Here is a 132644-nt window from a genome sequence, read left to right on the forward strand (position 1 = left end):
CACTCTAGGGGCATACATAACTGCCTGCACCACTGCATTTTGCACCAGCTGAAGCTTCCAGATACTCTTCAAGGGCAGCCCCACATAGAGGGCGTTACAGAAATCCAAATGGGAGGTGACTAGGGCATGAGTGACAGTGATTAGGTCCCTTAATCTTAAGTGATTACATAGCTCAGGACTTCTCACTTCAAGCACCATCTCATTTGCAATAAACAGTCTTCACTTGCCTGTGATCTTGAATCTCAAGGTCCAGGGATGTGACAGAAATCAAAAGAAACCTCTTGCTGAGGTTTATTTGTGCCTGTCCCTGCCCGCCAAAACCTAACCCCGCTATCAACCTGGAGTCCTATTATATAAAGGGAAGATGAAATACTTCAAGTCATTAAGGGCTCAAGCAAGCAAAGTCCACCTCATTCTATTCCTTCCTAGGCTCATTATATTTCCAGCAATTTTTTGAAAATAATTCATCCATCTTAGCAATCAAAACTGGGGTAATATACCAATGATAAAATATCTTACACCAATTTTCCCTCAGAATAATATTCAGAGTAAGTATAATGTTTTTCTTCCATCGAAATTCCCATTGTTTCATCTCTATTACTGTACTCAAGTAATATTATTCTATTACTTCCTCAAATGATATTCTGTGGTTCAGCTAATTGCCCACAACTTTGCATACAACTTTGCATACTGGAGCCTTTCTAGTCAGGTTTCAGGCCCGGTTATGGTATGGAAACAGCATTGGTCGCACTTATGGATGATCTCTGGCGGGAGCGGGATGGTGGAAGTGCGACCATCCTTGCTCTCCTTGATCTCTCAGTGGCTTTCGATACTGTCGACCACAGTATCCTGTTGGGACGGCTCAGGGAATTGGGGGTGGGCGGCACAGTATTGTGCTGGTTCGCCTCCTTTCTTCAGGGCCGATCCCAATCGGTGTTGATAGGGAGCAAGAGGTCCCATCCTCGGCCCCTCCTGTGTGGGGTGCCGCAGGGTTCGGTTCTCTCCCCACTCCTTTTCAACATCTACATGAAGCCGCTGGGTGAGATCATCCGTCACCATGGGATGAGGTATCATCAGTACGCTGATGATATGCAATTATACATCTCCATCCCTGGTGAAGTAAGTGATGCCGTGGCCGCCCTTTCTTGGTGCCTGGAGGCTGTAAGGGTCTGGATGGGGAGCAACAGGCTTCGGCTGAACCCTGGTAAGACGGAGTGGCTGTGGGTTAATGGCTCATCTGTATCCGGGACTTTGTCATCTTTGGTGTTCGATGGGGTGGCACTACCCCAGACAGACCCAGTGCGTAATCGGGGGGTCCTCCTAGACTCACGGCTCCTGCTTGAAGAGCAGGTGGCAGCCGTGGCAAGGAGGGCCTTTGCACAACTTCGGGTTGTGCATCAGTTACGCCCTTTCCTGGATCGGGAAGCCCTTCGAACAGTCACTCACGCCCTTGTTATCTCCCAGATAGACTACTGCAATGCGCTCTACATGGGGCTACCCTTGAAGAGTATCCGGAAGCTACAGCTGGTCCAGAATGCGGCCGCACGGGCTATTTTTGGAGCCCCGAGAAGGGTCCGTGTAACACCATTGCTCCGTGAGCTGCATTGGGTACCAGTTTGCTTTCGGGTCCAATTCAAGGTGTTGGTTATTACCTTTAAAGCCCTACATGGCATGGGACCAGGTTATCTAAGGGACCGCCTCTCCCCTATGACTTCAACCCGTCCCTCCCGGTCACACAGAGAGGGCATGCTTCGGACCCCCTCAGTAAAAGAACTCCATCTAGTGGGGTCCAGAAGGCGGGTCTTCTCTGCAGTAGCCCCCGCTCTTTGGAACATTCTGCCCCCGGAGGTGCGATTGGCCCCCTCACTCCTGACCTTCCGAAGGACTTTGAAGACCTGGTTCTGCCACTTGGCCTGGGGTGGGGAGGGAACATCTCAAGCAGGGAGATGGCTAGCCCCATAGTAGCCGCCTGCCCCCGCCCTGATTCTCCACCTTCTTGGATTTTTTGTTTCTAGTATTGTTTTAATTGTATATATGGTATACATTTTATATATATTTATAGTTTTAATGTCTTTGTAACCTGCCCAGAGTCCCCTATTGTAGGGGAGATGGGCGGGAGAGAAATCCAATAAATACATACATACATACATACAGTCGGGTGAAAAAGAAAATACACCCTCTTTGAGTTCTATGGTTTTACGTATCAGGACATAATAAAAATCATCTAGTCCTTAGCAGTTCTTAAAAGTAGGTAAATACAACCTCAAATGAACAGTAACACATGACATATTACACCATGTCATCATTTATTTTACAAAAAGAAAGCCAAAATGGAAAAGCCATGTGTGAAAAACTGAGTACACTCTATGATTCAATAAGGTTCAATATAGAACCACCTTTAGCAGCAATAATTTGAAGTAATCATTTTCTGTATGACTTTAGCAGTCTCTCACATTGTTGTAGAGGAATTTTGGCCCACTCTTTACAACATTGCTTCAGTTCATTGAGGTTTGCAGGCATTTGTTTATGCACAACTCTCTTGAGGTCTTGCCACAACATTTCAATCAGGTTGAGGTCTGGACTTTGACTGGGCCATTGCAACACCTTGATTCTTTTCTTTTTCAGCCATTCTGTTGTAGAATTGCTCATGTGCTTGGGATCATTGTCCTGTTGCATGACCCAATGTCAGCCAAGCTTTAGCTGTCAGACAGATCACTTCACATTTGACTCTAGAATACTTTGGTATACAGAGGAGTTCATGGTTGACTTGATGACTGCAAGGTGCCCAGGTCCTGTGGCTGCAAACATATATACTTGTATATTCCTAGAAACTCCTTCCTTATTTTGAGTTTGCCCTGTTTTGCTATCAAACTGATAGAAATGTACCTATATTGGTGGGGTTCACAGTAGGAATGCTTCAATTCATCCTAATAGATAGAACTAAGGTGGGCCACAGTGTATTTCACCTTTGCTACACTGAATCTCCATAGTATATGCTAAAACATCAAAACTGTGTTTCTATCTACTTACGAATAAAGACTACATTCTCTACTTCCTTAAAAGTTGTGAGTGGAAGTCCATATTATATTCATAACATGAGAGCTTGCCCTGTTTAGTTTAACAAAAATGAGGAAGTCCTCAATGCTCTACAGACAGGAACAAAGATAAATAACAAATGTACTTACCCCTAGAGTCTTGGCCTCTAATTTTAGAAGTCTCTCAAATGGCCCAACCTGATTAGAGATCTGATTTTCATTTTGCAGGTTTGTATATTGTACCATCCTCATTGGTTGAATTAAATGGGCTCCATTTGGAGGAATATGGAACCATTGTTCCATTTTGCATTTTCAAATGGATGTATTTATATGTTCCAGGAAACTGTCTAAGAACTCTAAATGCTAAGGTCTCCTGAATTTCTAGCACTTACAGTTGTGTGAAAAAGAAAGCACACCCTCTTTGAGTTCTGTGGTTTTACATATCAGGACATAATAAAAATCATCTGGTCCTTAGCAGTTCTCAAAAGTAGGTAAATACAACCTCAGATGAACAACAACAGATGACATATTACACCATGTCATCATTTATTTTACAAAAAGAAAGCCAAAATAGAGAAGCCATGTACACCCTTACTGCTTCCATAGGTATGAAGTGGCTAAGTAGCAGCCAGGTGCTGCTAATCAAATGCCCTTGATCAATTGATCATCAGCAAGTGTGACTACCTCTATAAAAGCTGAAGTTTTAGGAGTTTGCTGGTCTTTAGCACTGAGGTGTGTGTTTACACAATGCTAAAGAGTAAAGACATCAGCAGTGATCTTAGAGAAACAATTGTTGCTTTCAATTGTTTGGAAATGGCCTTATAACCCTTCCCAGATTGATGGGCAGCAACAAACAAATGGATCACTTGCCACTGTTAAACTACCTGCCAAAATTTTAATTAAAATTATTTAAATTAAATAAAACCAGACAAAAAAGCCTCTCAAAGACAGGACAGATGCTACAAATTTCCCTTGTCTACGCGCATGTGCATGCAGAAGAAAGATCACAGTGAGCTCCCTGACATCATATTGGGTCCCTGGTTTTAGTCTGATACTATTGAAATTGAGCTCCAGCTTCACACAAGACACCCGCCTCTTTCCGCTAATGTTTGCTTCCCTTTCTTTTCTCCCATGTGGGAGAGACAAGTTCAGTTTGCATTCATGATCCTAAACTGGCATCTCTGGGGGAAAATCATCTTCTGTGCACCTCTAACCCAGTCCTGGTAATTCTGCTGATCCTGTCCTCCTTCTCACTGTCAGTGATGTGATTCTTAAGCTAATCTTTTCAAGGCAGCCTACCTGGGTTTTTCTCCACCTTTTCTCCCCACAATACTGTACCCCTGAGAAGTAGGCTGGGCTGAAAGAGAGGGATTGGCCAAACTAGCCAACCACATGGCCTTATGGGGACTTGAACCTGACTTTCCCAAATCCAATATATTTGCTCCTATTCCAAATAGGGCTAAAGGGAGCGCAGCAGTAAAGCATCTTTGAAAGATATCTTTTCAAAGGTGATTGCCATAATACATTGATTAGTCTCTAATGCTCCACAAACTCTCTTTTGGGGATGACTTGAGGGTCCCTTCCTCCTGCCCCCAAAAGACTAACTGGGCTTTTTATCATGCTTTTTTGGTATGCGTGGTTGCCCTGACATACGCTGTTCAATCCATCTTTAGCGCTGCCCTGATCCTTTGCCTCCAGCTATCAGGAGAGGACATTGTCAAATAGCCCTCATACATTGTCAAAGGAAAAGCAAACTTTCTTTCACCTCCTACGTGCGCCTTCCGTTCTTTGATGCCGGATTGGAAAAGATACTTCAGAGCACCTTGGCCAGTATCCTTCGATGAGCTGAGCTTAACCCTAACTAACTTCAGTGCCCATTCATTCAGCTCACTCTCCACACCAAGGACTTATGCTTCCCCACGTGTCACACCCATCTCCAGCCGGCTGCTTCATCTACCGTGAGGTTGTATCCGAAACTCAGGAAAGCGGAGCGCAAAAGCAGGTGAGAGAAGCATGTCGGAGATTAACTCTTGCCCTGCCAAAATCCACCTACTGTCCGATTCGATTGTCTCATCTCTAGCACTCCTCTGCTCCAGATCACCTTCCAGCTGCCAGCACCAGGGTGCTCTTTCTGGTTTTCTAATCCCGACCCAGGGCTCCTCTTTATGAGCATGGAAAGGAGGGGCAGGACAGGGAGAATGCAGGTTTAGTCGAACTGAACATTTTTGCCTTTGCCTCAGTGTTGCAAATTTTGTCGATGCTGAAAGGGGGAAGAAATTACTCTTTTTTACTCATGTGAAAATTTGACATAGCACATAGTCGGTCCTGAAAACCTGGAAGATTGTTCTACTGCTGCACAGCAAACTCAAGAGAACAGCCCGATAAATGGACTACTGAATTCTGCTCTTCAAATAAATAATTCCATTTTTTAAAAGCTGCTTTTCAGACAGTATAATAAACGATGATCCCATATAAGAATTTAAAATTATTTATTTGAGCTGTTAACTAGGTCAACCCAAATCATATATTCACAAGTCTCCTGGACACAAGGAGTAGGATTTGGCTGACTCAGTGCTGAGTTTACAGGGTGCAGGGATCCAGGACTTTATTTATCTCAACTAATTTTGGCTAAGATTTGTTCATAGAACCAGGTGGTAATACTGTGCATGAAAATGTGCAAAAATGTCACCTAGATCTGGATAAGATCATCTTCCACTTCACTGGGATTGGGGAGAATTTCCTGAATACTAGAGTATATTATTTGTGTTTTGGCCCAATCTGGCTAAAATGGGTTGTGGTGCAGATGGCAGTGCTATGGTTGTGCAGAACTTTGATCTTGTTTGCTTAAATAGGGGAGAGTCTCCTGAGTGGCGTATGGTTCAGGATGCACAAAAAAAGGAACCAAAGTTTTTGTGATCAGATTGCGAATGGCTGGGAGTTGTGGGATCCCATCAAACTCATAGCCATTAATATAGCTGATATGGACTGAAAGTTTGACAGAGCCTCATTTCTTAATCACTTTGGATTTATTTATTTATTTATTTGTTTGTTTGTTTATTTATTTATTTATTTATTTATTTATTTATTTACTTTGCTGCTTTTAAAATATTGAGAACCTCCAGAACATCAAGTTTTATTGGATTCACTGGGTGAGTTTTCTTCAATTCCTTTACAAAGAAGTTATAACTACGAGTTTAAGGATTTGAAAAACAAAAACAACAAAAAAAAGGAATATATAGGAAAAGGGTATTAGAGTGTTGATTTTAGAAAGTTTTAACAGATTAAAGGTCCAGATAGACTTGAATCAAGACTTTGAAATTAACTATAAAAATCCTTCGGGTGAGAAATTGCCCATGTTTTTACATTTGGAAAATAAATAACTGATAAGATCACTTTGAAGGTTGGACCCTAGAGGGCATCAGAAGGAAACAATTGGATCCATTGAGAGAGATTTACCAATATTGAGCTCAGAAATTAATTTTAAAGTTATCTGTTATTATAGAAAGACTAGATGGTGTCATGGAAGAGGAACAAGTTTCATTGGAAAAGATTGACATTGATTTAAATGTGGATTTTAAAATGACAGGCTATAAGAAGGAGATGCAAAAAGATGAAATATGGGATACACAAAAAGATTGGATGTACAAACGAAACCAACTGAAAAAGGCATACTAATACTAAACCAGAAGAGTGACATGGATAACCTTTTTATACTGGATTTACAAAAAGAACTTGTTAAACGTGTCAATGAAGTTGTGAGAAGAAACAAAGAATATGAAAAGAAAGCAGATGTCACAACAATATTTGAAGGGACTACGGATTGTTGGGAGAAAGAAGAAAGAATATAAAGTTGGTTTATTTGATCAAGGTTAATATAGACAAGTTGTTATCTCTGGTATTTTTTAATGGCTTTTTGCTGACTAGGACCTGGATGAGAAAGTTTTAGAGGTTTTGTTTATCTATAAGAGATGAGACATGGGAAAGAGAGTTCATTTGTTGCATTTTAAGTTTGATTAAGATTAAAATAGTGTTAAAATAATGCCATTATTTCTGGTAATTTTTATTGGATTTTTACTGACTAGGTCTGAATGATGAGGTTTGGGCTTTCTTTAAACATAAAAGGAAAATTTTGTTAGATTTAGTTTGTAATGGACATCTTGTTATTTCTGGTAACCCTTAATGGACTTTTGCTGATTAGGATGGACCAATGAGGCTGTCAAGATCTGTTTAAAGAGAATGGGGTGGGATATGGGATGAAGAGTTGGTTTCTGTACTTTAAGAGATGGTGATAAGTTGTTAAAGTTATCTATACTTGCTGGGAAGAAAGGGGAAGTTACCTTCTTTTCTTTTTCCTTTTCCTTTTTCCTTTTTTCCTTTTATATTTTTATCTTTTGTAGTTTGTACTGTATTTTAATCTGTATAATCTAATGATTAATTTTTTTTTTAAAAAAAAGAAAAAATCTGGTTCCTCCCTCAACCTCATCATTTCCTAAACAGTCCCTTCTGTCAATCTAGAACTGTTGTAAGAAAACTCAGCTTTACAGCTACTCCTGCTACCTGTCTCTATTTTCCCAGCCCAAATAAGTTATCTACTGGGCCTTTCATTTTCACTTACTCAGTGTAATAGAGAAGCATTTATTAAAGAAGTTTTCAATTGCTACCTCTAGAGGAGGCATTAATCCAACTCTGCCTCCCTCAAAAATCACAACCCTGCAATATTAAATTGTAATTGAAATATATATAAATTAATGAAAAAATAAAGGCCATAATCATGCAGGTATGCTGACAACATATGAGATCACATGAGACCATTGAAATCTCACAAGAGTTGGCAAACTCAAAAGGTATCAGCCTTTTTAACAACAACAACAAAATTTAAAAATCAGTTTCATTTTAATTTGAGAGGTTGCAGGTGACATTTAGGGGCTGATAAAGGCTCAGATGCCACCTGCCTCTGCATTAGAGGCTATAACTGGAAGCTAACTTTCAAATAGGTGACGGGAGGTCACAATTTTTCTCAAGCTCTCATTCAAACTGAGCAGACTGAACAAGCTTACTTAATCACAGAGACACATCCAGATAGTTTGTTTCATGTCCTTTCCTCCAGTTAGGGAGACGGTTCAAAAGTATGCTGGCAGAATTTGCTCTGTCTGCATATCTGTTCTCTATCTGGTGCTGCTCTAACAGTTTACTGCAGGGGAAAACTCCCAGTTCCTCCCCCTAATATGGACTGTTGGAGGGGGAGGTGAGTTTTGACAGAGAGCGAGAGTGGCTGATTTAGCTATCGTTCAGAACCTTTAAATACAAGGAGTGCTATAGTGACCTTGCATTAACCAGCCTGTGAGCCCGCTGTAAAAACCAATGACCCAACAGGCAGATCACTTTGTGGAGTGGTGGGTCTACAGAGGTCCCACTCTACTGCTTTTTCTGACCCTAACAGAAAGACTAAGACCTCTGAGCAGCAACCTGGTCACAAAGAATGCCTCATAGGGGACATTTTTTTCCTATTCAGGGCTGACAGGAAGGTCTTTTTAGAGAGGTCTTGGTCTATCACTAGCACAGCATGAAGAGTGCTAGAGAAAGCAGTAAAGCATAATCTTCCTAGAGTGACCTGCCTGTCAGTCACACAGAAACAGGGGGCAACCCACAGAGTGACCAGCCTGCTGGGACTGTTTTTCCAACACTGCTCTGACAGGGAGGTTGCTACACAGCAGTTCTGGTTTATGCTTTTCTCTAGCAGTCTTGGTGGTGCTGCTGTTCTGGGATCATGTCTGTCCAGCATCACAATCCCACGTGCCCCTGGAGGGAAGTCAGCAGTAACCAAAAGGAGCTGGGCAGATTGCAGCCCCTATCAGTGAAGCAATACAAATTGTGCATATAACAGGGGCTGTTAGGAAAAGTGGGAAAACATGATTTCCACATTGAATCAGAAAAAGCCAAAGGTAGCTGGCCTCACCTATGGCCTGGGGATGAGAGGGAGGCTGTATCATGCAGATGTGTCCTTAAAGAATGATTACAAGAAGTCTTTGAGCCAAAGTCAGGAGGATGTGTGGATGTGCTCATTCTTTCAACAAGCAATTTCATTGTGCTCAGGGTGGGGGGGAGTGTCTCTCACCACTCAAACTACAGATAGTCCTCATTTAGCAACTGCCTCATTTAGCAACCATTCACAGTTACAACTGGTGAAAAAGTAATTTTACAACCAATCCTTGCATTTACAACCTTCAGAAGTTTGTAAAGCAAAGGAACGCTGAAGTAAGATCATAAGCACAGTTGCAGTTTCACTTAGAGACCACTTTGCTTAGTGACTGAGTTGCCGGTCCCAATTGTGGTTGCTAAACGAGGACAACCTGTATAACTACATTGCTATTAAATCTCTGAGCCTGTCTCAATAAATATAGTTCTAGTGGGTGCTCTTTATGTTGGTGTCTACCATTGGGGGAGATGAGCAGCATACAAATTTAAACAAACAAACAAACAAACTCATCCTCTTCAGCAACATATTTCAGATTTGTCTTCTTTCTTCATCCAGCAAATCTCTGTCCTGCTAAGAAGATTCACCCTGCACCCTTATACTACAAGGGGGAAAGTACCCCAAATATTTTGGCACCCAAGCAAAGCACCAAGTTGTGTCTGTCATACAAAGCCATACATTCTAGAGCCAAACCTTTAGAAAATCTTGCTGGGACTCTTGAGCATCAGTTCTTGTCTTTGTCCAATCCTCTCTCTTCTTCCACCTGAAGCCAGCTGCTTCACTGTGCTACGTGGTTGGGATGGCACTGATTAAGATACCACATCTATCCCTACTCAAGCACTCAGAGGAAGCAACATGAATGGAAACTGTTATCCACAGAGGTTCTTTTAGACAACATAATGATAACATCCCAGAAAGGTCTTGAATCTATCTGCCTTTCTTAATTTAAGGTCTGGGGAAGCTGAGCTGTATAAGAATGATAATAAGACCACTCCAATGCCTGGTTGGTCAAAGAAAAGGGACTCCTTTTAGTAGGATTAGATGACTTCTGACCTTTACGTGACTTCGTCAGCAATGAAAGGGATGTCCTCTGCTCATGTTCAGAAGCGCCCTATTATCCTTTCACACGTTTCATAGTGGAACCCTGAATCAAATGAAGCTCTGTTCCTGTCAGGCCCAGCCCAAGAACAACAGTGAAACGGTCCGGTTGAGTACAGTTCCTTTCTTTGCTGACACCTTATAGACAGAATCTTGCCAGACTAAATCCATACTACAGCAACTAGTGGATATACCCTGGGAGATTCTAGGGAGGGGCTACTCTAAATCTCTTGCTCTTCTCTTCTCATGCTCCCCTTCTGGAATGCACCCCCTCCCTCCTGACAGTCTTGATCTCCTACATCACTCTTCTCCTCGTAGATACACTCCATCACAGTTCCTTCAATTCATTTGACTCCACTCCAAAACACTTATAGCACACTTCTCAATGTGTTTATTCTCAGCTGCACCCAGTGAATCTCACTGCAAAGTCATAAGAAATGAAAATGAAGAAAGGAAGTAGGACAACATCATTTCAGCTGTGGCTAGATTTTATTCAGGATGTGGCCTATGAACCTAAGCCTCAAAAACTGTGCAAATGTGTATCTTGTATACCTGTAAAGATCATTGCAGTCCGCAAACTTTTCACCATATAATTATAAACAAGCAAGCAATGAATCTTCAAGAGAATGTCACGTGGAAGAAAAATCAAGCCCTTTGTGGCTTTAAACTTAGTCCATGTAAGTGATCCTAATCTTAATCCTATGCATTTATTAGGATTAATTCAGGAGCTTGTATCAGTTGGGCTCCCCAAATGTTTCTCTTGCCTGTCTCTGATTCAAGGTCATCAGCCACAATGAACTTAATTGCAGCAATCTCCTTCTATACATTCCAACTGACTCCCTTTCGGCATATACCCTCCCTAAAAGTGTGAATGGCTTTGATTTAGGAATTGCATGTCTTCACAATTGTAAACTCTTCAAGGATGCAGATAATGAATGTGTCTGTAGCTTAACTGAAATCTGGGAAGCTTCCTGAAAGCAACCTTGGATCACCTGATTTAATCAAATCTAATGTCAGCTGAAAGGATCCACTGCTGGCTCCATACTTCACTTGTATTGATCAAATAACTTACATTCTATGGATTGGGTTCTACTTTTCATCATTTCAATATGTAAAAAGGGTCTGAACTCAAGCACTTAACTACCAGTCCCTTTGTTGGGTCCTATTAGCAAAATGTATGCTAGACATCTCATAAGGAAGGAAAATTAAGAAAAAAAGAATGCTATTTTAAAGGATTTTAATTTAAAAGCAAAAAGCTTAACAAGACCTTTAGTGGTACTGGTGTTTTGATAGATTATATGAAATGGTGTCTTTATCTTGCTGCTACATAGGACTTAAACCTGTACCTCATCAACCTCCACAACACTCACTCCCTGCCATCCATCATATTTAGCAAGAGAAGGAATGGAAGCTTGTAAAAAGTTTCATGACCAAATGCAGCAATAGTCTCAATTCCCATTCAACCCAGTTTGAGCAGCCGATTATCTTGTTTAAGTATCTGGAATGTATGTCATTAAATCAGTCTACAGGATAATAGTTAAATATTTTAATACAATGACTTTAAAATGTAGTTCATAGGGATAATCCTAAAAAAACATTGAATGGAATACTTCCTTTGAGATGAGACTTGTGTAAAATTTAATTTCCTGAGCACTGTTTTGCTTCAACTTTTTAATATGCAAATCAATTCTGTTATACTCACTCTGAATGATTGCACAGGGTGACTCCCAAACCACGTTTGTCAATAAATCTTTGGAGTTCCTTATGCCAAAAACGCATTTGCCCTCCTGAGAATCAGAGATCTCTAGCCTATGAATGGCCAATGCGTAATTGATACATTCCAAAATCTACTTTGTCTCACTGCCGCTTGCTCCATTCAGGAAATCTGCCCAATCAACTGATATTAAAACTATATTTCAGCATTAATATTAAAATGGATTTCCTCTCGAATATCAGGTTTTTTAGTATTCTGATATACTAAATGTAAACTGCTAACAAAGGACGCATATAGGACAGACCCTCAATACCGCAGTTGTAAAGAAGCGGCCTGAATGAAAAGATCCCTGTGATTGGAAGGGAAAAATAATATTAAAAACCCATTGGTTTAAATAAAACACCCCCTTACCTTTTCTTTTATTACCTCCAAAACCAATGCAGAGTCAGGACTCACAGTATTAGCAAGACCCACAAAAACAAGCAAGTCCCCTTGGAAAAATGCCAAATATCTGAAGTATAGAGTGCCATAGCACAAAGAAATTCCTCCCATTACAGGAAACCATGATCAGGCTCACCCCCCCTGCTGCTTTCAGTTCTCATTCCTTAAGGCATGAGGCTCAAGGGCAAAAAAAATCAAAGAGGAACAAGTACTTTTGGAGGGACTTAGAGGCAGCATTTAACATAATGCCAGGGTCAGCTCTGAAAGGCTTAAAGAAGTAATGCCTTAAAGAAGTTAACACCAGAGCAGAACCAGAGAATCTACCAGTAAATATGTCAGTGTTTCGGTTAAGGCTGGTGAAGAGGCATCAGGAAGGAGGTGATAAATGTTGCTTTAGCGTTTCTGATCTCCCTTCTCCGTAATTTGTCCTCTAAATTCATCTTCCCGGGGAGGAAGGAGAATTCAACATGCAGCTGGGGCATTATTTGAATTAGTGGGTAGGCAATTTCATGAAGACACTCCACCAGATTACTAATTCAGTTTTATTGTACATACACAGGAAATAACGGTATCACAAAGTCTGTAGAGTTGACTTTAGTTATATGCAAACTTCTACTAATCTGTTTTAGGATCAGAGCGACTATGTAATTGCTACTATTGTGCCAGTGACACCTGTTTTACTAACAATTTGTTTTAATGTTGCTACCTATCTTTTCTGTAGCATCAATCTCCTACTTAATACAGTATTTGTCACAAAAAGAAAATGCCATCCAGAATATAAACAAAGGTCTAATAAACTGTTCACATCATCCACTGTAGAGAGTGTACTTCCTCAAGACGATGCTGATGATCTACAGCGCCAATTCTTGCTTCCAGAGAAGCCTTGTAACTCTCAGGTAAAAACAAGCAGCGTAAAAACTCGACACCAATTGGTGCTTGAAGGCTGCAACTGAAAGACAAACTAGCTAGAGAACAAAATAAAGCAACATGAAATGTGTTGCTCCTCCTGAGACCTCTGCTGCAACACTTCTCACAATTCCTTCCTGGTGTTTTTTTACTGTGGCTTGGTAACCAAATTGTCATAGATTGGTGCAGAAGGAAGAGGATTGGGTTCAGTAGCGACTGCTGCATCTCCATCGACTTGGTAAGGCACATAAACCGTGGTTGGCTGTAACAGAAAAGAATACCTAAATACCTAATACAAAAACTACTGTGTCTTTGGTGGCATCTGTTGCTCCAAGTAGGAGGAATAGGGTCTCCAGTTGTGGGTTTTCAACTGTAGCGCTGTGCTTGCCTAGAATCAGCTGGGAGCCTCACCAATAGGCTGAAACCCTTGAGAGCTCAGAGCTGAAAGAGAAGTCTTGAAAACTATAATTTAACATTCAAATGACTTAGGGCCTGAGGAGTTAAGCGCCTTTCCCTGATCAAATCTACCCTCCTGATCTAGACAATCATAGCATGTCTGCTCAGGGTCCCCCACCTTCCAGGAGGTGTGACAGGAGGGCCCCCAAAGGTGACTGTTCTCTGGGTGGAATCGCTGACCTTCTGAAACAAAGATGGCACCTGCTCTGATGTCCTCTGGAAAGTGGCAAAGACCTGCTTTTCTTTGGGACTGATTTTGTTTTGTACACTCATTTTTATTAGAGTTATATATTGCTTATATTTTATGTTACTGCATTTGTATTGTTATTGTTGTGTTGTTGTAAACCTCCTAGGGTCTTGTTGAACTGAGGCTTTGCATAAAGAAATAAATATTGTCATGATTTATTCAGAAAGCTGTTAGGAGACTATTAACTTATTTTAGCAATTTAAGGCCTGAAGCAGATGCATCTCCCTCCAGGGAAGCGTATTTTTTTGGTTTCCTGAAATGGCTTCAACTTACTGTGAATTGATACAGGTATCTCTGTATCCTGATTTGGCTGCTTACCATATTTTTAGAGTTCTTCTATTTTGTCAGATTCCAATCACATTTACCCACGTCAGTGTTTGTCCTGTCCCATTTTCTCCCTCCCTCCCAAATTAATCTAAAGAATTTTTTGAAAGGTTGGGGGAGAGTGTATTTGTTATCGGTACAGAAGGAAGCCAACCATCATTTTTGCAGAACAAGGGAAAGACGCGGCTTTCTGACCTACCACAAGAACCTGCCAAAGCGGAATGTATGTACTTGGTTTGTCATTCGATTGTTTCTGAGTATTTTTTCCAGAGGCCTTTTCAGTGCTGTTAGAATCCCTTTATTGCGACACCTATATTCGGAGATCTCAGGTAGCATACGACAGTCATGTATTGAGCTATTTGTCTCTGAATTAAAAATTATCCTTTATTTTTTAAAAAACAACTTAAAAAACCTAAATTTTTTATCTAAGTACTTTTTTAAAAAAGGTAACATTGTGAGAAACTGTGATCAACTGACAGATACTTTAAATTAATGATAATTAAAAAATAAATTTAATTAATAGAATTTTCCACTAGCTATCCTCACGACTACAGTAAATATATGCATTTAGGACTGAGCCCTCTGAAATAAAGAAATCAACTTCTGCCTCACTGAATCAAAATGGCAGAGAAAACACAAACTGTGTTGTATTCATGGCATTCTTTCCCTAACAAAACAGAAACTGGGAAAAATGTGTGGCAGCAAGTTATTCATATGCAGAAGCAAGTAACCACAGGTGTTGGATCAAAATTCAAGTCCCCCTTAGTTAGAAAGCTTGTTGGGTAAACTCAGATTAGGTAATCTCTTACTGTAACCCAATGTTTCTCAACCTCAGCAACTTGCAGCTGTGTGGACTTTAACTCCCAGAATTCCCCACCCAACATGCTGGCTGGGGAATTCTGGGAGTTGAAATCCATACAGCTTCATGTTGCTGAGGTTGGGAAACACTGCCCTAACCTGTTGTTCAGGGGTATAGTAAAGAAAGAAGGAAAAGGTAAGGTTGGCTGGGGTGTAAATGTAAGAAGAAAAATGGGTAATCTTCTTCTTTAACTTCTCAATAAGAGCTGGTAAAACTATTATCAAAGCATCCAAAACTTACCTGGTCATCAGCACAGCAATTTGCCTGGCACCCAAAATGTGCAAGTGGAACAGTGATACAAAATTCCAGCAAGTTGAACAAGAGCAGCACACAGGAGAGGCCAGTACCGACATTCTGTAGGGTATGGAGACATGTGGAAAGCTATTGGCTGAGAAATTAGTCCAGTTAAGTGCTACACCATTAAAAGGGTCTCCCAGCTGCATCCCTGAAAACACTGGGAGGAAGAACTGTATCAGGAAAAAATAGGGACAGTGTAGAGCCTGCGATATTATGAGAAATCCAGATCAGGGAACATCATAGCGTCGTTATGTTTTGCAGTATCCCAAAGGGAAAGTCCAGATATCACTGAGAATCAAACAGGGATCAGCCATATTTCAAACCTACATATAAAGTTAAATATTTGCACAATAGCACATATTGCGCCTGAACCTTGTTTCTCCTTTTATGCACCGGAAAAAGCTGTTCATGTGGGATAGAGCAGAGAAGAACAATCCAATATACATTCTAAACCATTTGTTTATATATGCAGAAATTCTCAGCTCTCCTAGGCCATTTCCCCAGATATGCATAGAATCAGGGAGCTTCCTCTTGGAAAGATGATGTTTAACAGACAATCAGAAAATGATGATCCTCTTTTAGGGATGATCAAATCTGACTCCCAGATTTAAATGTTGGGGATATAAAAAATTTTCCACGCATAGGAAAATGTGGTTTTTGGCAAGTTTTTATAAGAACAAGCAAACCAAACTTAACTCACCCATTTGGTCTTCCTAATGTCAGCAGCTATATCTAACATGCCAAAGACCAGGGTAATTTTGCCTGCCATGTGACTGTTAAATATGAGGGATCCATCAGAACGATGAAGGGGGGAGAAATCAAATTCAGCTTCTCAAGTTTGGCTGAGTGCATAAGGATTAATAGCTAGACTTTAAGGAGAAATCTCCCTTAAATCTCTCTGCTCGAAAAGGCAAATTTATTCATGTGATTTTCTCCTACATTTGTAGTTTTTAAACATCACTTTCTTTTCATCCATTTTCTAAAGACATTTGTAATATTAGCTCCTAGTACAAAGCTCACCAACTTCTAGGTGGCATTCCGTGTCAGATGAGACAGAGACCAAATGACTTTGGGAAGCAAACTACTGGTACACATCACAAGAACACCTACACCATATATATTAACTTCAGTTCTACTCACTGAAAGCTTAGATGTTTAACACTATAGTGATAAGGCTGTGCTTGGTCTTGTTGCTACGATCTGGACTTCTCTGATTTAGCTCAGGGTTTTCCAACTTTGGCAGCTTTAAGACATGTGGACCTCAACTCCCAGAATTCCCCAGACATCATGGGTGGGTTAATTTCTGGGAGTGCATACATCTTAGAGTTGCAGAGGTTGGGAAACACTGATTAACTGATCTCAGTTAAGCATGTCCTCATTTGTCCGAGCCTGTAGAAATGTTCTTCAAAGAAAATTCCCCACTTGCAACTTTTGCAAAGGTTTTTCAGAACTATGTTGCAATAGCAAGGGATCAAATCTAGAAGGTATACCTGAAAGGTTAATTACTGCTTAGCATCTTAAAAGTTGCATAGTGGGGTTACTCAGAATGCAGACATAGTTAGTTCTACCCTGCTCTATATCTGCTAGCAACCAGGTGACGCTTGCCCTCTTGGGTAGAGAGGGTGCGAAGAACCCCCTGTAGGGCTGTGCGGAATAATTTGTTCAGCATCTTTCAGCCACAGTTGCTCAAATTCACTCACAGTTGGAGGCTGGCCTTGTTGCAGGTCCGGAGGAGGTGCCTGGGGTGTAGTCTTGCCCGGTTATCTGGGAACGGTTTAAACCTGTTGGGCCTGATGAAGTGGACAGGGTCCTTAGGTCTTTGAGCTCAGCCACCTGCTCTTTAGATCCATGCCCATCCTGGCTTGTTAAGGGAGCCTGGGGAGTGTCGTGTGAGTGGGTTCTAGCAGTAGTAAATTCTCCTTTGAGGGAGGAGGTTGTTCCATTACCTCTTAATTATTAAAGGATTATTCAGAATACAGACATAATTAGTTCTGCCCTACTCCACATCTGCTAGCAACCTGGTGACACGTGCCCCCTTGGGTAGAGAGGGCGTGGAGAACCCCCTGCAGGGGCATATCTAAGAATTTGTTCAGCATCTTTCAACCAAAGTTGCTTGAAATCACTTACAGTTGGATGCTGGCCTTGTTGCAGGTTTTTGAAACATGCTTCATTTCACTTATCTCCAATTGCTTTGGTTCCTTATTGAAGTGGGCATGTTTCCCACAAGAAGGTTATCAAGTTAGGATGACTCTAATGCAATAGAACATTTTGGGTGTATGTTCTCCTGAATATACCAAGAGTCACCAGGAGCAGAACCCAAAGCAGTGAAACAAGCTACTTAATTCTGCACTTGGACATTTCCCGTATTTGGAAAATACACAGCCTGTGTTCCTGTCCCCCCAAATCACTTACAAACATTCAGGTAGATTCCAATTTGGATCTGTTGCTTTGGAGGAACCCGACTTCAATGTGTGGTATCTCCTGAATCTAATAAACTGAGTTAAAGTACTATGCACCTATCCTTCAGTCAGCACAAAGTAATGCAGGCATAAAATGTATAGTTCCTGTTGCCAATCCCTATCCTGCCTCTGCTGCATTTGTTCTGATTTACTGCTGAATGGTGTTGTCCTGGTTTCTAGAAATCACACCTGTTACAGACACTGTGATTGGTTTTCTCCTCTGGCTTTACTACCATCCATGTTCAGCGTGCCATCAGTCACTGGGGAAAACATCCATCACTTGGGGTACTACAAGAGAAATGGGGTAGCTGCTGTACCTTCCTCACATACCCAATTTGGGCATCTCTCAAGTTAAATATCAGGTAAAACCTTGGGGACAAAGAGCCAGAGAAGAGGGAGACAGCTCCTGCTGTGATTGGACAATTAGATAAATCCTGCAAGGCAGAAGAACTGAAACTGAGTAGCTGAAGCCACCTTTTCTTCCAGGGAGGGGCAAAGAGAGAGAACAGTAAATAGATGCGATTTGCATGCCCTCCTCCTCCCAATATCAAAGAGAGATGGTCTGCTTTCCAACATGCTAATGGAGAGGGTGACAGGGAAACAGCTGAGAGAGGCTGGCTAGTCCAAAGAGGGAAAGGGGTATGACTCCCCACTGTCCTCTCATTCCCACTCTTGGTCACCTGACTTTATCTCCAAGGTAATAGGTGAAATGAAACAGATGTTATGCACCTTGTGGCTGTTTTTGGATTGGATCAGACTAAGAGGAGAGGAAAAGACTAGTTTTATACCAATGAACTAGTGACGACTTAAGGCTGGGGGTCTTACTCGTGGCTGAGGATAAGGTGACGGTAACCTCATGGGGACAATGGGGAAATTGGTATTGACAGCGTATGGCTGTGCCATGGTTAAGGGCATCAATGGGATTTAAATTCAGCCAGTCTAATGTATGTTGTTTCCTCTCGTCAATAAGGATGCAGCAGACCTATTTTCTCACTTCTAGCACAGCATGGAAACAACAATAAGGAACTCCTGATTAGAACTGTGATGGAGAACAGCGTGCGCAAAGATGCCTCTCTGGGCATGCTCTTTCTTCAGCACAACTGCCTTCCAACAGCCCGCCAGTCAGCTATCAGCAAGCTACGGGGATCCAGGCATGGGAAGAGAGCCATCCCAAAGCATTCTGTCCCCAGACTCCTATCAAATAGCTGGTTAATGGCTGCCCAAGTTCAGTCATGGTGAGGACAGGAAACCTGCAGAACAGGAAATGCCCTTTCTTGAGAAGAGGCAACACGTCTTGGGCTACTTCTTTTCACACAGTTAGGGCAATGGTGAAAGAATGGGGTGGGGGGGACAAACTGGGGTGGGAAACTGACATTTGGTCCCATTCAGTTCAGTTTTTGGAGGGTTATCATGCCGACAGACAGACCGTGTCCTGGGCAACTTTCTTTCCAATGTTCCATAGGGTTGGAAAGAACAACAAGGTAGGGAAAGCAGGCAGAGCTCAGCTTCTGGAACTCTTTCCACCCCCTTTACCAGCCAACCTTTACCCATGGCGGTACTTTCTCCTACATAAGAAACTCACGCATGTTCTTTGTGAGTGGGTTTCTGCCCTCCCCCATCTTGAATCAGTGTGTCTGTGCACACGTGTGTGCTGGGAGACAGAGGGCAGGTTGGATATGCTATGCTCTGGGTCGCACAAACAGGGAAAAGGTGGGCTTCGAATGAATGCATTGGCTGCCAAGCTACCTCTCCCAGGAATGCACTGGGGAATTTTTTTTCTAGCCTCCAGCCCGATCCAAAATACTTTCAAGATCAATCTTTGGTCCTTTCCTGTTCAGTCCGAGGTGAGCTCTTCTGCTGTTGGACACATGCAGGAGGGGTTTCAAACTTTTTCAGGCAATGGACTGGCAGTTATTTTTATCCTGGTCACCTCCTGATTAAGAGGCAAAGCTCCAATGATGGAAATTGGCAATAAAAGAAGAGGGTGGTGCTGAGTGCAACTAATTGCATCTGTCTACAACAAAAGGACCAGCTGGGAATCCCTGTCCGGAGGGAAGCTGCAGCCCCGCCCACCCACAACCTCCCATTTGACCTTGTTCAGGGGAAAGGGAGGGAAACGGGCCTGGGCAGGACAACTCTGCAGAAGGCAGGGCAGGAACCTGCAAAATGGCAGCGGTGGCATCTTTTTGCAGGAGAACGCCCCATGGCTGAGGAAAAGAACAAGACCGTCACTTTTGCCCTTTCTGGTGTTCCTCAGAAAAATGGCTATGGAGGCCCTGGTTGCCTCTGAGTGAAACGTTTGTTTTACCCTACGGTTCTGCAGAAGAGTTTCAATCGCCTCGACAAAGACTTCCAAGCCCCTTTACACAGCCTCTTCCCAATCTTCTGTCAGGTTGGAAGGAATAAAGGCTCTGATTTAACACTGGCATGCTAAAGAAATTAAACCAAAGTTCAGCACTTTAAGAAATGCTCAAATATAGAGCCATTGATCCCTGGTATTTGCTCTAAATTGCAAGATGGTTCTGTCCACACTCCAGAACCTACCTAAATTTCAGTTTTCTGAAACTATCTGGCAAATGCAAAGAGATGAGCATGGGGGGAGAACCTGGTACGGATTTTGATGTTTGCAGCTGACGTCTATATAGAATTCTCAAGCCCCCCCCCTCAATTTTTAAAATATGTAAACCAAATTTTTACAGTCTACACAGTCAAAAAATATGCCTAAAACACATTTACCATTTTAAAAAATCTACCCCCTTCCCTGCCAAAAAAAGAAAGAAACTGGGGAAAAAAGATGTTGACTTTGTCTGTTGTATTATACTGTCCTGCTCACTTTGAATCTCAACCATCAGATGGCTGCTTGGCCTTAATGTAACAAATACAGTGGTACCTCGGGTTACAAACGCCTCTGTTAACGAACTTTTCGGGTTACGACCAGCTCCAGCCGCAAAAATTTACCTCGATTTGCAAACTCCGCCTCGGGGTATGAGCAGGATGCGTGGCCATTTTCCCTCCCGTGACACAGTCCGCGGCCATTTTCCCACCCCTGACACATGGTCCGCGGCCATTTTCCGCCCGACACGTGGTGCGCGGCCATTTTCCGCCCCTGACATGTGGTCCGCAGCCATTTTTCCGCCCGACACGTGGTCCGCAGCCATTTTCCGCCCGACACGTGGTCCGCGGCCATTTTTCCGCCCCTGACACGTAGTCCGCGGCCATTTTTCCGCCCGACACGTGGTCTGCGGCCATTTTTCCGGCCCTGACACGTGGTCCTCGGCCATTTTCCGCCCGACACGTGGTCGTAGGGAGGGGGCTCTCCCTCCAAGCAATAGCCGCCTCCCTGTCCTCCACGCCAGAACAGATTAATGGTAATTACATTGAACCTTATGGGGAAATTTCCTTCGGGTTGCGACCAATTCAGGTTGCAGCCAGAGTCATAGAACAAATTAAATTCGTAACCCAAGGTTCCACTGTATATAAAACAGCATTCAAATGAAGTAGCGCTCGTGTTTTTGGGACTGAGACCTATTCAAGGGAAGATTTCACACAAAACTCAAGGTGTCTGGAATATCTCTCCTGCATACATTATCTCCTTCTGGATCCTGCACATGAAGTCAAAATTCTAGAGCAGATTAGTTTACTTACTTTTATCCAGTTGATCTCATATGGATGGTAATATTGAGAAGTAATACCATGTATGACGAGCTCTGATATGCACAGCAGGATACCAATTAATGCCATTATAGCACTTGTGATATTCATTCCTATACTGCATTTCACCTGAAGGAGAACAACAATAAACCAGGGGGAGAAAAATTACTATGACAAAAACATTTCTAGGTTGCTATTAACACATTCTAAACCAAAGAGGATGGGGGAGAAGAAAGCAAGCTCTCTGCCCAGCCATAGGAGGAGGAGGAAGGTCAGAGGTCTGGTTCAAGATTAGAGAATGCAAGGACACACCTCTCTGCTCATCACTAGCTCCATTTCTGGTAGCAACTAAGGAAGCCCGGTAGAACAAGTAGCCACGTCATGGTCATTGGCCATTTCAGGCTTTTCTCATTTCCATCATATACTGACATGACCTGCAGTGCTGCAGACTGCACATCATGAAGGGAACTTGAGAAGAAGAAGCCCATTGCAAAACGGGGACCAGGACAGGCTCTAATTCTGGATGTTTCAACATCCTCCACTGCTGGGGTAGAACTTTCAATTGGAAGCAAGGCTTGGGATGTTCAACAGTTGATCAAAGCAGGAAGTGGAGTTGGTGGGGCTCTTGGGTTTGCTTTCCTTTCCTAAATCTTGACTTAAGACTGAGCAGTATCTGAATACAAAAGACAATGTAAAGGGCCTGGAATGCTTAAGAAGAAACAGTATAAAAGAAATTCAAATGCCATATGGCTTTCTCACCAAAGTACGGTTTTGACGTTTCTCAGCTGCTATACATAGTGATCCAGAAGAAATGAACTATGCAAAAAGAAGAGGGGAAAAAATATTTGATTGTAGTCCACTGGAAATGTAAAAAGGAAATTAGTCTCAGAAAATCTGCGACCTATGGGAATAGTCTTATTATAATAGTTGTAGTTTTTTAATCTGGTTATTGTTTTTTTAACTTTGTGAAGCCACCCAGAATTGTTTTGGATTGCTAGAATGAAGCAAAGCTTTGGAGCTTCCTGGAGCTGGTTGCTAGGATTCCAAATAAGAGAAAGCTGTTTTGTCTTCCACTCAGATATGCCAGTTGAGAACTCAAGTGGGGCTCCTGAGAGACTAGAAGAGTCTTCAGTGGTTCTGCACATTATTTTTAAAAATAAATCAAAGTGCTACTTTTCCAAAATCTGGCTCCCAATTCTTCTTTTTTTCCTTCCATTTCCTACAAAAGAGACTTCTTTTCTACAGGTAGTCCTCAACTTATGACCATTCATTTAGCGATGTTCAAAGTTACAACAGTGCTTGAAAAAGTGACTTACAACCAGTCCTTGCACTTTCAACCATTGCAGCATCTGACAAGCAAAATCAATTTACAACCATTCATTTTGCAATCGTTTGAAGTTACAGTGGTGCTGAAAAAAGTAACTTACAACTGTCCTTGCACTTACGATCATCGCACCATCCCCACGGTCATGTGATCAAAATTCAGGTGCTTGGCAACCGGCATGTATTTACAACAGTTGCAGCAACCCAGGGTGATGTGGTTGCCATTTGCAACCTTTCCAGCTGGCTTCCAACAAGCAAAATCAATGGGCAACTGTGTGATTCACTTAAGAACTGCATGATTCGCTTAACAACCGTCACAAAAAATGTTGTAAAATCGGTTGCGGTCACAAGATGCCTCGCTTAACAACCACACCGCTTAACAATGAATTTTCCCTATTCCTATTGTGCTTGTAAATCAAGCACTACCTGTACTTCATTTTTCAGATTCATCAGAATGTTTTCCTAATATTTTTAGGTGGCATTTGGGAGCCTACTATATTCTTGTAATGTGAAACAGCAATGCGTTCTCATATATTACTCAGATGCCTTTTTGTTTCAGTCCCCATGGACCATCTCTCATGATGTTTTCCCTTGGGATTTAACTGAAATATGAGAAGCCAGGGAGGCTACAATGCAGACAGGACATCTACAGGTATCCCTTAGCTGTTAATACAACGTAAGTACCCTCAGTAAATAAAGAAATTGGGAAAGCCCTTGAGAAAAGAGCCTGCATTGTATGTGCCTGTGTGTGACTCCAACCAAACAACACAACTTGGTTACAGTATATTTAATCTCAGTTTATTAACTAGGAAAATTAATTTATTACATTAAATATACCACACAGAAATAGTGCATGACTGAAAAGGAATTTGTACATACTTACAAATATCCCTCCCCAAAAGGGGTGACCTCCAGCTACAGACAAGATAATGTAGCCAGAAGGAGCAAGACAAAGTGAGACAGCCCCAATGCCAATGTGGATCAACCCAATCATGATTTGGACGGCCTACAGAAGGAAAATGTTCAAAATAAGAGAAATTAGCTCTCTGAATCTGAAAAAGACACACGCTCTAATTTGTTAGCACCACTGGAAAAGGATCACTTTGTATCCACCTTTGAAAGATCCTTCCCTCTTTCATTGGTGCTGGGACTTCTAGTCTTCCAGTGCAGCTGTTTACACAAGGCCTGGTTTTTCTGTGGTGAAAAATCCCAATAAGGGAGAAGCGACAGTCTAAGATACCTATGACAGTATGTTCTGGACAATGACTCCAGATTAGGATCTCGTTTGATATAGAGTGGGACTGCTATTGTCAAGAAGAATGTCTGTCAGAATATCAAGATGGGTCTTTGTGAGAAGAATATCACCCATCTCTCTACAGAGCTACAGGAGGAAGCTAAGGACAGTCATAAGCACAAAGTGCCTTCAGTAGTCTTGGGCCGGAGCCAATCTATGACCAGGTTCTTCTGGTGGAATTCCCAACAGTTGCACTTCCCAGAGGGAAGGGATAAAAAGAGATCCAGCTAAAACTATGGCTGAGCTCCATTTTCTGTTAAAAAGCAAAGGAAAGGAATGCATATCTAAGCTGGATTTTTTCAAGAAACACAAAAGAAACTATCAGTAAGAACAGACCTTTCTGGATCATACTCCAGAGCCAGACAATGCCCAAGCCCAGATCTAGAACTTCAGATCCCACCCAACACAGGTCACAAGTCTCCACACAGCTCTAGAAATACTGATACCTTAATGGATTTCAAACATAGCAAACATGCTTACCCCAAGCACTTTGGCCTCTACATTGAGGAATTTCTCCAAAGCACCCCTTTTGGGGACTTCTCGAGGAGCAATATAGGAAATTCCAATTTGCTGACCCCCATACTGTAGATATGGTATTGCTCCAGATGTTTGAACAACAGCACTGGGAATCCTCTGGGCTGGGATTAAGTTAGCTTCATTAGATGTTCCACTGGCCATTCTTGTTGGATGTATTGCTGTAGCTAAATTACCTGCAAACAAAACAAGCAAGGAAATATTCATGTCTTAACATCAAGAAGGCACTATCTGGTCCTTCTCCTTAATCTCAAGATACCCTTTCCCTCCAGTAAACTGCAGAAGATTGCCTGCAGGTTTCAGGAAGCAGGGTTGTCTTCTTGCTTACATTCCAATTTTCAGTGCAAAATCTGTCTTGTTAATCTTAGCACCATCTCAATTCCACCCAGGCTAAATGGCATCTCTCATTTTGGCATGGTTTTATTGTGATTACCCTCCTGTCCTGTTAGTGGCAGGTCGATGTAGTGGTACCAGGCATGGATGATCATCTTTATTGCCATGTTCCAGTAAGCTCCTACTGATTTGGGCAGAACAAGTTAATGTGAAAGGCACGGGTAGGGATCTGTATCCCAGCTTTGCTTCACCGATGGACTGAGGTTTCTTACCAGAACAAGCTGGAGCTTTCAGACCTGGATTTCCTAACAAAAATCCGGACAGCGCCCAGAAGGTAGTGAAGCAGCAAAGAACTCCACTTGTTTCTGGCACTTAATCAATCAGTCTCTTATAGATAGACATTTTGGTCCTATCACACAAATATCTGCAGATAAATGGGAGGATCATTTCTATAACATCTTTCAAAGGGAATCTGCTGTAATTTCAGATGTGATTCCATCTTATAAAGACCTCCCAGATTGGCCACCAGTGTCCATTGCTCAGGTTAAAGATCTTATTGCTCAGTTAAAACCAGGTAAAGCATCTGGAGGTGATTTTATCCCCCCCCCCTCCAGAATTAATAAGGGAAAATAAAGATTGGTGGGCCCTGGTAGGCCAGACATTAGTAACACAAGAAAATTTCCATCTGATTGGAATCAGGCCATTGTTGTACTTATATTCAAAAATAAAGGAAATAGACTGGACCCTACAAATTATAGGCCCATTAGTTTATTAAATACAATAAGTAAACTTTATGACAGATATCTGTATCGAAAATTAGTGGATTAAGTACAAAATGAAAATATCATTGCTGAAGAACAGGCCAGATTTAGAGAGGAACGATCAACATTAGATCCTTGTTGGGTCTCCTGCATTTGGCAGAAAAATATTCTGGGCCCCCTCGTGACTCCCTTTTTGCAAACTTTGTTGATTTTAAGCCAGCTTTCATCCAATACCAAGGGAGAAACTGTGGATAGTCTCAGACATTCCACTACTGAAAAAAGGCTGCTCGTGCTTATTCAGTCACTTTTTTCAAACACCTCCCTGAAAATTAGATATACCCCTTGGGGACATTTATCTAAAGCAGTCCCAAGTTATAGAGGTATAAGACAAGGTTGCATATTAGCTCCATTACTTTTCAATTTATATTTAAATCCAATAATTCAAGTGCTTGCTGTTCCAGCCCATCATCCACCCATTTTGGCTGATCGTGTGATCCCCGCACTACTGTATGCCAATGATGTAGTTATGTCTACTTCACAGGTGAGAATGAGAAAAGCACTTAGGGCTCTAACTTTATTTTGCACAGAACATAAGCTATCAATAAATTATCACATAACCAAAGTCCTAGTTTTTGCCTGACACTGTCATAAAATTCACAAATGACAAATCAATCGGACTCCAGTTGAACAGGTGCGCATCTATAAGTATCTTGGAGTGCGGTTCCATGCTTTCTTATCCTGGAATGCTCATTTTTTCTCCTGGGAAAGTGTCACACAGTGTATCTCTCCAGCTATTGTAAGATTTTACCATTCAAAAGGAGTCCATTATATCCCTGCAGCTTGCAAAGTCTTTCAAGCCAAGGTAGTCCTTCAGCTTCTCTATGGCTCTCAAATTTGCTCCTTTGGAAAGCTTAGTATTATTGAAACCATTCAAAATAAGTTTATTAAAGCCATACTGATGATTCCAAAAAGTGTCAAAAATGCCAATCTACATGTAAAAAGAGGTATAATTTTGCTGGATACTAGGGCATGGTTTCTTCTTCTTACCTTCTGTTAAAATTAATCCTACTTCCTATAGGTTTAACTCAGTGATTCTCAACCTTTTTGAAGCTGTCGCCCCCCTAAGGAGCGGAAAATTTTTCAACGCCCCCCTTTGTGAAAATCCTGTAATTTAGGGTATGGGGGGGGGGAGTTACTGAATTATAAAAGGCAAAAATTTTAAGTAATTTTTTCAGTAGACTTACATACCAAATTTGTTCGATTTAACTCGATACTTTTGCCCTGGAAGGTAATTGCATTCCTTTTATTAAAATTAAAATGACTAATGCAAAAAAAATGCTTAAATGCTCTTTTATGTAAATATGTTTATTTCAAAATGCTGTAAATACGTTTATTTATTTTTTTGATGCTCATTTTTTAAATTTAAATTTTTTAAATTTTTTTTGCAAATGCTTTTTTAATGTTTAAAAATTCTTTATTCTTAATTAGATAATTAAAAAAACAGCAAAAAAAATACGCTAAAATTTTTTTTGATGATAGTCCACAGTCCTGGGTAGAGGCAATTGATGTTACTTTGAAGCCAAAATTCTGTGAGATGATCACCATTCTGGAAGCTGGCTTTCAAACTTTCATTAGTTTCTCAAAATTAATAATTCACGACCACGATAAAGAACTAATAAGCGCACTTACCTAGCCGACTGGCCAAATAAACAATGAAAGTAAATCAAAACTGAGGGGAAAAAACAGAAATGAAGTGAACGAAAAGCAACTCAAGAAACACGGGTCAAATCAAACATTCATATTGAAAGGACGCTCAACACACGCACTGCGATTAATCGCGCGGGAAGACAGCTGATGCACGCGCTGCGATTAATCGCGCAGGAAAACAGCTGACGCATGCGCTGTGCTGGTTGGGATTGGAGAAGAATCGTAGTGTCGAGTTCTTCAAGGTCATCCTACCTAGAATACAAATTCGTCTCACCATTCTTAGAAGTGCATGAAGGCAGCCGTCGGGTAAGTTCGTTTTATCGCTGGTACAAATGGCATAAACCGGACAATCGATTTAATAAATTTTTTTGGGAGTTTTAAAATTAAGTTCGAATGCCAAAACATGCTCATCGCCCCTCTACCGCCCAAAACATGCCCACCTCCCCCACCGCCCAAGACAAGTTCACCACCCCTCAGCATCCTCCCACCGCCCCCCGGGGGGCAGTACCACCCCTGTTGAGAACCAATGGTTTAACTCCATTAGTATTTAGATAATCGCCTTAAATCATCACAGCTTAAAAAAGCCTTAGATAAAATTCAGTTGCTGGGCTTCTCTATGGAAAGTCTGTGCTCATTAGGTTTTGATAATGCAAGACCTGCCCTTAAACAACGAATTTGGGATATAGATCTCCAATCAAATTTAAGTAAAGTGCTACACCCCAATATTTCTCATTTTCTCCTAAAAGGGTTCATTCCAGCCACCTATTTATCATCCATTACAAATTTGAAATTCTGTAAGGCCTTAGCCAGGCTGGGTGCTCTGCCTTCAACAGTCCTTTTTGGATGTTTTAGGGTACTCCTATGCACCTTCGGTTCTGTCTACGTGGTGGCAGCTCAACAGAAACTCTAAGCCATGTCCTACTATACTGCTCCCTATATAAGGACTCTAGACAGACCCTTATATATCCAATCTTGAAAAAATTTCCACCAATAGAAATAGTGATTTCTGTTTAATATTACTTCTTTCAGACAAGGACTCAAAAATATCCACCCAAGTTGCCCAGTTTTGGCTTCCTGTACATCTGTACAATACACGGCACCATTACCTAGGTTTGGAATTCCTTATAATAATATTTTACTTTGACTTATTTTAGTATTTTTATTTTCAATTATTTTAGACCCTATTATATTTCCTGGTTTTTTGTCCTACACACACACACACAAACACACAGACACATGGATGTAATACTGCTATTATTAGATATTTTGACTGAATCTGGCCTTAAGGCTGTAATAAACCTGATGATGATGACAGAACAAGTCATTGTGAAACGCAAGGGGTACGGATCCATATCCCAGCTTTGCTTCACCGATGGGCTGAGGTTTCTTACCAGAACAAGCTGGAGCTTTCAGACCTGGGTTTCCTAACAAAACTCTGGGCAGCCCCGGAAGGCCCCGAAGCCATACAGCAAAGTCCAGTCTGTTACTGCCCTCTAGTGGCCCAGGCCCAACAGCCCGAGTCGCGCACACGGTTAGGATTGCGGAGCCCTTAAGAGGAAGGTGCTTCCCTTCCTGAGCTGCAGAGTTTGGAAGCTAAAGCTCAAGGAAACCAGGCCGCCCACTCATCCACCAGCCTCTGAACGGCGAACTTCAAGCACTGCATCCTGGGGCGTCTTGGGCGCGTCCACCCCGGGAAGGCCAAGGGCAAACGCTCCCCCGCCCGCTCCGTCTCCCCTGAAACGCTCCCCCCAGGAGACCTTCGCTGAGCGGCTGGCCGGTAAGGCCGCGCACGGAGGGTTGCGGGGGGGAGCGGCAGCCACAGGAGGGCCCACCTGCTGATTCCCTACTTATCTTTTAAAAAGTCATCAGAATCTACTCACGACAACCGCTGAAGATGAGGCACCCTGAAGCGCCTGGGAAAATGAAAGTAACTTACAGGAAGAAGTAGAGGGCGAAATTCCCCCGCCCAAAAAATAGAGGACTTTTTAATCGTACCATATTCGAGGACTGCAGGACACACTTCGTCTTGCCCCTCCAATCTTTTGCAGCAAATAACAGTTTGGGCCAGCAACCTTCTGCTTATTCAGAAATGAGAGGAAACCTCTCTGCCCAAGTTTACAAAGTCTTGTTACCCGCAGGCTGAAACGAACCATGAAACGTAACGCATCCCTCGACATCTGTTTCCCTCTCCCAAAGTACGTAAGTTACACGCTTGGAGGGCTCGTTTTCAGCCTCTCGCAGCCTTCCACGGTGTTTGCAGGAAATCGCCAGAAATAAAAGCAAGAGGACGCGCGTTGCAATCACACCTGCCCCGTCTTTTCCCCTCAGTGCTGAGAGGGTTTCTTCTCCGCCCCCCCCCCCCCTCCGGCCCCGTAGCGCCCTCCCCATAGCTTTCGGCTTGCTGATTTCGGCGCTAGAACGGGCAAAAGCGCGCGGCGTGAAGGCGAGGCTGGCGGGAGCGGATCCCCGCGTGCCACCGCGTGCCACCGCGCTCCTGGCGAGACTCTCCTGCGTTTCGCGGGAACGCCTGACGGGAGCTGTAAACGGACCTTCGAGGCGAAAAGCGCGGAACTCGCGTCCGAAAGATTAGCACGTCGGCACGGGGACATCGGAGGCAGAGCTTGCGTGCACGCGCTTGCCTCCCACTCGTTTTTTACTCTCTGGGCGCTGCACGTGGCCGGACTGACCTTGAAGAGCAGCGAAAGAAGAGCGGGACCTCTCTCTGGGTTGACGCTTCCTCTCTTCCTGTTATAGGAACTTTCCACCTCGAGACCAGCCTCTTAAATCCTGCCTTTCAGAACATGAGAAGAGCCTGGCTGGATCATACCAAGATTAGGTATTAGGTCTTGCCCAGTATAGCGCTTCTCCCAGGGACCACCCAGGAGAAAGGGCATCACTGGGCCCCAAAGAGAGAAGAAAAGTGGGGGCAGATCGTGGGGTGATGGCTTCTCTTCCTCTTGCCTCAGCCATTCACTGCAGAATGAAAGAGGCAAGCAGGAAATACCATTTCAGCTCTAAATTAATCCTTGAGAACCAAGCCCTGATCAGTCACTGGTGTCTAAAGCGACAGCTAGATTAGGAACCCAACTTGCCACTGAGAAAGCATTTCTTTAAAAAATGGACTGAACCATCCAGCTGATCACAGTGAGGAACAGAGCAAAGCCTTTGTCCTCAATGAGTTTTATCACACCCAGATGAATTGCCCCCTCCTGAGTAAAGTCTCTGCAGAGAATTGGAACGCTTCCTTGCTTATTTTTAACAGCATAGACTAGGAATTGCAGGGTCCTGCGAGGGGGAGAGAAACTTTCCGCTTTCTCAGTGCCATGCATAACTCTATACAGTATACTTGGATTATGTGCCCCTCGTGCCCTTTGCGCTAAGCTAAAAGGTTTCAAATATAATCCTTTTCTCAAAAGAAAGGTGTTCAAGAAGCACTCTGATCATTTTCATTGCCCTTTTCCATAGATACCATTGTTGTTGTTCAGTTGTTAAGTCGTGTCCGACTCTTCATGACCCCATGAATCATATCATGCAAGGCCTTCCTGTCCTTCACTGCCTCCTGGAGTTTGCTCAATTTCATGTTCATTGCTTCAGTGATGCTATCTAACCATCTCATCCTCTGCCGTCCCCTTCTCCTTTTGCCTTCAATCTTTCTCAGCATCAGGGTCTTTTCCAAAGAATCTTCTCTTCGCATTAGGTGACCAAAGTATCTGAGCTTGAGCTTCAGTATCAATCCTTCCAATGAGCAGTTAGGGTTGATTTCCTTTAGGACTGACTGGTTTGACCTTCTAACAGTCTAAGGGACTCCTAAGAGTCTTCTCCAGCACCACAATTCTTCGGTGCTCAGCCTTCCTTATGGTCCAGCTCTCACAGCCATACATTGCTAATGGAAAAACCATAGCTTTGATTATGTGGATCTTTGTCGGCAAGGTGATGTCTCTGCTTTTTAATATGCTGTCTAGGTTTGCCATAGCTTTCCTCCCAAGGAGCAAGCGTCTTTTAATTTCATGGCTGCAGTCTCCATCTGCGGTGATCTTGGAGCCCAAATAAATAAAGTCTGTTACTGCTTCCATTTCTACCCCTTCTATTTGCCAGGAATTGATGGGTCCAGATGCCATGATCTTAGTTTTTTTTAATGTTGAGTTTCAAGCCAGCTTTTGAACTCTCTTCTTTCACCCTCATCAAGAGGCTCTTTAGTTCTTCTTCACTTTCTGCCATTAGGGTGGTAGAGGTTGTTATCTGAGGTTGTTGATATTTCTCCCTGCAATCTCAATTCTGGCTTGTGATTCTTCCAGCCCGGCATTTCTCATGATGTACTCTGCATATAAGTTAAATAAGCAGGGTGACAGTATACAGCCTTGTCGTACTCCTTTCCCTATTTTGAACCAATCGGTTGTTCCATGACCGGTTCTAACTGTTGCTTCTTGGCCCACATGCAGATTTCTCAGGAGACAGGTAAGGTAGTCTGGTACCCCCATCTCTTTAAGAATTTGCCAGAGTTTGTTGTGATCCACACAATCAAAGGCTTTTGCATACTCAATGAAGCAGATGTTTTTCTGGAACTCTCGTGCTTTCTTGATGATCCAGTGAACGTTGGCAATTTGATCTTTAGTTCCTCTGCCTCTTCGAAACCCAGCTTGTACATCCGGTAGTTCTCAGTTCATTTGCTGTTAAAGCCTAACTTGTAGGATTTTGAGCATAACCTTGCTAGCATGTGAAATGAGTGCAATTGTGTGGTAGTTTGAGCATTCTTTGGCATTGCCCTTCTTTGGAATTGGAACGTAAACTGACCTTTTCCAATCCTGTGGCCACTGTTGCGTTTTTCAAACTGGTTGGCATATTGAGTGCAGCACTTTAACAGCATCATAACAGAAAGGGATGCGGTGGCACAAGGGCTTAATGACGCTGGAGTTTGCCAGTCAGAAATGGTCGGCACTCCAGCGGTTCGGGCCCAGCTCCGCAGGACGGGGTGAGCTCCTGTACCTTGTCGTAGCTCCTGCCCACCCAGCAGTTCGAAAGCTATTCCATCTGCGAGTAGATAAATGGGGACTCCCGTTTAGATGGGAGGAACCGGCGGTGCTGCACGGGGGAGCAAAATACCGGTGCTGGCCAAACTCCGAATGCAGCCAGCACGAGCGACGAGTGACAATCAGTGCAAGCAGTGAAAAAGTTCTACGGAGGAGGAAAAAAGCCCGGATGACCCCCTAGCAGCCCCTGCCAGTCACATAGCGTAATAGCACTAATTGTAAGATTTCTCACTGTTTCTCACTGTTAGGTTTATATATATACATTGTGAGCCGCCCAGAGTTCCCCACTGGGAGGAGATGGGTGGAGAATAAATTGAATGTATAAATAAATATATAAATCATCTTTTAGTATTTTAAATAGCTCAGCTGGAATACTGTCATCTCCACTAGCTTTGTTGTTAGTAATGCTTCCTAAGGCCCACTTGACTTCACTCTCTAGGATGTCTGGCTCAAGGTCAGTGATCACACCAGCGTGGACATCAGGGACATTAAGATCTTTCTTGTATAGTTCTGTGTATTCTTGCCACCTCTTCTTAATCTCTTCTGCTTCTGTTAGGTCCCTGCCTTTTTTGTCCTTTATCATGCCCATCTTTGCGCTAAACGTTCCTTTCATATCTCCAATTTTCTTGAAGAGATCTCTAGTCTTCCCCATTCTATTGTTTTCCTCGATTTCTTTGCATTGTTCATTTAAGAAGGCCTTCTTATCTCTCCTTGCTATTCTCTGGAAATCTGCATTCAGTTGCTTATATCTTTCCCTTTCACCCTTGCTTTTCGCATTCCTTCTTTCCACAGCTATTTGTAAAGCCTCATCAGACAGCCATTTTGCTTTCTTGCATTTCTTTTTCTTTGGGATGGTTTTAGTTGCTGCGTCCTGTACAATGTTACGGACCTCCATCCATAGTTCTTCAGGCACTCTGTCTACCAAATCTAATCCTCTAAATCTATTCATCACCTTCACTGTGTACTCACAAGGAATATGATCTAAGTCATACCTGAGTGGTCTAGTGGTTTTCCCTACATTCTTCAATTTAAGCCTAAATTTTGCAGTAAGAAGCTCATGATCTGAGCCACAGTCAGCTCCTGGTCTTGTTTTTGCTGTCTGTATAGAGCTTCTCCATCTTTGGCTGCAAAGTATATAATCAATCTGGTTTCGGTATTGACCATCTGGTGATGTCCATGTGTAGAGTCGTCTCTTGTTGGAAAAGAGTGTTTGCTATGACCAACTTGTTCTCTTGACAGAACTCTATTAGCCTTTGCCCTGCTTCATTTTGTACTCCAAGGCCAAACTTGCCTGTTATTCTGATTATTTCTTGACTTCCTACTTTAGCATTCCAATCCCCTATGATGAAAAGGACATCTTTTTTTGGTGTTAGTTCTAGAAGGTGTGGTAGGTCTTCATAGAACTGGTCAACTTCAGCTTCTTTGGTATCAGTGGTTGGGGCATAGACTTGGATTACTGTGATGTTGAATGGTTTGCCTTGGATTTGCACTGAGATCATTCTGTCGTTTTTGAGGTTGTATCCCATTACTGCCTTTCCCACTCTCTTATTGGCTATGAGGGCTACTCCATTTCTTCTAAGGGTTTCTTGCCCACAGTAGTAGATATAATGGTCACCCGAATTAAATTCACCCATTCCCGTCCATTTCAGTTCGCTGATTCCCAAGATTTCGATGTTCAATCTTGTCATCTCATGTTTGACCACATGCAGCTTGGCTTGGTTCATAGATCTTAGATTCCAGGTACCTATACAATATTGTTCTTTACAGCATCGGACCTTCTTTTCGCTTCCAGATACATCCACAGCTGAACGTCCTTTCGGCTTTGGCCCAGCCGCTTCACTCTTTCTGGAGCTACTTGGAATTGCCCTCCGCTCTTCCCCAGTAGCATATTGGACACCTTCCGACCTGAGGGGCTCATCTTCCGGCGTCATATCTTTTAGCCTTTTAACATTATCCATGGGGTTTTCTTGGCAAGGATACTGGAGTGGGTTGCCATTTCCTTCTCCAGTGGACCACGTTTTGTCAGAACTCTCTGTCATGACCTGTCCATCTTGGGTGGCCCTGCACAGCATAGCTCATGGCTTCATTGAGTTATGCAACCCACTTCGCCATGACACGGCAGTGATCCATGAAGGGGATAGATACCATAGATTTCTATAAAAACATTACAAGATTCGCACTTTTAACCTCTTTCCTAGTGATCCATACAGTGGATTCCAATAATGATCCCAAAATGCTCCTTGAAATGCTTTTTAAACATTCTCTGGTGACTCCAATAAACACAAAACAGTATTTTCTGATGAATTATCTTCAGCCCAATCCTAAGGGCTATTTTACATTTCTTTTTTCATATAGACCGGAAACATGGGTGGTGGGGCTCATGGTGGAGCAGAAGAAAAGTAACTTCCATGGACAGTATTTGCAAGAGGAGGGGAGACAGTTGTCCCCTCCTAGGTGAGCCATGCTATTCCCAGCTTTCATTTCTAAAAAGCGGGTCATCTTTATCTCTTCTAGATGCCAAGATAATTTGCCCTTTTCAGTCTTTAATTCAAGACCTGGCAGTTCGTTTGAAGGGGAAATTAGAGTCAGCTGTTTCAATCAATGGGATGATAATCAGGTCTGAGTGTGGGAGGTCCCACCTTATTTAAAGAACAGAATTCTGAGTATTCAGTATCTGGTTTTCACATTGCAGGTATGTGGAAGTGTGTCATGGCTCCAGCAAAGGAGATTTCTCAGGACCTCCAGAAAACAGTTGTTGATGCTCACCAGGCTGGAAAAGCTGACAAAACTATTTTTAAAGAGTTTGGACAATTTGTTAAGGACGAAGAATCTGCAATCCTCATATGGGCCATGTTACACAAGGCTGAATGCTTTCTCTTTCCTGCTGAGTGAAGTTTCTCCTTGTCTCTGAGACCCCATATTGTGATTGAAAACTCTGCTCCCTCCTAGGGCAACTGAGAAAAACATGGGGGCAAAGGGGTATTAAGCAGTACTGCAGTACTGCTCTATATCACAGCTATTCCTGATTTCTCCAGTCCAAGTTGGTATGAAGCAGTAACACTTTCATGCCTATTTTCTATCTTGTAGGCATTTTTGTGCAATTCTCTTAAAACCTGCATTTGCCCGTGCAATCTTAGCATGGTAGAAATCTCTATACATTTACCGAATATATGTCCATTTTAACCAATGTACATATTCTGCATAGAGTTTTTAGTTGCAGATTGCACTGCAACATTCAAAGAAGAGCAAGTTCATTGTATATTAGCATGCTAGATCTCCTTATAGCTGCAGATGTGAATTCTGGAAATGCTTATAAAATCAAATGGAGCTGATTTTTCATTAATTTGTACTCTGAATTCAATGTAATTTTGGAAGAAAAGCACTTTTTAGGAGAAGTTTTCGAGAGGATCCCCCTGCTCTTCACTTAAGAACTGCTGTGATACTAATAGAAGACTCCTGGAAATGTGGCATTTGGAGGAGTTGGATCCTTGCAGATTTTGATATAAATTGCCTAATCCACAGTTCTGGATATGTACAATACAAATACAAAATACTTTAATGACCAAGTATAAAATATATACAAGGAATTTGTCTTCAGTGACAAACAGCAAGATGAAAGATGTAGATCTGGTCTTTGCTGTCCCCAGGAATTTGAACTTCCTGAGTTCTTAGCAATTAAATTTGCCCAAATACATTTGGAATAACCTTTTTTTTTTTTCCCAAGAAAATAAATTTAGGTGCATGTACTAAATTCTAAGCAAGATTCTAAAAAATACAGGTGGATCTTTGGATAAACAGCTGTGGAATATCATAGGCTGGATATCGATTCATCTGGCTGCCTATAGGTTATACATCTCAGATTAACAAATTAGCTCATGCAGGCCCATAGCTGATAAAGGAACAACATTTCAACATTTTATAGACAAAGCTGTCTGCTATGATCAAAGATTGCTTCAGGGAAATGTAGACATGTGATATAGCAAGCACCATTATAGAGGAAGAATTATATTTGAGAAAAGGATGGATATGTTTTAATATCCTGAAGTCTGCTTAATGCTATCTGTGTAGTGGTAGAGAATGTGATTGTCTACTTCCCAGGATTTCTAATGCATCACTTTGCACACTTCTGGTTGTGGATTCTTCATTCTGACGTGGAGCAGAAATGACCATATTATAATCCAGAGGAGGGGGAGGAAGATACTTGGTGTTCATGGATGCGCTCTGCTAGTCTTCTGCCTGTCTGTCCTACATAGGGGTTGTTACAGTCCTTATGCTTCAAGTTGTAGATGACTCCTGTTTTTTCTTCTTCAGCTACTGGGTCTTTTGGTTTGCTTAAGATGTTTTGGATGGCTTTAGGTGGTTTGTCTGCTCCGGTGATGCCATGTGGTGGTAACACCAACTAGCAGTCAGAAGACATGATGAAAACTCCCTAACCTCACAACACATGGACAGACTTAACCTTTATTTCAACTGAGAAACTGTCAGCATCTTAAACCAAGCTACATCCAAAAACGCAGGGGAATTCCTGGATGTTTTGTATTCAGACGTCAGCCATCAATGGGCACATAAAGCTAAAAATGAAATTATGAATCTATTCCTACTCAAGCACTCAGAGGAAGCAACATGAATGGAAACTGTTATCCACAGAGGTTCTTTTAGACAACATAATGATAACTTCCCAGAAAGGTCTTGAATCTATCTGCCTTTCTTAATTTAAGGTCTGGGGAAGCTGAGCTGTATAAGAATGATAATAAGACCACTCCAATGCCTGGTTGGTCAAAGAAAAGGGACTCCTTTTAGTAGGATTAGATGACTTCTGACCTTTACGTGACTTCGTCAGCAATGAAAGGGATGTCCTCTGCTCATGTTCAGAAGCGCCCTATTATCCTTTCACACGTTTCATAGTGGAACCCTGAATCAAATGAAGCTCTGTTCCTGTCAGGCCCAGCCCAAGAACAACAGTGAAACGGTCCGGTTGAGTACAGTTCCTTTCTTTGCTGACACCTTATAGACAGAATCTTGCCAGACTAAATCCATACTACAGCAACTAGTGGATATACCCTGGGAGATTCTAGGGAGGGGCTACTCTAAATCTCTTGCTCTTCTCTTCTCATGCTCCCCCTGCAGACTGCGTTGTTTCTTGTCTCCTTTCCCCTTCTGGAATGCACCCCCTCCCTCCTGACAGTCTTGATCTCCTACATCACTCTTCTCCTCGTAGATACACTCCATCACAGTTCCTTCAATTCATTTGACTCCACTCCAAAACACTTATAGCACACTTCTCAATGTGTTTATTCTCAGCTGCACCCAGTGAACCTCACTGCAAAGTCATAAGAAATGAAAATGAAGAAAGGAAGTAGGACATCATTTCAGCTGTGGCTAGATTATATTCAGGATGTGGCCTATGAATCTAAGCCTCAAAAACTGTGCAAATGTGTATCTTGTATACCTGTAAAGATCATTGCAGTCCGCAAACTTTTCACCATATAATTATAAACAAGCAAGCAATGAATCTTCAAGAGAATGTCACGTGGAAGAAAAATCAAGCCCTTTGTGGCTTTAAACTTAGTCCATGTAAGTGATCCTAATCTTAATCCTATGCATTTATTAGGATTAATTCAGGAGCTTGTATCAGTTGGGCTCCCCAAATGTTTCTCTTGCCTGTCTCTGATCCAAGGTCATCAGCCACAATGAACTTAATTGCAGCAATCTCCTTCTATACATTCCAACTGACTCCCTTTCGGCATATACCCTCCCTAAAAGTGTGAATGGCTTTGATTTAGGAATTGCATGTCTTCACAATTGTAAACTCTTCAAGGATGCAGATAATGAATGTGTCTGTAGCTTAACTGAAATCTGGGAAGCTTCCTGAAAGCAACCTTGGATCACCTGATTTAATCAAATCTAATGTCAGCTGAAAGGATCCACTGCTGGCTCCATACTTCACTTGTATTGATCAAATAACTTACATTCTATGGATTGGGTTCTACTTTTCATCATTTCAATATGTAAAAAGGGTCTGAACTCAAGCACTTAACTACCAGTCCCTTTGTTGGGTCCTATTAGCAAAATGTATGCTAGACATCTCATAAGGAAGGAAAATTAAGAAAAAAAGAATGCTATTTTAAAGGATTTTAATTTAAAAGCAAAAAGCTTAACAAGACCTTTAGTGGTGCTGGTGTTTTGATAGATTATATGAAATTGTTTATCTTGCTGCTACATAGGACTTAAACCTGGACCTCATCAACCTCCACAACACTCACTCCCTGCCATCCATCGTATTTAGCAAGAGAAGGAAAGGAAGCCTGTAAAACGTTTCATGACCAAATGGAGCAATAGTCTCAATTCCCATTCAACCCAGTTTGAGCACCCGATTATCTTGTTTAAGTATCTGGAATGTATGTCATTAAATCAGTCTACAGGATAACAGTTAAATATTTTAATACAACGACTTTAAAATGTAGTTCATAGGGATAATCCTAAAAAAACATTGAATGGAATACTTCCTTTGAGATGGGACTTGTGTAAAATTTAATTTCCTGAGCACTGTTTTGCTTCAACTTTTTAATATGCAAATCAATTGTGTTATACTCACTCTGAATGATTGCACAGGGTGACTCCCAAACCACGTTTGTCAATAAATCTTTGGAGTTCCTTATGTCAAAGACGCATTTGCCCTCCTGAGAATCAGAGATCTCTAGCCTATGAATGGCCAATGCGTAATTGATACATTCCAAAATCTACTTTGTCTCACTGCCGCTTGCTCCATTCAGGAAATCTGCCCAATCAACTGATATTAAAACTATATTTCAGCATTAATATTAAAATGGATTTCCTCTCGAATATCAGGTTTTTTAGTATTCTGATATACTAAATGTAAACTGCTAACAAAGGACGCATATAGGACAGACCCTCAATACCGCAGTTGTAAAGAAGCGGCCTGAATGAAAAGATCCCTGTGATTGGAAGGGAAAAATAATATTAAAAACCCATTGGTTTAAATAAAACACCCCCTTACCTTTTCTTTTATTACCTCCAAAACCAATGCAGAGTCAGGACTCACAGTATTAGCAAGACCCACAAAAACAAGCAAGTCCCCTTGGCAAAATGCCAAATATCTGAAGTATAGAGTGCCATAGCACAAAGAAATAACTCCCATTACAGGAAACCATGATCAGGCTCACCCCCCCTGCTGCTTTCAGTTCTCATTCCTCAAGGCATGAGGCTCAAGGACAAAAAAAATCAAAGAGGAACAAGTACTTTTGGAGGGACTTAGAGGCACCATTTAACATAATGCCAGGGTCAGCTCTGAAAGGCTTAAAGAAGTTAACACCAGAGCAGAACCAGAGACTCTACCAGTAAATATGTCAGTGTTTCGGTTAAGGCTGGTGAAGGGGCATCAGGAAGGAGGTGATAAATGTTGCTTTAGCGTTTCTGATCTCCCTTCTCCGTAATTTGTCCTCTAAATTCATCTTCCCGGGGAGGAAGGAGAATTCAACATGCAGCTGGGGCATTATTTGAATTAGTGGGTAGGCAATTTCATGAAGACACTCCACCAGATTACTAATTCAGTTTTATTGTACATACACAGGAAATAACAGTATCACAAAGTCTGTAGAGTTGACTTTAGTTATATGCAAACTTCTACTAATCTGTTTTAGGATCAGAGCGACTATGTAATTGCTACTATTGTGCCAGTGACACCTGTTTTACTAACAATTTGTTTTAATGTTGCTACCTATCTTTTCTGTAGCATCAATCTCCTACTTAATACAGTATTTGTCACAAAAAGAAAATGCCATCCAGAATATAAACAAAGGTCTAATAAACTGCTCACATCATCCACTGTAGAGAGTGTACTTCCTCAAGACGATGCTGATGATCTACAGCGCCAATTCTTGCTTCCAGAGAAGCCTTGTAACTCTCAGGTAAAAACAAGCAGGGTAAAAACTCGACACCAATTGGTGCTTAAAGGCTGCAACTGAAAGACAAACTAGCTAGAGAACAAAATAAAGCAACATGAAATGCGTTGCTCCTCCTGAGACCTCTGCTGCAACACTTCTCACAATTCTTTCCTGGTGTTTTTTTACTGTGGCTTGGTAACCAAATTGTCATAGATTGGTGCAGAAGGAAGAGGATTGGGTTCAGTAGCGACTGCTGCATCTCCATCGACTTGGTAAGGCACATAAACCGTGGTTGGCTGTAACAGAAAAGAATACCTAAATACCTAAATACAAAAACTACTGTGTCTTTGGTGGCATCTGTTGCTCCAGGTAGGAGGAATAGGGTCTCCAGTTGTGGGTTTTCAACTGTAGCGCTGTGCTTGCCTAGAATCAGCTGGGAGCCTCACCAATAGGCTGAAACCCTTGAGAGCTCAGAGCTGAAAGAGAAGTCTTGAAAACTATAATTTAACATTCAAATGACTTAGGGCCTGAGAAGTTAAGCGCCTTTCCCTGATCAAATCTGCCCTCCTGGTCCAGACAATCATAGCATGTCTGCTCAGGGTCCCCCACCTACCAAGAGGTGTGACAGGAGGGCCCACAAAGGTGACTGTTCTCTGGGTGGAATCGCTGACCTTCTGAAACAAAGATGGCACCTGCTCTGATGTCCTCTGGAAAGTGGCAAAGACCTGCTTTTCTTTGGGACTGATTTTGTTTTGTACACTCATTTTTATTAGAGTTATATATTGCTTATATTTTATGTTACTGCATTTGTATTGTTATTGTTGTGTTGTTGTAAACCTCCTAGGGTCCAGTTGAATTGAGGCTGTGCATAAAGAAATAAATATTGTCATGATTTATTCAGAAAGCTATTAGGAGATTATTAACTTATTTTAGCAATTTAAGGCCTGAAGCAGATGCATCTCCCTCCAGGGAAGCCTATTTTTTTGGTTTCCTGAAATGGCTTCAACTTACTGTGAACTGATACAAGTATCTCTGTATCCTGATTTGGCTGCTTACCCTAAGTACTTTTTTAAAGAGATGGTAACATTGTGAAAAACTGTGATCAAGTGACAAGATACTTGAGTACTGGCTGGAGAATTCTGGGAGCTGAAGTCTACACAGCTTCAAGTTGCTGAGGTTGAGAAACACTGCCCTCACTTACTGCTCAGGGTTATAGTAAAGAAAGCAGCAAAAGGTAAGGTTGGCTGGGGTGTAAATACAAAGAAGAAAAATGGGTAATTATCTTAACTTCTCAGTAAGAGCTGCTAAAACTATTATCAAAGTATCAAAGACTTACTTGGTCATCAGCAGAGCAAGCTGCCTGGCACCCAAAATGTGCAAGTGAAACAGTGATACAAAATTCCAGCAATCTAAACAAGAGCACCAAGCTGCAGAAGCCAATACCGACATTCTGTAGGGTATGGAGACATGTGGAAAGTTATTTGCTGAGAAATTAGTCCAGTTAAGTGCTACACCATTAAAAGGGTCTCCCAGCTGCTTCCTTGAAAACACTGGGAGAAACAATGGTATCAGGAAAAAATAGGGACAGTGTACAGCCTGCAATGATATGAGAAATCCAAATCAGGGAATATAATAGCATCGTTATGTTTTGCAGTATCCCAAAGGGAAAGTCCAGATATCACTGAGAATCAAACGGGGATCAGTAATATTTCAAATCCACATATAAAGTTAAATATTTGCACAATAGCACATATTGCACCTGACCCTTATTTCTCCTTTTATGCACTGGAAAAAGCTGTTCATGTGGGACAGAGCAGAGAAGAACAATCCAACTTACTTTCTAAATCATTTGTTTATATATACAGAAATTCTCAGCTCTCCTAGGCCATTTCCCCAGATATGCATAGAATCAGGGAGCTTCCTCTTGGAAAGATGATGTTTAACAGACAATCAGAAAATGATGATCCTCTTTTAGGGATGATCACATCTGACTCCCAGATTTGAATTTTGGGGATATAAAATTCTTTCTTTCCACGAGTAGGAAAATGTGGATTTTGGCAAGTGTTTATAAAAACAAGCAAACCCAACTTAACTCACCCATTTGGTCTTCCCAGTGTTAGTAGCTATAGCTAACATGCCAAAGACCAGGGTAATTTTGCCTGCCATGTGACTGTTAAATATGAGGGATCCATCAGAACGATGCAGGGGGGAGAAATCAAATTCAGCTTCTCAGGTTTGGCTGAGTGCATAAGGATTAATAGCTAGACTTTAAGGAGAAATCTCCCTTAAATCTCTCTGCTCGAAAAGGCAAATTTATTCATGTGATTTTCTCCTACATTTGTAGTTTTTAAACATCACTTTCTTTTCATCCATTTTCTAAAGACATTTGTAATATTAGCTCCTAGTACAAAGCTCACCAACTTCTAGGTGGCATTCCGTGTCAGATGAGACAGAGACCAAATGACTTTGGGAAGCAAACTACTGGTACACATCACAAGAACACCTACACCATATGTATTAACTTCAGTTCTACTCACTGAAAGCTTAGACGTTTAACACTATAGTGATAAGGCTGTGCTTGGTCTTGTTGCTACGATCTGGACTTCTCTGACTTAGCTCAGGGTTTTCCAACTTTGGCAGCTTTAAGACATGTGGACCTCAACTCCCAGAATTCCCCAGACATCATGGGTGGGTTAATTTCTGGGAGTGCATACATCTTAGAGTTGCAGAGGTTGGGAAACACTGATTAACTGATCTCAGTTAAGCATGTCCTCATTTGTCCGAGCCTGTAGAAATGTTCTTCAAAGAAAATTCGCCACTTGCAACTTTTGCAAAGGTTTTTCAGAACTATGTTGCAATAGCAAGGGATCAAATCTAGAAGGTATACCTGAAAGGTTAATTACTGCTTAGCATCTTAAAAGTTGCATAGCGGGGTTACTCAGAATGCAGACATAGTTAGTTCTACCCTGCTCCACATCTGCTAGCAACCAGGTGACGCTTGCCCTCTTGGGTAGAGAGGGTGCGAAGAACCCCCTGCAGGGCTGTGCGGAATAATTTGTTCAGCATCTTTCAGCCACAGTTGCTCAAATTCACTCACAGTTGGAGGCTGGCCTTGTTGCAGGTCCGGAGGAGGTGCCTGGGGTGTAGTCTTGCCCGGTTATCTGGGAACGGTTTGAACCTGTTGGGCCTGATGAAGTGGACAGGGTCCTTAGGACTGTGAGCTCAGCCACCTGCTCTTTAGATCCATGCCCATCCTGGCTTGTTAAGGGAGCCTGGGGAGTGTCGTGTGAGTGGGTTCTAGCAGTAGTAAATTATTCTTTGAGGGAGGGGGTTGTTCCATTACCTCTTAAGAGGACTTGGTTTGCCCCCTCCTCAAGAGGCCATCACTGGACACTTTTTGTCCAGAATCTAACTTCCCCTTCTGCCCAGCTTCAAAGGACCCTACATGAAGCGGATTATCTGGATCCTTTTCAGTCAGGATTCAGACCCGGATATGGGATGGAAATGGTATTGGTTGCACTTTTGGATGATGTCTGGCATAGACTGGATGGGGGTTATGCATCCATCTTTGCCCTACCCAACCTCTCGGCTGCTTTTGATACCATTGACCATGGTATCCTTTTAGATCAACTCAGAGGATTGGGAATGGATGGCACAGTGTTCTGCTGGTTCACCTCCTTTCTTCGGGGTTGATTCCAGTTGTGGTGATCGGGGTGGGGGGAGAGCAAGGTTCGGTGCTCTCTCTGCTCATATTCACATCTACATGAGACCGCTGGGTGAGCTCATCTGTCACCATGGGGTGAGGTATCATCAGTTCTCCCCTAACAAATAAGCGATACTATGAACATCTTAGCCTGGTGTCTGGAGGCTGTGAGAGTTTGGATAGGGAACAATGGCCTTCAACTGAACCCTTGCAAAACTGAGTGGCTTTGGGTTTTGGGGCCTGCTGGTTCTAGGACTATACCATCTTTGGTGTTGGAAGGGGTTGCACTGCCCCAAACAGACCCCGTGTGCAATCTGAGGGTTCTCCTAGACTCATGACTCCTGCTCGAGCAGGTGGCAGTCATGGCAAGGAGGGGCTCTACTCCCAGTCACTCATGCTCTAGTCACCTCCTGGTTGGACTACTGTAATGCGCTCTACATGGGGCTGCCCTTGAAGTGTATCTGGAAGCTTCAGCTAGTACAGAATACAGCGGTGGGGGCACTAATGTGTGTTTCTAGAAGAACACACATAATATCTCTGCTCCATAAGCTGTGTTGGTTACCAGTCTGTTTCCGGGTCCAATTCAAGGTTCTGGTTTAGGCCTTTAAAGCCCTACCTGTCACAGGACCAGGATATTTGAGGGACTACCTCTCACCAATTACATTTGCCTGTCCCACCAGATCTAGCAGGTCCTGTTGGTTAAGGAGCCTTTACTTGGCGGGTCCTAGGCAATTGGCCTTTTCTGCTGCGGTCCCTGCTTTATGGAATATTCTTCCCCCTCAGGTGAGGTGGGCCTCATCCCTTTTAATTTTCCAAAAGTCCCTCAAGACTTGGTTGTGTCATCAGGCCTGGGGACCCCAGGGGACTGGCAAAATATTGAGATTGCTCCAGTATAATTAACATCTGCTCTTTGCCATATATATATATATATATATATACACGCGCTTTGTGCCTTTTATAATTTTCAAGTTTTTAATAATAATATTACTTGTTTGCATACACTGTTAGCTTTGTTGTACACCGCCCAGAATCATTTGTCTGTGAGATGGGCAGCCATATAAATATGATGAAAATAAACAAACAAACCAACCCACTTAACATTAATGAAGTTTGTATTTGGCTTCTTCAGAAACCCATTATATTCTATGTATTATCCTATGCTGTGTCTATTGAGTAAATCTATTCTGTACTACCAAAAGATACTGGAAGGAAAAAAAAATGTTTGGCTCTGAATCCTTACATCTGTTTTATTTCTGAGCCATGCTTTGTTGAGGTCTTAATTCCTTGGATTCGGTCTATTCATTCAGACATTTAGGCCACCAACTGACTTCTGAACAAGGAAACTGATTTAAATCTTCTTGCTGTTTCATAGCTTTAAACAGGCTACCTTGCATTTTCCTTGCATCTGCAAATTAAAATAATCTGAATATTGAAAATTTGTTTACCTATTCATTGGATAATGGTATCTTTCTGCTCTTATGAATGGCCTAATTGTAATCTATTCATTTCCTGCCTATACTGTATTAGCATGGCTTACCTACCCAATTTAGCTTCAAATGGTAAGCAACCATGTTGAATGAGAAATAAGGAAATTCCTTAAGAAGCCCTCTGGTACAGGAGAAGTAGTAAAGAGGTGAGATATTAGGATATTACACAGTTCCTTAACTGGCATTGTTTAAACTTTTACAACTGGGTAAGTGTTACAAAACACCCAGGCTGATTGTGATTTGTCATGAAGTAATAAGTCAAAGTGAGATAAGGCCAGCAAAGAAAAAATAAAAAAAATGAAAGGCTAAATTGCTTATCTTAAACATAGAGGTGCCAAATCTTTCCAAAACCGAGATGCAGCCCCCAGCCAGACCGCTAAAGGACATCCTACGTTGGCACCTAAGTGATCATTGGCCCTACGCATCACCTTTGTTCCCCCAAACACTCCCAAGAAAATGCCATCCCTGGTATGACATTACTTGAGCTCTCACAGCTGGTGACCAGGGCAACCAAAGCTGTGAGTAAAGGGGGTCAATCAACTGTTTCTTGATAGCTGGGGACACAGTGTAAAGTTTTAGGGAGAAGACTGCATTTTCCACACAATCTCTGTGTTCAGCACAACCACTATAATCAGCTGGACCTTTGTTAGGCCACTTAGCTTCATCACAGCAATAACTTTTCTAAGCTATCCCTCAGCTTTTGCAGCAGGTGAGCTTTTTGGACCTTTTTTCCTGTCCCCTACAGAGAAATCTACTTAATTTTTTAAAGATTTGGATCATGTGCAGAAAACTCTCACTGCCTATATATCAACACACTTTGGTCTAGTCAGAAGAGATTTTTGCAATTTGATGCCATCTTCAACAATACCTGCCATCTGAATATAAATGACAGCTGTAATTAAAATGATTATATAAAATATAATATCTCCCCCTTTCAGTTTAATAAAACCTTAATTTGGATTCTGCATTTTGGGCTGTTGTCCTACAGTTATCTTCTTGCTGTTACTTGCTTAACTACACGAATCACTTTTTTTTACTTAGAAAACGTAGAGGGGTACAGAAGAAGCAGACTGAAACTTGTTCATTGTCAACTCTGGGTAAGCTCAGTTTCCTGTGTTTTTTCTTACTCAGAATACTGGCAGCCATCCTAAAAATAAAATTAAAGAACGACATAAGAAAATGGAACGAGGGACAGATTTTCAAGAATGAGGACAATCAACTGCCCTTAATTGCACAAAAGATGTTAGAAAGACTATAGTTGGAAAGAGATCAATGAAGCATAATGAAAAATAAATAGTGATGATAAAATGCTGTTATAATGATGACATGTTGACAAGTGAGAAGGACAAAGTAGAATTACTGAAGTCCTACCTGGCTTGGACTAATTTTTAGAAGAGAATTTATCTGCCACCAGACAAAAGTATTTATCACACCAAGGCAGAATTGCATCTGGTCAACAAATATCTGTGGACTCTGAAGGAATTCAGCTCTTCAGGTCCAAAAGAATGGTGTCCTAGGCATCGAAGGACTTTGCTGTGCACGGAGTCCACAGAATCTCCATTATATGTGAGAAAGAATGGCTGCAGGAGAGCGAATATTACACTTATCTTCAAGAGAAGCATAGACCAGGCAGTCCAACATTGATACTTGGGAAAATCTATAACAAAGGTTAGCATTTGGTTTCTAAGCACTTGAAACCAATGCACTGATTAGAAGTCAGCAAGAATTTGTCAAGAATAAGTCCTGCCACCCTACTCTTATCTATTTTAAAATAAACTTTAGATCATAGAAATGCTATAGATATCTTGACTTCAGCAAAACATTTGATAAAGTTTTCAATGAAAACTATTTTAGCAGATGGTGATCTGTGTTGGAAGGCCTTCTGCTAGATGCGCCCACAAGTGTCAAAAGAATCTAACTCAAAGATTGATCAGGAATCACTGCTGACCAAATTGAAGATGAAGTGCAGGACCACAGATGATACAAAACTAACCTTGCTTAGTTTGGGGCTCTTTGGCATTCTGGTGGCCAGGTGCCCAGTGATCACGGTAGCTGTGCTTTCCAATAAAAGACGCTTTGTTTCACTTATCTCCAATCGCTTTGGTTCCTTATTTAAGTGGGCATATTACCCACAACAAAGTCATCAAGCTATGACGACTCAGTACATTTTGGGTGAATGTCGTCCTGATGTATACCAGGAGTCAACAGAAACAGAACCCAAAGTAGTGAAAGCAAGCTAATTAATTCTGTACCTGGACATTTCCCTTATTTGCAAAATACATTGTCTTGTGTTCCTGTCCCCCAGAATCACTTACAAACATTCAAGTAGATTCCAATTTGGATCTGTTGCTTTGGAGGAACCCAGCTTCAATGCAATGCTGAAAGAATTGGGGGGGGGGCAAACTGGGGTGGGAAACTGACATTTGGTCCCATTCAGTTGAGTTTTTGGAGGGTTATCATGCCAACAGACAGGCCGTGTCCTGGGCAACTTTCTTTCCAACATTCCATATGGTTGGAAAGAACAACAAGGTAGGGAAAGCAGGCAGAGCTCAGCTTCTGCAACTCTTTCCACCCCCTTTACCAGCCAACCTTTACCCATGGCGGTACTTTCTCCTACATAAGAAACTCACACATGTTCTTTGTGAGTGGGTTTCTGCCCTCCCCCATCTTGAATCAGTGTGTCTGTGCACACGTGTGCGCTGGGAGGCAGAGGGCAGGTTGCATATGCTGTGCTCTGGGTCGCACAAACAGGGAAAAGGTGGGCTTCGAATGAATGCATTGGCTGCCAAGCTACCTCTCCCAGGAATGCACTGGGGAATTTTTTTTCTAGCCTCCAGCCTGATCCAAAATACTTTCAAGATCAATCTTTGGTCCTTTCCTGTTCAGTCCGAGGTGAGCTCTTCTGCTGGTGGACACATGCAGGAGGGGTTTCAAACTTTTTCAGGCAATGGACTGGCAGTTATTTTTAAAAAAAATATCCTGGTCAACTCCTGATCAAAAAGCAAAGCTCTAATGATGAAAATTGGCAATAAAAGAAAAACGTGGTACTGAGTGCAAGTACAGGTAGTCCTCACTTAAAGAGCATTTGTTTAGCGACTGTTTGAAGTTGCAACGGTGTTGAACACTTACAACTAGTCCTTGCACTTACAACTGTCACAGCATCCCTGCAGTCACGTTATCACAATCCAGGTGTTTGGCAACCAGCTCGCACTTTTGATGGTTGCGGCGTCGCGGGGTCACATGATCACCACGTGCAACCTTCCTGCCCGGCTTCCAGCAAGCAAAATCAATGGGGAACCACGTGATTCACTAAACAACTGCAAGATTTGCTTAATGACCACTACAAAAAAGTTCATGAAATTGGGTGCGACTTACTTAACAACTGTCCCGCAACAGACAACACATTTTCCAGTCCCAATTGTGGTCATTAAGCGAGGACTACCTGTAATTGCATCTGTCTAAAACAAAAGGACCAATTGGGAATCCCTCCCCAGAGGGAAGCTGCAGCCCCGTCCACCCACAACCTTCCATTTATTTATTAAATTTATATTCTATCCATCTTCCCCAGAGTGTGACCCTGGGCAGCTCACAATTAAAATCAAACAGTAAAAATAGTAAAAATATAAATATTCATATTAAATTAGCTAGAAAATAATACTATATAAAAGACTATATACATTAAAAGACTATAAAATTCAAGATGAGCAGGAGCAGAATCAATTACCCCATGAGCCAAGTCCAACAATGTGAGCCTCCATCAGGCCCCCAGGCATAGCCAAGATTTTATATTCTTCCTGAAGGCCATAAGAGTGGGGGCGCACCACACCTCAGGTGGTAAGTTGTTCCACAGGGTGGGGGCCACAGCAGAAAAGGTCCTCTTCCTAAACCCCACCAGTCAAAATTCATTGACTGGTGGGGTCCGCAACATGCCCCTTCTGCTGGACCGAGTGGGGCAGGCTGATATAAAGTGGGTGAGACAGCTCCTCAGTTAACCTGGTCCTGTGCCATGAAGGGCTTTAAAAGTAATAACCAACACCTTGAATTGGACGTGGAAGCAAACCAGTAACCAATGCAACTCGTGTAAGAGAGGTATTACATGTGCCCCCCTGGGGGCATTCAAAACTGTCTGTGCTGCTGCATTTTGTGCCAGCTGAAGCTTCCAGATACTCTTTAAGGGTAGCCCCATGTAGAACGCATTGTAGTAATCCAACCGGGAGGTGACCAGGGTGGAGTGACCATTCAAAGAGACTCCCAATACAGGAAGGGGTGTAACTGACACACAACATGAAGTTGCGCAAAGGCCCTCCTAGCCATGACTGCCACCTGCACTTCTAACAGGAGACGTGAGTCTAGGAGGCCCCCCAGATTAAGCACTTGGTCTGTCTAGGGTAATGCAACCCCATCAAGAACCAAGGATAAGCTCCTAGATCTTGAGGCTCCTTGTACCCACAGCCACTGTCTTACCAGGGGTTCAGTTGAAGCCTGTTGTCCCCCATCCAGGCCCCTACAGACTCCAGGCACCCCGAAAGGGTAGCCACAGCATCACTTAGGTCACCCGGAATGGAGATATACAGTATAGTTGAGTATCTGCATACTGATGATACCTCATCCCATGGGGCCTGATGCTCTCACCCAATGGTTTCATGTAGATGTTAAAAGGTAACATCAGGATCAGCCTTGGAGGAAGGAGCTGAACTAGCATAGAGCTGTGCCTCCCAGCTCCAATTCCTGCAGCCGACTTAAAAGGATACCATAGTTGATGGTATTGAAAGCCACTGAGGTCAAAAAGAGCAAGGATAGACACACTATCCCTATCCTGCTCTCGCCAGAGATCATCCAAAAGTGCGACCAATGCTGTTTCTGTCCCATAACCAGGCCTGAAACCTGACTGATAGGGGTCCAGATAATCTGTTTCCTCCAGGATCCTCTGAAGCTGTTGCGCAACCACCTTTTCCACAACCTTTCCTAAAAACGAAAATTGTCCAGAAGGGTGGGATCTAGCGATGGTTTCTTGAGTGAGTGGACCAGGGCCTCCTTAAAAGGTTTCAGGAACAACCCCTCCTGCAAGTATGAATTGATCACCGCCTGTACCCACCCCAATGTCACCTCCCAGGTGGCTTTAATCAACCAGGAGGGACAAGGATCTGAAGTACAGGTAGCCACACTAACAGCCCTGAGGACCCTGTCCACTTCCTCAGGTCCAACAGGATCAAACTGTTCCCAGATAACTGGGTAAGTCCGCTCCCTGGGCATCTCCACGGGACCTGCATCATGCTTGGCCTCCAACTGGGAATGGATCCAAACGATTTTATCTGTCAGGTGTTCAGCAAATTCCTCTGCATGGCCCTGTAAGTGGTCCTCTGAGCCCTCCCTACCCACGAGGGACTGGGTGACCCTAAACAGGGCCGCCAGGCAGCACTCCGAGGATGCAATAAGAGTGGAGAAATGGTGTTTTGCCACCCTTATCGCCACGAGGTAAGTCTTAATAGTGGCTCTAACCCGTGTTCAGTCAAACTTATCCTTTGTTTTCTGCCAGCGGTGCTCTAGATATCTTCTAGCCCTTTTCAGCATCCTTAACTCCTCCATAAGCCACGGGGAGTGCCAGGGGCGATGGACCAAGAGGCGTGGCATGATCCTGTCTAAGGCCTCAGCTGCAGGCGTGATCCTGTCTCAGAGACAGGTGTGATCCTGTCTAAGGCCTCAGCTGCCTCCTTATTCCAGGCTGCAGCCAGGGCCTCCGCCAGACCGTGCAGCAAGGTCTCAGGAACAACCCCAACTCCCTTTGGAACCCAAGCGGGTCCATCAATTGCTGGGGGCAGACCGTTCAAATAGGTCCCACTTCCCTGCAGGGGGGGGCAGCATAAGAGAATCTCAAGGCACCAGGGAGTGGTCTGACCATGACAAATGGAACAATGCCAAATCCCCCACCAGATCGCATTGCCACTGCTCTGACAAGAAAACCATATCCGGAGTGTGACCACTGTCCTGAGTCGGGCCATGGGTGATCTGGGATAGGCCCATGGCCTCCATGGTTGCCATGAACTCCGGAGCTGCTTCCAAGGCCAATCCCAAGGACGGCAGGTTAAAGTCCCCCAAGACCATAAGCCTGGGGAACTCCATCGCCAACCCTGAGATGGCCTCCAGCAGCTCAGGAAGGGAGGTTGCTATGCAGCAGGGAGGCTGGTACAGAAGCAAAACTCCCAACTGATCCCGCAAGTCCATCTTCAGGAACAGGGTCTCACAACCAGCAACTTGTAGAGCAGAGCCCCTGAAGGCCAGTAGAGATTCCCAGATGACAACTGCCACACCCCCTCCCTTACCCTGGGGTCTTGACTGGTGCCGAACCTTAAATATGTCTGGACACATTTCTGAAAGGGGGACACCCCATTCTTGGGTCAGCCAGGTCTCGGTAATACATGCTAGGTCACCTTGCTCCTCCCCAATAAGGTCATGAATAAGGGGGGCCTTATTGTTAATCGACCTAGCATTCAGCAGCAGCTGAAAGCCTGGGCCTCTGGGCTTGAGCGCAGAGGGCCTGATCATGCCACCAGTATAACACATCGGGGGCACCTTCCCCTGAAATGGCCTGCCCTCTGGCTCCCTCCATAACGTCCCATGCCCATCACCACTTGAATACCCTTACCTGCCCTGAATCTCCCAAGTGATCTTCCATCCACCCTCCTGGCCTTTGGTTTAAGGGGCCCGTCATCTCATAAGCCATTCAGCCCAAGGGGGGGAATGGGGGGGGAATGGGCCTGTGGCACTTCAGCTACCTGCTCTCAGTGCCAACAGGGGCTGAGTCACCCCAACTCCCTCTTCCCTTCCCATACTCCCTCTCTCAGCCAGCCTCTCTCACTAGCAGATGAGGAGAGGACCACATCCACTCTTACTCTCCTCCCACCTGGGAAGAAGGTAGTACACTCATCTAACATCCACACACTGACTCAGACCACAAGCACTCCAGTCACCCCGGCTCTTTTCTGGGGGTAGCCCCCCTATCATATTAGGAGGCTAGAAACCCAGGCCCCCCGAGGTCCTAGTGTCTCTGTGGGCTTTGGGCTCTGTGGTCCTTTGGGCCCTGGCCTCCAGCTTTGCCATCCTAACTGGATCTGCCTTGGCACCGCCACCAGTGCTGTCATTGCTGCCATCCCACTGCCAGCACTCTCACCACCGGCACTGCCACTGAACCTTGCAGCGCTGGGTATGGGCCTTGGCCCCACATCCACTCTCGGCCCAGGTGGACCAACTCTCACCATCGTTGTCACTCTCAGGACTGGGTGTTGCGCCCAGCCCAAACGGTATGGCCTCGGCAACCACCACAAGCACTCTCCCGCCACCGCAGCCGTTGTCCCCCTGGGTCCAAGCGCCACCTGCTGCCACACTCACCCCCTTTGCTCACGGATTCTCCTGGCCGTCCCTGGCCCAGCCACCACCTCCGCAACACTCCTCCCCACAGACAGAGATAATGCCGGGGTTCTCTACACACACCCCACATTCAGACTCCATACCTCCATGATGATCATGGCTGGGAGCCTCATGCTGGGTATTTGCTGCCTGCCGCCATCTTGAGTCTTTCATTTAATTAGCCCAATTAATCGCCATCCCAATTGTGGTCTTTAAGGACTACCTGTAATTGCATCTGTCTACAACAAAAGGACCAGCTGGGAATCCCTGTCCGGAGGGAAGCTGCAGCCCCGCCCACCCACAACCTCCCATTTGACCTTGTTCAGGGGAAAGGGAGGGAAACGGGCCTGGGCAGGACAACTTTGCAGAAGGCAGGGCAGGAACCTGCAAAATGGCAGCGGTGGCATCTTTTTGCAGGAGAATGCCCCATGGCTGAGGAAAGAACAAGACCGTCACTTTTGCCCTTTCTGGTGTTCCTCAGAAAAATGGCTATGGAGGCCCTGGTTGCCTCTGAGTGAAACGTTTGTTTTACCCTACGGTTCTGCAGAAGAGTTTCAATCACCTTGACAAAGACTTCCAAGCCCCTTTACACAACCTCTTCCCAATCTTCTGTCAAGGTTGGAAGGAATAAAGGCTCTGATTTAATACTGGCATGCTAAAGAAATTAAACCAAAGTTCAGCACTTTAAGAAATGCTCAAATATAGAGCCATTGATCCCTGGTATTTGTTCTAAATTGCAAGATGGTTCTGTCCACACTCCAGAACTTACCTGAATTTCAGTTTTCTGAAACTATCTGGCAAATGCAAAGAAGGGATGAGCACGGGGGGAGAACCTGGTACGGATTTTGATGTTTGCAGCTGACGTCTATATAGAATTCTCAAGCCCTCCCTTTCTTTTATACCACCCAGGCCCTACTGTAAAACAACCAAATTTTTACAACCATCAGATGGCTGCTTGGCCTTAATGTAACGAATATATAAAACAGCATTCAAATGAAGTAGCGCTCGTGTTTTTGGGACTGAGACCTATTCAAGGGGAGATTTCACACAAAACTGAAGGGATCTAGGATCTGTCGTCTTCTGGATCCTGCACATGAAGCCAAAATTCTAGAGCAGATTGGTTGACTTACTTTTGCCCAGTTGATCTCATATGGATGGTTATATTGAGAAGTAGTACCACCTGTGCTGAGCTCTAATATGCACAGCAGGATACCAATTAATGACAATATAGCACTTGTGATGTTCATTCGTACACTGCATCTCACCTGAAGGACAACAGCAATAAATCGGGGGGGGAGAAAAATTACAATGACAGCATAGGTCTTATTAAGTGCAAATCATAAAGAAAATTACACCCAGCCATGGTGAAAGAAATCTAACTATGTGCGCGCTGAATGGCACATAATCAACCAGTGGTGAAGCCAAACAACATTCAGTAAGAACCTACGTATCAAACAGCTGCACTGGGGGCTTCCCACACTGGAAATGCAAATCCCACAACTCATTTGAAGGGTTTTATAACACTGTCAAATTCCTTCTTTTTGTTTCTGGACATCAGTCTCCATTGAAGGCCAGGTGATTAAAAGCGATAGGAAAACTGGTAAGATGTCTTCACCCCTTAACATGTTGGCTAAACAAATCCCACAACGTATATGCTCAATAAACTACATATTCTAAACATAAATGGGCGGTTGAATAAATAAATAAATAAATAAATAAATAAATAAATAAATAAATAAATGCTCTTTTAGCTGTACATTACAGAGAGGCAACAAGAGGGATGGTGCACTGGCCTTCCTCCTAATGTTGCTTTCATGCAGGAACATTTCTGCAACAGGGCTCTCTGCCAAGCCATAGGAGGAGGAGGAAGGTCAGAGGTCTGGTTCAAGATTAGAGAATGCAAGAACACACCTCTCTGCTCATCACTAGCTCCATTTCTGGTAGCAATTAAGAAAGTCCTGGTAGAACAAGTAGCCACGTCATGGTCATTGGCCATTTCAGGCTTTTCTCATTTCCGTCATATACTGACATGACCTGCAGTCCTGCAGGTGGCACATCATGAAGGGAATGTGAGAAGAAGCCCATTGCAAAATGGGGACCAGGGCAGGCTCTAATTCTGGATGTTTCAACATCCTCCACTGCTGGGGTAGAACTTTCAATTGGAAGCAAGGCTTGGGATGTTCAACAGTTGATCAAAGCAGGAAGTGGAGTTGGTGGGGCTCTTGGGTTTGCTTTCCTTTCCCAAATCTTGACTTAAGACTGAGCAGTATCTGAATACAAAAGACAATGTAAAGGGCCCAGCGTGCTTAAGAAGAAGCAGTTAAAAGAAATTCAAATGCCATATAGCTTTCTCACCAAACTACGATTTTGATGCTTCTCAGCTGCTACACTTAGTGATCCAGAAGAAATGAACTATCAAAAAGAAAAGGAAAAAAATATTTGATTGTAGTCCACTGGAAATATAAAGGGGGAAAAAAACCTCAGCAAATCTGGGACCTATGAGAATAGTCTTATATAACAGTATATAATAGTTGTTGTGTTATACCTGGGTATTATTTTAATTTTGTGAAGCCACCCAGAATTTTTTGGATTGGGCAGCCTACAATATTAATAAATATTTAATGTCAGTATGTTAACTAGGAAAATTAACATAAATATACTGCACAGAAATAGTGCATGACTGAAGAGGAATTTGCACATACTTACAAATATCCCTCCCCAAAAGGGGTAACCTCCAGCTGCAGACAAGGTAAAGTAGCCAGAAGGAGCAAGACAAAGTGAGACAGCCCCAAAACCAATGTGGATCAACCCAATCATGATTTGGATGGCCTACGGAAGGAAAACATTCAAAATAAGAGAAATTAGCTCTCTGAATCTGAGAAAGACACACGCTCTAATTTGTTAGCACCACTGGAATAGGATCACTTTCTATCCACCTTTGACAGATCCTTCCCTCTTTCATTGGTGCTGGGACTTCTAGTCTTCCAGTGCAGCTGTTTACCCAAGGCCTGGTTTACTGTGGTGAAAAATCCCAACAGGGGAGAAGAAACAGTCTGAGACACCTATGACAGTAACAGTATGTGCTGGACAACAACTCCAGATTAGGATCTAGTTTAACCATAAGCAATAGCAGTGGGACTGCTATTGTCAGGAAGAATGTCTGTCAGAATATCAAGATGGCTCTTTGAGAGAGGAATGTCACCCCTCTCTCTACAGACTTACCAGAGGAAGGTAAGCATGGTAAGCTCTCAAGAGCACAAAGTGACTTCAGGAGGCTTGGGCCAGAGCCAAGCTATGGCAGCATTGGAAGGGACCTCAGAGGTCTCCTAGTCCAAGCCCCTGCCCAAGGCAGGAGTCCTCATACCATCACAGACAAACGGCTGTCCCATCTTTTCTTGAAAACCTCCAGCAACAGAGCACGCACAACTCCGGGAGGCAAGCCGTTCCACTGCTTAATAGTTTTCACTATCAGGTTCTTCTGGAGAAGTTCCAAACAGTTGCCCTTCCCAGAGGGAAGGGATAAAAAGACACCTGGCTGAAACTATGGCTGAGCTCCATTTTCTCAGTTGAAGAACAAAGAAATGCAGATCTGAGGTGGAGTTTTTCTAGAAACACAAAAGAAACTACCAGCAAGAACAGAGCTTTCTGGATCATACTCCAGAGCCAGACAATGCCCAAGCCAAGCCCAGATCTAGAACTTCCCTGAAGATCCCACCCCTGAACCAGGTCCCTGGTCTCCACACGGCTCTAGAAATACTGAGACCTTAATGGATTTCAAACATAGCAAACGTGCTTACCCCAAGGACTCTGGCCTCTACATTGAGGAATTTCTCCAAAGCACCCCTTTGGGGGACTTGTTGAGGAGCAGTGTAGGAAATTCCAACTTGCTGACCTCCATACGGTAGATATGGTATTGCTCCAGATGACTGAACAACAGCACTGGGAAACCCCTGGGCTGTTTGGATTAAGTTACCTCCATTAGAGGGGATGAAAACTATTGTTCCACTGGCCATTCTTGCTGGATATACTGCCACAGGTAAGTTACCTGCAAACAAACAAGCAAGGAAATATTTAAGGAGACACTGTCTGGTCCTTCACCTTAATTTCAGTTTAGGAGATACCATTTCCCTCCAGTAAGCTGCAGAAGATTGCCAGCAGGTTTCAGGAAGCAGGGTAAATAAGCACACAAAACTTTCTCATTAAGAACAAGTTAACCATACCCATGGAGAAGGGTTGTCTTCTCGCTTACATTCCAATTTTCAATGCAAAATGTGTCTTTTTAATCTTAGCACCATCTCAGATGCACCCAGGCTAAATGGCATCTCTCATCTTTATTGCCATGTTCCAGCAAGCTCTTACTGATTTGGGCAGAACAAGTCATTGTGAAACGCAAGGGGTACGGATCCATATCCCAGCTTTGCTTCACCGATGGGCTGAGGTTTCTTACCAGAACAAGCTGGAGCTTTCAGACCTGGGTTTCCTAACAAAACTCTGGGCAGCCCCGGAAGGCCCCGAAGCCATACAGCAAAGTCCAGTCTGCTACTGCCCTCTAGTGGCCCAGGCCCAACAGCCCGAGTCGCGCACACGGTTAGGATTGCGGAGCCCTTAAGAGGAAGGTGCTTCCCTTCCTGAGCTGCAGAGTTTGGAAGCTAAAGCTCAAGGAAACCAGGCCGCCCACTCATCCACCAGCCTCTGAACGGCGAACTTCAAGCACTGCATCCTGGGGCGTCTTGGGCGCGTCCACCCCGGGAAGGCCAAGGGCAAACGCTCCCCCGCCCGCTCCGTCTCCCCTGAAACGCTCCCCCCAGGAGACCTTCGCTGAGCGGCTGGCCGGTAAGGCCGCGCACGGAGGGTTGCGGGGGGGAGCGGCAGCCACAGGAGGGCCCACCTGCTGATTCCCTACTTATCTTTTAAAAAGTCATCAGAATCTACTCACGACAACCGCTGAAGATGAGGCACCCTGAAGCGCCTGGGAAAATGAAAGTAACTTACAGGAAGAAGTAGAGGGCGAAATTCCCCCGCCCAAAAAATAGAGGACTTTTTAATCGTACCATATTCGAGGACTGCAGGACACACTTCGTCTTGCCCCTCCAATCTTTTGCAGCAAATAACAGTTTGGGCCAGCAACCTTCTGCTTATTCAGAAATGAGAGGAAACCTCTCTGCCCAAGTTTACAAAGTCTTGTTACCCGCAGGCTGAAACGAACCATGAAACGTAACGCATCCCTCGACATCTGTTTCCCTCTCTCCCAAAGTACGTAAGTTACACGCTTGGAGGGCTCGTTTTCAGCCTCTCGCAGCCTTCCACGGTGTTTGCAGGAAATCGCCAGAAATAAAAGCAGGAGGACGCGCGTTGCAATCACACCTGCCCCGTCTTTTCCCCTCAGTGCTGAGAGGGTTTCTTTTCTTTTTCCCACGCCCCACGCCCCCCGGAGCGCCCTCCCCATAGCTTTCGGCTTGCTGATTTCGGCGCTAGAACGGGCAAAAGCGCGCGGCGTGAAGGCGAGGCTGGCGGGAGCGGATCCCCGCGTGCCACCGCGTGCCACCGCGCTCCTGGCGAGACTCCCCTGCGTTTCGCGGGAACGCCTGACGGGAGCTGTAAACGGACCTTCGAGGCGAAAAGCGCGGAACTCGCGTCCGAAAGATTAGCACGTCGGCACGGGGACATCGGAGGCAGAGCTTGCGTGCACGCGCTTGCCTCCCACTCGTTTTTTACTCTCTGGGCGCTGCACGTGGCCGGACTGTCCTTGAAGAGCAGCGAAAGAAGAGCGGGACCTCTCTCTGGGTTGACGCTTCCTCTCTTCCTGTTATAGGAACTTTCCACCTCGAGACCAGCCTCTTAAATCCTGCCTTTCAGAACATGAGAAGAGCCTGGCTGGATCATACCAAGATTAGGCGGTCTTGCCCAGTATAGCGCTTCTCCCAGGGGCCACCCAGAAGAGAGGGCATCACTGGGCCCCAAAGAGAGAAGAAAAGTGGGGGCAGATCGTGGGGTGATGGCTTCTCTTCCTCTTGCCTCAGCCATTCACTGCAGAATGAAAGAGGCAAGCAGGAAATACCATTTCAGCTCTAAATTAATCCTTGAGAACCAAGCCCTGATCAGTCACTGGTGTCTAAAGCGACAGCTAGATTAGGAACCCAACTTGCCACTGAGAAAGCATTTCTTTAAAAAATGGACTGAACCATCCAGCTGATCACAGTGAGGAACAGAGCAAAGCCTTTGTCCTCAATGAGTTTTATCACACCCAGATGAATTGCCCCCTCCTGAGTAAAGTCTCTGCAGAGAATTGGAACGCTTCCTTGCTTATTTTAACAGCATAGACTAGGAATTGCAGGGTCCTGCGAGGGGGAGAGAAACTTTCCGCTTTCTCAGTGCCATGCATAACTCTATACAGTATACTTGGATTATGTGCGCCTCGTGCCCTTTGCGCTAAGCTAAAAGGTTTCAAATATAATCCTTTTCTGAAAAGAAAGGTGTTGATCAAGAAAGCCCTCTGATCATTTTGACTGCCCTCTTCTGCATTTTTTTTTTTTTTTGGCAGCACAATTATGTCTTTTTTTCAGATGTGGTCACCAGAATGGTATACAGTATTCTAGCTGCAGACACGCCATAGATTTCTATAAAAATGTTACAAGATTGGCACTTTTGTTTTTAACCTCCTTCCTAGTGATCCATACAGTGGATTCTAATAATGATCCCAAAATGCTCCTTGAAATGCTTTTTAAACATTCTCTGGTGAGTCTAATAAACACAAAACAGTATTTTCTGATGAATTATCTTCAGCCAAATCCTAAGGGCTATTTTACATTTCTTTTTTCCTATAGAGCTGAAGCATGGGTTTCACTTCAAGCTCCCCCTAGAGATCCTAGAATTCCAGGGACCTCAGAAGCTGCTAAAACATCTGGACCGTATTGCTTTGTCAGTAGGTGTTACAGCTGCATATGCTGCCCAGCAGATGCTACAGGCAAGTCCTATCCCTGTATTGGTAAAGTTAGGGTGGATTGCTCCTCTGTGCATCCTTTTTCACATATTAACTTGAACATTTGTGTTTTAGTTCCCTACTCTCTAGTTTAAAGAGAAATTTCTGCTGTTCAGTATTGGAGAGTTCCCCCCCCCTTTCAGTTTATATCTTACACTGGAGGGCCCTTTAGGGTCCTGATCCTCCTGTTGCTATCTTGTATTGGCCTCTTCTACTATCCTCTATGGAGGGGGCAATCTCACGTGGAGCAGAAGAAAGGTCACTTCCATGTATCAGCTATCCCCTCCTCAGTTAGCCATGCTATTCCCAGCTTTCATTTTTAAAAAGCGGGTCCTTTATCTCTTCTAGATGCCAAGATAATTTGCCCTTTTCAGTCTTCAATTCAAGACCTAGCAGTTCATTTGAAGGGGAAATTGGAGTCAGGTCTTTCAATCAGGGGGATGATAATCAGGTCTGAGTGTGGGAGGTCCTGCCTTATTTAAAGAACTGAATTCTTGGTATTCAGTATCTGGTCTTCACATTTCAGGTATGTGAAGTGTGTTGTGGCTCCAGCAAAGGAGATTTCTGAGGATCTCCAGAAAATAGTTGTTGATGCTCACCAGGCTGGAAAAGCTGAGAAAACTATTTCCAAAGAGTTTGGACTCCACCATTGATTGAAACACCTGACTCTAATTACCCCTCCAAGTGAACTGCTAGGACTTGAAGGAAGAGGAAAACATGGGGGCAAAGAGTTATTAAGCTCCCATTGGCTGTAGTATTGCTTTAAATCAGAGCTTTAAATCACAGCTCTTCCTGATTTCTCTAGTCCAAGTTGGTATGAAGCAGTAACATTTTCATGCCTATGTTCCATCTTGTGGCATTTTTGTGCAATTCTCTTAATACCTACATTTGCCTCTGCACCCTTAGCTAGGTAGAAATCTGTGTATACTTTTGTATGGCACCTTTTATTTCCCAAGTTTCAGTAAAGCCAAATAAGAAGACTTGAGGCTTTTAACAGAGGTTTTATTGGCCAATGAAACCACCCTGATGGCTCAAGGAGTGTTGCCCAGAACCACACCTTGCAAAGCAAGCAACAAAGATTTTATGGGCATATTCAGATATTTCAGATAGTACATCCCCTCATATCCATACAAGGGAATTTTGGGATGACCCAGGGAAAAGTAAAGGTGGGCCTAAAGAGGTGAATCTAAGTTTAAATATCTAACTTCTTTGGAATTTAGGGCCTCTCTCATTGCAACTTCTTTGCCTGGTACGATCTAATTTATGGCTTCAAGCATATGGCTAATTGCTTTTAAGGAAATGGGGTGGGGGAATGCTGTGCTCTCTTAGAAGGCAATCCGGCCTTCAACAAAGAGATAAGGTGGGGGAAAGAAACGGCTGTGCTCTTTACAAAGCAAGTTAATCCTTTGTAAATAAGATAGAGTGCACTATCACGTGCATACCCACACATTATGAGAGAGAGTAAAAGTGTGTATCAAAATAATGCCCTTCACTTTTACACAATATATGTACATTGCAACCAATGTGCATATTCTGCATAGAGTTTTTAGTTGCAGATTGCACCGGAACATTAAAGAAAGAGCAGGTTTATTGCATATGAGCATTCTAGGCCTCCTAATAGCTGCCTATGTGAATCCTGGAAATGCTCGTAAAATCAAATGGAACCAATTGTTCATTAATCTGAACTCTGAATTGAATTCAACTTTGGAAGAGAAGCACCTTTTAGGAGAAGTTTTGGAGGCTTGCTAATACAGGCCCACAGCTGGTAAAGGAACAACAGCTCAACATTTTATTGGCAAAACTGTCTGCTACGTTCAAACATTGCTTCAGGGGAAAGCAGACATGTGATATAGCAAGCACCGTTATAGAGGAAGAATTATATTTGAGGAAAGGATAGGTATGTTTTAATGTCCTGAAATCTGCTTAATATGATGTATGCAGTGGTGGAGAATGAGATTGTATATTTCCTAGGATTTCTGATGCATAGTTCTGGTTGTGGATTTTTCATTCTGACCTGGAGCAGAAATCACCATATTATAACCAGGAGGAGGAGGAAGATTCTTAACTGGTCAGATACTAATAGAAGAGAATATCTGTAGCTCAGGGTTGAACTGTGGAGTCCTTGGGGATCTGGGAGCTTGGTTGTTTTCTTGCAAACATTTTGTTACCCAGCTAGGTAACATCTTCAGTGCTAGAATGGAGCGGGGTTTGCTCTCTATTTATGTACAGTGGCCTGTCTTGCCATTGTTGGTGGGGGTATGGGGTGTGTTTTATTTTTTCCCTCTAGTAGTTCCTTGATTAGGGGATTGTTTACTGCTGATTGTATGTCTAGTGATAATCTCTGCTTTAATCTGCAGAGATGAACACCAGTTAAGATTAAAAGATTAATCTGCAGAAATTAACACCAGGGTTCACTCTGAATGATTTCATAGGGTGACTCCCAAACCCATTCTCTGGTCCACCATGTTTGTCAATAAATCTTTGGAGTTCCTTATCTCAAAAATTCATTTGCTCTCCTGAGAATCAGAGACCTCTAGCCTGGGCCAATGTGTAATTGATACATACCAAAATCTACTTTGTCCCACTACCGCTTGCTCCATTCAGAAAATCTGCCCAATCAACTGATATTAAAACTATACAGCATTAGTATTAAAATGAATTTCCTCTTGAATATCGGGTTTTTTTTTTTAGTATTCTGATACAGTAAATGTAAACTGCTAAGAAAGGACTCATACAGAGCGGACCCTCAATACCGCAGTTGTTAAGAAGTGGCCTGAATGAAAAGATCCCTGTGATTGGAAGGGAAAAATAATATTAAAAACCCATTGGTTTAAATAAAGCACCCCCTTACTCTTTCTTTTATTGCTTACAAAACCAGTGCAGAGTCAGGACTCACAGTACAGTATTAGCAGGACCCACAGAAAACAAGCAAGTCCCCTTGGCAAAATGCTGAATATCTGAAGCAAAAGTATAGATTGTCATAGCACAAAGAAATTCCTCCAATTACAGGAAACCATGATCAGGCTCACCCCCCCTGCTGCTTTCAGTTCTCATTCCTTAAGGCATGAGGCTCAAGGGCAAAAAAATCAAAGAGGAACAAGTACTTTTGGAGGGACTTAGAGGCAGCATTTAACATAATACCAGGGGCAGCTCTGAAAGGCTTAAAGAAGTAATGCCTTAAAGAAGTTAACACCAGAGCAGAACCAGAGACTCTACCAGTAAATATGTCAGTGTTACAGTTAAGGCTGGTGAAGAGGCATCAGGAAGGAGGTGATAAATGTTGCTTTAGCGTTTCTGATCTCCCTTCTCTGTAATTTGTCCTCTAAATTCATCTTCCCAGGGAGGAAGGAGACTTGAACATCCAGCTGGGGCATTATTTGAATTAGTGGGTAGGCAATTTCATGAAGACACTCCACTAGATTACTAATTCAGTTTTATTGTACATATATAGGAAATAACAGTATCATAAAATCTGTAGAGTTGACTTTAGTTATATGCAAACTTCTACTAATCTGTTTTGGGATCAGAGTGACTATGTAATTGCTACTATTGTGCCAATGACACATTTTACTAATTTGTGTTTTAATTTTGCTGTTTTTCCTGTAGCGTCAGACCTCCTACTTAATGCAATATTCTCCATCCACAATATAAACAAAGGACTAATAAACTGCTCACATCATCCACTGTAGAGAGTGTACTTCCTCAAAACAATGCTGATGATGTAGAGCACAAATTCTTGCTTCCAGAGAAGCACTGTAACTCTCAGGTAAAAAGCAGCACTATAAAAACTTTCCACCACTTGGTGCTTAAAGGTAATTGAAGCTGGAGAACTAAATAAAAGAACATGAAATGCATTGCTCCTCCTGAGACCTCTGATGCAACACTTCTCACAATTCCTTCCTGGTGTATTTTTTTACTGTGGCTTGGTAACCACATTATCATAGGATGGTGGAGGAGGAGGATCGGGTTCAACAGCGACTGCTGCATCTCCGTTGATGTGGTAAGGCACAAAAACCACGGTTGGCTGTAAGAGAAAAGAATACCTAAATACAAAAAAGACTGACTGTGTCCTTGGCAGCATCTGTTACTCCAGTTATAAGGAATAGCTTCTCTAGTTGTGGGTTTTCAACTGTAGCGCTGTGCTTGCCTAGAATCAGCTGGGAGCCTTACCAATAGGCTGAAACCCTTGAGAGCTCAGAGCTGAAAGAGAAGTCTTGAAAACTATAATTTAACATTCAAATGACTTAGGGCCTGAGGAGTAAAGCGCCTTTCCCTGATCAAATCTACCCTCCTGGTCTAGACAGTCATAGCATGTCTGCTCAGGGTCCCCCACCTTCCAGGAGGTGTGACAGGAGGGCCCCCAAAGGTGACTGTTCTCTGGGTGGAATCGCTGACCTTCTGAAACAAAGATGGCACCTGCTCTGATGTCCTCTGGAAAGTGGCAAAGACCTGCTTTTCTTTCGGACTGATTTTGTTTTGTACACTCATTTTTATTACAGTTATATATTGCTTATATTTTATGTTACTGCATTTGTATTGTTATTGTTGTGTTGTTGTAAACCTCCTAGGGTCTAGTTGAATTGAGGCTGTGCATAAATAAAGTCATGATTTATTCACAAAAGCTGTTAGGAGATTATTAACTTACTTTAGGAATTTAAAGGCCTGAAGCAGATGCATCTCCCTCCAGGGAAGCGTATTTTTTTGGTTTCCTGAAATGGCTTCAACTTACTGTGAACTGATATAGGTATCTCTGTATCCTGATTTGGCTGCTTACCATATTTTTAGAGTTCTTCTATTTTGTCAGATTCCAATCACATTTACCCACTTCAGTGTTTGTCCTGTCCCATTTTCTCCCTCCCTCCCTCCCAAGTTAATCTAAATACTTTTTTGAAAGGTTGAGGGAGAGTGTATTTGTTATTGGTACAGAAGGAAGCCAACCGTCATTTTTGCAGAACAAGGGAAAGACGCGGCTTTCTGACCCACCACAAGAACCTGCCAAGGCGGAATGTATGTACAGTTGTACCTCGGGATACGAACGCCTCTACTAACGAACTTTTCGGGTTACGACCACCTCCAGCCGCAAAAATTTACCTCGATGTGCGAACTCCGCCTCGGGGTATGGTTATTTTTCCGTCCTGACACGTGGTCCGCGGCCATTTTTCTGCCCCTGACACATGGTCCGTGGCCATTTTTCCACCCGACACGTGGTCCACGGCCATTTTCCTGCCCCGCCGTGCAGCGCCCGGCTGTTTTCCCGCCACGCAGCGCCCGGCCGTTTTCCCACCCCTGACGCGTGGTCCACAGACGCCAGAACGGATTAACGGTAATTACATTGAACCTTATGGGAAAATTTGCTTTGGGGTGCGACCAAATTCGGAGGGCGGAATGGATTAACCGGATTTATATTGAACCCTATGGGGAAATTTGCATCGGGTTACGACCAACCTGGGATACGCCCAGAGTCACGGAACGGATTAAGTTCGTATCCTGAGGTACCACTGTACTTGGTTTGTCATTCGATTGTTTCTGAGTATTTTTTCCAGAGGCCTTTTTGGTGCTGTTAGAATCCCTTTATGTGGCATCAGTATTTGGAGATCTTAGGTAGCATATGGCAGTCATGTATTGAGCTATTTGTTTCTGAATTAAAAATAATCCATTATTATTTTTTAAAAAAACTTTAAAACCCTTAAAATTTGTGTCTAAGTACTTTAAGAGATGGTAACATTGTGAGAAATGTGATCAAGTGACAGATACTTTAAATTAATGTGGTGAATCTTCCATTAGCTATCCTCACTACCACAGTAAATGGTAAATGGCATGTAGGAGTGAGCCCTCTGAAATAAGGAAATCAACTTCTGCCTCACTGAATTAAAAAGTCAGAGAAAACACAAGCTGTGCTGTATTCATGACATTCTTTCCCTAACAAAACAGAAACTGGGAAAAATTTGCAGCAGCAAGTTATTCATATGCCGAAGCGAGTAATCACAGGGTGTTGGATCAAAATTCAAGCCCTGCTTAGTTATAAAGCTCACTAGACAGCCAGGGACCCATTGGGTCATTTCAGAGATACTTCCTTACCTAAACAGAGAAACAGAATGACCAAGGGCAAAAAAGTAGTGGGAGTGTGAGCAGTTTACTGTATTGCCAATTGTGAAGGCAGAGATCAAGTGCCCAGGCAATTGGTTCTTCTCCAGAGACAATGAACACACCAGCAGGTAAGGTGATTTTAAGCTTTACTGTTAACTCTAGCAAACAGATTTAAACAGGAATATAAGATACAAAATTAGCAAATAGAATTAAACAAATACAAAAGCATAGTATAAAAGCATAACATAGCAAGCAAAATGATAAAAACTCTTCCCCTACTGTTGGGAGCTAGCATGAGGCAACAGCAGAGAGACCCCAAGTTGGCTCCGATAACACAGCTCCTGGTACCAAGGCCTGTGTCCACACTCCAAGACTGAAAGGGCAAAACCAGGGTCTTTATCAAAGTCTGGCACTTCTACACAACTCAGTTGAACGCAAATTGGTTTTATTTGTAGATGACAATCTTTTATTTCTAAACCTCACACCACTATTCCAGTGTTGATGCACTCGGTAGATGCCTTTAGTAAAATAGCAGGATACTTATACTGACTGGTCCAAATCGGAATTTGATGCCAGTAGGTGAAAACTTGGTTACCCATTCATTTAAGGAATATCAGTTCTGTAAAATACTCTATGACAAGGGGTGGAGTGTAGTGGCAATGCGGAAGACCATTGTTATTTTGAGGAGTTTAGGTGACATATTTTGATTTCTCCTGCACATGTTAAGAAAGTTCACTCTGAGTCATAATAATGTTTAGCTGGCTTGTTTTTCACCTTTACTTAGAGGAGATTTTGGGGGGGGGGGAGAGAAGAGAAAACTCTCAGAATTGTTTAGATTAAGCACTAGCTTATCTGTATAATTCTCAGGCCCCGGGGAGTATCTGGTCAAGGTTGGGTCCCAGAGCCTCAGTGCCATGGAAACAGAGTCATGAGGTTTAGTGTAAGATAGGGTTAAAAGACCCTGGTTTTGGCCTTTCAGCCTTGGAGCGTGGACACAGGCCTCGGTACCAGGAGCTGTGTTATCGGAGCCATCTTGGGGTCTCTCCGCTGTCTCCTTATAGTAACTCCTAACAATAGGGGAAGCGTTTTTATCATTTTGCTTGATATATTATGCTTAGTATGCTATGCTTTTATATTCTATGCCTTTGTATTTCTATTTATATCTGTCTGCTAGAGTAAACAATATAGCTTGAAATCTCCTCACCTGCTGGTGTGTTCATTGTCTCTGGATCGGAAAGAACCACTTGTCTTGTACCTGGCCAGTGTTTGGCAAAACGTGACTTGCTGCCGGCTTCCCCACTGATTTTGCTTGTGAGAAGCTGGCAGGGAGCATTAGAAACCAACCAGCCAGCCAGCCAGCCAGCCAGCCAGCCTGCCCACCCACCCCTCCCTCCCCTCCCCTCTTCCACATGACATATAGGCATGTGCCATTTGCCCTCCCCTCAGGAAAGCTCTGGTGAAACCTCCTCCTCCTCCTCCTTGGTTGACCCACAGAACTGCCTGCCGCTCTGCTGGAGGGAGGTGGAACAAAGGGAGCCGCGGACTGTGAGGAAAACCTCACCCCTGCTCCCCATTCTGGCATGTCCCCAAGGGGCCCCTTCCTTGAAGGAAGAGGGCTCACCGTCAACCACCAGTGTCCCCCAGCCAGTCCTACCTTGACAGCAGGCATCCAAATCAACCTCTCCTTCCCTCAACACGCACTACTGTTAAGAGATTTCAAGTGTTGGCCTTGTTTCCAAAGCAGCCAATTGCTGCTGGCCGGTTGGCCTTTGCCACCAGCCGATTTGGTGCAGGGGACAGAGGGAGGCAGGAAAGAGGTTGGGGATATGCCTATGACGATCACGTGACCTGGGCTGATTGCAACAGTGCAGCAGTGCTGTAGCAGCCACAAATTTCCCAAATTTCAATCCCATGGGAGTAATGGGTCCCAGTTGAAGGTTACAGACACAATACTTTTAGTAGTATATAGACTGGGTAATCTCAGATTAACCAATCTCTTACTGTAACCCAGTGTTTCTCAACCTCAGCATCTTGAAGCTGTGTGCACTTCAACTCCCAGAATTCCCCATCCAACATGCTGGCTTCAAGTTGCTGAGGTTGAAAAACACTGCCCTAACCTATTGTTCAGGGTTATAATAAAGAAACAAGCAAAAGGTAAGGTTGGCTGGGGTGTAAATATAAGAAGAAAAATGGGTAATTATCTTCTTTAACTTCTCAATAAGAGCTGCTAAAACTATTATCAAGTATCAAATACTTACTTGGTCATCAGCACAGCAATTTGCCTGGCACCCAAAATGTGTAAGTGAAACAGTGATACAAAATTCCAGCAAGCTGAACAAGAGCAGCATGCTGGAGAGGCCAATACCGACATTCTGTAGGGTATGGAGACATGTGGAAAGATAGTTATTTGCTGAGAAATTAGTTCAGTTAAGTGCTACACCATTAAAAGGGTCTCCCAGCTGCTTCCCTGAAAACACTGGGAGGAACAATGGTATCAGGAAAAAATAGGGACAGCGTACAGCCTGCAATATTATGAGAAAACCAAATCAGGGAACATCATAGCATCGTTATGTTTTGCAGTATCCCAAAGGGAAAGTCCAGGTATCACTGAGAATCAAACGGGGATCAGTCATATTTCAAATCCACATATAAAGTTAAATATTTGCACAATAGCACATATTGCACCTGAGGCTTGTTTCTCCTTTTATGCACCGGAAAAAGCTGTTCATGTGGGATAGAGCAGAGAAGAACAATCCAATATACATTCTAAATCATTTGTTTATATATGCAGAAATTCTCAGCTCTCCTAGGCCATTTCCCCAGATATGCATAGAATCAGGGAGCTTCCTCTTGGAAAGATGATGTTTAACAGACAAACAGAAAACGATGATCCTCTTTTAGGGATGATCACATCTGACTCCCAGATTTGAATTTTGGGGATATAAAATTCTTTCTTTCCACGAGTAGGAAAATGTGGATTTTGGCAAGTGTTTATAAAAACAAGCAAACCCAACTTAACTCACCCATTTGGTCTTCCCAGTGTTAGTAGCTATAGCTAACATGCCAAAGACCAGGGCAATTTTGCCTGCCATGTGACTGTTAAATATGAGGGATCCATCAGAACGATGAAGGGGGGAGAAATCAAATTCAGCTTCTCAAATTTGGCTGAGTGCATAAGGATTAACAGCTAGACTTTAAGGAGAAAATCTCCCTTAAATCTGTCTGCTTGGAAAGGCAAATCTATTCATTTGGTTTTCTCCTACATTTGTATTTTTTAAATGTCACTTTCTTTTCATCCATTTTCTAAAGACATCATTTGTAATATTAGCTTCTAGTACAAAGCTCACCAATTTCTAGGTAGCATTCCGTGTCAGATGAGACAGAGTGAGATAAGTCAAAGTCAGATAAGACTAGCAAAAAAAAAAAAAATGAAAGGCTAAATTGCTTATCTTAAAGAAAGAGGTGCCAAACCTTTCCAAAACTGAGATGCAGCCCTCAGCCAGACCGCTAAAGGATATCCTACGTTGGGACCTAAGTGATCATTGGCCCTACGCATCCCATTGCTCGTATCACCTTTGTTCCCCCAAACACTCCCAAGAAAATGCCGTAACTGGTATCACGTTAATTGAGCTCTCATGGCTGGTGATCAGGACAAAGAATATCTCCTGTGGGTTGTTCAAAATTGTATAAAAGTATATATGAAGACTTTGAAATTAACTGTAAGAAATCCTCCCGTGGGAAAGTTTTGCTGATTGGAAAACATACATACGATAACATGGGACTTTGAAGGTTGACTAGGGAACCAGAGAGCACTAAAGACTACATTTAAAGGAGAAGAGACCTATTAATACAGCGGAGCATTACCTATAGAAGAAATTAAGGCTGTCTGGGAACAATGCTCTCAGAAATTACTTTCAAGATTGTCTGCTACTATAAAATGGAGCTAACAGAGGCTACAGAAGAGGAACAGATTCTACTGGACAAAATAGAGACTGAGACTGACTTGAATGTGGATTTCAAAATGGATTCCAAAAAAATGCCACCCTACAACAGTGACATGAAAAAGATGATGTGGATTTGAAAAGAGATTCAAAAATGACAGATTATAAGAGTGATATGGAAAAAGATACCACAATGGATTTACAAATGAAATTGGCTGATAATAATAATAATAATAAGAGTCACTTGAATAGCCTTCCTGTCTTGGATTTACAAAAGGAACCTGTTAAACTACTGAAGCAGTTTCTGAGAGGAAACAAAGAGAGAATGATAAATCAACTTGTAGGATATTATTTGATGGAATTAAAGACCAAGCTTTTTAAATGTAAACAGAAATATAAAGAGAATTTATTTGATCAGGGTTAAAATATATATGTTGTGGTTTCTGGTAGCTATTAATGGAATTTAAAACAAAAACAAAAACCAGGACTGATGATGAAGCTTTAAAGATTTGTTTATAAATGGGGAGAGATTTCTTTTGCTTTATTCCTCAGAGAAAGTGATAAGTTGGAATACAAAATGGATTTACTTGATTAAGGTTAATATATATTTTAAAAATTCCCCTCTCACCCCGATGGGTGGTATGTGTCTTCCTCAATCTCGGGTCCTCTACCAGAGGCCTGGGAGTTTGAGGGTTCTGCGCAGTATCTTAGCTGTTCCTGGCACTGTACTCTTCTGGACAGAGAGCTCTGATGTTGTTCCTGGCATCTGTTGGAGCCACTCTCGCAGCTTAGGAGTCACAGCCCTGAGTGCTCCTACCACCACTGGGAACACTTTGGCCTTGACTTTCCACATCCTCTCTAATTCCTCCGTCCAGCCCCAGTACTTCTCCAGCTTCTCATACTCCTTCTTCCTGATGTTGCTGTCACTGATACATCTATCACTACTGCTATCTTCTGGTCCTTGTCTACTACAAGGAAGAAGACAGAAGACAGCAGAGAGAGAGAGAGAGAGAGAGAGAGTGTGTGTGTGTGTGTGTGTGTGTGTGTGTAAAGTATTGGTAGATCTTAATGGACTTTTGCTGAATAGGACTGACTGATGAGGTTTTACAATTTGTTTCTTGATAAGAGATGAGATATAGGAAGAAGATATCTTTTTGATTATTGAAATACTAGAGGAGGTGTTAAGTTACTGAAGTTGTTTATAATTGGAGAGAGGGAGGAGTCAATTTTTAAAATTTCTTATTTCTTTTTTTTCTCTCCGTTTACCCTTTTCTTTTTCTTTTCCTCACTTTTTTACTTCTCTTAGTCTTTTTATCTTTGTATTTGTAAACTTTAATAAAATTATTTTTAAAAACATGATTTACTAATACGTCTTAAGAACAGAAATTGATCTAGAGCACAGGTCAAAAAATAATTGACATAATTTACAACACAGAAGTTTTCAGTTGATTATAAGGAAAAATTTCCTAAAGGGTAAAGCAGTTTGATCATTATGCCAAAGTCCTCGAGAGCTAGTGCTTTCTCTGTGAGTATATATATTCCAGCAAAGGCATTATAGCTGTCTGTCAAGGATGCAGTCAACTGGATTCCTGCACTGAGAGACACAATGCAAGAGTTGCAGGCTAGACTCAGATGTCAAGAAACCTCCAGAAGGCAGCAATGCCAAACCACTTCTATCCCATTGCCAAGAAAACAGCATCGTGAAGCAGATTGACTCATCTTGCTGTGGTTCACACTTAACTCCACAAATTTATCTGAAACAAAGCTAAGAAGCAGTGGAAGCTGCAAGTAGATCAGGACATCCTCTTGCAATATTCCACAATGGGCATTCAGAGCATAGCAGCAATTTGGATTGGCAAGTTTTTTGTTTTATTCAGTTTCTCATATGCAGCAGGTGATATTTCTGACAATTGTGGCCAGCACTCACCAGAAGTGGGGAGTTGTGGGTAGAGTAATTATTAGACCTGGGGAAGCAAAGGCTCTAGTAACCCACTCTTCTCTCATGCAAAGACCCTGAAGACGCTAAAGCTACGTAATGGGGAAAAACTCAAACTTTCCTCCATTTATGCTTTTCTTTCTGGGAAAGTATATGAAAATGTCCCCAGGCCTGGGGCTCCCAGAGAACTGGAGACATGCTTAGATGGCTCCGTTGTTGAGTTAGCTGTCCTTATTCTCTCCTGCCTAGAGTTTGTATATTTTTTTATCATATTTATCTTGTAATACATTTTTTATTATTTTGTACTGATTGTTTATGTATGCGTTGTTTTTACTGGATTGTTGTAAGCTGCCCAGAGTCACTTTTCTGTGACATGAGCGGCTATACAAATTTGATTAATAAATCAATAAATGAAGTGCCATAATTTACAAAATGAGAAGGGTTGTTGGGACAAATAATATTCTATCTTTTCCTCATGGTGCTGAAACTTAATACGGTTAGGTATTCTAATAAAAATACTTATACTGTAGACATGTTTGCATCATGTGTGCATCCTCTTCCTGTGCTGCTTGTTGTACTGTTTCTAATTCCTGCTGTCAACTATATCAAACATTTTCGGATGGTACCCAGAGCGTACCATTATTACCATTCTGGCCCCCTCTGCCATACTGTCCACTGCAAAGGGGGGAGAAGAAATAGAGGAACGCAGGGGACAAATAATATTCTGCCTCTTCCTTATGGTTCTGAAATGTGCATTAGACAGAGCAGAAGGACGGAAACAGCCTGATGACCTTGAAGGGGAAGGAGACAGATAACAGACACCAGATTGTTCTCCTTTCCCTGGTGTGAAAGGAAGCACTACATGGGTACAATAACGGACACTGTTTATGCTTGAAGGTGCTACTATTAGTAGAAGGAGGTCAGTTTGGAGCCTTTGTAGGAATGTGGAATCTAGAGGCACTGGGTCAGAACATAGCAAGGGCATCCCAGAGGACTATCCAATGTTACGTTCCAGCCGTAAAGGCTGTATGATGTACATTGCTTTCTTCATCATTCCTGTGGAACACTTCTGGGGGTATTTAATCCATAATCTGCCTTAGTTCAGGGCTCTTTTGCATTCTGGTGGCCAGGTACCCAGTGATCATGGTAGCTGTGCATGCCAATAAAAGATGCTTTGTATCACTTATCCCCAATCGCCTTGGTTCCTTAGATCATAGAAATGTTATAGATATCTTGACTTCAGCAAAACATTTGATAAAGTTTTCAATGAAAACTATTTTAGCAGATGGTGATCTGTGTTGGAAGGCCTTCTGCTAGATGCGCCCACAAGTGTCAAAAGAATCTAACTCAAAGATTGATCAGGAATCACTGCTGACCAAACTGAAGATGAAGTGCAGGGCCACAGATGATACAAAACTAACCTTGCTTAGTTCGGGGCTCTTTGGCATTCTGGTGGCCAGGTGCCCAGTGATCACGGTAGCTGTGCATTCAATAAAAGACGCTTTGTTTCACTTATCTCCAATCGCTTTGGTTCCTTATTTAAGTGGGCATATTACCCACAACAAAGTCATCAAGCTATGACGACTCAGTAGAACATTTTGGGTGAATGTACTCCTCATTTATACCAGGAGTCACCAGGAACAGAACCCAAAGCACTAAAAGCAAGCTAATTAATTCTGTACCTGGACATTTCCCTCATTTGCAAAATACAAAGTCTGTGTTCCTGTCCCCCAGAATCACTTACAAACATTCAGGTAGATTCCAATTTGGATCTGTTGCTTTGGAGGAACCCGGCCTCAATGTGCAGCATCGCCTGAATCTAATATATTGAGTTAAAGTGCTATGCACCTATCCTTGAGTCAGCACAAAATAATGCAGGCCTAAAACGTGTAGTCCCTGTTGCCAGTTTATCTCCAAGGTAACGGATGAAGTGAAACAGACGTTATGCACCTTGTGGCTGTTGTCGGAAGGGGTCAGACTAAGAGGAGAGGAAAAGACTAGTTTTATACCAGTGCAGCTAGTGATGAGCTAAGGCTGGGGGACTTACTCGTGGCTGAGGATAAAATGCCAGTAACCTCATGGGGACAATGGGGAAATTGGTGTTGACAGCGTATGGCTGTGCCATGGTTAAGGGCATCAATGGGATTTAAATTCAGCCAGTCTAATGTATGTTGTTTCCTCTCGTCAATAAGGATGCAGCCAGACCTATTTTCTCACTTCTAGCACAGCATGGAAACAACAATAAGGAACTCCTGATTAGAACTGTGATGGGGAAGAGCGTGCGCAAGGATGCCTTTCTGGGCATGCTCTTTCTTCAGCACAACTGCCTTCCAACAGCCCACCAGTCAGCTATCAGCAAGCTACGGGGATCCGGGCATGGGAAGAGAGCCGTCCCAAAGCATTCTGTCCCCAGACTCCTATCAAATAGCTGGTTAATGGCTGCCCAAGTTCAGTCATGGTGAGGACAGGAAACCTGCAGAACAGGAAATGCCCTTTCTTGAGAAGAGGCAACACGTCTTGGGCTACTTCTTTTCACACGGTTGGGGCAAACTATGGTGGGTAATGAAAACCCACATAAAGTCTGAAGGGTGCAGAATGGCCCCACTTGTTTAAAGCAAAGTTTCATGGCAACTTTATTTTTAACCAGAAAGAAAGATTTTTAAAATAAGATAAGGAAAGCATACTGTGGTGGATAGCACAGAGAGGAAGGCTATCGGGAAGGAGGGGGTGCATTCCAGGAAAGGAAAGGAGACAAAAGACAACACAATCCACAGGGGGAGCATGGGAAGCATAAGAGGCTCAGGATAGCCATTCCCTAGAATCTCCCAGGATATATCCCCTAGTTGCAGTGGTACACATTTAGTCTGGCAAGATTGATGTCAGGGCCAGCCCAAAAACAATGGTTCCTTTATCTGCTTGCACCATATGGACAGAATCTTGCCAGGCTAAATCTATACCATGCTCCTACCCCTCCTTTTAGATTTTTTTAGACTCCTGTGTTTTATATACTGTATACTATTTTAATAAGTGTATTTATCTTCTCCTGCATACATAATCTCCTTCTGCATTCTGCACATGAAGCCATATTTCTAGAGCAGATTGGTTTACTTACTTTTGCCCAGTCAGTCCAATATGGATGGTCATATTGAGAAAAAATACCATTAGCGGTCAGCTCTGATATACACAGCAGGATGCCAATTAATGATGCTATAGCACTTGTGATGTTCATTCCTACACTACATTTCACCTGAAAGAGAACAGCAATAAACCAGGTGAGAAAAATTACAGTGACAGCATAGGTCTTATTAAATGCAAACCATAAAGACAATTACACCCAACCATGGTGAAAACAGTGATAGAGAAAATCTATCTATGTGTGCGCTTAATGGCACAATCAATGGTGAAACAATACAACATTGTTGTATGCTGCCCAGAGTCACTTTGTGTGAGATAGGCGGCTATATTAAATAAATAAACAGACAATCAAACATTTAGTAGGCGCCTAGTTATCAAACACTGGGGGTTTCCCACATTGGAAATGCAAATCCAGCAATTCATTTGAAGGGTTTTATAAAAGTGTCAGATTCCTTCTTTTTGTTTCTGGACATCACTCTCCACTGAAAGCCAGTTGGTTAAAAGTGATAGGAAAAGTGCTAAGATGTCTTCACCCCTTAACATGGTGGTTAAAGAAATCCCTCATCATTTATGCTGAATACACTACATATTCTAACCATTAAATTGTAACATTAAATGCTCTTTTAGCTATACAACATTACAGAGAGGCAACAAGAGAAATGGGAATGGAGAAACCCTTGGAGCCAGCAGTAAGAATATTGGAAATTTAAAAATCGGTCTAATGTTTTCAGTTTTCCGCTTTCGGGAATATAGTATTTCTTCCATCAACGTGGTTAATATTTTTCTTCTGTTGAGTCCATACTGTGTCCCCTTACAAGACAAAAACATTTCTCTGTTGCTATTAGCACACTTTAAACCAAAGGGGGACGGGGAAGAAGAAAGCAAGCTATTTGTAGGTGGGCTACCACCAGCTCTTTCTTCCCTCTGGTTCCCAGGATGATTCCCACACTTGTCCTGTGCACTGGCCTTCCTCCTAATGTTGCTTTCATGTAGGAACATTTCTGCAACAGGGCTCTCTGCTAAGCCATAGGAAGAGGAGGAAGGTAAGAGCTCTGGTTCAAGATTAGAGAATGCAAGAACACACCTCTCTGCTCATCACTAGCTCCATTTCTGGTAGCAATTAAGGAAGCCCGGTAGAACAAGTAGCCACGTCATGGTCATTGGCCATTTCAGGCTTTTCTCATTTCCGTCATATGTTGACATGACCTGCAGTGCTGCAGACTGCACATCATGAAGGGAACTTGAGAAGAAGAAGCCCATTGCAAAACGGGGACCAGGACAGGCTCTAATTCTGGATGTTTCAACATCCTCCACTGCTGGGGTAGAACTTTCAATTGGAAGCAAGGCTTGGGATGTTCAACAGTTGATCAAAGCAGGAAGTGGAGTTGGTGGGGCTCTTGGGTTTGCTTTCCTTTCCCAAATCTTGACTTAGGACTGAGCAGTATCTGAATACAAAAGACAATGTAAAGGGCCCAGTGTGCTTAAGAAGAAGCAGTTAAAAGAAATTCAAATGCCATATAGCTTTCTCACCAAACTACGATTTTGATGCTTCTCAGCTGCTACACTTACTGATCCAGAAGAAATGAACTATCAAAAAGAAAAGGAAAAAAATATTTGATTGTAGTCCACTGGAAATATAAAGGGGGAAAAAAACCTCAGCAAATCTGGGACCTATGAGAATAGTCTTATATAACAGTATATAATAGTTGCTGTGTTATACCTGGGTATTATTTTTATTTTGTGAAGCCACCCAGAATTTTTTGGATTGGGCAGCCTATAATATTAATAAATATTTAATGTCAGTATGTTAACTAGGAAAATTAACATAAATATACTGCACAGAAATAGTGCATGACTGAAGAGGAATTTGCACATACTTACAAATATCCCTCCCCAAAAGGGGTAACCTCCAGCTGCAGACAAGGTAAAGTAGCCAGAAGGAGCAAGACAAAGTGAGACAGCCCCAAAGCCAATATGGATCAACCCAATCATGATTTGGACAGCCTACGGAAGGAACATGTTCAAAATAAGAGAAATTAGCTCTCTGAATCTGAGAAAGACACATGCTCTAATTTGTTAGCACCACTGGAAAAGGATCACTTTCTATCCACCTTTGACAGATCCTTCCCTCTTTCATTGGTGCTGGGACTTCTAGTCTTCCAGTGCAGCTGTTTACCCAAGGCCTGGTTTGCTGTGGTGAAAAATCCCAATAGGGGAGAAGGGACAGTCTGAGACACCTATGACAGTAACAGTATGTGCTGGACAACATCTCCAGATTAGAATCTAGTTTAACCATAAGCAATAGCAGTGGGACTGCTATTGTCAGGAAGAATGTCTGTCAGAATATCAAGATGGCTCTTTGTGAGAGGAATGTCACCTTTCTCTCTACAGACTTACCAGAGGAAGGTAAGCATGGTAAGCTCTCAAAAGCACAAAGTGACTTCAAGAGGCTTGGGCCAGAGCCAAGCTATGACAGCGTTGGAAGGGACCTCAGAGGTCTCCTAGTCCAAGCCCCTGCCCAAGGCAGGGGTCCTCATACCATCACAGACAAACGGCTGTCCCATCTTTTCTTGAAAACCTCCAGCAATGGAGCACGCATAACTCCGGGAGGCAAGCCGTTCCACGGCTTAATAGTTCTCACTATCAGGTTCTTCTGGAGAAGTTCCAAACAGTTGCCCTTCCCGGAGGGAAGGGATAAAAAGACACCTGGCTGAAACTATGGCTGAGCTCCATTTTCTCAGTTGAAGAGCAAAGAAATGCAGATCTGAGGTGGAGTTTTTCTAGAAACACAAAAGAAACTACCAGCAAGCTTTCTGGATCATACTCCAGAGCCAGACAATGCCCAAGCCAAGCCCAGATCTAGAACTTCCCCGAAGATCCCACCCCTGAACCAGGTCCCAGGTCTCCACACAGCTCTAGAAATAGTGAGACCTTAATGGATTTCAAACATAGCAAACGTGCTTACCCCAAGGACTCTGGCCTCTACATTGAGGAATTTCTCCAAAGCACCCCTTTGGGGGACTTGTTGAGGAGCAGTGTAGGAAATTCCAACTTGCTGACCTCCATACGGTAGATATGGTATTGCTCCAGATGACTGAACAGCACTGGGAAACCCCTGGGCTGTTTGGATTAAGTTAGCTCCATTAGAGGGGATGAAAACTATTGTTCCACTGGCCATTCTTGCTGGATATATTGTCACAGCTAAGTTACCTGTAATGAAACAAGCAAGGAAATATTCATGTCTTAACATCAAGGAGGCAGTATCTGGTCCTTCTCCTTAATCTCAGTTTACGAGATAGCATTTCCCTCCAGTAAACTGCAGAAGATTGCCAGCAGGTTTCAGGAAGCAGGGTAAGTAAGCACACAAACCTTTCTCATTAAGTTTATCGTACCCATGGAGATGGGTTGTCTTCTTGCTTACATTCCAATTTTCAATGCAAAATGTGTCTTGTTAATCTTAGCACCATCTCAGTTCCACCCAGGCTAAATGGCATCTCTCATTTTGGTACGGTTTTATTGTGATTGCCCTCCTGTCCCCTTAGTGGCAGGACAATTTAGTGGTACCAGGCATGGATGATCATCTTTATTGCTATGTTCCAGCAAGCTCTTACCAATTTGGGCAGAACAAGTCATTGTGAAAGGCACGGGGTAGGGATCCGTATCCCAGCTTTGCTTCACAGATGGGCTGAGGTTTCTTACCAGAACAAGCTGGAGCTTTCAGACCTGGGTTTCCTAACAAAACTCTGGGCAGCCCCAGAAGGCCTTGAAGCCATTCAGCAAAGTCCAGTCTGCTACTGCCATCTAGTGGTCCTCCGGATTTTTAAAACCCAGACCCAATAGCCGGAGTCACACACACGTTTAGGATTGCGGAGCCCTTAAGAGGAAGGTGCTTCCCTTCTTGACCTGCAGAGCTTGGAAGTTAAAGCTCAAGGAAACCAGGCCACCCACTCATCCACCAGCCCGCCCGCCTCTGAACGGCGAACTTCAAGCACTGCATCCTGGGGCGTCTTGGGCGCGTCCACCCCGGGAAGGCCAAGGGCAAACACTCCCCTGCCCGCTCCGTCTCCCCTGAAACGCTCCCCCCAGGAGACCTTCGCTGAGCGGCTGGCCGGTAAGGCCGCGCACGGAGGGTTGCGGGGGGGAGCGGCAGCCACAGGAGGGCCCACCTGCTGATTCCCTACTTATCTTTTAAAAAGTCATCAGAATCTACTCACGACAACCGCTGAAGATGAGGCACCCTGAAGCGCCTGGGAAAATGAAAGTAACTTACAGGAAGAAGTAGAGGGCGAAATTCCCCCGCCCAAAAAATAGAGGACTTTTTAATCGTACCATATTCGAGGACTGCACGACACACTTCGTCTTGCCCCTCCAATCTTTTGCAGCAAATAACAGTTTGGGCCAGCAACCTTCTGCGTATTCAGAAATGAGAGGAAAGCTCTCTGCCCAAGTTTACAATGCCCTGTTCTTCCCAGGCTAAAACGAACCATGAAAATTAACGCATCCCTCGACATCTGTTTCCCTCTCTCCCAAGGTAGGTAAGATACATGCTTGGAGGGGCTTGTTTTCAACCTCTTGGAGTCTTCTACGGTGTTTGCAGGAAATCGCCAGAAATAAAAGCAAGAGGACGCGCGTTGCAATCACACCTGCCCCGTCTTTTCTCCTCAGTGCTGAGAGGGTTTCTTTTCTTTTTCCTCCGCCCCCCGCCCCCCCCCGGAGCGCCCTCCCCCCCCGGAGCGCCCTCCCCATAGCTTTCGGCTTGCTGATCTCGCCGCTTGAACAGGCAGAAGCGCGCGGCGTGAAGGCGAGGCAGGCGGGATTCTAATAATGATCCCAAAATACTCCTTGAAATGCTTTTTAAACGTTCTCTGGTGAGTCTAATAAACACAAAACAGTATTTTCTGATGAATTAACTTCAGCCAAATCCTAAGGGCTATTTTATATTTCTTTTTTCATATAGACCTGAAGCATTGGGGGGGGGCTCATGGTGGAGCAGAAGAAAAATAACTTCCATGGACAATATTTGCAAGGGGAGGGGAGACAGCTGTCCCCTCCTAGGTGAGCTATGCTATTCCCAGCTTTCATTTCTAAAAAGCGGGTTGTCTTTATCGCTTCTAGTTGCCAAGATAATTTGCCCTTTTCAGTCTTTAATTCAAGATCTGGCAGTTCATTTGAAGGGGAAATTGGAGTCAGGTGTTTCAGTCAAGGGGATGATAATCAGGTCTGAGTGTGGGAGGTCCCGCTTTATGTAAAGAACAGAATTCTGGGTATCCAGTATCTGGTCTTCACATTGCAGGTATGTGGAAGTGTGTCATGGCTTCAGCAAAGGAGATTTCTGAGGACCTCCAGAAAACAGTTGTTGATGCTTACCTGGCTGGAAAAGCTGAGAAAACTATTTCCGGAGAGTTTGGACTCCATCATTGATTGAAACACCTCACTCTAACTTCCCCTTCAAGTGAACTGCTAGGACTTGAATTAAACAGAGGAAAACATTGGGGCAAAGTGTTATTCAGCTCCCATTGGCTGTACTACTGCTTTAAATTGCAGCTCTTCCTGATTTTGCCAATCCAAGTTGGTATGAAGCAGTAACATTTTCATGCCTATTTTCTATCTTGTGGCATTTTTGTGCAATTCTCCTAATACCTACATTTGCCTCTGCAACCTTAGCTAGGTAGAAATCTCTGTATACTTTTACAGAATATATGTACATTGTAACCGATGTGCATATTCTGCATAGAGTTTTTAGTTGCAAATTGCACTGGAACCTTCCAGAAAGAGCAAGTTCATTGTATGGGTGTTAGAATGCAAACTTACGAGGTTCGTCTCCGAGCCGGGAATAAACACGCAGGCGGCTGCTTGAAGGAGAGAGAGGATTTTATTTCCGAGAGCCAAATACAGAAGACGATCAGCTGTCGGGGCAGCCGCATGGGGGCTTCCCAGGAATCCCCTTTCAGAGGGAAGATCCTTAAAAGGGGCGAAGGGAAACCCGCCCCCTAGGATTTCTTAGAAAAGGTCCTTAGCCCGGATTCCAGGGGAGAGGCCGCCAGTGAAATTGACTGGAGAGCAGTTGACTGGGGCGGGGTCTAAGGTCAGGCACCCTGCTGAGCTGGGGTTTCCTGTGTTTGCCTTATCTGGTATTGTCTAATTGGAATGTAGATCTCTTCGGGAAGAAATATTTTTATGATTCGATTTTTGGTTTTAAGGAAAGTTGGCCCTTCCTGCCAGGTCTTTAGTTATTTAATTTTGGGCCAGGGTGGGGGACTCCTGATTCTTTCTGTTCCGTCTTAATCTTTCTAGGTGAGCCCATTTTTACTATAATTTAGCCACATGCTTTGATTGCAGTTTAAGATAAGTGATGATAGAATGAGACAAACGAGGAGCTTTGACTTCCTGCTAAGGTGGGGGGGGCAGAGGGGATTTGATTTCCTTCTCACGTGAGCATTCTGGGTCTCCTAATAGCTGCCAATGTGAATCCTGGAAATGCTTATAAAATCAAATGGAACTGATTGTTCATTAATTTGAACTCTGAATTGAATTCAACTTTAGAAGAGAAGCACCTTTTCGGAGAAGTTTTGGAGGTTTGCTAATACAGGTCCACAGCTGGTAAAGGAACAGCAGTTCAACATTTTATTGACAAAGCTATCTGCTACAATCAAAGATTGCTTCAGGGGAACTCAGGCATGTGATATAGCAAGCACCATTATAGAGGAAGAATTATATTTGAGGAAAGGGTGGGTGTGTTTTAATGTCCTGAAATCTGCTTAATGTGATGTGTGCAGTGGTGGAGAATGAGGTTGTCTACTTCCCAGGATTTCTGATGCATGGTTCTCGTTGTGGATTTTTCACTCTGACCTGGATCAGAAATCACCATATTACAACCAGGAAGAGGAGGAAGATTCCTAACTGGTTAGATACCTTACCTTTTTAACCATTTTCAGGCAGAATAGAGTGCTTAGGTTATCTCATATTTCACCTTCAGTGATTCTTAGAAGGCCATGTCATGAATACAGCCTGCTTGCCAGACAAATGGCTCAGACTCAGTGCTCATCCCTATGAGTGAGAGATGGCTCTTCCTCACTTAACGAGTCAGATTACTCCATTACTGTTCCATCTGCTGAATGTAGGAAAAAAGGATCTTTGGAAAACAAAGAGAGAACTCCAACCTGCATGGGGTTCCCCTCTTCCCTACTGGCCCCTCATGGATGTAGGAATCTCCAAGAGGCTGGAAAAGTCCAGAAATCAGAGAGATCCGGAAATATGTTTCAGAGCTGTAGAAACAGATAAAGTATGTAGCCTGGAATTTTATGCTAGGTCTTTTTTTCTGAATTATTCCAAGTCCCGTTTTCTTTATCCCTCTGTAGAAGTGAATGGAATTGGATGCTTAATTCCTTCATCCACAGTTCAGGCTATGTCCATGAAAGACACCTTTTTGGTTCAGAATCTTCTTGTGAGTTGCAATGATTTGAATCCTTACCAGTCTGTTTTTGGAGATTTTGGGCAGAGGGCTCTTCATTTGTCCAGAATACATTTGGATTTTGCTTTCTTAACTGATTTGCAAGCGGCTGTATATACCCATGACCTGGGTGAGGGGGAGGAAGGAATCAATCCTTCTGTCACCATGTCTCCATGCTGCATAGCCTGGAAATGGCACTATTAAAAGTATTTCAACATTTGTATTTTAACCTTTTATTGCCAGAAAGGCAGCACAGAATATGAAGCCTATCTTTCTGACACACTGGGTGAGGAAGAGTAATTCTTCCAGTGAAGCTCTGCCCTTACCCAGGCAGAGGTGAATCATGCAGCCTGTTAATTTCTGTTTGGCTTCTGGCTCCAGGAGAAGCACCTAAACCTGGATGGATAGCCTCAGACCCCTTTCACATGGCTGCTGAAGCCCTCTCCAACTACAGCTGCTTAAAACCAGTGGCTGGTTTATGTATACAATCCAAGAGATGCTGACAAGCTGTAAAATAAATCCTAAAATGCTGTAGACTTATTTTATTTTAAAAAAAGATAAAACATTCCTGGGCCACCTCATGACTGAACTACTGTAATTTCCTCTAGGTGAGGCTGCCCTTGAAGATTGCTTAGAAGCTTCAGCTGGATCTGGAATGAAGTGGCTGAAATAGGCTCTAAAATCCCCTCATGTGAACATCTCTGCTATCAGAACTACACTGCCAGCAGTTGGCTTCTGGATATGTCAAGTCCCTGACAAGAATAAGAAAGCAAGAATGACATTTCTGGAAGATATTTTTAATGCTAGTCTGGAGTAAATGCAGAATCTTAAAATTTCTAGGAGAAATTTCCCAGCCTCAGTTATAGTGAGTTAAGAAAGGCAGAGTCTCTTTGAAACACTTTCTCAGCAGCTGGATTGAGTTGCTGTTTCTGAGATCTAAAGCACACAGTCACTCAAGTTTTCCACCATCTCTCTCAGCAGTTCAACATGCTGGTTGTTACCTTTAATGCCATGCACTGCTTAGCACCTGGCTATCTTTGAGGACATGTTGTCCCGTTAATACCTGCTCATCCAAAAAGATCTGGAAGAGAAGGCTCCCTCTGGATCCCTACTCATAAGGATTTATGCCTATCAGGGAACCTGGGGGAGGACCTTTCCTGTCACTGCCCCCCTCCTCTAGAAGACCATTCCCTGAGATCAGGCTACTCCCAACCCTGTTAGATTCTCAACAAGCTATAAACATTTGCCTTTTTCAGACAGCCTATAGGGTTTTGAGTTTACTCTTGCCTGCTCTGGCAAAGTCTCATTAGTAGTGCTGGTGTTTTGATAGATTATATGAAATTGTTTATCTTGCTGCTACATAGGACTTAAACCTGTACCTCATCAACCTCCACAACACTCACTCCCTGCCATCCATCATATTTAGCAAGAGAAGGAAAGGAAGCCTGTAAAATGTTTCATGACCAAATGCAGCAATACTCTCAATTCCCATTCAACCCAATTTGAGTACCCGATTATCTTGTTAAGTATCTGGAATATATGTCATTAAATCAGTCTTCAGGAAAATAGTTAAATTTTTTTTAAATGACCTTAAAATGTCATTTATGGGGATAATCCTTAAAGAAATAGAATGGAATACTTCCTTTGAGATGGGACTTGTGTAAAATTTAATTTCCTGAAAGCACTGTTTTGCTTCAACTTTTTAATATGCAAATCAATTCTGTTATACTCACTCTGAATGATTGCACAGGGTGACTCCCAAACTCATTCCCTGGTGAACCATGTTTGTCAATAAATCTTTGGAGTTCCTTATGTCAAAAATGCATTTGCCCTCCTGAGAATCAGAGATCTCTAGCCTATGAATGGCCAATGCGTAACTGATACATTCCAAAATCTACTTTGTTTCACTGCCACTTGCTCCATTCAGGAAATCTGCCCAATCAACTGATATTAAAACTATATTTCAGCATTAATATCAAAATGGATTTCCTCTTGAATATCAGGTTTTTTAGTATTCTGATATACTAAATGTAAACTGCTAAGAAAGGACACATATAGAACAGTTCTATATGCGTCCTTTCCTCAATACCGCAGTTGTAAAGAAGCAGCCTGAATGAAAAGATCTCTGTGATTGGAAGGTAAAAATAAGATTAAAAACCCATTGGTTTAAATAAAACACCTTTCTTCTTTCACTGCTTGCAAAAGCCAGGGTGGAGTCATGACTCAAAATATCAGCAAGACACACACAAAAAACCCAAGCGAGTCCCTTTGGCAAAAGGCTGAATATCTGAAGCAAAAGTATCAAGTGGTGTAGCACAAAAAAACACCTCCAATTACAGGGAACTATGATCACACACACCCCCCCCCCGCTTTCAGTTCCCATTCCTTAAGGAATGAGGCTCAAGGACAAAAAATCAAAGAGGAACAAGTACTTTTGGAGGGACTTAGGGGCAGATTTAACATCATGCCAACTGCTCCCCCCATGCTCCTTTCAATTCTCATTAAAAAAAAAAAAAAGCTGGAGAACAAAATAAAGCAACACAAAATGCATTGCTCCTCCTGAGACCTCTGATGCAACACAATTCCTTCCTGGTGTCTTTTTTTTTATTGTGGCTTGGTAAACACCATGTTAGCATAGGGTGGTGGAGAAGAAGGACGATTGGATTCAGTAGCGACTGCTGCATTTCCGTTGACTTGGTAAGGCAGAAAAACCATGGTCGGCTGTAAGAGAAAAGAATACCTAAATACAAAAAAGACTGATTTGTCTTTGGGGGCATCTGTTACTCCAGGTTATGCGGAACATAACCACAGTTCTCCAGTTGTAGGTTTTCAACTGTAGCGCTGTGCTTGCCTAGAATCAGCTGGGAGCCTCACGAACAGGCTGAAACCCTTGAGAGCCCAAAGCTGATAGAGAAGTCTTGAAAGCTATACATTAACATCCAAATGACTTAGGGCCTGAGGATTTAAGCACCTTTCCCTGATCAAATCTGCCCTCCTGATCCAGACAATCATAGGATGTCTGCTCGGGGTCCCCCACCTACCAAGAGGTGTGACAGGAGGGCCCACAAAGGTGACTGTTCTCTGTGTGGAATTGCTGACCGTTTGAAACAAGGATGGCACCTGCTCTGATGGTCGCCTGGAAAGTGAGAAAGACCCAGGTTTTCCTGAGGGCCTTTGGGGACTGATTTTACCTTGTACATTTGTTTTTATTAGTTATATATTGCTTACATTTTATATTGTATTAGTATTATTGTTGTGTTGTAAACTTCCTAGGGTCCATTTGAATTGAGGCTGTGCATAAATAAATAAAGTCATGATTTATTCACAAAAGCTGTTAGGAGATTATTAACTAACTTTAGGAATTTAAAGGCCTGAAGCAGATGCATCTCCCTCCAGGGGAGGGTATTTTTTTGGTTTCCTGAAATGGCTTCAACTTACTGTGAACTGATACAGGTATCTCTGTATCCTGATTTGGCTGCTTACCATATTTTTAGAGTTCTTCTATTTTGTCAGATTCCAATCACGTTTACCCACTTCAGTGTTTGTCCTGTCCCATTTTCTCCCTCCCTCCCAAGTTAATCTAAATACTTTTTTGAAAGGTTGAGGGAGAGTGTATTTGTTATTGGTACAGAAGGAAGCCAACCATCATTTTTGCAGAACAAGGGAAAGGCGTGGCTTTCTGATCCACCACAAGAACCTGCCAAGGCGGAATGCATGTACTTGGTTTGTCATTCGATTGTTTCTGAGTATTTTTTCCAGAGGCCTTTTTGGTGCTGTTAGAATCCCTTTATGTGACATCTGTATTCGGAGATGTTAGGTAGCATATGGCAGTCATGTAGTGAGCTATTTGTCTCTGAATTAAAAATAATCCATTATTTTAAAATACAACTGAAAAACCCTTAAAATTTGTGTCTAAGTACGTTTTTTAAGAGATGGTAACATTGTGAGAAACTGTGATCAAGTGACAGATACTTTAAATTAATGTGGTGAATCTTCCACTAGCTGCCCTCACTACCACAGTAAATATATGCATGTAGGAGTGAGCCCTCTGAAATAAGGAAATCAACTTCTGCCTCACTGAATTAAAAAGTCAGAGAAAACACAAGCTGTGTTGTAGTCATGACATTCTTTCCCTAACAAAACAGAAACTGGGAAAAATTTGCAGCAGCAAGTTATTCATATGCCGAAGCGAGTAATCACAGGGTGTTGGATCAAAATTCAAGCCCCGCTTAGTTATAAAGCTTATTGGGTAACCACAGATTAGCCAATCTCAGGCTTATAGTAAAGACACAAGCAAAAGGTAAGGTTGGGTGGAGTGTAAATATAAGAAGAAAAATGGATAATCTTCTTTAACTTTTCAATAAGAGCTGGTAAAACTATTATGAAAGCATCCAAAACTTACCTGGCCATAAGTACAGCAAGTTGCCCGGCACCCAAAATGTGCAAGTGGAACAGTGATACAAAATTCCAGCAAGCTGAACAAGAGCAGCACACAGGAGAGGCCAGTACCGACATTCTGTAGGGTATGGAGACATGTGGATAGTTACTATTTGCTGAGAAATTAGTCCAGCTATGTGCTACACCATTAAAAAGAATCCATGACACCCCTGGAATTGAAATTTCAAGGATCTTCACACCAGTCCCATTCGCAAAGTTGTAGCTACTGCAGCGTAACCACAGTTAGCCGCAGTCACGTGATCGTGATTTATGACTACACTTCCCAGAAACCTGTAGGTCTTGTGGCGCAAGAGAAGATGGGAGGAGCGTATCCCCGCCCTCTTTCCCTCCTCTCTCTGGCCTCTGTATCGATTCGGCTGGTGGCAAGGCACAATGGGCAAGCGGCGATTGGCTGCTTTGGAACTGAGGCTGAAAACTGAAATCTTTTAATGGCGGTGGGTGGCGAGGGAAGCAGGGGGGGGGGGGAGTTGGATTCCTGCTGGCGAGGTAGGGCTGGCCTGGGGCCGCTGGCGGTTGGCGGGTGAGTGTTCTTCCCGCCTGGAGGGAGGGGGCCCTTTGGGCACACTGGAACGGAGAGCGCGGGTGCAGTTTTCCTCACAGTCCGCTCGTTCTCCATTCTTCTCCCCCCCCCGCACAATGGCAGGCAGTCAGCTGAAGAAGTGGAGGACAAAGCCGAGGACGCGGCTTCACCGGAGTTCTGCTGAGGGGCCGGGGGGGGGGAGGGAAGCGGCGGCGGTGCCGCCGCCAGCTTATACTATACGTCGAAAGGATGACCCAACGAGTCATGCGTGGTCTGGTACATTCTAAATAATTCGTTTTATATATGCAGAAATTCTCAGCTCTCCTAGTCCATTTGCCTAGATGTGTATAGAATCAGGGAGCTTCCTCTTGGAAAGATGCTGTTTAACAGACAATCAGAAAACTATGATCCTCTTTTAGGGATGATCAGATCTGACTCCCAGATTTGAATTTGGGGGATATAAAATTCTTTCTTTCCACACACAGGAAATATGTGGATTTTGGCAAGTTTTTATAAAAACAAGCAAACCCAACTTAACTCACCCATTTGGTCTTCCCAATGTCAGCAGCTATATCTAACATGCCAAAGACCAGGATAATTTTCCTGCCTATAATTTATTAGCATGGCTTGCCTATCCAATTTAGCTTTAAATGGTAAGCAACCATGTTGAATGAGAAATAAGGGAATTCCTTAAGAAGCCCTTAAGAAAGAAAGAGAAGTAGTAAAAAGGTGAGATATTAGGATATTACACAGTTCCTTAACTGGTATTGTTTAAACTTTTACAACCGAGTAAGTGTTACAAAACACCCAGGCTGATTGTGATTTGTCATGAAGTAATAAGTCAAAGTGAGAGAAGGCCAGCAAAGAAAAAATAAAAAAGTGAAAGGCTAAATTGCTTATCTTAAAGAGAGAGGTGCCAAAACCGAGATGCAGCCCCCAGCCAGACCGCTAAAGGATATCCTACGTTGGCACCTAAGTGACCATTGGCCCTACGCATCACCTTTGTTCCCCCAAACACTCCCAAGAAAATGCCATCCCTGGTATCACATTACTTGAGCTCTCACAGCTGGTGACCAGGGCAACCAAAGCTATGAGTAAAGGGGGTCGATCAACTGTTTCTTGATAGCTGGGGACACAGTGTAACGATTTAGGGAGAAGACTGCATTTTCCAACACAACCACTATAATCAGCTGGACCTTTGTTAGGCCACTTAGCTTCATCACAGCAATAACTTTTCTAAGCTATCCCTCAGCTTTTGCAGCAGGTGAGCTTTTTGGACCTTTTTTCCTGTCCCCTACAGAGAAATCTATCTAATTTTTTAAAGATTTGGATCATGTGCAGAAAACTCTCACTGCCTATATATCAACACACTTTGGTCTATTCAGAAGAGAAGTGATTTTTGCAATTTTTGCTATCTTCAACAATACCTGCCATATGAATATAAATGTTTGGGTAACAGCTTATAATTACAATGATTATATAGAATATAATTAATTATATTTTCTTTGTATTCTCCCACTTTCAGTTTAATAAAATCTTAATATGGATTTGACGTTTTGGGCTGTTGTCCTATAGAGTTGTCTTCCTGCTGTTACTTACTTAATTACATCAATTGTTACTCTCTTTGACTTAGAAAAGGTAGAGGGGTATGGAAGAGGGAGGCTGAAACTTATTCATTGACATCTTTGGGTAAGCCAAGTTTCTTGCATTTTTCTTACTCAGAAATAAGACTGTGGAGGAATAATGGCAGCCAATCTAAAAATAAAATTTAAAAATGACATAAAGAAATGGAAAGAGGGACAGATTTCCAAGAATGAGGATAATCAACTGCCCTTAATTGCACAAAAGATGTTAGAAAGACTAAAGTCAGAAGGAGTTCAATGAAGCACAATGAAAAATAAATTTACTTTAGATGTGTTCAAAGTAAAAAAAAATTGATGATAAAATGCTCAGTAATAATGGTGACATGTTGACAGGTGAGAAGGAGAAAGTAGAATTACTGAAGTCCTACCTGGCTTGGACTAACTTTTAGAAGAGAATCTATCTGCCATCAGACAAATGTATTTATCACACCAAAGAAGAATTGCATCTGGTCAACAAATATCTATGGACTCTGAAAGAATTCAGCTGTTCAGGTCCAAAAGAATGGTGTCCTAGGCATCAAAGGAGTTTGCTGTTCAAGGAGTCCACAGAATCTCCGTTATATGTGAGAAAGAATGGCTGCAGGAGAGCGAATATTGCACTTATCTTCAAGAGAAGGCAGTCTGACATTGATACTTGGGAAAATCTATAACAAAGTTTAGCATTTGGTCTGTAAGCACTTGAAACCAATGCACTGATTAGAAGTCAGCAAGAATTTGTCAAGAATAAGTCCTGCCACGCTATCTATTTTTAAATAAACTTTAGATCATAGAAATGCTATAGATATCTTGACTTCAGCAAAACATTTGATAAAGTTTTCAATGTAAACTATTTTAGCAGATGGTGATCTGTGTTGGAAGGCCTTCTGCTAGATGCACCCACAAGTGTCAAAAGAATCTAACTCAAAGATTAATCAGGAATCACTGCTGACCAAACTGAAGATGAAGTACAGGGCCACAGATGATACAAAACTAACCTTGCTTAGTTCGGGGCTCTTTGGCATTTTGGTGGCCAGGTGCCCAGTGATCATGGTAGCTGTGCATTCAATAAAAGACGCTTTGTTTCACTTATCTCCAATCGCTTTGGTTCCTTATCCTAAGTGGGCATGTTTCCCACAACATAGTCATCAGGTTATGATGACTCAGTAGAACATTTTGGGTGAATGTAGTCCTCATTTATACCAGGAGTCACCAGGAACAGAACCCAAAGCAGTGAAATCAAACTAATTCTGTATCTGGACACTTCCCTTATTTGCAAAATACGTTGTCTTGTGTTCCTGTCCCCCAGAATCACTTACAAACATTCAGGTAGATTCCAATTTGGATCTGTTGCTTTGGAGGAACCCAGCTTCAATGCGTGGTATCGCCTGAATCTAATAAATTGAGTTAAAGTGCTATGCACCTATCCTTGAGTCAGCACAAAATAATGCAGGCCTAAAACGTGTAGTCCCTGTTGCCAGTTTATCTCCAAGGTAACGGGTGAAGTGAAACAGACGTTATGCACCTTGTGGCTGTTGTCGGAAGGGGTCAGACTAAGAGGAGAGGAAAAGACTAGTTTTATACCAGTGCAGCTAGTGATGACTTAAGGCTGGGGGTCTTACTTGTGGCTGAGGATAAGGTGACAGTAACCTCATGGGGACAATGGGGAAATTGGTGTTGACAGCGTATGACTGTGCCATGGTTAAGGGCATCAGTGTGATTTAAATTCAGCCAGTCTGATGTATATTGTTTCCTCTCGTCAATAAGGATGCAGCCAGACCTATTTTCTCACTTCTAGCACAGCATGGAAACAACAATAAGGAACTCCTGATTAGAACTGTGATGGGGAAGAGCATGCGCTAAGATGCCTCTCTGGGCATGCTCTTTCTTCAGCACAACTGCCTTCCAACAGCCCACCAGTCAGCTATCAGCAACCTACGGGGATCCGAGCATGGGAAGGGAGCCGTCCCAAAGCATTCTGTCCCCAGACTCCTATCAAACAGCTGGTTAATGGCTGCCCAAGTTCAGTCATGCTGAGGACAGGAAACCTGCAGAACAGGAAATGCCCTTTCTTGAGAAGAGGCAACATGTCTTGGGCTACTTCTTTTCACACAGTTGGGGCAATCGTGAAAGAATGGCAGGGGGAAGATACTGGGGTGAGAAATGAAAGCCCACAAGTGGGCTAAAAATTTTGGTTATAATATACAGATGGAACAATGGGAAAATATGTGGCTGAAATAAGTGAAGTTTACATAATGTTATAGGAGAATTTTTATAAAATGATGTACCTTTGGTATACAGTACTGTGCAAAAGTTTTAGGCAGGTGTGAAAAAATTCTGTAAAATAAGAATGCTTTCAAAAATATATATTGTAATTGGTTATCAATTTACAAAATACAAAGTGAGCGAACAGAAGAAAAACCCAAATCAAGTCAATATTTGGTGTGACCACCCTTTGCCTTCAAAACAGCATCAATCCTTCTAGGTACACTTGCACACAGTTTTTGAAGGAACTTGGCAGGTAGGTTGTTCCAAACATCTTAGAGAACTAACCCCAGATCTCCTGTGGATGTAGGCTGCCTGAAATCCTTCTGTCTCTTCATGTAATCCCAGACAGACTCAGTGATGTTGAGATCAGGGCTCTGTGGGGGCCAAACTATCATTTCCAGGACTCCTTGTTCTTTACGCTGACGATAGTTCCTTATGACATTGGCTGTATGTTTGGGGTTGTTGTCGCGCTGCAGAATAAATTTGGGGCCAATCGCACACTTCCCTGATGGTATGGCATGATGGATAAATATCTGCCTGTATTTCTCAGCCTTGAGGACACCACTGATCCTGTCCAAATCTCCAACTCCATTTGCAGAAATGCAGCCCCAAACGTGCAAGGAACCTCCACCATGTTTCATTGTTGCCTGCAGGCACTTATTATTGTACTGCTCTCCAACCCTTCGGCAAACAAACTGCCTCCTGCTTCAGCCAAATCTTTCAAATTTTGACTCATCAGTCCAGAGCACCTGCTGCCATTTTTCTGGACCCCAGTTCCTATGTTTTCATGCATAGCTGAGTCACTTAGCCTTGTTTCCACATCGGAGGTATGGCTTTTGGCTGCAATTCTTCCATGAAGATCACTTCTGGCCAGACTTCTGCAGACGGTAGAAGGGTATACCTGGGTCCCACTGGTTTCTGCCAGTTCTGTGCTGATGGCACTGCTGGACATCTTCCGATGTTGAAGGGAAGTAAGCATGATGTGTCTTTCATCTGCTACATTAAGTTTCCTTGGCCAACCACTGTGTCTACAGTCCTCAGTGTTGCCCATTTCTTTGTGCTTCTTCAACAGAGCTTCAACAGCACATCTTGAAACCCCAGTCTGCTTTGAAATTTTTGCCTGGGAGAGACCTTGCTGATGCAGTAGAACTACCTTGTGTCTTGTTGCTGTGCTCAGTCTTGCCATGGTGTATGCCCTGTGACATGAAACTGTCTTCCAAAACTTCACCTTAGTAGCAAAGTTTGGCTGTTCCTCACCCAGTTTTAAGCCTCCCACACAGCTGTTTCTGTTTCAGTTAATGACTGTGTTTCAACCAACATATGAAATTGATGATCATTAGCACCTGCTTGGTATAATTGGTTAATCATACACCTGACTCTAATCCTACAAGATCCCTGACTTTGTGCAAGTGTACAAAGTGTGCAAGTGTAAGAATTGATGTTGTTTTTAAGCCAAAGGGTGATCACACTAAATATTGATTTGATTTAGATTTTTCTTCTGTTTGCTCACTTTGCATTTTGTAAATTGATAAACATAAACAATTACGATATATATTTTTGAGAGCATTCTTACTTTACAGCATTTTTTCACACCTGCCTAAAACTTTTGCACAGTACTGTATGTTACCAGAGAAACTGTCGGGAATATAAAGGCACTTCAAATTTAGGTGGGAAATGTGAACAAGGAGGAGGGACACTTTATTGCAAAGATGTAAAGATTCGGTACTACCTACAATGGAGGAATGGTTGGTGAAGATGATGGAACTTGCTGAGATGGCTAAATTGACTTCTTTGATCGGAGAAAAGACAATATCTACATTTATTGCTGACTGGAAATCCCTTACAGACTTTTTGTATGAAACAGAAAAAAATGAATTTATGGTTTATGGTTTTGATTATTAGACAGACTAGATTATAGAAAAAAAGAGAACTATGTTGTAACTATAGAGTAAGCAGTAAATTTATAATTGCACTTATAAGTGCTGTAAAGAAGTTCGGAATCTGCTTCTTTATATCTTTTTTCTTTCTGGGAGTCCATTACATCCTTAATGAAAATCCACATGAACTCTGAAGGGTGCTGAATGGCCCCACTTGTTTAAGGCAAAGTTTCATGGAAACTTTATTTTTAACCACAAAGAAAGATTTTAAAGTAAGATAAGGAAAGCATACAGAGCACAGCTTCTGAGTTTTTTCCAACCACTTAATAATAGCACCACACTCGATCATCTGCCCAGGAGGGAGGACTGATCCAACCCATTTGCACACTCCTTCTCTTGACAGCTTCTCCCACACAAGCTACATTTGGTCCCATTCAGTTCAGTTTTTGGAGGGTTATCAGAGGGTTATTACCGTGTCCTGAGCAACTTTCTTTCCAATGTTCCATAGGGTTGGAAAGAATAACAAGGTAGGGAAAGCAGGCAGAGCTCAGCTTCTGGAACTCTTTCCAGCCCCTGCCGTACAAGGTGACTGTACTTTCTCCCGCATAACAAATTCACACGTGCTGTCTGTGAGCAGGTTTCTGCCCTCCCCCATCTTGAATCAGTGTGTCTGTGCACATGTGTGCGCTGGGAGGCAGAGGGCAGGTTGCATATGCTATGCTCTGGGTTGCACAAACGGAAAAGGTAGGCTTCGAATGAATGCATTGGCTGCCAAGCTGCCTCTCCCAGGAATGCACTGGGGAATTTTTTTTCTAGCCCCCAGCCAGATCCAAAATACTTTCAGGCTCGATTTTGGTCCTCTCCTGTTCAGTCCAAGGTGAGCTCTTCTGCTGTTGGACACATGCAGGAGGGGTTTCAAACTTTTTCAGGCAATGGGCTGGCAGTTATTTTTATCCTGGTCACCTCCTGATTAAGAGGCAAAGCTCCAATGATGGAAATTGGCAATAAAAGAAGAGGGTGGTGCTGAGTGCAACTAATTGCATCTGTCTACAACAAAAGGACCAGCTGGGAATCCCTGTCCGGAGGGAAGCTGCAGCCCCGCCCACCCACAACCTCCCATTTGACCTTGTTCAGGGGAAAGGGAGGGAAACGGGCCTGGGCAGGACAACTCTGCAGAAGGCAGGGCAGGAACCTGCAAAATGGCAGCGGTGGCATCTTTTTGCAGGAGAACGCCCCATGGCTGAGGAAAAGAACAAGACCGTCACTTTTGCCCTTTCTGGTGTTCCTCAGAAAAATGGCTATGGAGGCCCTGGTTGCCTCTGAGTGAAACGTTTGTTTTACCCTACGGTTCTGCAGAAGAGTTTCAATCGCCTAGAATGGCATCCTAAAGAAATTAAACCAAACTAAAGTTCAGCACTTTAAGAAATGCTCAAATATAGCGCCATTGATCCCAGGTATTTGCTCTAAATTGCAAGATGGTTCTGTCCACACTCCAGAACCTACCTAAATTTCAGTTTTCTGAAACTATCTGGCAAATGCAAAGAAGGGATGAGCATGGGGGGAGAACCTGGTACGGATTTTGATGTTTGCAGCTGAGGTCTATATAGAATTCTCAAGCCCTCCCTTTCTTTTATACCACCCAGGCCCTACTGTAAAACAACCAAATTTTTACAACCATCAGATGGCTGCTTGGCCTTAATGTAACGAACATATAAAACAGCATTCAAATGAAGTAACGCTCGTGTTTTTGGGACTGAGACCTATTCAAGGAAGATTTCACACAAAACTGAAAGGATCTAGGATCTGTCTTCTTCTGGATCCTGCACATGAAGCCAAAATTCTAGAGCAGATTGGTTGACTTACTTTTATTTCGTACTTCCTATTTGAATAAGCATTTATGATCAGCTCTGAAAAATACAGCAGGACACCAGTTAACGCCATTATAGCACTTGTGATGTTCATTCCTACTGTGCATTTCACCTGAAAGAGAACAATAAACCAGGGGGAGAAAAATTACTATGACAGCATAGATCTTATTAAATGCAAACCATAAATACAATTACACCCAACCATGGTGAAACCAGTGATAGAGAAAATCTATGCGTGTGCTTAATGGCACATAATCAACCAATGGTGAAACCAGACAACATTCAGTAAGAACCTACGTATCAAACAGCTGCACTGGGGGCTTCCCACACTGGAAATGCAAATCCCACAACTCATTTGAAGGGTTTTATAACACTGTCAAATTCCTTCTTTTTGTTTCTGGACATCCGTCTCCATTGAAGGCCAGGTGACTAAAAGCGATAGGAAAACTGGTAGGATGTCTTCACCCTTAACACGATGGTTAAAGAAATCCCACACCGTTTATGCTGAATATACTACATATTCTAAGCATTAAATTGTAATGTTAAACGCTCTTTTAGCTATACAACATCACAGAGAGGCAACAAGAGAGATGGGAATGGAGAAACCCTTGCAGCCAGCAGTAAGAATATTGAAAATTTAAAAATTGGTATAATGTTTTCAGTTTTCTGCTTTCAGGAATATAGTATTTCTTCCATCAACGTGGTTAATATTTTTCTTTTGTTGAATCCATACTTGTCCCCTTACAAAACAAAAACATTTCTATGTTCCTGTTAACACACTTTAAACCAGAATGTTCAAAAGTTGATCAAAGCAGAAAGTAGAGTTGGTGGGGCTCTTGGGTTTGTTTTCCTTTCCCAAATGTTGATTTAACACTGAGCAGTATCTGAATACAAAAGACAGTATAAAAGGCCCTGAGTGCTTAAGAAGAAACAGTATAAAAGAAATTTAGATGCCATATAGCTTTCTCACCAAATGACGGCTTCGATACTTCTCAGCTGTTATACATACTGATCCAGTAGAAATGAACTATGGAAAAAGAAAAGGAAAAAAAAAATGATTGCAGTCCACTGGAAATGTAAAGGGGGCAAAAATCTCAGAAAATCTGGGACCTATGAGAATAGTCTTATGTAACAGCATATAATTGTTGTTGTTTTATATCTGGGTATTGCTTTAATTTTGGGAAGCCACCAGAATTGTTTTGCATTGGGTAGCCTAGAACATTAATAAATATCCCCCTACTGTCCCCTACAAAAGCAAACTTGCATTTGCTTTTATCCTTAACAGAGGTTAAGACTTATACTAGAAACAGCTTGGATATCAGATACTTGTAGCAGACCAGTAGCAAAATGCCAGTCTTTCTCTAAATGCGCCAGCCACACTCAGCAGGTTTCGCAGGGAACCCAAATGCTTGAGGAATTTTTAAAAGGTTTAAGGGGAAAAAGAGGAAGGAGAAAAAAACCCAAATCAGTCCAATGGAGGTGAGCACAATCAATAGTTAGGGAATGCTAGAATGAAGCAAAGCGTTGGAGCTTCCTGGAGCTGGTTGCTAGGATTCAAACAAGAGGAAGCTGTTTCCGTTTCCACTCAGATATGCCAACTGAGAACTCGAGTGGGGCTCCTGAGACTTCAGTGGCTCTGCAGATTATTTTTTAAAAAGAAACCTAAGCGCTACTTTTCTAAAACCCGGCTCCCCATTATTCTTTTTTTCCTTCCCTTCCCTACAAAGGAGGCTTCTTCTTTTCTACTTTGTTCTTCAGATTCATTAGAATGTTTTCCTAATTTCTTTAGGTGGCATTTGGGAGCCTACTCGGATGCCTATTTTTTTTCAGTCCCCTGGGCCAACTCTTTTTTTTAATAATAATTTTATTAGACCTTATAGTTAAACAGATGAAAACTAATATAAACTACAAATAATAAGAAAAAGAAAAAATAGAAAGTGCAGAAAAAGAAAAAAGTATAGCAAAGAAAAAGAAAATAAATAAAGAAGTAACTTCCCCCTTCATCACAACAAGCATAAACAATTTTAACAAATCACCTTCTCTTGAAATACAATAAAAAATCTCTTCATCCCATATCTCACCTCATATCTATAAACACATCCAATATAAGATTATCCAAGTCACTCTTCTGGTTTGCCTGTATTGTATGTGCCTTTGTGTGTGACTCCAACCAAACAAAGCAACTGTGTTATAGTATATTTAATGTCAGCATGTTAACTAAGAAAATTAACATATTCACATTAAATATACTGCACAGAAATAGTGCATGACTGAAGAGGAATTTGCACATACTTACAAATATCCCTCCCCAAAAGGGATAACCTCCAGCTGCAGACAAGGCAGGGTAGTCATTAAAAAGAGAAAGTAACACAGCCCCAAAGCCAACGTGGATCAACCCAATCATGATTTGGATGGCCTACGAAAGGAACATGTTCAAAAGAAGAGAAATTAGCTCTCTGAATCTGAGAAAGACACATGCTCTAATTTGTTAGCACCACTGGAAAAGGATCACTTTCTATCCACCTTTGACAGATCCTTCCCTCTTTCATTGGTGCTGGGACTTCTAGACTTCCAGTGCAGCTGTTTACCCAAGGCCTGGTTTGCTGTGGTGAAAAATCCCAATAGGGGAGAAGGGACAGTCTGAGACACCTATGACAATAACAGTATGTGCTGGACAACTCCAGATTAGGAACTAGTTTGACTATAAGCAATAGCAGTGGGACTGCTATTGTCAGGAAGAATGTCTGTCAGAATATCAAGATGGCTCTTTGAGAGGAATGTCACCCTTCTCTCTACAGACTTACCGGAGGAAGGTAAGCATGGTAAGCTCTCAAAAGCACAAAGTGACTTCAAGAGGCTTGGGCCAGAGCCAAGCTATGGCAGGGTTGGAAGGGACCTCAGAGGTCTTCTAGTCCAAGCCCCTGCCCAAGGCAGGAGTCCTCATACCATCACAGACAAACGGCTGTCCCATCTTTTCTTGAAAACCTCCAGCAACGGAGCACGCACAACTCCGGGAGGCAAGCAATTCCACTGCTTAATAGTTCTCACTATCAGGTTCTTCTGGAGAAGTTCCAAACAGTTGCCCTTCCCGGAGGGAAGGGATAAAAAGACACCTGGCTGAAACTATGGCTGAGCTCCATTTTCTCAGTTGAAAAACAAAGGAAAGGAATGCAGATCTGAGGTGGAGTTTTTCTAGAAACACAAAAGAAACTACCAGCAAGAACAGAGCTTTCTGGATCATACTCCAGGGCCAGACAATGCTCAAGCCAAGCCCAGATCTAGAACTTCAGATCCCACCCCTGAAGCAGGTCACGGTCTCCGCACAGCTCTAGAAATACTGATACCTTAATGGATTTCAAACAAGCACATAACAAACAAGCTTACGCCAAGCACTTTGGCCTCTACATAGAGGAATTTCTCCAAAGCACCCCTTTTGGGGACTTGTTGAGGACCAGTGTTGGAAATTCCAACTTGCTGACCCCCATACGGTGGATGTGGTATTGCTCCAGATGATTGAACAACAGTACTGGGAATGCCCTGGGCTGTTTGGATTACGATAGCTCCATTAAATGTTCCACTGGCCATTTTTGCTGGAAGTATTGCCACAGCTAAGTTACCTGCAAAGAAACAAGCAAAGAAATGTTCATGTCTTAACATCAAGGAGCTATTATCTGGTCCTTCTCTTTAATCTCAGTTTACTGGAGGGAAATGCAGTCATCAAATATGGTACGATTAAAAGTCCTCCTTTTATCAGGTGGGGAAGCCTCGCCCTCTGCTTATTCTCGTAAGTTACTTCATTTTCCCAGGCGCTTCAGGGTGCCTCATCTTCAGTGGTTGTCGTGAGTAGATTCTGATGACTTTTTAAAAGATAAGTAGGGAATCAGCAGGTGGGCCCTCCTGTGGCTGCCGCTTCCCCCCCCCCCCCACAACCCTCCGTGTGCGGCCTTCCCAGCCAGCCGCTCAGTGGAGGTCTCCTGGGGGGAGCGTTTCAGGAGAGCGAGCGGGTGGGGGAGCGTTTGCCCTTGGCCTTTCCAGGGTGGATGCGCCCAAGACGCCCCAGGATACAGTGCTTGAAGTTCGCCGTTGAAGATAGCATTTCCCTCCAGTACACTGTAGAAGATTGCCAGCAGGTTTCAGGAAGCAGGGTAAGTAAGCACACAAAACTTTCTCATTAAGTTAATTGTACCCATGGAGATGGGTTGTCTTCTTGCTTACATTCCAATTTTCAATGCAAAATGTGTCTTGTTAATCTTAGCACCATCTCAGTTCCACCCAGGCTAAATGGCATCTCTCATTTTGGTATGGTTTTATCGTGATTGCCCTCCTGTCCTGTTAGTGGCAGGTCGATTTAGTGGTACCAGGCATGGATGATCATCTTTATTGCCATGTTCCAGCAAGCTCTTACCAATTTGGGCAGAACAAGTCATTGTGAAAGGCACGGGGTAGGGATCCGTATCCCAGCTTTGCTTCACAGATGGGCTGAGGTTTCTTACCAGAACAAGCTGGAGCTTTCAGACCTGGGTTTCCTAACAAAACTCTGGTCAGCCCCAGAAGGCCCCGAAGCCATACAGCAAAGTCCAGTCTGCTACTGCCCTCTAAGTGGCCCAGGCCCAACAGCCTGAGTCGCGCACACGTTTAGGATTGCGGAGCCCTTAAGAGGAAGGTGCTTCCCTTCCTGAGCTGCAGAGCTTGGAAGCTAAAGCTCAAGGAAACCAGGCCACCCACTCATCCACCAGCCGCCTGGCTCTGAACGGCGAACTTCAAGCACTGTATCCTGGGGCGTCTTGGGCGTGTCACCCCGGAAAGGCCAAGGGCAAATGCTCCCCCGCCCGCTCCGTCTCCCCTGAAACGCTCCTCCCAGGAGACCTTCGCTGAACGGCTGGCTGGGAAGGCCGCGCACGGAGGGTTGCGGGGGGGGGGGGGGAAGCGGCAGCCACAGGAGGGCCCACCTGCTGATTCCCTACTTATCTTTTAAAAAGTCATCAGAATCTACTCACGACAACCGCTGAAGATGAGGCACCCTGAAGCACCTGGGAAAATGAAGTAACTTACAGGAAGAAGTAGAGGGCGAGGCTTCCCCACCTGATAAAAGGAGGACTTTTAATCGTACCATATTTGATGACTGCAGGAAACACTTCTTTCTTGCCCCTCCAATCTTTTGCAGCAAATAACAGTTTGGGCCAGTAACCTTCTGCTTATTCAGAAATGAGAGGAAAGCTCTCTGCCCAAGTTTACAATGCCCTGTTCTTCCCAGGCTAAAACGAACCATGAAAATTAAACGCATCCCTCAACATCTGTTTCCCTCTCTCCCAAGGTAGGTAAGATACATGCTTGGAGGGGCTTGTTTTCAACCTCTTGGAGTCTTCTACGGTGTTTGCAGGAAATCGCCAGAAATAAAAGCAAGAGGACGTGCGTTGCAATCACACCCTCCCTGTTTTTCCCCTCGGTGCTGTTTATCTAAACCTTGCCTAGCTGAGCTTTTCTTTTCTTCATTTATTTATTTTCCTTTATTTATATATCAAATTTATATGGTCACCCATCTCATGAGAAATTACTCTGGGCAGCGTACAACAAAATTATAAAAGAGTAAACATATGAAAAAAATTATTATTAAAAAAAATTAAAAAGTCACAAAGCTAAGAGAGAACAGATGTTAACAACAATAATGGAGCCACCTCAAAATCTCCCCGGTCCCCTGGAATCCCCAGATCTGATGACATAACCAGGTTTTTAAGGACTTCTGGAAAATCATCAAGGATGGAGCCAACCTCATTTCAGGGCGGGGGGGGAGGAGAAGATTCCACAAGGCAGGTGCCATGGCAAAGAAGGCCCTGCCTCCTGGGATCTGCTAAGTGTAGCTCCAGAACAGGTGGAGCCGTAGCCAGCCTCTTCTGCCAGATCTGACGGGATGGGTAGAAGTAACTGGGGAGAGGCAGTCCCTCAGATAACCCAGCCCCATGCCATGAAGGGTTTTAAAAGTCAAAACCTGCACCTTGAATTGGACCCAGAAGCAATCTGGCAACCAACGCAGCTCGCAGAGCAGAGGTGTAATGTGCCATTCTAGGGGCACACATAACTGCCCGCGCCACTGCATTTTGCACCAGCTGAAGCTTCCGGATATTCTTCAGGGGCAGCCGCATGTACAGAGCATTACCGAAATCCAATCGGGAGGTGACCAGGGCATGAATGACAGTGAGCAGAGCCCCCATTCCAGGCATGGGCATAACTGGTGCACAACACAAAGCTGTGTAGGTCCTCCTAGCCACAACTGCCACCTGCTTTTTGGTCAGGAGTCTTGAGTCCAGGAGGACAGCCAGACTGCGCACTGGGTCTCTCTGGGGCAGTGAAACCCCATCCAGCACCAAAGATAGCATAGCCCCCAAAGCCCCTAAGGTTCAGCTGAAGCCTGTTGTTCCCCATCCAGACCCTCACAGTCTCTGGGCACTGAGATAAGACGTTCACAGCATCACTTAATTTGCCAGGGGAATACTGATGATACCTCATCCCACAGCAACAGATGAGCTCACCCAGCAGTCTCATGTAGATGTTAAATAGGAGAGGGGAGAGCACTGAACCTTGTGGCACCCCACAGAGTAGGGGCGAAGGGGAGGATTTCTCCCCCCCAATCACTACCAAATGGAATAGACCCCAAAGGAAAGAGGCAAACCAGCACAGTACCGTGCTGCCAACCTCCAATCCTCTGAGCGGATCCAGAAGTGTACCATGGTCAATGGTATTGAAGACACAGAGAAGTCAAGAAGGGCGAGGATTGATGTACAACAGCGATCCAGCCCATGCCAGAAATCATCCAAAAGTGCAACCAATGCTGTTTCTATCCCATACCCAGGTCTGAATCCCAAGTGAAAGGGATCCAGATAATCCCCTAAAATGCTCCCATCTAGAAGAACTTCGATGAGTGGTTGGCTGGGAAGACCACAGATGGATGGTTGCAGGGTAGAACTGGCAGGCACAGGATGGTCTACATGTCAATTCCATATTTATTTTTTAAAAAGTAATCCGGTCCTTCTCCTTAATCTCAGTTTACGAGATACCATTTCCCTCCGGTAAAACTACAGAAGATTGCCAGCAGGTTTCAGGAAGTATGGAATAAGCACACAAAACTTTCTCAGCAAGAAAAAGTTAATCATGCCCATGGAGAAGGGTTGTCTTCTTGCTTACATTCCATTTTCAATGCAAAATGTGTGGGGTTTTTTAATCTTTAATTCTACTTTATTGTAAAGCTACATTGACAGAATCTTGCAAGTATGAAAGTACAATCTTCTTAAGCCCAAGAAACTAGAGAGGGTCTCTTCTGAGCCTCTTGTCCCACCCACTATCCAGTTGCAGGCTATGCTGTCTCTTATCTGACTGTTCCCTTGGCAGTGTCTCTTTGCCCTGCCTCCCAAGTTCTTTCCCACATACCATTATCGTTTTATTGTGATTGCTCTCCTTCTTGTGAGTGGCAGGTTGATTTAAAGGTACCAGGCATGTTTATTGCCATGTTCCAGCAAGCTCTTACTGATTTGGACAGAACAAGTTATTGTGAAAGGCACGGGGCAGGGCCTGCGTTGTTTCACCAATGTGCTGAGGTTTCTTATCAGAACCAAGCTGCAGCTTTCAGACTTGGGTTTCCTAACAAAAATCTGGGCAGCCCCCAGAAGGTTGTGAAATGATACAGCAAAGTCCAATATGCTACTACCACGCCCTCCGGATTTTTAAAACCCAGACCCAGTAGCCCGAGTCACACACGTTTAGGATTGCAGAGCCCTTAAGACGAAGGTGCTTCCCTTCCTGAGCTGCAGAAATTGGAAGCTAAAGGTCAGGGGAAACCAACCCACCCACCCAGCTGCCCACCTCTGAATGGTGAACTTCAAGCACTGTATGCTTGTAAGTTTACATGGCAGCTGGGGCATCTTAGGTGCTTCCACCCTGGAAAGGCTAAGGGCAAATGCTCCCCCACCCACTCACTCTCCCCTGAAATGCTCCCCTCTAGGAGACCTTCCTGAGGGGGTGGCTGGGAAGGCTGCAGACGGAGGGTTGCGGGGAGAAGCGGCAGCCACAGGAGGGTCCACCTGTTGATTCCATATTTATCTTTTAAAAATTAATCAGAATCTACTCACGACAACCGCTGAAGATGAGGCACCCTGAAGCATCTGAGAAAATGAAAGCAACATACAGGAACAAGTGGAGGGTGAGGCTCCCCTGCCTAATAAAAGGAGGACTTTAATCTATCATACCTCTCAAGGGCAGCCCCATGTAGAGTGCATTGCAGAAATCCAGTTCAGAGGTGACTAGGGCCTGAGTGACCGTAAGCAGAGCCCCCCTAATCTAGAAACATGTGCAACTGGTGCAGAACATGAAGCTGTGCAAAGGCTCTCCTCCACAATCGGCAGGACCCCAAACCAAAACCCACTCAGTCTTGCCAGGATTTAGCAGAAGCCTGTTGTTCCCCATCCAGACCCTCAGAGTCTCCAGGTACCGGGATAAGACGTTCATGGCATTGCTTAATTCACCAGGGGCAGAGATATATCATTGGATATCATCAGAGTATTGATGATACCTCACCCCATGTAACAGATGAGCTCACCCAGTGTCAGGCCCAGCCCAAGAACAACGATGAAACAGTCCAGTCCAGTCCAGTTCCTTTATTTGCTTACACCTTATAGACAGAATCTTGCCAGACTAAATCTGTACTACAGCAACTAGTGGATATACCCTGGGGGATTCTAGGGCATGGCTACCCTGAACCTCTTCCGCTTCCCACGCTCCCCCTGCGGACTATGCTGCCTCTTGCCTCCCTCCTGGAATGCACCCCTCCTTCCTGACAGCCTTGATCTCCCACACCACTCTCCTCCTGATAGATACATTCCATCACACCCAGCAGCCTCATGTAGATGTTCAATAGGAGCAGAGAGAGCACCAAAATCTACGGCACCCCACATAGTAGGGGCTGAGGGCAGGATCTCTCCTCTCTGGTCACCACCGACTGAAATCAACCCTGAAGAAAGGAGGCGAACCAGCACAGACAGTGCTGCCCACCCCCAATCCTCTGAGCCGATCCAGAAGGATATCATGGTCAATGGCATTGAAAGCCACACAGAGGTCACGTAGGACAAGGATGGATGCACAACCTCCATCCTGCCCCCGCCAGAGATCATCCAAAACTGCAACCAATGCCATCTCCATCCCATACCCAGGTCTCAATCCTGACTGAAAGGGATCCAGATTATCCCCTAAAATGTTCCCATCTGGAAGACCTTCAGTGAGTGGGTGGCTGGAAAAGCTGCAGATGGACGGTTGCAGGGGAGAACCTGCAGGCACATGAGAGCCTACATGTTAACTCTATATTTATCTTTTAAAAAGTAATCAGAATCTACTCACAACAACTGCTGAAGATGAAGCACACTGAGGCACCTGGGAAAATGAAAGTGTCAGCCTTACCAGTAGACCAGACAGGAAACATGGCCAGATGATCTAATTCTGCTTTACTGTAAAGCCACATTTAAAAAAATCTTGCAAGCCTGAAAATACAGTTCTCCTCCTGTCTCCTTTACAGCCCGAGAAACCAGGGAGGTCCCTTCTGAGCCTCTTGCCCTGCCCACTATCCAGCTGTGGGTTATGGTGTCTCATCTCATCGTTCCCTTGGCAGCATGTCTTTCCCCAGGTCTTTCCCATATACCATTACAGAAAGATATTTACAGGAACAAGTGGAGGGCAAGGCTTCCCTGCCTAATGAAAGGAGGACTTTTTAATCATACCATATTCAATGACTGCAGGAAACACTTCGTCTTGCCCCTCCTTTCTTTTGCAGCAAATAACAGTTTGGGCCAGCAACCTTCTGCTTATTCAGAAATGAGAGGAAACCTCTCTGCCCAAGTTTACAATGTCTTGTTACCCGCAGGCTGAAACGAACCATGAAACTTAACGCATCCCTCGACATCTGTTTCCCTCTCCCAAAGTACGTAAGTTACACGCTTGGAGGGCTCGTTTTCAGCCTCTCGCAGCCTTCTACGGTGTTTGCAGGAAATCGCCAGAAATAAAAGCAAGAGGACGCGCGTTGCAATCACACCTGCCCCGTCTTTTCCCCTCAGTGCTGAGAGGGTTTCTTTTCTTTTTCCCACGCCCCCCGGAGCGCCCTCTCCATAGCTTTCGGCTTGCTGATTTCGGCGCTAGAACGGGCAAAAGCGCGCGGCGTGAAGGCGAGGCTGGCGGGAGCGGATCCCCGCGTGCCACCGCGCTCCTGGCGGGAGCTGTAAACGGACCTTCGAGGTGAAAAGCGCGGAACTCGCGTCCGAAAGATTAGCACGTCGGCACGGGGACATCGGAGGCAGAGCTTGCGTGCACGCGCTTGCCTCCCACTCGTTTTTTACTCTCTGGGCGCTGCACGTGGCCGGACTGACCTTGAAGAGCAGCGAAAGAAGAGCGGGACCTCTCTTTGGGTTGACGCTTCCTCTCTTCCTGTTATAGGAACTTTCCACCTCGAGACCAGCCTCTTAAATCCTGCCTTTCAGAACATGAGAAGAGCCTGGCTGGATCATACCAAGATTAGGCGGTCTTGCCCAGTATAGCGCTTCTCCCAGGGGCCACCCAGAAGAGAGGGCATCACTGGGCCCCAAAGAGAGAAGAAAAGTGGGGGCAGATCGTGGGGTGATGGCTTCTCTTCCTCTTGCCTCAACCATTCACTGCAGAATGAAAGAGGCAAGCAGGAAATACCATTTCAGCTCTAAATTAATCCTTGAGAACCAAGCCCTGATCAGTCACTGGTGTCTAAAGCGACAGCTAGATTAGGAACCCAACTTGCCACTGAGAAAGCATTTCTTTAAAAAATGGACTGAACCATCCAGCTGATCGCAGTGAGGAACAGAGCAAAGCCTTTGTCCTCAATGAGTTTTATCACACCCAGATGAATTGCCCCCTCCTGAGTAAAGTCTCTGCAGAGAATTGGAACGCTTCCTTGCTTATTTTTAACAGCATAGACTAGGAATTGCAGGGTCCTGCGAGGGGGAGAGAAACTTTCCGCTTTCTCAGTGCCATGCATAACTCTATACAGTATACTTGGATTATGTGCCCCTCGTGCCCTTTGCGCTAAGCTAAAAGGTTTCAAATATAATCCTTTTCTGAAAAGAAAGGTGTTGATCAAGAAAGCCCTCTGATCATTTTGACTGCCCTCTTCTGCATTTTTTTTTTTTTTTTGGCAGCACAATTATGTCTTTTTTTCAGATGTGGTCACCAGAATGGTATACAGTATTCTAGCTGCAGACACGCCATAGATTTCTATAAAAATGTTACAAGATTGGCACTTTTGTTTTTAACCTCCTTCCTAGTGATCCATACAGTGGATTCTAATAATGATCCCAAAATGCTCCTTGAAATGCTTTTTAAACATTCTCTGGTGAGTCTAATAAAGACAAAACAGTATTTTCTGATGAATTATCTTCAGCCAAATCCTAAGAAGAATATTTTACATTTCTGCCCATACTATAACATAGGCTTTTCAGTCTTTAATTCGAGTCCCATCAGTTCATTTGAAGGGGAAATTAGAGTCAGGTGTTTAAATCAAGGGGATGATAATCAGGGCTGAATCCCGCCTTATTTAAAGAACCGAATTCTGGGTATTCAGTGTTTGGTCTTCACATTGCAGGTATGTGGAAGTGTGTCGTGGCTCCAGCAAAGGAGATTTCTGAGGACCTCTGGAAAACAGTTGTTGATGCTCCCCTGGCTGGAAAAGATGACAAAACTATTTATAAAGAGTTTGGACTTTGCCATTGATTGAAACACCTGACTTGTAATTTCCCCTTCAAATGAACTGATGATCCTAGAGTGTTACAGACTTTTGCCACACACAAATATATAGCTTTGAATCATTTTCCTCAATAAAGAAATGAGCAAGTATAGTGTTTTTGGTTTATTTGTTTAATTGGGTTCTCTTTAGCTTTAAGCATTGTGTGGAAAACTGATCATGTTTTAGGTCATATTTATGCAGAAATATTGGACATTCAAAAGAGTTCACAAACCTCTAAGCCCCACTGTATATCAGCCTTACAGAGGAGTGAGGTTGGTATCTAGTCCTCTGGGGTGCTTGTGTCTGTAAGGGAAATGCAGTCTGTGGGACTGGGTAGAGTGGATTGTAGGAGAAATAGTTTGTTAAGAACTGAAGAATCTGCAATCCTCATATGGGCCAGGTTACACAAGGCTGAATGCTTTCTCTTTCCTGCTGAGTGAAGTTTCTCCTTGTCTCTGAGACCCCATGTTGTGATTGAAAACCCTGCTTCCTCCTAGGGCAACTGAGGAAAACATGGGGGCAAAGAGGTATTAAGCAGTACTGCAGTACTGCTCTATATCACAGCTATTCCTGATTTCTCCAGTCCAAGCTGGTGTGAAGCAGTAACACTTTCATGCCTATTTTCTATCTTGTAGGCACTTTTGTCCAATTCTCTTAAAACCTGCATTTGCCCGTGCAATCTTAGCATGGTAGAAATCTGTGTATACATTTACAGAATATATATACATTTTAACCAATGTGCATATTCTGCATAGAGTTTTTAGTTGCAGATTGCACTGGAACGTTAAAAAAAAAAAAAGCAAGTTTGTTACATATGAGCATTCTGGATCTCCTTAGAGCTGCGGATGTGAATTCTGGAAACATTTATAAAATCAAATGGATTTTTCATTAATTTTCACTCTCAGTTGAATTCAACTTTGGAAGAGAAGCACTTTTTAGGAGAGGTTTTTGGAGAGGATCCCCCTGCTCTTCACTTAAGAACTGCTGTGATACTAATAGAAGACTACTGGAAATGTGGCATTTGGAGGAGTTGGATCCTTCCAGATTTTGATATAAATTGCCTAATCCACAGTTCTGGATATGTAGATCTGGTCTTTGCTGTCCACAGGACCTTGCACTTCTGATCAAGCAAATCTGCCAAAATACATTTGGAATACACTTTTTTTTTTTTTTTTACAAGAAAATGAATTTAGGAACATGTGCTTTAATAGGGCAAATATACATTTTAATATTTTTGTAAAGCAAGATTCTAAAAATGCAGGTGGATCTTTGAGTAAACAGATGTGAAATATCATAGGCTGGATATCGAACCACCTGGCTGTCCATAGGTTATACATCTCAGATTAATAGGTTAGCTCATGCAGGACCACAGCTGGTAAAGGAACAACATTTCAATGTTTTATTGACAAAGCTGTCTGCTATGATTAAAGATTGCTTCAGGGGAATGCAGGCATGTGATATAGCAGGCACCATTATAGAGGAAGAATTATATTTGAGGAAAGGGTGGATATGTTTTAATGTCCTGAAATCTGCTTAATGCGATGTGTGCAGAGGTGGAGAATGAGATTGTATATTTCCTAGGATTTCTGGTGCATCACTTTGCACACTTCTGGTTGTGGATTCTTCACTCTGACTTGGAGCAGAAATCACCGTATTATAATCTGGAGGAGGAGGAAGATTCCTTTCCATAGGAACTGCCATGCCATTGCTGAACTGATACGGCACCAAAACCACAGACTCCTGCAAACCAAAAAGTGATTCTTTAAGATGCATTATCCATATTCTCACTGCTCTTGTCATGGTTATCGTGAGGACATTCAGTGACACCATCTTTCTAGGGATCATCGTTAAAAAGAAGGGTCTGAATTCCTCAGAAGCAACATTCTTCCAATGCAAGCCTTATTTCCCTTATAAGGAATAAGATCTCCCATGTCTTTACAGGTGTTGGGTTTTTTTTCCTCACTGCCTTAAAAGTAAATGACTAGAGGGTCTGGGTATCCTATGTATAATGTTACATTATATGTAATTATAAAATTATAATTAAAAGTGATTTAATGTATCATAACTGAAAATCCTCGTACCAAAGCTTTACAGCTTGTACAAAGGTTTAATGAAACAAAAACAGAGAACAGAAAACCTCTCTTCCTCATATTCTGCTTCTCAGAGACACATGCAAGGGAGGGGTTAAAAAAGGTGGACGTGGCATCACAATGCCCACACCCTACTGTAAAGTCTTTTTTTGCCCTCTGTGGGTGCTGTTGCTGCTTCTACTCCAACTAAAGAGGGAAGAAATAGGAGGCAATCTGTTAGCATCCAGCAACAGTGCTGTTATTAAGACTGCCCAAGACACTTTCTCCAGTTGCTCGAGACCAGCCAACAATGTAGCAGTTGCTTATTTGCTGCCTTTCCCATAATCATTGGCTATATCTGACCGTGCAACGCTGATAGGTTTTATACATATGTCAGAATTCTTTCTTTGTTAATGCTGGTCAGTTATCATTCTTGGCTTCCTTCTGCACTAACTGTTCTCTGGAACACTTGTCCTTCATTTACTCTAATCTTTAATGATTGGGTTATGAAGTTTAATGAGAAATGTTGTGCCGGTCACTATTACTTAGCCTAATATAATTATAGGCCGTCCTTTCACTGGTGATTATAGCATCTTCGAGCATCACCCAGCCATCACTGAGGAGATAGAGCCTCTCTCCTTATTACTCTTATTTAAGTATGATGGTGGAATGGTGAGAGAAGTGCCATAAATTGCTAGTAAAGAAGAAGCTATAGCCTTGTTGGGAGGATAAAAGGAAGGTGAGCAATACAAATATAACCAATAAAAATGCTTCTGACTCAGATGAACACCAAGCACAGGATCAAATGCTTACTGGGTCAGGAATACAGCAGGTAGCCTGGCATCCAGAATGTGCTGAGGCCCACTCTAGCAAAGAAGAGCAAAACAGAGATACCCATGCCTATAAACAGAGAAGCGGGGGGAAAGAGACTCATTAGGTATCCCTAAGTAGGACTAAATTAATTTGGTTGCAACATTAAAGAGTGCCCCATAACCATCTTTAAAAATTACAAGGGAAAAACAAATTAATTGGTAAGACTCCACCAGGAATACTTTCTCTGTGTCTTGCAACAAGGCAGATCAAACTCTGCATACCTGTTTGACATTGCCTAGATTCTCACATTACACTAAACCATGCTTTTTAAATCATGGGTTGTTGAATAACAATTTTCTCATAAGTTGTTTCTATCTTCTCTTATATGCATATTATGTATTCAGTTTCCTTTCGTATATGCATTTGTGAAACTTGCACTCTGATTCCCATTTAGTGCAGATTAAGCTAGTTCATATTAACATGCCCATTAAATGAATTTCACCAATTTTTCACACTGACATTTCTGTATTTCATTTAAGCCAGGGAAGCCAAATTTTCCTTAAATGTTCAGTTGTAACAATTTATATATGAAAGGAAAAACCTAAAATTGGCTATTCATTTTAGATTAACTTAAATACTCCATAGAATTTTCCCAATATTTCCATCATGTAGAATCTTCAGCCTTGTTTTTAAGATAATCTTGTGGCAATTTTACATTTAACACAAAGGGAGTTTCAAGAGAAGATACTAGGTATGACATTATTCCTAATTAATTTAATGTTGATATTATAAAGTAGCAAGGTTGACATACATCATTTAAAGGTAAATTAAATATACATCCTTTTTTTTTTTCTGAGATAAGAATGTTTAGCATCCATTTGTAACAACATTTCTATCCAGAACTTGCCAGTCATCAAAAATGAAATGAAAAGGTTTGCTTTCTGTTTTTTCCAGTGCATTTCCTATAGTTTTCAAATCAAGCTGCCTTTCTAATTTGGATAGTAGTCACTGTTGAAACCAATGGAAACTGCTGCTGTGAAAACTAGCAAACAAAACTGAAGGTGTAAGAAATTTCTCTTGCCCTTAATTTTACCTTTCCCTGTTCATATTCAGTTGGATTTATAGGGTCAAAGGGATAAGAAGTACAATGATGCCGAAGGATGCCATCACAGCACTTGTGATGTTTGTTCCCATACTGCATTTCACCTGAAAGAGAAAAACAATTCAGGACCCCAAATCCTGGAGAACAAACTCATAGCTCTCCTCACCATGAAACAGTCAAATAAGAAGTATCACCCAGGGAACGTGAAACAGCACATGCCGATGGTAAGAAGCTCGGGTTCAAGTTCCAACCTTTACTGAGGTTTTCATTTGGGGAAAGGTAAATCCAAAGAGAATTGAGAAACAGCTGACTGGGCTGTGGAAAGAGCAAACTATAGAGAGTTAAAACAGAAAAAAAAATTGTCCAAGAAACTAACCAGAACACAGAGACAGAGGTTAAGTCCAGAAATACAAATCCACTTCTTTGAATTCTCAGTCTCTCTCACCCCCATATTTCCAGATTGAATTCTCAGTCTCTCTTATCTGCCCCCCCCCCATATTCCCAGGTTGGATTCATTAACTACATAAATCCAGTTCCCTCTCTTTTTAAAAGATAATTCCCCCCAGAACTGATTCTCTCCCTGACCCATGTATGCCTCAAAACATGCACATCACCTCTGCTTCCTTCTCCCATCATACTGCATTGCACTCTACCTATACCTCCCATATCTGCTCTAGTTTGTTTTCCTGCTCTTAAATTGTTGGATTAGCCCTAGCCTCCATTGCCCCATTTTCCTCCTCCTCCTCCTCCTCCTCCTCCTCCTCCTCCTCCTCCTCCTCCTCCTCCATTGTTTACCACCAACTTTCCTCCAACTTACCCTCAGCTCTGCTGCCTTCCTCAGTCGTTCTGCTACCATTTAACTGAAGCCTCAGCTCTAATCAGACACAGTGAACATGGAAACATTTTCTTCATTTTTTTCCCTTTCTTTCTTTTGGGTAGGCAGGAGGGCTTCAAACCACACAATCTCCAGGAGCCTACAATCTTTATTTCCTAAGAATATTTCTGGATACATAAGGCCCCACAGCATTCCATAGAATAAAGATGACAGATGGGATTTGGAAGAACTACTGGCCATCTCTCCCCAAAACTATCAGAATAAATATATATGTAAAATAATAGGTTGATGAATAAATCAGCAAGGTACTTTGCAGGTCCAGAGGAAGATGACTGCAGGCATCACACAATAAATGGTATGGAAGGATAAGAAAGAAGAAGGTTGTTAGATTGACCATTGTAGAAAAGAGTGTTTTACTTATTTCTTACCGAGTAAGAAGATAGGTGGTTTTCAGCTGACATAGACAGGGATCCAAAAATAATAAACTATGCAAAACAGGAAAAAAGGATTGATTGCAGCTTACATACAATTTATAAAAACATTTTTTTCTATTCAGTGAAATCAGGATGTGGTGGAAGTGATTGTACATAATGCCAGCGTATTTTTTTTCTTTACTGTTAATTAGTGCCATTGTTAAGGAGGATAACTATACTTTACATCATCATCACCACCACCACCATCATCATCATCTTCATCATCATCATCATCATCATCATCATCATCATCATCATCATCTCTTTTTCAATAGGAAATCAGTTCTCCAAGGGCCCTTAGCCAAAACTTCATAGGTTGCTATATCTACCTATTGCACTAAGACATAAACCATAGTTTACAAATTATAATGACTGGCTCAAGTAACACACTAAGCAGAAACCAAACAAGTCACATGATCATCTGATGTTTGAATCCAGCCATGGTTCTTCTTCATAGTCTTACCCTAACCTCTGTTTCTTGGTTACACTACAGTAGAGTGAATGTGGTAGAAATCAGCAAATCCCTTTCTCATCCTTCCCCTCTCCTCTCCAAATAATCTGCTGAAAATAACCTCCCCTCCTCATTTTTAGAAAGATTGCTAACTTGGGTCCACGCAAACACTGGTTCTCGGCATGCAAAATCTCAACATCCAAACAGATATTTGCATGTAGATTTATATTCAAAACCATATGCATTGAAGATCTAGTAATCCTCTATCATTAACAACATCAACACTGACAGTGTACTACTTACAATAATCTGCCCCAGTAAGGATAGGCTCCAGAAGTACTAATGGCTATATGTGGTGGCCTATAAACCACAGGTGAAATAGTGCCAAAACCAAACAGAATCTGGGCTTCCTGTGGGGAAAAAATGTAACATATGTATTCTAAGTACTGTACTTTACCTACTCTTAATTCTTAGAATTAACTTCTTACATTACAGAGCACAGTCCATTGCATGTGGGAACCAAAGACCTGCAAATAATTATTCAGGACCTCTAGCCTGGCTTCATCCCATCTATATATTATAGATCTCTTAACTGATGACAGCATTTGCCTGTTGAACCATTCCATTCCAATGAGTGCTTTCTTCTCAATGCCTTGACATGCTCAGTGATTTGTTATTTTAATTATAAACTACCTGATTAGTTGTTTTACTCTAATATTACTGAACATGTTCTGTCAGCTATTGGATAAAGTTTTTATGTGCAATTTCTCCTAATGCATTTGGAATGTCATTATATTGTATATAACTCCAAGTTGGTATTGGCTTGCAAGGTAGTTTCTAGATTAGAGATCCTAGCTTTCATAGGTTACTGTAGGTATGTTTGGGGTTAAACTAGACTTTGGTTGTGCTTGTGACATTCTAGGCAAAATGTGCCAGAACTGACCACTGTTCTACAGGTAGTCGTCACTTAGCAACCACAGTTAGGACCAGCAACTTGGTCACTAAGCAGAAAATCACATGACCGTGACTTACGATTTTACTTCTGCCTTCCATACTGTACAGAACAAACTCTGCTGTCACAAGCGAAAATGCACACTGGTTGCAAAGTACATGAATGGCAATCACATGACTGAGGGATGCTGCAATGGTCATAAATGCAAGTATTGGTCACAAAGTAATTTTTTTAGCACCGCTGTAACTTTGAACGGTCACTGCACGAGGCAGTTGGTAAGTGAGGACTACCTGTATTCTTATATTTAGCAGGGAATGCTGCATATGGCACTGGTATGACTAAACCTGGCAATCTTATTAACAAGCATTATGTAAAACCCTAGATTGATTAAAGCTATAATGGATAGCAAAGATGTAAGAGCATAGGTGTACACCAAGGAGGCAAGAGGGTAGAGCGACAAAGGGTGCATCAAATCTTTGCAGTTAGTAGCAGATGCCTGTGTGTAAGATTAGTATATGGTAAACAGCATGAATTAATAAAGTGAAAGAAAGAAAAAAAAATATGTTGTATGTTGTGAAACTAAGAGAAATCCAGAACAAGTAAATAAATCTTTATATCTTGGTAGGCTATTTACTAAAAATGGAGAAATTTTAAGAGATATGCTGGTAGAAAAATGGTGGATTGTATGTGGCCAATTTGTTTGTTCGGTTTATATGGCTGCGCATCTCAAATACATGACTCTGGGTGACTTACAACAATTAAAAACAATAGAGAAACAAGGAGCAATGTATCCTGTTGTGTGAAATTACTGGTAAAAGTGTGAAATGACTATGTATAAGAATATGCTTCTGCTCATTCTTTTACAGAAGTGAGATTGGAATCTCAGGGGAATCCTTAAAGTTGAATGCAACGGGCATGGCATACCTGAGTATGTGTGTGGTATAACAAGAAGAGAGAGGGTCAAGAATGAATGGGTGCTGTATGAATGTGAATTGAAGACAGAAATGAATGACTAGTATGAAAAAAAAACATGTTGAGGTGGTTTGGTCATACAGAGAGAATGGACAATGATCAAACGGCAAAACACATTTATAGAGGAAGATGAATGGGTAGAAAGCAAGGGGAAGACCAGGAACATTACGATTAGGTGGGGTTGATGCGATCCTCAAATTGAGAAAGGAAATAATTTAAAGAGGAAAAGGCAATATATGAAGCCCCACATGGATGTGATGGAAGTAAGGATGGTTTGCAAAGATACATATGGAGAGACAGAGTAAATGATGTTAATGTAAATTAGATTTAGTGAGATTTTCTTTTCATCTCCTAATGCCAATTTCTTTTGCTTACTCTTTTCTAAGTTTTGCATAATGTTGTTTAGCCTGAAAGAGAATAGGTGACGGGTATGTATGAATGTAGATCTTAAATCAACCTCTTTGTCCCTATTTACCCACACATACAGATCAGTGGTGTTTAGCACTATGTACCTGACCGTAGGATTCCAGTCTCAATCATTGGCGGAATATACATTTTGGAGTGAGAAATACTCTCAGATTCTCTTGTAGATAGAGATGTTCAGTCTGAGGCTATATGGTCACATTAGGAATTCCTCTTAAAATGTTTAATTCCTGCCTGACTCTGACTTGCACCTATTCCTCCTCTGATCACAGAATATTCTAGGTGACCTTTGCAGCACTGTCTTTTGGAACTGATACTTCTTGGTCAGTGCAATATTAAATCCTTCCTCCTGTTCCTGCAGAGAAACCTTTGTTTTCATCATGGGGCTCAACATGAGCAGATATCAAATATGCTTATGCCCAGAATCTTGAGGCTTGCTTTGAGGATTTTCTTCAGTGGCCCCTGCTGAGAGTTCAGCTGAGGTTGAAGGCTGGGATTTCCATAAATGTACTGTACTGCCCCTTGGGGTGGGTGGATATTAGCCATTCTTGCTGGCTGTATTACCAGAGCTAACTGATCTGCAAAGAGAGGAACATTTCAGCAAAGATTACAAATCCCCACAACTGTACACACTTCTGAAACAGCTCCCTGCCAATATGGATGCCACCTACATATTCAGTAGGACAGCATGGTTAAGAATGCCTGGCTGCTCTGCACCCAAAGGCTGCAAACAAGGAAACTGCTGGAAGAAAGAAGACAAGGGAGGATATGTTGCTTTTTGTCCCAGAAGGAAATAAACTCATGTAAATGAAGCTGCATCTTCACAGTAATCTGCTCTAGTTTCTAAAGATGGGGGTTAGCTCCCATGGACAGATGAAAAAAGAAAAAAAAATCAGTCCCGCATTCTTAATCCTTCTGTACAAGCAATGAAGTATAAGAAGTGTAGTTTGTCTAAGCCAGTGTTGTCCAAACGTGGCCACTTTAAGATGAGTGGACTTCAACTCCCAGAATTCCCCAGCCAGCCATGCTGGCTGGGGAATTCTGGGAGTTGAAGTCCACTCATCTTAAAGTGGCCACGTTTGGACAACATTGGTCTAAGTAGACACATCTGAAGAAGGTTGCTTTAAGAATTTACAACACAGATCTCCAATTGCAAGGTAGGAACAGAGCAATAAATAATTTCATGTATGTCATTAATGGAGAGTTTCCCATTCTCTGTCCAATGATGTGGGACTATGTCCTTTGGAATTGAGACCCTGGGGTTCTATGAAATCCTTGAACCCTTTTTTGTGGTCTCCAGAGCATTGTCTACTCCCACATCCAGAAAATCAACAGCAGCAGTTTCCCTTGCGTGAAGACTAGTGCAGCACTGGAAAGATATACATAGTACAATGCAGAAAATTTTGAAATTTAAATCTGAAATGAAACCAAATTTGTCTTACTAGACACAATCCCAGAAAAAATCAACAAGAAACATCGATGTATTAAGTTACATGCTTATGGGAGCGAGAATAAATGTTGCCCAAGATAACTGAAAGATACAATTCTGACAACATCTGATTGGAAACTTAAACTTGGAGAATATGCAGCAATGGCAAAATTAACAATATATATTCACAACAGAAGTTTAACCAAATTTAAGCAAGAATAGTTCCCATGTATACAATATATCACACAGAATGGCAAATACAAACACTTACAGTTTGGCTGCTAAGGGGCCTAAAATGCTAATAAATACCCTAAATTAGCAGAAGCACAAAAAAACAAAAAAAAAAAGCGAGAAACCAAATAGCCTTTTTTTTCTTCCCTTTTTTCTCTTCCTTCCTTCCTTTTTTACTTGTAGGCATTGTTGTTAAAATTGCTTTGTCTGTCTTTTTTCCCTCCAACATGCATAAATAATACTAAGTAGTAATACAGTGGAGACCTTAATACTAAGTAATCAGCTTACGACAGAAATCCGTATTGTACAACAAATATTTGCAGTCGTTTTTTAATGTTATATTCAGTTCTCGATGCAAAGCTAAATAATCTCATGCCTATTAACATTGACGTTTTAAATCATAGTTAATACCTGTATAATACCTTCTTTTTTTCTATCTTTAATGGTCTAAGTTATTTAGACAGAGTCTAAGAATCTTTACTCAGTACTGTATAAATACCATTGTATCAAAATAATATAACGTATTATGTATGTTTTACAACAATATAATAAAACATGTCAAAAAAAGAAGACTGTAGTGCAGGAATGGACAATCTATTCTAGGGATAAATACAGTCCCTGAACCCCATTTTCTGGCCTATGGAGCTGCGCCCAATCACAATTGTTGAAAATCAGTATTACAATGTCCCATCATTTTGAAAAAGTAAGTGCATGCATATAGTGTATGCTCTCAAAAAAGCTACATATAATTTAGAAAACTCATAAAAACCTACACCTCCCCTCCCCCATTGCTAAACTAAGAGAATATGGAAGATATTGCTTCCATCACTTTGTATCACTGCTTCACATCTTACAGCCCTTGTCCTTACCAAAGATTAAATATGGTCCATCCTTGTGATAGTGGAAGTCCTAAGAGAGTGCCGGATAAGTTCTGGGAGATCTGGGTTCAAATCCTTACTTACATGGCTGAATGTGTGCCTTTGAGACGTTCATGATCTCCTAGCTTAATTTATTTCTTGGGGTATTAAAAGGATAATATGGGATGGTGGTACAGAATTAGTATACTGTTTAAATTTCTGGCATGGTGGGATAGAAGTGCAATAAATAGACAAAGCTAGTAGCATCATCACAGTGATTAGACTCGATCCAAAGGTTCAGATAATCTCCCTTGGCAATCTTATGTAGGTATTCCAAACATAGAGTCCTGGGAACTAAACCAAATCAAACCAAACATAGATCACCCATTCCCGGCTGGGTACCCACGTGTGGCACTTCAGCTCCCCCAAATTCCTAGCCAGCATGACTCTCCTGGGATTGTGGAGAGGCCAGCTCTCTGCTCATTCTAGCTTCTGGAGCTCAGCTCTGGATCACATTAAAATACAGGTAAAGACTGCCTTGAGTTGAGCCACTCTCCTTGTGGCTACCTGGTCATGCAATTTTCTTGGTAGCAATGCAGAAGTGGTTTTCCATTGCCTCCTTCCAGGATGAATCCCAGTTTAGTTCTGGAATGTCCTGGTGGTCTTCCATTCAAGTACTAGCCAGCTTTAATCCTACTTAGCTTTGGAAGCAAATTAAACTGGATTTCAAATTAATTTAATTTTCTCCCAAAGTGCTTACATTATGTTCCTAGATGTGCTTGTTCTCAGCCTCCAAGAATATCTATTATCTCATTAGGAAATAGTGAGTAGAGAAAGCAATAGAACTGGAGGGGTTATAAAAGTAGGCTTTGACCCCTGTCCCTTCAGTTTGCCTTTTGTTTTAACAACAATCTCTTTACTTTGTAAGCTTTATTGCGCTTCTTCTCCATTTGTTTTGGAGGTTCTATCATGTGACCAGTCCATCCTTGATCATTCATTGGTAGATTTCCAAAGGAGGAGCCTGTTTCCTAGGAAATACATCAATCAAGTTCCTCAAAATACCCTTCTCCCCAGTGGGGGAGTACATTATCCAGTCAAGACAAGAGGGTGTGTTGGAGGAAGAATCCTACGTCACCACCGGCGCTGGTTCATGTATATGTGAATTTGCTTATATACAAGCGCATCCAATGATCTCCAAAAGTAGGAGGGGCACTCATAGAGCAGATATGTGCTATACTTTGCTAAAACGGGGGAAATAGCTTGCTGAAAAAAATTATGAAAACATAACAGGGCTTCATTTAACCACAAATAGCAAAAATTAGTGCTTGACAAAGCAATCTTATAGCATTTACCAGCAGTAGCAATAACAGAGATAGGGAAATTAGAGTTCAATAAATGTGGAGTGGAGATGGTGCTTGGAAAATCATGAGAGAAGGAAACTGAGGGGAAGAAACAAGAAAAGGGTAGGGGTATGTCTGCTTGAGACCCAGGAAAGGTTCAGCACATATCTCAGTCTCCCATCTTGTCCTCCAAACAAATAACTGTAAAACTTGAGCTCAGAGTCAATCATGTATAAAAAGGAGAGTCCCATCTTTTATATTCCATAGGCATGGCTCCCTAGGATTTCAAGCTGAGTTCAGGATCAGATACCCTAAGATTATGATCATATAGGCAGACTGGAAAGAGCCATAAATGATCAAGTCAGAACTATTACAGGTATTTTCATAAAGTTAATTCTGAATCTATGGGCAATCTCCCTAACAACCCCATTTTAGCCCACAGGAGGTTGAGGCACTATATGCCAATATTCCTCACAAACATGGACTTCAAACTATCAAGAACATTATGACTGTTATCAGCACCGCACACCTTGTCACCAGACTGTGTGACTTTGTACTCAGCTATTACTACTTTATCTTTGGGAATAACATATACCAGCCCTAATTCCAAGTAAAATCCTGCAGACTAAATAGTTATGGTCAGTTGATAAGTACCAGCAATTTGTACAAATATACTGCCTTCTACAGCGTGGATGGAAAAGATGTTTACTTAGGGAATCCACACTGATCTGCACTAATTTCAAAGCAAAACAGGTACATGGCCCTGGCCATTTTTTTCTGTTGTTGTGGTATTTATAGCAGCGCTTGACTTCTATATGAAAAAAGCAGCCGCCTTTGTGCCATAGAATCAGGAGGCAAGAACTCTTTGACTTCCTCCCTCTCTCCCTTCCTCTACTGTGCAGACCCCATATCCTCTAACATGACCAATGACCACTATGGGTTATTGTTATTATTGTTCTAATAATGATTACCCACAGTGGTGGCAGTTATTTCATTTCTCTTTTTTGGACTTGTGGCTTCCATTTTCCTTCAGGGATATAGAGAAATTTGTTCAGATTTGGATTCTATTTACACTACTCCATGCAATTTCCTGCAACAAGTTATTGGTTCTCTTAGCTAGAGAGACTGGCCCAAGGTCACCCAGCTGGCTTCATCCCTACGGCGGGATTAGAACTCCCAGTCTCCCAGTTTCTAGCCTGATGCCTTAACCACTGCACCCAACTGGCTCCAGTTTCACCTTTGGATTTATTTATTTATTTATTGGATTTATAATTGCCCTCCCCCATTCCATTTCAACGGTAGTTGCCCCACCATATAACTTCAAGATAATGTAACAAGAAATAATACAAACACGGTATCAAGGCAAAATAAAGGGGATGTCAGAAAATAGCACTACTTTTCAGTAATGGACTACTCAAGCATAATGTGTAAATTATTGTAGCAGTATGATGAAATCCATGTTACTAGCAGCAGTGTACCTAAAGATGTATACACGGAGACAAGTGTATTATTAACAAAAAAGGGGGCTGTTGTCAATCAAAGAATAAAGTTCTTCATATCATCCTTGGATCCATGGGCAGGGGTGCGGGGAGGGAAGGCAACAGACAAAATGTGTCATGACATCGTAATGCAAAATCTACAGCTTATTACTTGTCTCAGAGGTGAGAACATAAGTAAGGACAGGATTTGCATCATGAAGTCACTAAATATGTGTTTTCAGTTGGATGTAATCTTGGTTTGCTACAGATGTTTGTGCTTGGATGTGCCTTTTTTAGTGTCTGTCTAAGGAACACACATAGCATTTAGTGCCTGGAGCAGACTGAGTTGACATGGTTTAGTTGCGATCTAAAAAAAATAAGTTGGAGTTTGGAAGTAATGTTGCAGAAACCTGGAGAAGGTGGAAGCAAAGATTTGAGTTGTATTGTGTGGCTAGTAAAGATGATAAGAAGACTGTAAAATCTCCATCAGTTTTGTTCCTGTGCGCTGCTGAGAGACAAGGCATTTACAAAGGTTAAATGAAAAGTAATGGCTCCAATGTTACAATTTGCCAGCAGATGGCAGTACTTATATGTTGGAATAATGTTTCTCAACCTCAGCAACTTTAAGCTGTGTGGACTTCAACTCCCAGAATTCCCCAACCAATTGAAAGTTGAAGTCCGTGCAGCTTAAAATTGCTGAGGTTGAGAAGCCCTGTGTTAGAAGCCCTGACATGTTCTACAGCATCTATTCTTTCACTTCAGTTGAAAGTTTGTCTACTGTTGGCAGAAGTGTGCAGTGAATGGTGGTGATTACATGAAGTTGTTGTGAGACAAAACCGTGTTGCTATTGTCCATGATATGGAAACCTACAGCATGTTTAAGCTGACTTTTTGATTGCCAGAGGAATCCCTCCAACTGAAATTCACCACTGAATACAGGCTGCTTATTATGATGACTGTGTTGATGTGACTGTTATGTGTCATTGAGCCAAAAAATGTTAAGATAGTGAATTGGGAATAGCCAATTTGTGTGATCAAGAATGAAGTAGATGACCTGTCACAGCAAATGAGATAGGCTGATGAACTGCCAATTGGTGGATCGCTCAAAGAGTAATTGCTGTCAAATTTGGCATTACACATGTGAGTCACATTAGTGATATTCTTCAGTATCGGAAGATTTGTGCAAGATGTCGCCTCGCACGGTGATGGAAGAAATGAAAGCTTCAAGAGTTGAAATTTGCCAGCGATTGTCACACTACGAGAATGAAGGTGAGGAATTTCTTCACATCAATGTGACAGTGGGTGAAACAGGGGCTCATCACAAGGACCCAGAAACAAAGCATCGATCCGTAGAATATCATCACAAAGCTTTACCTGCAAAAAAAGAAAAGAAAAAAAAATCCGAACATAGGATTTGTTAAAAAAACTCACAGTTCCAGATCTTTTTGGACAAGTGTTGCTATTTACATGGATTTCCTTGCACCTGGCACCACTATTACATTAGAATGCTACATTGCAACACACAAGACTTTGAAATAATGATTAAGAGGAGTTTGGAAGCACAAGAAGGACATTTTGCTGTAACATGACAATGCTAGGCCTCATACCTCACAAGAGGCCATTGCAAATGTGGATCTCATCATCTTATCCCATCTGCCAGACTTGGTGCCATGCAACTTCCACCTTTTCCCAAAATTGAAGGAATAGTTTTCATGGGCATACGTTTGACTCAAATGAAGAGATGGAAAGGACTGTCAGGACAAAAACTCTACACTTTGAAGAGACAAAGTGATGTCATTAAGACGTGTGTCTATTGTTGGCAGAAGTGTGCAGTGAATGGTGGTGATTATGTGGACAAGTAAAGACAGAAAACAAAAGAGCTTATTTCAAGGGTTGTTTCCCTGGGTATTAAAATATCCCTATTTATTAAATATCTCCACTTCAACTAAAGTTATGGAAGCAGAGGCATTATTTTTCATTTATCTTTATAACTTCTTCCAGCATGATGAGGAATCAGATAAAAGGTACACTGTTGGACTGAAGCGTACTGTACACCAGAATGATACTTACAAGAGGCATACATATTTCCAAGGATACTGAAGGGATCAATATCTAAAGTGGCAATGAGGCAATATCTAAATTGGCAATGTTAACTTCATAGCTTTAGAGCATGCGCAGAGTTCTCTATAGCCAAGCTTCAATACTAACAGCACTTAGCGAAATTGCAAGAGGAAGCAACTAACCACAGACGAGCTAGCTCAGATAATAGGGAAAACTCCTCCTGAAGAGACTAAGTCTGAGGCCTGATAAGAGAAGGGAGGACCCAGAACAAGGGTCTGCAAGGACTGACAAGGTATGAGTTAGGGGGAACTCCTTTAAATTAATGTAAGCAAACAAGAAATAGAATTAATGTAAGCAAACAAGGGTGGGGAATAATGTATTCTGTTTACGTTTCTTTGACTGGCTGTAAAACTCATCTTCATCATAATGTTAATTAGTTCTGCCCTTTTAAGAATACTATAAAAGGCTGTGGTTTTGTCTCCGAGGGCGTGCCACCCTGCTCTCTCTTGGTGCATGGGGTGGGCACCCAGACTTTTGCTTGGCCAAATAAAACGCTGCTTAGAGAAGTCCCTGCTTGAAGTCTCTTATTTTGTGCTGCTGATTGATTTCAAGCCGTGAACCTTACAATACAATAGGAAATATAAGACATAGAACCTTGTATAACTGAGTTACAATTATTAGTACAGACTTATGAATTTGAACAGTTGAGAGAAACTTTTATCAAGGACTGCATTGTTTGTGGAATTAGGTTAGAAAAAAATAAGAAAGACCACCGAGAGAGCATGTTTAATCTTGGAAAAAGCTACAGGTACTCACTTATGAGATAGTAGGAAATCAACTGAAATGATTGGGACTACACAAAAATAACTTTATAAGTCTTAAAAATTAACCAAAGAAACAGAATTAAACTACTTCAAATACTGTAGCACAGTCAAGAAAGAAGCTATGAAATCTCACGGTAAGTATTAGTATTTCTTGTGGATTAGGCTTATTCAGAATATGGAACATACTTAATCTTTTTGCAAAGATGTGTAAGACTAAGAGTGAAAATGCAAATTAAAGGCATTCATAGCTGAAGGAAGAGAAAACAGAATAGGAGGAAGAAGGAAAAGGCCATCTTTGCGATGTTTTATTGGGTCTTTAATTTAAATCCATTTGGGAAAAAAAATGGGCATGTTGCTTTCAATAGCAGTAGTTATAAGATGGTAACTAGTAAAATAGATACTGGGTCACAAGTTAATGCATTGTCTATAAATGTTTGTAAAATCTTGCAAGCAAAAGGTTGAAAAACAAATCAGGTGCCTGCTTGGCTACTTACTATGGAAAGAAAGTAGGACTATTAGAGAAATGTGAGCTTACTTGTGAAAATGAACTAAAACTTTCACACTGGAATTCTGATGCAAAAGTGTTTTAGGTTTCAAACAGTAACTGAACAAACTTGGAGAAATGTATAAACTTAGCCAAACAAGAGCAGCAGTACTTTTGGAAATCTTACAGGCCACTATTCCATTAAATTAAATCCACAGGGCCATCCAGTGATTCGTGCTCATAGAAAGCTTCCTCCTATGTTGTTTATGCCTTAGCTCTGTTAGTACCTCAGTTCTTAAACAGATGGAGGAGTTGGGTGTGATAATTGAAGTTGCAGAGCCAACAGAAGGTGTTGATCCTATTGCAATAGTGGAAAACCCAGAAAGAGAACAAATTAGAATTTGTTTAGATTCAAAGAATATGAATAAGACTATTTGAGGAGAAATGTAAATGAAATTACTGCTCTACTCACAGGTATACAGCTATTTAGAGCGTTGGTTGCTAGCAATGTATTTTGGGAAATACAACTGGATGAAAATAATTCAAAGCTTTGAAGATGTAAATTTTTTTGTTGGTAAATATAGATTTTAAGAGACTCCTATTTGGCATTTCATCTGCTCTTAAAATGTATCAGAAAATGATACAACAGGCCTTTGAGGATATGGAAGAAGCTATGTGTTGTATTAATGATATATTGATCTGGAAAAAAAATAAGTGTGTGATAAAAAAGTAACACAAGCGTTGACTAGATGAAGCGAAAGAAATCTGAAACTAAATGCAGCAAAATCTAGATTTGGATTGGCAGAAATAAAATATTTGAGCCATATTCTTACTGTAGATGGCGAAAACCTGATGAAATTAAAATGGAGGCTATTACTGAATGCGTAGTCCACAGAATGTGTTGGAATTACCAAGTTTTTAAGTTTTATTTGGCTTCATTTATACGAAATATGGACGCAGCACACGTGTATGACAACTGTTATTGCAGGATGTTGAGTTTCAGTGATTAGATATAAGCAGCAAGGAATTTGCCGAGCTTAAGGGATTGTTAACTAAAACATCAGTTCTGAGATATTATGATGTTGATAAAATGGTTATTGTTTCGCTAATGCTAGTGCTATAACCTCAGGAACAGCGATACCTCAAGGTACATTCCCGGGGCATATGCTCAGCAAGAGAACAGAATTACTCTCAGTCTGAAAGAAATTTTAGCCATTATGTCATAATGTACATAGATGTACAAGATGTCATAATTTTGTTTGTGGAAAAACAGTGCAGGTGAAGACTGATCATAAAACCCTTGGAAGCCATTGTTAGAAAAGCAATGCAGCATTTTAAAACTACCCAGAGGGCTCTATTAAAGATGATGTCATCATCTGATACTCATCAGGAGGTAGCAAAGATTAGAGTCTTTCGCATAATGGTAAAATAAAATCCTCTTAAAGGAAACACTGGGAAAAAAATCCTGCCTTTTATAATGCACTTGCTTTGTATTTTCTAGTTTTAAATTCTACTGAATACATTTAATGCATTCTTATATTAAATTTTAGATTGTTCAAAATAACACAGGGAAATGGAATAATTAGAATAATATATTTTATCATTCAGGTTAGACTACAGTCATAGAAGCCCAGTAATGAATCTTCCATAGCTGTAAAGCCATAAATCCCTAGAAGCCCAATAATGAATTTTGACCTTTTGAAAACGCCATGTATATTTACCAGCTGAAGCTGGCGTAATGAAAACTGTCACCTTATAATGTTTTTGTTTTGGAAGCCAGGTGCTGTTTCAAGTCAGAATGGGATAAGCAGAGGGCTCTGCATTATGCATCAGCCTATTGCAGAACAGACTAGAAAATGAAAATCAAGAACTTTGGGCAAAATGCTCTGAATGATTAGCAGAATAATTCAGAGATACTCTTAACGCAGAATACCACCAGAATTCAGGGTGCAATGAAATGGACAGCATTCTCTCCCCACCACCCCTGCATAATCTTCCATGTACTGTCTGAATAATCTTCCATTTACTGTCTGAAGCTACCTTCTAAGAAGTGTCTCTCTCATGGATTGTCTCTCTTTCTATTATTATCTTGTCATCCCTGAAAGTCACACTTCATCTCCTCCAGCCCGTCTGCTCTGCAACGGATTGGATTCCAGTGCAATGCCTATGGCACACCCAAGCTGCCATCTGTTCTATCTCCTGTGCCAATTGCCAAGTAAGCGTTCATGCAAAGCTTGGAGAAGAGACAGGATTGTATTTTGAACAAAGGATCTTGTGCATGGTCTAAGGCAGATGAAACCATCATAGTTAAAACAAAGAAGCTTTGTAGTACAGATGGACCCATCATTAAAGCCTTGTCTGTGTCAATTATCAACTTTAATTGATAATGTGGGGTGAGGCAGCAGCCAGGGCTACATATAACTCCAGACCTCTCTCCCTTTTTAGGCTCCTAGAGCTCCCTTCAACTAACCTGCCAAAGTGGGCATCAAGGTTTCTGCTATTCTGGGGACAGAAAGGCACAGACACTGTATATTAAAAAGCCTGCCTCTGTCTATTAGCATGGGGTTAAGCCTTTCCCCGCCTTTGAATTAAAGTGATATCTCTCCATCCTTGAGTCAGCAGAAAACTATACTGGCATGGAATTTGTTCTGCCCATTGCCAATCCCCTGTTCTGCCCCTACTCCTAATCACTGTCAGCCACCTTCCCTCCAAAGTAAAGGATGATAAAACCAACAAATCACATAGCCTAATTGTAAAACTGGTTCAGGTGCCCAGTGTATCTTCACACTTGAGAAAATGGAAGATCACCTCATCTTTCTTTAATCCACCTTGTGGATTGTCTGGAACAGCAATGCCAGTGAGTAGAATATTTAGATAATAATCACTAAGCAACAAGACTTAAAATGGAGTTGCATCATCTGCACAACTGTCAGTGAAATGATCATACATTCTGAGTTCACAAGATCTGCTCTGTTCAGGATCCTGACCCCTCTTCTCTTAAAGGCCTTGTGGTAACATGTGGATAATAATGGGGAAATACAGCTCAAATGTCCGATGTCCATTAGTACAGTTACATTTTATCTCAAATATCACTCACATCCTTTGCATTTGTCAGAAGTCCTATATTTAATGGTTATGGCTAAGTGAATATTTACATTCACAGAAGGATTTTCTTCGCTGAGAAATCATTGTGTTTCTTTGTGGTCCCATCGTGCACACACCACTCATCATTCTATGATGCTGATCAGTAATGAAAGTAAATATGACTCTATTTTCTGGAGAATGTATCTATTTTACTTAAGTCTTGATAGTCCCATGGCTTGCAAAGGGCAAGGAACATACAACATTGCAAACAAAAGAGGCTTGTGCTTTGACATCGTTGGTCTGGGTCCCTTAAAATAAATCAGCAAGTTGGAGACAATTTCACAGTTGATACATGGCCATAGCTTTTCAGTTCTTAGAGTTAAAAAAATAGGTGTTCTGTTCTGATCTGGAAAGAAGCAACCCATTTGCAAATGCCTCTCCTGCTATTTTCTGGTGCGGAGGAGACCATCAACCCAAGGAAGAAAATGCTTGGAATTCATGAGAACTTGTTAAAAATAAGAAAACTAAACTAAAAATCAATTGTGTGGAACCTGGAGCTCGGTGACCACCAGTGCATAAAACAGCCAGCTGAAACAGAGACATTTATATAAGATGGAATGAAATGTAGCAGGTGGACCTGACTGGACTTACTCTTCTCCTCTTTGTGAAGAGAAACAATACAGAGCAGTAAAATTTTGTAGAGAGTCACCTTCCGAGCAACCTAGGGGTAAGCTTAGGATGTCATCTGTTCCTGCCCTTTCAAAATGGTGGCCTGTCCTTGTACTAGGGCAAGCAAGAGATGTATAGATCAACCCTCTGACAACAAGATAATCTTCAGAAGGCCTCTCCTGGACAGGAGAGGCATCATGTCCCAAACCATGTAAAGCTTTAAAGATTAATGCCAGCATCTTAAATTGAGCCTGGCAAACAGTGCAGATCTTCCAGTAAAAGTACCATGTGATCCTTGTACCTTGTACTGTTTAGCAGTCCAGCTGCTGTATTTTGCATCAACTGCAACTTTCAGACACTTTTCACGGATAGCCCCATGTAAAGGCCATTGCAGTAACACTCAAGAAGCAATGTACCAAGTCATGCTGCCACATCTGGTCGCACCTGACACACCAGCTGTAACTCTGAAAACTCACTCTTGACCATGCATGATCCCATGACAGCAGAAGATCAAGGAGTGTTCCCAGAGCTGCTGTTTCAAGGAAAATGCCATTTAAAGCAGATCAAACTGTAGGGGTGATCCACACTTCCTGCTTACCCCACCATAAGATGGGCCACCTATCATTTGGGGAGTGCAGGAATGGATGATGGCATCAACAGCTCACTCCTAGGCTGGGAAGGCAACCTCCATCCAACTTCCACTATGCTTCACAAATAGTGCTTTTCCCCTTTGCTAGTGGGAGCACTATCTACCTGTTGCTCTTCATTCCATTCTGTGGAAATGCCTCCATTCCAACTGCCAGGTGTACATTCTGGCAGACATGTCCTCCCAACTCTGTGCCTTTACCAGTCATCTTGTATTTATGATTGGGCTGTTGGGCTGGAGCTTTCTCTTTTAACAAATTCAGCAGAGGAAGGATGAAATCCTGCCTGCCTGCCTGCCTGCCTGCCTGATGAGATTAATAAGAGTTCTGCCAAGTTTTCCATTCTAGCCGAAGTGGCAGGAAGAACTGTAAAACTGTTGTTGTTTTCAGCAGTCCTCAGAAGACCTGCCCACCGAAGAGAAAGCAGCCGGCCCTTGCTTTCCTGGCATGGGAGGGAGGGGGAAAGAGGCAAAGAAATCCACCAATGGGGGGCCAAGTTAGCACAATCTGGATGGAATACCTGGCCATCACTGTGGCCAAAGTGGAATAAGTGCTTGCAATTTGGGAAAGGATTTCTTAAGCCAGTTTCATGGCCAGTTGGTTTAGGCATAGAAGTCAAGCAGGTTAAAGCTGCAGTGTGGAAAATCCGTGTTCTCAAGTTCAGTTTCTTTTTTACCAATAGCACCTCTTTGTCTGAATGTACCTGAACCCTCATCCAACCCATTACCAGACTTAGGAAAGATTCAAAGGTACCTATAGCTTGCTTGGACTTGGGTGGCAAGGAGCAATAGACAAGATGTAAACTAGCATGCTAATGGCACCCTCCCCCCCAAAGCTCCAGATGACCAACCTGGCATGTGGAACATCACAGAGGGCAAGACAGAATTCCACGGGAGAGCAACTTCCCACAGACTCATTCTTTGACTTTCTTATTTCTCCATCTCCATATTATCATTTTATTCCACTATTTCACCACGATGACAAGATACTTATTTTCAGCTATTTCCTGATCTGTAAGAGTTTTTTTTCCTTTACCCATTTTGTATCGTCTGCTTTTAGGAGGCTGCATTATGTAGGGGTATATCATTACTCCATCAACATCTTTCAAGGTGCTTTCGGCTGGAACAAAACAGAAGGAGTCATCTCTTTGGCAATCCCAAATGGCCTACTATGCCATCTCCCTGATGGACTCCTGTCACCATATTCATTTTCTCCTGACCATATTCGTTTTCTCCTAACGATTTTGTTTTGTCGTTTTGGCTTCCCAAAATTATTAGCAATATTTATTATTCAGTACTACTTTTCTGGATGTCACTTCTCTTTAAATAAGTGTGTGTGCCCACAAGTGTGCATGTATATGCTTGGAGTATATTAATTAAGAAGGAAGACAGAATATGATCTAAAAATACATTTGGCAAAGATTTATAAGGTGACTGAATCACCAACCATTTTTACCATCTGTCCATGTGCTATAAACAACAGCCCGATAGCTCAAATTTTGCCCATGAGTTTTATCTTTAGGCTAGGAAAAAAAAATATTCAAATTTCTGCATACCGGGTTGCTGTTAAAGACAAAGGAATGGAGCCAATAAAAACATTGGCACCTCTGGGATTTAGGTTTAATTAAAATAAGCACTATTTTAAGCAAGCACACGTACTTTTTCAAAATCAAGTCAAGCCAAATCTCCTTCAAGCCACATACAACTCCTGGTGTCTTCTTGGACACATCCATTTAGTTTGCTTAGCAACAATATGGAATTGATTTGCCCTGACCTTCTTCCAGGATGAGGATTTTGCTTCAGGAATCCATTTGTCTCTAAGAGATAGATAAGCAAATCTAGCCAGAAAGCTGAATTCAAATTCTGAACATTATTTTTCAGCTCAGTGCTAGTGCTTCCTTCTCTAAATGCATAAGGAATTCTACATAATCCCAACCTTTTTATTACAGCCAATCAGTCCTGAAGCTTTTTTATTATATAGATCCAAGAAGATTTAATTTTCTCTTTATCAAGAGGTGAAATGTAATCCAATTCTAGCAGACCAGCACTATCTTAAAGTTCCTTTCTAAAGTTAGAATTTCATATACATTTGCTTTTTTAAAATGATTTGTTTAACTCCTGTAAGTTGGATCTTTCCCCCCAAAAAGCAGGGGGGAACAGCTGAACTACAAGGCCAGGAAGCTGCCTTTTAGGAATTACTGTACTATTTCCACTTTTAACCTTTTATCACCAGAAAGTTAGTACAAGGGATGACAGCCCTTTTTCTCTTACACATCAGAGTTAGAGGGAGAATGTCAGAGGCAGCCCCCTCAGAAGATTTGCGGTGACGGTGGGAACTACCAGTGCTAAACCCAAGATAGGAGGTGGGGCAAGGGTATGAAGCCCCAGAGGGCTTCTGGGAAAAGAAGTTTGAGACCTCCAGCCTTTCATCCTATGGAGTACAAACCATGCTACTGTACCCTCCCTTGTCATGGTAGGGGACCCTCACCCATCTAAAATCTATTAGGTTTGCCATCCATTGCATGGGAGATAGGGTTAAGTTACCTGGAATGGATGTGATCAGTGGTGTGTTTGGGGACCATTGGGAAGTGCAGGCAGAATCCCTCAGACTACTCCCCCCCTGGTCACTGACCAGCCTTCCTCTCAGTCATTTCTCTACAGTGTTTGTCCTCTGCATTAGCATTATATTTCTTGCATTCCTACCTTTGAGACGGGCTTCTCTCCAGGCTTCCAATAAGATGAAGGAGACAAAAGCAAATCTCCACTGTTCCCACTGGGAGATTTTTAACTTGGGAGATGCCCAAATGGAGTATGGGAGAAGGGGCAGAGAAGCCCAGGTAGAGTCCCAAGACAGATCCCACTCCTCTTCATGCTGCAGTGCCCAGATGTTTTCTCTGTTAGTTAGTGATGTGCTAAAAGCAGCAAGGCTAGAGAAGAAAACATTCAGCTTGCCTACAAGGACTGGCGCAGCGCCATTTGGCAATGATATGGAATAGATACAGAGGAGAGGAAGGGGGGTACAATAGGGGTTGGCAACAGGGCAGCAAATTTTATGCAGACAATGGCATTGTTTTGTGTGGATTCAAGGTTGGGTGCATAGTACTTTAATTCAATAGTGTGGAAAGGCCTTTAGAGAATGAAGTGGGACTAATGGCTTAAATCCCAGCACCTAAAGACACGGTCTATCCCATTGACTAATTCCCCTCCATTCTGGAGCCCTACATTACTCTTCTGCTTGACTGATGAAATACGTAAATGCCAGTCATGCTTAATGCCAATGTCCCATTTCTTTGGCTTACAGACGTGGCCTGGCTAGAGTACATGTGGTGCCTCCTTTCTTTGCTTTGCCAAATAGATCTTTCCATTTGATGCCCGAGATGGATTTCAGAAGCAACAGCCTGGCTCCAAGTCCAGGAAATCTACACCGTTTTTAAAAACCGCAAATTGAATTTCTCCAGTGCTCTATATTTAGTTGTTATGTAATGTTGAATCAGAAATTGCCTTGTTGCTTGGAAGATCTGTGTGTGTTTAAGAGTATTCTCCTGAACTGGACAGAGGCATCTCCCCTTTTGTAAGACATAAACATGCACACACACACACACTACACTACCACTCATCACAGCTGAGAGAAGGCCAGCACCTACCTTTGTGTTTGTCAAGGTACCCTGAAAGCAAAAACTCTGATGGGATAAATAAATCTGTGTCATTTCACTGTAGTCAGGAGAGCCACTGTAATTTAGTCTAGCTGATGTTCTATCCTGTTTTCTATATTAAGCACTCAGTCTCCTATTATCTCCAGTTTTTTTTTTTTACCAATTATTATGAAGCTCAGTCATGCATCATCTCCTTTCACAGCCTTCTGAAAAGTTCCCTGGGTCAAGATATTTTGAATTTTTTTCCCTAGCCCATGCCATAGCTTACAAGAGCATGTCAGTCATCAATACAGCTCTGTGGACTGTCCTGGCAGTCCAAGAGATCTGTGGGTGGGAGCGAGGGAAATACTCAACTTCAGATCTGAAATCCATATAGTAAGAAACAATGTGCTTCCAGATAAGGCTTTCATTATGTAGAGATCACAACATGTTTTAGCAAAGGGAGGAGGAATTCACATGTTGTCATCTTCCATTTGCAACCCTCCTGCATCTTCCTTCACGTAAAGTCTTCCTTCATCTTCAAGTTGAGTTTGATTCCTGGTGACACATCCTTTTTTTTTTTTTCCTTGACAACTATCTGTTACCAGGAATTGCTTTTGTTTGTTCTTTCCTCCTTCCAAGTTGCTTTTCCAATTTCCTGGTTTAGCATACGATCCTGGGATTTCTTGGTGATCTCCCATCCAAATATTAAACTTAGCCTTTTCAAGATTAGCTCAGAGAAGTCAGGCCATGCCACCTACTCTGAGATGTTTTCTTTAGGGATGGATAAACTTAACCGTTTCAATTTACAGTATCTCAATTTCTTATTTCCCCACCTTGATCTTCTTTCCCCTTTCTTGTATAATTTCCATCATTTCTGCTGATAATACATATTTTTTGTACCAGCACTGACTGGAACTGGCCCCAAAGGAGGAGAACTATTGCAAAAGAGTGCCCCCTACTCC

General features: G+C 42.5%; 4 protein-coding genes and 2 long non-coding RNA genes across 20 annotated transcripts; 1 reads left to right on the top strand and 5 right to left on the bottom strand.

The window, feature by feature from the left end:
* Positions 1-12764: 12764 nt before the first annotated feature.
* LOC103061414 (membrane-spanning 4-domains subfamily A member 8-like) lies at positions 12765-30588 on the bottom strand. Of its 2 annotated transcripts, none has more exons than XM_088146230.1 (7): positions 30101-30588; positions 24559-24788; positions 23668-23790; positions 22221-22277; positions 21456-21590; positions 15295-15408; positions 12765-13430 (listed from the first exon to the last, which is right to left on the bottom strand). In XM_088146230.1, the coding sequence occupies exons 2-7, from the start codon at positions 24754-24756 to the stop codon at positions 13317-13319; spliced, it is 741 nt and encodes a 246-aa protein (XP_088002356.1). In that variant the 5' UTR covers positions 24757-24788; positions 30101-30588; the 3' UTR covers positions 12765-13316. The 2 variants fall into 2 exon arrangements, with proteins under 2 accessions (XP_088002356.1, XP_088002355.1); XM_088146229.1 differs by lacking the exon at positions 30101-30588 and adding an exon at positions 29294-29738.
* Positions 30589-39973: 9385 nt separating this feature from the next.
* Positions 39974-58882, bottom strand: LOC103066515 (membrane-spanning 4-domains subfamily A member 8-like). Of its 4 annotated transcripts, none has more exons than XM_088146220.1 (7): positions 58546-58882; positions 56736-56983; positions 55645-55767; positions 55294-55350; positions 54069-54203; positions 41681-41794; positions 39974-40640 (listed from the first exon to the last, which is right to left on the bottom strand). In XM_088146220.1, the coding sequence occupies exons 2-7, from the start codon at positions 56949-56951 to the stop codon at positions 40527-40529; spliced, it is 759 nt and encodes a 252-aa protein (XP_088002346.1). In that variant the 5' UTR covers positions 56952-56983; positions 58546-58882; the 3' UTR covers positions 39974-40526. The 4 variants fall into 4 exon arrangements, with proteins under 4 accessions (XP_088002346.1, XP_088002347.1, XP_088002348.1 ...); XM_088146221.1 differs by lacking the exon at positions 58546-58882 and adding an exon at positions 58145-58257; XM_088146222.1 differs by lacking the exon at positions 58546-58882 and adding an exon at positions 57990-58103.
* A 4451-nt stretch (positions 58883-63333) lies between these two features.
* On the bottom strand, positions 63334-80463 carry LOC103062574 (membrane-spanning 4-domains subfamily A member 8-like). Of its 6 annotated transcripts, none has more exons than XM_088146225.1 (7): positions 80384-80463; positions 77982-78226; positions 76898-77020; positions 76547-76603; positions 74994-75128; positions 68263-68376; positions 63334-63941 (listed from the first exon to the last, which is right to left on the bottom strand). In XM_088146225.1, the coding sequence occupies exons 2-7, from the start codon at positions 78192-78194 to the stop codon at positions 63831-63833; spliced, it is 753 nt and encodes a 250-aa protein (XP_088002351.1). In that variant the 5' UTR covers positions 78195-78226; positions 80384-80463; the 3' UTR covers positions 63334-63830. The 6 variants fall into 6 exon arrangements, with proteins under 6 accessions (XP_088002351.1, XP_088002354.1, XP_088002350.1 ...); XM_088146228.1 differs by lacking the exon at positions 80384-80463 and adding an exon at positions 79501-79693; XM_088146224.1 differs by lacking the exon at positions 80384-80463 and adding an exon at positions 79346-79414.
* On the top strand, positions 79410-84943 carry LOC148215012 (uncharacterized). The gene is made up of 2 exons (XR_015797143.1): positions 79410-79547; positions 83075-84943. It is a non-coding gene; the product is annotated as an uncharacterized LOC148215012 (long non-coding RNA).
* Positions 84944-85040: 97 nt separating this feature from the next.
* Positions 85041-105495, bottom strand: LOC103062727 (membrane-spanning 4-domains subfamily A member 12-like). 5 transcript variants are annotated; one of them, XM_088146217.1, is made up of 7 exons: positions 105477-105495; positions 98461-98693; positions 97373-97492; positions 96047-96103; positions 95072-95188; positions 86869-86982; positions 85041-85187 (listed from the first exon to the last, which is right to left on the bottom strand). In XM_088146217.1, exons 2-7 carry the CDS (start codon positions 98659-98661, stop codon positions 85071-85073), a joined length of 726 nt encoding a protein of 241 aa, XP_088002343.1. In that variant the 5' UTR covers positions 98662-98693; positions 105477-105495; the 3' UTR covers positions 85041-85070. The 5 variants fall into 5 exon arrangements, with proteins under 5 accessions (XP_088002343.1, XP_015745160.2, XP_088002344.1 ...); XM_015889674.3 differs by lacking the exon at positions 105477-105495 and adding an exon at positions 103197-103275; XM_088146218.1 differs by lacking the exon at positions 105477-105495 and adding an exon at positions 102499-102567.
* A 2808-nt stretch (positions 105496-108303) lies between these two features.
* On the bottom strand, positions 108304-112285 carry LOC148215013 (uncharacterized). 2 transcript variants are annotated; one of them, XR_015796906.1, is made up of 4 exons: positions 112106-112285; positions 110834-111157; positions 109741-109827; positions 108304-108598 (listed from the first exon to the last, which is right to left on the bottom strand). It is a non-coding gene; the product is annotated as an uncharacterized LOC148215013 (long non-coding RNA). The 2 variants fall into 2 exon arrangements; XR_015796905.1 differs by lacking the exon at positions 112106-112285 and having other exon boundaries at positions 110834-111307.
* Positions 112286-132644: the final 20359 nt, after the last annotated feature.

This window comes from Python bivittatus, unplaced genomic scaffold, assembly GCF_059951505.1.
Source record: "Python bivittatus isolate LINGU-HERP-01145 unplaced genomic scaffold, Pbiv_v1 ctg000480_np1212, whole genome shotgun sequence".
Classification (NCBI taxonomy): Eukaryota; Metazoa; Chordata; class Lepidosauria; order Squamata; family Pythonidae; genus Python; species Python bivittatus.

Excerpts from the sequence above, each read along its gene's own strand:
- LOC103062727 (XM_088146217.1), bottom strand. The coding sequence starts at position 98,661 with ATGGCCAGTGGAACATTTAATGGAGCTATCGTAATCCAAACAGCCCAG. Across the intron at positions 86,983-95,071 it reads ATAGGAAGTACGAAATAAAA|AATGTCGGTACTGGCCTCTC; the intron begins GTAAGTCAACCA and ends CATACCCTACAG. Across the intron at positions 85,188-86,868 it reads CTTGCTGTACTTATGGCCAG|CCGACCATGGTTTTTCTGCC; the intron begins GTAAGTTTTGGA and ends TTTCTCTTACAG.
- LOC103066515 (XM_088146220.1), bottom strand. The coding sequence starts at position 56,951 with ATGGCCAGTGGAACAATAGTTTTCATCCCCTCTAATGGAGGTAACTTA. Across the intron at positions 41,795-54,068 it reads ATGAGATCAACTGGGCAAAA|AATGTCGGTATTGGCTTCTG; the intron begins GTAAGTCAACCA and ends CATACCCTACAG. Across the intron at positions 40,641-41,680 it reads CTTGCTCTGCTGATGACCAA|CCAACCACGGTTTATGTGCC; the intron begins GTAAGTCTTTGA and ends TTTCTGTTACAG.
- LOC103061414 (XM_088146230.1), bottom strand. The coding sequence starts at position 24,756 with ATGGCCAGTGGAACATCTAATGAAGCTAACTTAATCCCAGCCCAGAGG. Across the intron at positions 22,278-23,667 it reads CCTTTTGGGGAGGGATATTT|TTCATTTCTTCTGGATCACT; the intron begins GTAAGTATGTAC and ends CTTTTTGCATAG. Across the intron at positions 15,409-21,455 it reads ATGAGATCAACTGGATAAAA|AATGTCGGTACTGGCCTCTC; the intron begins GTAAGTAAACTA and ends CATACCCTACAG.
- LOC103062574 (XM_088146225.1), bottom strand. The coding sequence starts at position 78,194 with ATGGCCAGTGGAACAATAGTTTTCATCCCCTCTAATGGAGCTAACTTA. Across the intron at positions 76,604-76,897 it reads CCTTTTGGGGAGGGATATTT|TTCATTTCTTCTGGATCAGT; the intron begins GTAAGTATGTGC and ends TCTTTTTGATAG. Across the intron at positions 75,129-76,546 it reads AGCATCAAAATCGTAGTTTG|GTGAAATGTAGTGTAGGAAT; the intron begins GTGAGAAAGCTA and ends GTTCTCTTTCAG.